At 47.4% G+C, this 141467-nt stretch overlaps 4 protein-coding genes, 1 long non-coding RNA gene and 1 pseudogene across 7 annotated transcripts; 4 read left to right on the top strand and 2 right to left on the bottom strand.

The window, feature by feature from the left end:
- Positions 1-5606: 5606 nt before the first annotated feature.
- LOC105716014 (large ribosomal subunit protein uL3m-like) lies at positions 5607-6708 on the bottom strand (annotated as a pseudogene).
- Positions 6709-21171: 14463 nt separating this feature from the next.
- GTSF1 (gametocyte specific factor 1) lies at positions 21172-39548 on the top strand. The gene is made up of 9 exons (XM_012450548.2): positions 21172-21210; positions 23442-23486; positions 29692-29792; positions 31866-31992; positions 32431-32514; positions 32981-33044; positions 35365-35459; positions 36416-36452; positions 39359-39548. The coding sequence occupies exons 2-8, from the start codon at positions 23471-23473 to the stop codon at positions 36430-36432; spliced, it is 504 nt and encodes a 167-aa protein (XP_012305971.1). The 5' UTR covers positions 21172-21210; positions 23442-23470; the 3' UTR covers positions 36433-36452; positions 39359-39548.
- A 16553-nt stretch (positions 39549-56101) lies between these two features.
- LOC135275265 (uncharacterized) lies at positions 56102-74657 on the bottom strand. Its single transcript, XR_010342913.1, has 3 exons — positions 74492-74657; positions 65653-65722; positions 56102-56384 (listed from the first exon to the last, which is right to left on the bottom strand). It is a non-coding gene; the product is annotated as an uncharacterized LOC135275265 (long non-coding RNA).
- Positions 74658-75176: 519 nt separating this feature from the next.
- ITGA5 (integrin subunit alpha 5) lies at positions 75177-98955 on the top strand. 2 transcript variants are annotated; one of them, XM_012450373.2, is made up of 30 exons: positions 75177-75462; positions 81849-81979; positions 83788-83900; positions 84033-84153; positions 84436-84497; positions 84588-84633; positions 84851-84976; positions 85201-85245; positions 85384-85427; positions 87784-87840; positions 87995-88047; positions 88337-88545; positions 88819-89010; positions 89236-89281; positions 89464-89565; positions 89740-89795; positions 89919-90073; positions 90371-90508; positions 90644-90711; positions 91044-91194; positions 91280-91372; positions 91783-91862; positions 91973-92053; positions 92160-92265; positions 92693-92842; positions 94051-94134; positions 94242-94355; positions 95568-95669; positions 96768-96890; positions 97856-98955. In XM_012450373.2, exons 1-30 carry the CDS (start codon positions 75245-75247, stop codon positions 97937-97939), a joined length of 3150 nt encoding a protein of 1049 aa, XP_012305796.2. In that variant the 5' UTR covers positions 75177-75244; the 3' UTR covers positions 97940-98955. The 2 variants fall into 2 exon arrangements, with proteins under 2 accessions (XP_012305796.2, XP_064233248.1); XM_064377178.1 differs by lacking the exon at positions 75177-75462 and having other exon boundaries at positions 81901-81979; positions 82334-83900.
- A 4251-nt stretch (positions 98956-103206) lies between these two features.
- On the top strand, positions 103207-125428 carry ZNF385A (zinc finger protein 385A). Of its 2 annotated transcripts, none has more exons than XM_012450371.2 (8): positions 103207-103270; positions 109825-109961; positions 118353-118463; positions 120175-120337; positions 122849-123091; positions 123482-123651; positions 123848-123943; positions 124088-125428. In XM_012450371.2, the coding sequence occupies exons 1-8, from the start codon at positions 103261-103263 to the stop codon at positions 124316-124318; spliced, it is 1161 nt and encodes a 386-aa protein (XP_012305794.1). In that variant the 5' UTR covers positions 103207-103260; the 3' UTR covers positions 124319-125428. The 2 variants fall into 2 exon arrangements, with proteins under 2 accessions (XP_012305794.1, XP_012305795.1); XM_012450372.3 differs by lacking the exon at positions 103207-103270 and adding an exon at positions 108635-108717.
- Positions 125429-130104: 4676 nt separating this feature from the next.
- On the top strand, positions 130105-133323 carry GPR84 (G protein-coupled receptor 84). The gene is made up of 2 exons (XM_012450368.2): positions 130105-130403; positions 131248-133323. Exon 2 carries the CDS (start codon positions 131256-131258, stop codon positions 132444-132446), a length of 1191 nt encoding a protein of 396 aa, XP_012305791.2. The 5' UTR covers positions 130105-130403; positions 131248-131255; the 3' UTR covers positions 132447-133323.
- Positions 133324-141467: the final 8144 nt, after the last annotated feature.

Below are 141467 nucleotides of genomic sequence, written 5' to 3'. Positions count from 1 at the left end.
TAATCACCCTTAAATCTTAGAGACTTAAATGAATTTTAGCATTAAAATATTCTTGCCATTCCAACGAGGCCTTAACCCTCTAACTCAAGAAAATTTTCAACTCTATTTCAACTTTCTTTCAGGACACAAAGCAAAAGGTCCTAGGAAAAATTCTAAATCAAAAAGTTCTCTTCATTTCCACCACCTTGCCATTCCTTTTCTCGGGTTTTCAATCATTCCCATTTTCCATATCCAGAGTTCCCATTGTCCCAATAAATCCTAGACAGTGGGAGAAGAGAGACAAGGCTGATCCGCATTATTACTTAAGAGGTTGGGGCCAGGTGAAATAGTTCATGCTTATAATCCCAGCACTTTGGGAGCCAAAGGTAGAAGGATTGCTTGAAGCCAGGAGTTCAAGACCAGCCTGGGCAACATAGCGAGACCCTCCCCGACCCCTCTACAGATAAAATAAAATATATTAGCCTAGTGTGGTGGTACAAGGCTGTAGTTTCAGCTCCCCAGGAGGCTGAGGTGGGTGGGTCACTTGAGCCCAAGAGCTCAACACTGCACTCCAGCCTGGTTGATAGAGCAAGACTCTGGCTCTTAAAAAAACAAAAAAGCAAGAAAAAAAAATTGAGTACTATGTTCACTACTTGGGCATAGGTGATGGGATCATTAGAAGCCCAATCCTCAGCATTACACAATATACCCATGTAACAAACCTGCATGTGTATCCCCTGGATCTAAATTATTTTTTAATTTTAAAAAGAAACTTAACATCCATGCTCCAAAGAGAATGTATTTTTAAAAGAAGCAGCAAGAGGCAACACTTAATGCATGAAATTTCAAACATCTCTAAGGTAGACTTTGCATTTAAGTAATATAGAATCTGCCTTCCATTTTATTTACCAGATTGGGTCCCTAGAAAGCTGTGGGCTCGAGGTAATGTGATATTGGTCATGAAGATTTGAATCACCTGCTGTTTTCAAAGAAACCCAGGTTTTACTAAAGCAATTTGTAGGATTTCTACTGGTCTTTCAGCTTTAACAAGGAAAATAAGGAGTAGGCAGTAAGAGAACAACATCTAGGAAGCTTAGCAGCAGCATAGCACCAGTTTTCATGGGGTTCGTATAACTATATCTGCTCTTTCTCACTTGCATTACTTTTTTTTTTTTTTTTTGAGACAAGCTCTTGCTCTGTTGCCCAGGCTGGAGTGCAGCAGCACTGTCATGGCTCATTGCAGCCTTGACCTCCCAGGCTCAAGAGAGCCTCTCACTTCAGCCTCCTGAGTAGCTGGGAATTTCAAGTGTAGGCCACCACATCTGGCTAATTTTGGCATTTTTTGTGAGCCACCTCGCCTGGCCCTCACTTGAATTTCTTGTCTTTATCCTGAAAAATGTGGTTGAAGACTCTCCATAATAAGCCAATCTTGTTTTCTGCTCCTTAATAGATACTCCCCAGCTTGGTGGGGACCATCTTCTCAGCCTACTGTGAATGTGCTATGTTCATGTCTGCCTCTCCAACCTCACTTATGCCTGCCTTCCCTCTCGCTTACCCAAATCCTATTCAATCTTCAAGATCTAGGTCAATAGTCCCAAGTCTAGGTTTTACCAAACTCCCAAAACACTTGGTCTATACCACATACTTTACATCTAAATCAGGTTCTGTCCCTAACTTTCATATAATACTGCCTAGCCAGCTGAACCAAAAGATTGTTGAAGCCTGGAAACACTTATTCTCCTGTACTTGGTATATGGGAAAAGCCTACACTTTGTTATCAGACAGAATTTGGCTCAAGTGTAGTTGAGTACAGTGGGCTGAGCCTTATGATTTAGTAACCAAGAGCCCAGGTTCTGGAACCAGGTATCTTGAATTCACATCCTTTATTTTACAGACAGGATAACTGGGAGCAGCTCCCAGTTATCCTGTCTGTAAAATAAAGATGATATCAACAATACTTCCTATTTCATGGAGCTATTGTGTGTATTTTAAAAGTTATAACCTAGTTATTTACTCTGTATATGTAAAGCATTGAAAGTACTATAAGCACTCAAGCTTACATGTATTACCTCAAATAATATTAATAATGCTATTTGAACACTTAGTAGCTTTGTAACTTTAGCTATCACCACTGAGTTGTTTCCTAATCTATAAAATGGTGGTAATCCCTCATACAACTGTGGAACTGATTAAATAACATGGCATATGTAAACGTTTGGTTCAAGACCTGGTACATTGGATTACAAATGTCAACAGTAAAGTAAGATTTTGATCTTTGAGTATGTAGTGAGTTTATTATGTCACTTTCTGTGGATTCTATTTGACAGTCATCAAGAAAAACTCCAGATTTAAAAATGGAACTAGGCCGGGCACGGTGGCTCACACCTGTAACCCCAGCACTTTGGGAGGCTGAGGCAGGCAGATGGCTTGAGCCCAGGAGTTCAAGACCAACCTAGGCAACATGGTGAATCTCCATCCCTACAAAAAATACAAAAATTAGCTGGGCATGGTGGCACACACTTGTAGTCCCAGCTACTCAGGATGCTGTGGCAGGAGGATTGCTTGAGCCCAGGAGGTTGAGACCTACAGTGACCTGTGATCGCTCCATTGCACTCCAACCTGAGAGACAGAGCAAAACCCTGTCTCAAAAAAAATTTTTTTAATGGAACTAACTATGCCAACTGGTAGTCTTTAGAGAAACCTTATTGGAAAGATCATTCAGCAGTTTCTCCCATAAACTGGAGGAACTCTTCCAGAGGTATTTAATTACTACCAAAGTACAGCCTGGTAGCCCTAGGTGCAAATCAGAATCCCCTGTAGAACTCTTTTTTTTTTTTTTTTAATAGAGACAGGGTCTTGCTCTGATGCTCAGGATGGGGTACAATTGTGTCATGATAGCTCACTGCAGCCTGAACTCCTGGGCTCAAGTAATCTTCCTACATTAGCCTCCCATGTAGCTGGGATTACAGGCACACACCACCACACCAGGATAATTTTTTAAATTTTTTTGTAGAGATGGGAGTCTCACTATGTTACCCAGGCTGGTTTCAAAATCCTGGCCTCAAGCAATCCATCTATCTCGCCCTCCCAAAGTGCTAGAATTACAGGAGTGAGCCACTGTGACAGGCCTGTGGAACTCTTTTAAAGCCACAGTTAGCCAGAGCCCATTCTTGAAGATTCTGATCCAGTAGTTTTGGAGTGGAACCAAAGGACCTGTCACTTTAAAACTACTCAGTGATCCTCATGCACAATCAGGATTGAGAGCGATTTATCTAAGAATTAACTATGACATCAAAAATTTCCGAACCTCTGAGAAATCATAGAACATATGGTGGGAAGAGAGGAATTGAGTAGCTTGAATAGAAAGTTGATTCACATCACTGGACTAAAAGGTACTGTGCTTTCCCTCTCCTCAGACTTCAGTTATTTGTCTTATTTTGTCTTACCAAAGGATTGTCTTCCCCTTCAAGTCACACTTGCCTTCAGATTCTTGACAGACACTGCTTCAAGAATAAGGTAGGTCTCAAGATCGTTTAGGCTAGATTTAAGTGTCAAGGTGGCACCAAGGTTGGGAATACTTTTGCCATGTCTAACATATATAAAACCAAATGGTCTTAGCCTCCATTCAGCTATCCATAATTAGGTGAATAATCCAACATCACCAATTCTCCCCATCTATTCTGAAGCAGTCTTCATCTATTAAGACCAGCCTTATCAGTCTGGTCAAACTTCATACTTTTGTAGTCTCCTGGCCAAAATGAGGGTTTGGTGTTGTCTAAAGACTATATTTGGGTTACTGAAGCTCTTTTTCCATTATCTTTAAGAATCTAAAGATAACTGTATACAATGTTGAGTTATACTGCAGCCTTCATTTTCCAGACAGCCAATTCACTTTATAATAACGGTTCATGGCTCTAATGTAATCATTAATATACAGTGAAAGCTTTAAAGAACTACCCTGGTTTGTGTTCCTGAAAGGTACCTGAGCCTAAATCCCTGGATTTAGTCACCAAAATACCTTCAGGAAGATCTGACATTTGATAATCTAGCTCTGTGCCCTTTATCTATGCCCTAGGCATGATGCAAAGCAGAATTGAAATGGGCTATTCTAAGGCACTTTTCTATCCCTACTGCTTATGCCAGTCCGCCTTGATCTTATTTCTCCCCCATCAAACTACACTGTCCTTGCTTTGCAGAAATCTCAGTGTAGCTGTTGCCTGGAAACTTGAGAGTCTTTAATACGTATGTCTGCTAGGATAGCTAAAGACAGCTAGCCGTGGAAGAAAGGAGGCCTTCTATTGGCAGTAAAATGCAGCAGATTTGAGATGGTATATTCTTGGATCACTTCTAGGAGTCTTCATACATTCATACCTACAACTTTAGAAATTTGAGACTGGCATTCTCAGGTAATTATAAAGTAGCCCAAGCTGGGCATGGTGGCATGTACCTGTAGTCCCAACCACTTGGGAGGCTGAGGTAGAAGGATTGCTTGAGCCCAGGAGTTTCAGGCTGTCATGTGCCATGATCACACCTGTGAATAGCCACTGCACTCCAGCCTGGGCAACATCAAGGCCCCATCTCTAAAAAATAATTATTATAAAGTAGCCTGAACTTAAACATTGTACTCAGATTCCTTTTCTCCAAAACTGGCTATTCTGACCTTTCTGACAATTAGCATCCTTCTCTGGCAAAGAGCTTAATTTAGTAAGTTGGAGACGGGAGGGAGGGACCAACATTGAACAGTAAAGGAATTATCTGCCCCAGCCTTGCTTTCTCCAGTACAAGCTTACAGTACTAAATTTCATCTTACCCCAGACTGTGAGTTTTCCAAAAATCTTTGTCTGTTTAATACTTTGAGAGACAAGCACTCTATTTAAAACAACTTATAAGACTAAAAATATATACAAATGTTAATTCTTTGCCTTCCAAGGCATGGAAGCAGTGAGTTTCCCCTATTGTCTAACTGGCTAGGCTATTGCTTTAGTTACTCAAAACTTTCATGGGTAAGACTTGAGATACTCATATCTTTCATATTAGTTTTCTTTTGACAATAGAAAGTAGGTCTATGCCAAGACTACCTGATCTTAAATGTCAGTCTTCTTCTTTGACAATCTGTGGTTCCTGCCATTTAGTCCTCATGGAGCCAGAAGCCTTAGAAATATGTCCTTATGACCCAAACCACAGGATGCCAGCCATCAGGTTACAGCACCATCTATCATGCAGGAGGGTAAGTTTTCCTGATAAGAACTGTAAATCACTAGAGGGAGAAAATAAGCTCAGAAATAAAAAGTTAATATTTAAAAAAAAAATCAGGCTGTGCACAGTGGGTCACACCTGTAATCCTAGCACCTTGGAAGGCTGAGGTGGGAGGAATGCTTGAAGCCAGGAGTTTAAGACCAGCCTGGGCAACATGGCAAGACCCATCTCTAAAAAGAAACAAGCCTCCGACTATATGTAGCACCTGGCAGTTTTTTTTTTTTCCAACTTAATTCATATGTTTAATATGGTAATTTTTTTAACAAAATGTAATGGGGGTATGAAGGATACATTTATGCCCTTGACAAAGATGACAAGTGTGATTTTGTCATGACTAAGAAAGGAGAGTATGATTTCTGGTGGTTATTATATCACTCCAGCTCATCAAAGCCCACAGAATATGTAAGGTTCTGCCATATCCAATGATTTAAGGCGAATGTAATAGAAGGTTCACTGGGCTGATACACGTTTTCATCATACAAATCTTCCGGTAGTTCCTCTTCGTCTGCATCAGGAAAATATGTAGGGAATGGTAGATTTTTACAGAGTTCCTTATAGGCAGGCAGTTTAGAATCTCTGACCTTTACTAAGCAATTTTTATGTCCAGGTACAGAGCCATTTACATAGATTATGTTGTGCTTTGTGTTTATTCTCCACACTGTTAGTCCACATACTGTCCTATCTATGTTTCCCATTTGTCCAGGCAATTTAGTTCCAGGCCAGACTCTGGCAACATCACCAGTTGAAATAGCTCCAGGTCTCCTGTGGGTTTTCATCTGACCATGTGTAGCAGGCTGGCCTTTAAATCCCCATCTTTTCATGACACCTTGAAAACCTTTACCAATGGTTTTGGCTGTGATGTCCACAGCGTCCAGGACGAAAATGAGCAGCATAGAGAGGAGTGCCTGGTTTAAATGCAGCATTATCTGTTATACAAAAGATTTTAACTTTCTGTTTTGGCAGCAATCGAAGTTCTCGGTAAAATTCCAATATGTGTGTAGGTTTATGAAAACGTGATACAGTTTTTCCTCTGACAGACAAGGCTGCCATTTTTCCATCATGGTTTTCCTTCGAAATATATTTTAGGACATGACAGTCTTGTACCTGAAGTAATGTGACCACGTGCCTCCGACCATCCTTAGTCCACAAAGGCATCATGCCCAGCTTCACAGCAACAAGGCCAACTCTGGAGGAACCTGGTTCCCAAGGATGTATAGGCCACAGTTCATCTTTCAGAGGACATAGTTTACTTGCTAACTGGGCTTTATCTTCATCAGAGACCAACTGCTTAATGAATGGGACATTTTCTTCAGAAAGATGCTCATCCCACCAAGTAACACTCTTTCCATGAAGTCTTCTAACAAAAAGCCAGAGGTGTGTTCTGTTCCCTGGGACCAGAGCAGCACCCAGGCCGTCCCCGACTCGATCCAACACCTGGGTGCCGACCTGCGTCAGCAGCCTCCAACCCGGCATGGATTAGCCGAGGAGGATGACTTCCAGGCGCCCAGCCGCTTTGCTTTCAGGGCATCCCCACACCACCGCCACGCGGACGCAGCGGCCCTAGGGGAGTCTTCGCAATGGCTGCCAGCAAATGCCCTCCGCGATGGAAAGAGCGCACCTGGCAGTTCTTAATGTTGGAACATGATATCTCTTCAGCATTTCCAGAAAGGGGTGGAGGATGGAATACAGGAAAAACCTAGAACATTTTCTTTCTAGAAAAATCCAAAGATAGTTAAAAAGATGGCTAACTGCAAAAGTAATGCTAGTCAGGTGGTCCCAATAAAAAGGTTCAAGGAACATGAGGCCAACTGTGCCAACAGAACTGCTGTAGATAATGGTAAGTTTTTCATTTTGGGAGCAGATAAATGGCAAAAAATTCTATCACTTCCTCCCCCACTCCAGTATCTCACAGCTATGGAAGACTTACAAAGAAGAGGAAGACAAAAAACAAAAAGAAGTTTCTACTCTATTTCTATAACTTGTGGTCTGCTTTATTTCAGTCATTTAATCTTCCAAAGGTTATTTCTCCAAGTTTGGGACTAAATGAAAAACTTTCTAATGCTGCCAGATTCCTGACCCTGATGTCTGGAATGTAGGTGAACAAAGGTGAAACAGTCAATATACTCATGAATTAAGGCCTGGACCCTAACCCCTTCATAGTAATAAGTACTAAAGCCCTGAAGACTTGAGTCTTAATACTCTTCCCACAAAATTCTTCACAAGAACAATCAAAAGAGTAAATCTAATAATATCACCTGTCTCTGGAGAGGCAACCCAGTAAAAAGGAATCTAACTAAAATCTAAAATCACTTACAACACTTAAAAGATTCTTCTTATCGTACCAATATCTGGTCACTTTCCTATCCATAAAAAACATTACTGGTATAAACTGAAACTTATAATCTGAAAGGGTGGGATTTGTCTTATCTCAGGTGATCTCTTTCTCCAAGATGCAGCATGTTATCATGGAGACCTCGCTAGCCTTCAGTCCAATCTAGGTTTGACTATCTGCTCTGACCTGAATGGAAGTTACCTGTTTTTTTTTTCTTTTGACTTTTATTTTAGGTTCAGAGTTTAGGTTCAGTGTGCAGGTCTGTTACATGGATGAATTTTGTGTCACTGGTATTTGATGTACAAATGATCGATCCCCTCACTCAGGAGATGAGCACAGTACCCAATAGTTTTTCAACCCTCACCTCCCTTCCATCCTACCCCTCTATTAGTTCCCAATGTCTATTGTTCTCATCTTTGCGTCCATGTGTACTCAGTATTTACCTCCCACTTATACATGAGAACATGTGGTATTTGGCTTTCTGTTCCTGTGTTAATTCTCTTAGAATGATAGCCTCCAGCTGCATACATGTTGCTGCAAAGGACATGATTTTATTCTTTTTTGTGGCTGCATAGTAGGGAAGTTACTTCTTAAACACATCTTCTTCATCTGTACAAGGCTGCCTCACAATCAACCTCACAAGGTGACTAATATTAAATACAGATGCATGTGTGTGTTAGAGCAATGCTAGCTTCTATATATCAACTCCAAATTGTGTTAATATCATGGCTTAACACAACAGAAGTTTTCTTGTATAAATCCCACACAAGTATTCAGTGGGTGATGGTGATTCAAGAACACAGGCTCTTTCCATCTTGTGACTGTCATCTTCCACACTTGGCATCCAAAGCTGCCACAAAAAGAGAATGGAGAAGGTGCAACTGCCTTTCAACCACCTCAGCCTGGAAAAGAACACTTTCATTCATATTCCCATTGGCAAAACTAGTCATGTGACCACACCTAAATGTAAGGGAGGTGGGAATGTAGTGCCTGGCAAAGCACCCACTCCTCAGCAACAACTATGAAAGGAAGACTCAAATCTCTGCTACCAGCTACCCTTCTCTACAAACATATAAAAATACTAGCCAGGCACGTTGGCTCACATCTGTAATCCCAGCACTTTGGGAGGTCGAGGCAGGCAGATCATGAGGTCAGGAGTTCAAGACCAGAATAGCCAACATGGTAAAACCCCATCCCTACTAAAAATGCAAAAAATTAGCTGGGTGTAGTGGTGCACAGCTTTGTAATCCCAGCTACTCAGGAGGCTGAGGCAGGAAAATCGCTTGAACCTGGGAGGCGGAGATTGCAGTGAGCCAAGATCACACCACTGCACTCCAGCCTAAGCAACAGAGCGAGACTCCCTCACACACACAAAAAAAAAACTAAGTACTTGTGTTACTTCTTCCTTCTTTTTAGATAATATGCATCATACTCCATTTTTTTTTCTTAAGACTTTTGTTCCAAAAATGCTGGTTTGTGAAAGGTAAGGTAAACCATCTTTTCATTGTTGGAAGAGGGAGCAGAATACCTTTAAACCTGGATTCTTAAAGTGAGACAGCCATCAGGTCAAAGGCATGGCAGATGCCTAAGCTTCAATTACAAATGTAAAAGATCTGTGCTGGTGGGTCCTAAGTACTTCCCATTCCTTCTCAAGGGCCCCGCTTCAGACTGTATTCCATCAAGGACTTGCATACATAACATTCTTAATTCTGTGTAAGATTTTCAAAGAATAAAAGACCAATTTCTAAACAGTGAAGGGGAACGAATAAGCATATTGCACATGAGGGAGGTCAGGACTGCCAACTAAACGAGCTGGAAGGGCACATGCAAGAATTCCAGGAGTCACTAATGAAGTTTCCTGCCACACACACAGGAAAACGGAAAAGTGCAAAAGAATTATACAAAACAGAAGTAAGCAACCATTTTGAAACTGTCTCAAAAAAAAAATGTGTAAGGCCTTGGTCAAGAGATTGAAAGGAGGCCAGGTACAGTGGCTTGTGCCTATGATTTCTACTCTGACACTTGGTAATATCAACTACATTTGACAGAGTAACTTTCATCTCTTCTAATTGATTATCTAGATTAATTCTGCAGGACCAGATTCCAACTAACTGTCCTCTTATAATCATCACCTACAGTGACTCAGGAGACCTAAAATAAATAAATAAAAGAGGCTGTGGATGATAAACATCCCAAAAACAAGTCCTGGAGAAAAGATAAAATAACTTTTTTTAAAAAAAACTTATATTTTAACTAGTATCACTAATGTATCCCAAGCCTTCAAAGATTCTTTTGTTTTTTTTTTGTTTTTTTTTTGAGACTGAGTCTCCACTATTGCCCATGCTCTGGAGTGCAATGGTGCCATCTCGGCTCACTGCAACCCCTACCTTCCAGGCTGACACGATTCTCCTGCCTCAGCCTCCCGAGTAGCTGGGATTACAGGTGCATGCCACCACACCCAGCTAATTTTTAGCTTTTTTTTTTTTTCTTAAATAGAGATAGGATTTCATTATGTTGGCCAGACTGGTTTTGAACTCCTGACCTTGTGATCTGCCCACCTCGGCCTCCCAAGGTGCTGAGATTACAGGCGTGAGCCACCACGACCAGCCTGCCTTTAAAGATTCTTAGACAAACTTTTCTTCTTAAAAAAAAGTAAACCATATTTTCTATTTCAGGTTCCTATTTCACCCACAACAGAAGTAGGGAAAGTCCTGATGGCTTTAAATTAGACTTAGGAGAAAGGCATGTCTAGGGATCTATTTGAAATGCTACTAACTAACACAAATCAAGCTTAGCTCTTCCACAAAAACACTTGCAGCTGGGCACAGTGGCTCACACCTGTAATCCCAGCACTTTGGGAGGTCAAGGCAGGAGGATTGCTTGAGCCCAAGAGTTCAAAATCAGTCTGGGCAACAAAGCAAGGCCTCTGTTTATACAAAAAATCAAAAAATTAGCCAGGCAGGGTAATAGCCAGGTCTGTGGTCCCACAAGAGGGTGAGGCAGGAGGGTCGCTTGAGCCCAGAAGGTTAAGGCTGCAGTGAACTGTGTTCATGCAACTGTACTCCAGCCTGAGTAACAGAGTAAAACCTCATTTCAGAAAAAAACACACAACAAAAACACTTGCCATCAAAATGATACCACCTCAATCTTCTCTTTCTCCTCACAGGTCAGAAAAAGAGATGGAGAAGTTGTAGATTAAATAGCCAGCAGACAGAAATTTATTTTTAAGTTTGTTTTTTTTTTAACTTTGGAGAAATCTTAACTGGCAAGTTTCAGGTAACAATTCTTGGTATTGTTGGCATCTTAACACGATTTTATTTATTTAAGTAAATAATATTTTTCCTGGCCAGGTGCCATGTCTCACGCCTGTAATCCCAGCACTCTGGGAGGCCAAAGTGGGAGGATCACTTGAGGGCAGGAGTTCAAGACCAACCTGGACAACATAGCAAGACCCTGTCTCTACAAAAATAAAAATAATTTAAAAATTAGCCAGGCAAGGTGGCACACACCTGTAGTCCCAGCTACTCCAGAGGCTGAAGTGGGAGGATCACTTTAGTCCAGGAGTTCAAGGCTGCAGTGACACTGTACTCCAGTCTAGGCAACAGACAGAGACCCTGCCTCTACAAAAAGTTTAGCTGGGCGCAGTGGTTCATGCCTGTAATTCCAGTACTTTGGGAGGCTGAGGTAGACAGATCATGAGGTCAAGAGTTCAAGACCAGTCTTACCAACATGGTGAAACCCCATCTCTACTAAGAATACAAAAATTATCTGGGTATGGTGACATGTGCCTGTAATCCCAGCTACTCGGGAGGCTGAGGCAGGAGAATTGCTTGAACCTGGGAGACAGAGGTTGCAGTAAACTGAGATCATGCCACTGCACTTCAGCCTGGGCAACAGAGCAAGACTCTGTCTCAGAAAAAAAAAAGTCAAAAGTTAAAAAAAAAATTATTTCTATGACAAGCTTCATTTGATTTTTGTATTCTTCCTTGTTTTTATGTTTTCATTTCTCAGCCAGAAGGCTGGAGGACTTATTTGCCTATTTTGTTATTAGTAGGGGAAAGCTTGTCATGTGGGCTATAATGCTGTTCCATAATGAGGTTATTCTTCCTCCAGTTGCTTTTTCTTCAAGTCACTCACTATATGATCATCAGATTATTCTTCAATCATTTATCTACACAAAACTTTTCATGCTTCAAGAATAGTGATTTATGGAAAGCTGAGTCTGGAACATGGCTCCAAATGTACCTTCCTAACTGTTAACAGGCAACTTACTCCCATCTTAAATATGCCTTATTATTTTTCACTCTGCTCATTTTTAAATGTCACCCTTTGCCCTTCAATCATTTAAATTCCTGTTATAGCTTTTTTTAATCCAACTCTTATTCCTCACCTCATTTAAACCTTCCCTATCTTCTTTAGTGATTTCTATCATGGCAGTTAAATTTAGACAGTTTTCTCCAACCTCAACTATACCACAAACCCTCACGCGAGAAGTCAGAATCAGGTGTTGCGTTGTACTTGTTACACCACTAGTCTGCTGCTGTGCATCTAATACATATTGAAATACTTTGTGCTTAAACTGAACCAAGACCCAATTTATGACAGGCCAAAATCTCTGAAGCCATAATTGTTTTTTATTGCAGCTAGCTAAGCCTTTTAAAATAATGATTTTTTTTTTGCTTAGTTTATGATTGTTTCAGGTGTATTTAGATTTACAATTAAAAGATGTTATAGTCAACTGAATAAATCCTTACTTATTTTCTAGAATAATCTTCTTTATCTTTTTTTTTTTTTTTTGAGACCGAACTTTACCTGTCACCTAGGCTAGAGTGCAATGGGGCGATCTCGGCTCCCTTCAACCTCCACCTCCTGGGCTCAAGTAATCCCTCCACTTCAGTCTCCTGAGTGGCTGGGACTGCAGGCACACACCACCACACCGAGCTAATTTTTAAATCTTTTTTAATTTTTTGTAGAGACAGGGTTTCACCATGTTGCCCAGGCTGGCTCAAACTGCTGGGCTCAAGCAATCCACCCTCTTTGGTCTCCAAAAGTCTGGGATTATAGGCACAAGCCACTGTACCTGGCCTACTTTCAATCTCTTGACCAAAGCCTTACACATATTTTCTTTTTTCTTTTCCTTTCTTTTTTTTTTTTTTTTTTTTAGACAGAGTTTCAGTCTTGTTGCCCAGGCTGGAGTGCAATGGCGCGATCCTGGCTCATTGCAATCTCCACCTCCTGGGTTCAAGAGATTCTTCTGCTTCAGCCTACTGAGTAGCTGCGATTACAGGCATACACCACCACACCCAGCTCATTTTGTAGTTTTAGAAGAAACAGAGTTTCTCCATGCTGGTCAGGCTGGTCTCAAACTCCCAACCTCAGCAGGTGATCTGCCCGCCTCCACCTCCCAAAGTGCTGAGATTACAGGCATGAGCCACCATGCCCAGCCACATATTTTCAATTTTTTAAATTATCCTTTGGTATATAGACATCACATTATTTAAAAAAAAAAAAAGTTCCCTAAGGAAAATGACCCAATGTCATCAAAGTCTTTCTTTATCACATTTTACATGTAGAGAATCCTCCCTTAACAGGCCATACAGTCTTATTTGATGTGATCACATGATTTTTTTTTTTTTTTTTTTACAAACAAGGATACTGTTAAGTATGAAAGGGGTCACTATCAATAATTATCCTGGTTGTAATCCCAGCACTTTGGGAGGCCAAGGAGGGCAGATCACCTGAGGTCAAGAGTTTGAGACCAGCCTGGCCAACATGGCAAAACCCTGTCTCTACAAAAAAATTAAGAAATTAGCCAGATGTGGTGGCATGTGCCTGTAATCCCAGCTACTCGAGAGGCTAAGGCAGGAGAATTGCTTGAACCCTGGAGGCAGAGGTTGCAGTGAGCCAAGATCGCACCACTGCACTCCAGCCTGGGTAACAGAGCAAGACTCTATCTCAAAAAAATAAAAATAATGATCCTTGGACAACCAGACTAATCAGGTTGGCCACCCTAGTCTTAAGAGTAAAAACATCACTTATTAGACAACTATGTCATTCGAAATATGGGTTCCAGACCTACTGAAATCTTTAAGAAATGTTGAGGCCTTTGGAAGAAAGCACAATAGAAGTTAAAACATTACTTTGTGATTTCTAACAACACATTTGGTCAAAGCTTCAAGAAAGACCAGATAAATTTATGGGGGCAAAAAGCACATACATTTTTCTAAGTAGAGTTAAAAGTAATTGCCTCAAAGCCTTCCTAGAGTTCCCGAAGTCTAAACTATTCCACCATGCTCCCGTAACAGCAGGCTTATGTCTGCAACTAACCTTTCAATCCCCTTTATTATTGTTAAGCTATAAGATGCTTTAAGATAGGTATGATCTTGGCTATGTAGTCGTCCTGTACCTACAATCAAGGTTGCTGAATGTGGAGAATCTATATTTTATCAATGGGAAAAAAAAAGACTCGGTAGTCTGGGCTAAATATTTCTCTCTTTTTTGTCTTTTTAATATACTTCTTGTGGAGAATACCACAAGGTCTTGCTATGTTGTCCAGGCACATTTCAAACTCCTGGGCAGAAGCTATCCTCCCACCTCTGCTTCCCTAAGCATTGGGATTACAGGTGTGAGCCACCACCACCCGACCTGGGCTAAATATTTCTATCAGATTAAATCAACCTTTCAAAAACTTTGGTAACCAGGTTCTCTTCTCTAAAAAGTTCTATTAGCTAAGCATGGTAGCACATACGTATGGTAGCACATACGTATGTTCCTACCTACTCAGGAGGCTGAAGCAGGAGGATCACTTGAACCCAGGAACTCAAGACTGCAGTGAACTGTGTTAACTCTGCTGCACTCTAGCAGCCTCTAGGACAGAGCAAGACCCTGTCTCAAAATAAAACAAAATTAAAAGTTCTATTAAGGCAATTTAAAGCCAGGCATGATGGCTCATAAGTGTAATCACAGCACTTTGGGAGGCCAAGGCATGAGTATTGCTTGAGCCCAGGATTTCAAGACCAGTCTGGGCAACATGGCAAGACCCCATCTCTACAAAAAATTTTAAAATTAGCCAGGTATGGTGGTGAGTGCCTGTGGTCTCGGCTACACAAGAGGCTGAGGTGGGAGGATCGACTGAACCCAGAAAGTTGAGGCTACAGTGAGCCGAGATTGTGCCACTGCTGGGCAGCACAGTGAGACTCTGTCTCAAAAAAAACTGGTGATTTAAGTTATATTTATGGAATAGTAAAGAATTTCCAGCTATAAAGTTTCTTCCCTAAAATCAGGTTTAAAGGTTTAAACCCTTACATTCATAGTATGAACTATGAGGGATAAAACTGCTAAGACCTATAATTCGTGTCCTAGATATGCAGCAAAACATATCCTATTGGTTCCACATCTTTATCTATCCTGTGGTTGGTCCATACTTTATAGGCCTTTTTGCTCCGCCTTTCCAAGCAGCTGGAGTACAAAACAAGTTCAAAAACCTAAATATTTTAGTCTCTTTTTCCCACATGCTCTTTACAAGATAGATGATGTCATACAGTTGCTGCAGCACCTAACAAAATATACTTGTGTTCTCAGGTCAAATAATCAAGTATCTGCTATGTTACTACTCAAGAACTGTAATGTACTGGGGGAATGGGGAGATAGATGTTAGTGAAAAGGTACAAATATTCAGTTTAAGATGAATAAATTCTGGAGATCTAATGTATTGCCTGGCAACTATAGTTAATAATGACGTATTACATACTTGAAATTTGCTAAGGGAATAGATCATTAAGTATTCTCACCACACACACACAAAAAGAGAACGATGTCAGATAATAGATTTGTTAATTAGCTCAATTGTGGAAGTCATTACACAAGTTATACTTGTATCAAAAAACCATGTTGTACACCTTAAATATATACAATTTATTTGCCAATCATACCTCAATTTAAAAAAAAAACTGTAGTGGCCATAGTCCATTATGGGGGAACAATGTTGACAACTACAGTATAGAGCAATGGTTCTCAAACTTTATTGGATATTATAATTCTTTGGAGGGCTTATTAAAACACAGACTGTAGGGTACCTAGGCCCCAGAGTTTCTGATTCAGTAGGTCTGTAATAGGACCCAAAAATGTGCATTTTCTCAAATCCCAGGTGATACTGATGCTGCTGGTCTATGCACCACACTTTGAGAGCCACTGGTATCAGGGACAGTTTCAGTGCTGGGAAGATAGAAGGGTGGAGGAAGATTAAAAGAAAATACAAGGACTTGGGGCTGGGCACGGTGGCTTCTGCTTTTAATGTCAGCACTTCAGGAGGCCAAGACAGGAGAATGGCTTGAGCTCAGGAGTTCGGGACCAGCTTGGGCAACATGGCAAAACCCTGTGGGAAGAAGAAAAAAAGACAGGGAAAGAAAGAGGAAGGGAAAAGGAGGGGAGGGGAGGGAAGGGGAGGAAGGAAGGAGAGGGAGGGAGGGAGGAAGGAAGGAAGAGAGCGAGGGAGGGAGGGAGGGAGAATGTAAGGACTTAATCCCAGGTAGAGGTTACAAGAAGGCTTCACAGAGAAAATAAACCTTGGATTTAAACATTTTATATGCCTTAAAATAACAGATCCGAAAAAAGCACTGTTGGAATTTTAGAATTGTTCTGTGGAAGACCAGTCCTTTACACAACTTTTAGTAAGGTTTCTTTAGTATAATTCTGCCCTTCTACCATCTTTTTTTTTTTTTTTCAATATAATCCACAGGTTCACACCTTTTACCATCTTTTCAACAGTCTTTTAAGAAGTTACCAAAGTGATGCTTATGGACTTTGGCTTACAATTTACATCTGAGGTGCCAGCACCAAAAAGAATGCAAGGAAATATTTGTTGCTGAGTCCTGGGGAAAGAACTGTTTATGTAAAGGAAAAACATAAACAATAGATTTCTCAGTTATATTGGTAATTATTACAGGCAATGTGGATTACAGAAATATGTAACATTTACATATTAGAACACAGAATGACTCTAAAGTGTAGGTAAACAAAATAACACTACCAGTTTTTTTTTTACTCATTCTGTATTTTACTTCAGCTTTCTAGAGCTGAATGTTGTCTATTCTTGGCAAGTCCTCATCAGCCACTCTTCTTTAAACATAAATTTATTTTCATTGGCTCTCACTACCTCTCCCTGCTACTTTTCCTGAACAATTGTAACCAACCCCATCTTTACCCTCTGATAAAGCAATATTCCCCAATCTATTCTCACATATTCTCATCAAGAAGAGTATCTATTATGTTACCCCATAGAGCCCCTCTTTCTTTTTGAGACAGAGTCTCACTCTGTCACCCAGCCTGGAGTGCAGTGGCACAATCCCAGCTCACTGCAACCTCCGCCTCACAGGTTCAAGTGATTCTCCTGCCTCAGCCTCCTGAGAAGCTGGAACTACAGGTAGACACCACCACAGCTGGCTAATTTTTTTTTTTTTTTTTTTTTTTTGTATTTTTAGTAGAGATGGAGTTTCATTATGTTGACCAGACTGGCCTCAAACTCCCAACCTCAGGTGATCTGCCCACCTCAGCCTCCCAAAGTGCTAGGATTATAGATATGACCCACCATGCCCATTGAAGCCCCCATTTTGAAAGAATTTGCAGCTAAATTTATTGAATAGTTTTTCCATTTTTAATTATACACTCAACTGCCAATCAGAAATCATAATTAGATGAGAAAATAATTAATTAATTAATAATTAGATGAGAGAACCAGTACTTGGTTAATAAAACCAAAGCCAGAAACAAAAAAATATATATTTTGGTCTTTTGATTGGCAAAAGTTTAAGTTGTATTAGGTTGTCTGAAAACTGAAAGTTTCCAAGGAATCTCAAGGACTACTGGAATTCCTTCAATCCTAAAATCTGAGAAAACTGTTTTTCTAACAAAGGGCTTTTTCCAATAATTAAGAGAAGAGATCTATTTACTCATTAGTCCAGATATCTTATTTTTACTATTGTTAATTCTGTTGTTTTAAATGTTTCTTCTTTGGAACAGAATCTCACTCTGTTGCCCAGTCTGGAGTACAGTGCCACACTCCACAGTGAACTGCAAACTCAGATCACTGCAGTCTCGACTTCTGAGCTCAAGGAATCCTCCCACCTCAGCCTCCCAAGTAGCTGTGACTACAGGAGCCCACCACCAGGCCTGGCTAATTTTTGTATTTAGAGAGACAGAGTCTAATCATTTTGCCCAGGCTGGTCTCAAACTCCTGAGCTCTATCGATCCACCCACCTCAGCCTCCTAAAGTGCTGAGGTTATAGGTGTGTGCCATCACACCCAGTCAACTGTTTTTAATTCTAAGAAACAACTAGCCTCCCAGAGGGCTGGGATCACAGGCTTGAGCCACACACCGTGGTGAATTATACACTTTAAATTAGTAAATTGTATGGTATGTGAATTTTATCTCAATAAAGCTGTGGTTTTGCAAAAAAAAAAAAAAAAGAATATAATCTATAGGAGGCTGGGGGTGGTAGCTCATACCTGTAATCTTGGCAACTCTGGAGGCTGAGGTGGGAGAATCACTTGAGGCCAGCAGTTCGATACCAGCCTGAACAATATAATGAGCCTGCCCCCATCTCTACCAAAAAATGTAAATACACACACACACACACACACACACACACACACACACACACACACCATTTAGAGGTAAATGCTAATATACACACAGATAGAACCATCATGGATCAGATTCAGTTTAGGGTATTAATTCCCACCAGCTTCTAGAATGACCCTTGTATAAAATGCCTTGTCTTATTGTTTTTTCCTTTTCAAATACAATCAACCTGGCTGGAAAACCAGTCTGAAAGAAAGCACAGCAGGGACGTCAGACAAAGCAGAAAATTTATGGGTTGGAAAAGAATGAACAAAGCACTTAAGAATAGAAAGAATGTGTGGTGCATTTTTATTTCAAAATCACCATTGAAAGACAGGTTTGGTTTTTGCTTGTTTGAAAGTTGGGCTTATTCACAGGTGCTAAATGAAACAGCATTATCAGTTGAGGATCCTGTCATCCTGACAAGGCATTACTATGAATGCAGTGAAGCCTGACTTTGGATTCTGGTTTGGTACCCATTCCCCTATCCTCCTAAGCCCTTAGCGCTTTCTTCCTCAGAAATTTCAATCTGCAGGCATCTGAATAAAAAGTAGTTATGGGTCACAGCAGCAGTGTCAACAATTTCACCAGGTTACTGCAATTTAAAGCCTGAAAACATATTTCAGTTCAAATCACACTGGCCCTACCAATCTGCATTAATGATATTGTGATAAGAGGTTTAGGATTTCATGAAAATCATTTAAAAATATTTCCTAACAATCTAAAACTGATTTTCCAAAGCAACTTTTTCTAAAAATGTTTAGTGCTAAGTTCACAATAAAGCTTTCCTTCATTGCAATTCTTTCACAAAGCACTTTAACAGTTTGCTCCTCCTTCATATGAATCACCAGGCCATCCGGTGAAAGAATAGCTTTTATAAATTCAAAACAGTGCCTAGGTCTGTTGTTCTCAGCCCTAGCTACATATTAAAATCATCTGGATAGGTTTTAAAAATGACTGTGCCAGGTTCTTTCACATTAATTGGTCTGGGATGGGAAGTTAGCATGGTATGTCTTAAAAGCTCCCCAGATGATTCTAAGGTCCAGACAAGATTAAGAACCACTAGCCTACAAGAATGGCTTGAGCCTGGCTTCCATCAACACTTGGTTCTTTTTAGTGTCTTAATCTGAACTAATGGTCGTGAAGCAAACTCTTCTTCTAGTTGGAAAAGAAGGGACGAGGACAGAGGGAGTAACAATAGACATCCACAAATTAATCATGTAAAATGAAAATATCCCTTGCCCAGTGCGGTGGATCACGCCTGTAATTCCAGCACTCTGGGAGGCCAAGGCAGGCAGATACCTGAGGTCAGGAGTTCGAGACCAGCCTGGCCAACATGGTGAAACCCTGTCTCTACTAAAAATACACACACACCAAAAAAATGGTCAGGCGTGGTAGTGCCTGCCTGTAGTTCCAGCTTCTCAGGAGGCTGAGGCAGGAGAATCACTTAAACCCAGGAGACAGAGGTTGTAGTGAGCAGAGATCGTGCCATTACACTCCAGCATGGGCAACAGAGTGAGACTCTGTCTCAAAAAAAAAAAAAGAAGAAGAAGAAGAAGAAAAAGAAAATGCCCCACTGATCCTTTTTACTAAAGCTACATTCAGTTTTTGTCAGGACAGTCCTCTCAAGTCATATTTGGGCTCTATACCACTGAAATGTAGAAATCCCAGTGTTTCAGCACCCAGACTAATCACCCAGACAGCCTCCTACACCTTGGACAACACAGAATGTTTTGTCACATCTTTTACTTCTTGGTTTTGAAAACTATTACCACCAGATCTACCTGTAGTGTCAACACCTTCCTTTTTTTGTCTAACCTTCAAAGGCCACAAGTCCCTTTTCTCTATAGTGCCTTCCCAGGTCATTTCAGGCTCCATTAATTTTTTCCTTAGAGGAATTTACAGTCTCTACCACTTTTTTTTTTTTTTTTTTTTTTTTTGCATTTTTTTGTACTGCCATTAAACCTTTCATCCACTTTGGGACTTGTTTTTCTAAGCACTTTGGTGACAAGAACTGCAGCTTATACTTTTTTTTCCCAGAACAAAGCCACCCATGACGTTTGGTTTTCCATTATCAAGTTGTAATCTTCCGGGCCTCTTGTCCTCTCCAACTCTTCATTAAGCTCTCTCCCCCACTCTAAAACTCACTTTAATCAGACTGGGACAACCATCATCCTACCAAGCATTCTCAGACAGTTACTGGCTTTTGATTTTGGGATTTTATAACACATGCTAAACAAAAACAGCCAGACATAAAATTCCTGTCCTTGGTCATTGTTTTGTGGCAGTACTGCCTATCTCCTTTATAATTCCTCTTCTCGTCCCTCAAAACCTAAATTACTTTTCTATTAAGACAGCTTCCACAAACAAGGCTTCTTTTTAGACAGCTCCCCACCTCTAACCAGTCCCATTCCCTCAGGTACCCATTTCTTTTTTGTTTGTTTGTTTGTTTGTTTTGAGACGGAGTCTCACTCTGTCGCCCAGGCTGGAGGGCAGTGGCTCAATCTCGGGTCATCACAACCTCCACCTCCCGGGTTCAAGTGATTCTCCTGCCTCAGCCTCCCAAGTAGCTGGGATTGCAGGTGACCGTCCACCACGCCCGGCTAATTTCTGTATTTTTAGTAGAGACGAAGTTTCACCATATTGGCCAGGCTGGTCTCAAACTCCTGACCTCAGGTGATCTTAGGTGCCCATTTTCTAAGATGGCTGCCATAAACCCCGGGGAAAGAAATGCGAGTTCCACCCACTGAAGGCCACTGTTCTGGGGGCCAGGGTAGGATGGGCCAAGGAGGGGGAGTCCAAGGAGGAGATCCTCACGGGGAAGGGCCACCAGAGAGCGGACCCTAGGGGCCCACAGCTCAGCTCCACAGCTGAAACCCCAGCCCCACACCAGGCCACAGCAGAGACTGCCGGTCACAGGAAGTGTGGGCCACCGCCCCACCCCCAACGTTATGCACCGGAAGTGGCCGTTGCCGGGGCGCGCGAGGAACGAACTCGGCGGTGAGTGCAGCCTGTGTGGACCAAGGTAAGGAAAGGCATCCCAGAGCACCCCTGAACAATTCCTCTTTTGCGTACTGGGTTACCTTCACCTTCTGATATCCCGTTTTCAGTTTTCTGCCGGTGGCCTTCAGCCTTGTGGACTCTCAGTGCAGCTGTTTTGGCTACCAACCGGTTCCACGGCATCATCCGCTCGAGGGCCTCCTTGGCGCCTTTTCTACGTTTTTTTTAAGTTAACCATCTACCCCACCTCCTCTTATTTAGTCTCATTGATTAAATCTACTGTGATTGTTGTTGCTGTTGTTGTTTAAAGCAAGCAAAATGATTCTTTTACCAAGGCTCGGAAGAAAAATGGTTCTTTTACTAAGGCCCGGAATTCTGTTAAGCGTTAAACCAATAGCCGCCGACTATATCCATCCCCTACACCTGATTGCTTCCGCGTAGTTTGCCCGTTTCACCGTGATCTAGGGAAAAGGTAAAGAATCCCCTGTTAACAGTTTGATGCGGAAGATACTTAAAACGGACATGGATAAGTGATGTTAACTGTGAATTCCAGTTCCCCTAGTGTCCTGTAATTCGTCCTTTTGTCTGGGAAGAATAGGTTGGCTTCCTACAACCTGCTGAATCTGGTACTCATCACTCACTTAAAATCAAGAAACATACTTCCAAACTCTTATTTTTAATGAAAAAGTATGAAGTAACTACATATAAGTGAAACAAAAAGACGTGGGGATTTCTTGATCCAAAACATAAACATGAAAAATATTTTTAAGACGAATTCACTAATGAGTGTCATTAACAAATGGGCTCTACAGCAAAAAACTAGAGTTCTGGCTGATTACTTGTATTTCCTATTATAGGTTCCACCGCTGCTTATGTCATAGAATGGCGGGGGGTGAGGAGTGTAGAATTGTATGAGGGGCCACAGGAGAGCATGCTCTAGAGACAGTAAGACCCTTTTCAGAAGTCTCCTATGGGGACGGTTTTATATACATTAGGTTTTTCCCACAATAATAAATTTATTTAGTCTCAGTGCTCAGTAGAAGAGATTTCTAATAGAAGAGGATTCAAACTATGAAACGATTTCTCTTTTAATCTTTCACATTCCTGTTACAGATTTGTTTGCTTGTGACTCTGTTATACATAATATGGACAGTTCTTAAGTCTTAACGAGAATTTTTCCCTCAGTGCATAGAGGGAATGAGTATTAATTGGAGAAGCTTAAAATACTGCCACTTTAGCAATGAAGACTGTGGGGAGAGGAGGTGAAGCATCACTACAAAAGGGGACAATGTCAGTGTGGCCCTTCCTGGTCATGTTTAAGAAAAGTCATGAAAATAGTCAACCCATGTTTCTGAGCATATTGGAAGGGTTAAGTGTATTCTGTCTGTCAAAGGCTTCCAGCATTTCCACGTCCTAGAGAGGAGCAAGACTGGTAACCTGCCTATCTGTATTTTTAAGAACCCGAGAGGAAAGCTTTATAATAAAACAGTTTCTGTGTTTATGTATAGGGGTTTTTTTGTTTTGTTTTTTTAAAGACAGTATCTCACTTCGTTGTGCAGGCCAGAGTGCAATGGTGTGAACCTCAAAGCTCCTAGGCTCAAGTGATCCTCCTGCCTTTGCCTCCTGAGTAGCTGGGACTACAGGCACATAGTCCTGGCATGGCTAAGTTTGGTTTTTGTTTGTAGAGACACTGGCTTTGTTCCCAAGCTAGTCTCAAACTCCTGGCTTCAAGTGATCCTCCAGCCTCAGCCTCCCAAAGTCCTGGGATTACAGGCGTGAGAGTGACCACTCCCAGTCCTTATGCATAAGTTTAAATAACAGTATTCTCATGGTCTTGACTTGCCCCTTCTAATGTTAAATATTAATATTTACGTTATAATCACTAATATTATATTAATAATATCAAGCCCTAACAGATGCTAAACAATGACAGACACTTAAGTAATAGCACTTAAGATAGACACTTTGTCACCCAAATAGAGCTTAAATTTGAACTATAAGAGTCATACTTGGTTTTCCTTAACTATTTGGTAGGCCCTAGAATCTTTTCCAAGAATGTGAATTAGGCCATGATGTTAAAATGATTCCAAGAAGAATGCTTTAAAGAAAAGAAAATAATGGAGGGAGTGGGGAGAGTAAGGGTTTCTTTTATTGAACTTGGGTAGTTTCTGTTCCAGAAGTGACTCCACCTGTTAGGGTTACCTTTTGTTACATTTTTATTTCTGATTCCCTGAACTACACTTTTGTTTTTTCCAGCACTTGGATTCAGCTCCTTCAGTTCCAACATGGAAGAAACTTACAGTATGTACTCCTTGTTGTTTTTAGAAAATAAGTTAAATCATTTGCATATAGTTTTATATCTGACAAGACTTTCAGTGTACTGGGGAAAAAGTCGGACTTCTCCCCAACTGCTGAGGAGGAAAAGTCTGTATGGTATTGCCCAAATTTGAAATGAGATACTTGAAAATTAAGAAAAGAGGTATGAGAAGTCATAAAGGTTTGAAAAGCCCACGGTTAGGACACCTTTGTTAAACTATATTAAACGAGGCAGGACTTCAACTTCTCCTTGTATGTATGACACAGGGATAGTAACCTCTACTTTTTACTGTGAGTAGTAATATAGTATACTTAAATAATAGTGGTGACGTACATTGGGTTTTTAGGATAAGAAATCTGGGAAGGATTCTTATTCTCAAGTGATCCAGGAACCTTAGATGGCCCAGGAAATCAAAAGGGAGCCAGCACCTGAATTATACAAAAGGGACTTGAAAAATCATGTATTACAACAGAGAAAATAGAACCTAGATTGATTAATTTTGCCCAAGTTTACATAGTTAGGGACAGAATCAGAACCAGAGTCCTCTATCTTGTTTATATCTAGTACCCTACATGATACCACAGACTCTATGATTTTTTAGCCTCTGACTCAATTTGAGGAATATTGAGTTTATGCCTGTGGATACAACTTGTCAGCAGTATCTACTTTTTCTTCCTACTTTGCAGTCTTGTTCAGAATCTCATTATAATTAAAAATTCCAACTAAAGGATATTTCAGTCCCATTATTCTCTCTAGGAAGAGTCCAGTGGAGAGCTTATCTCCAAAATACAGAAACTACATAGAAATAATCTTTATTAAATATCTAGAACACAATCATTCTCAAACTTTAGTATGCAGTAGAATCACCTGGAAAGCTTGTTGAAACAGATTGCTGGGTCCCACCCCCAGAATTTCTGATTCAAAAGGTCTGGTATCTGTGAATTTGCATTTCTAACAAGTTACCAGCTGATGTTGATCTGAGGACCACACTTTGAGAATCATTAATCTCTTATAGGGATCCCCTGCCCTTTAATTTTAAGTTTTGGTTCTTATTTATTTTGTGTGTGTGTGTGTGTGTGTGTGTGTGTGTGTGTGTGTGTGTGATGGAGTCTCACTCTGTCACCCAGGCTGGAGTACAGTGGTGCAATCTTGGCTCACTGCAACCTCCACCTCCTGGGTTCAAATGATTCTTCTGCCCCAGCCTCCCAAGTAGCTGGGACTACAGGCGCATGCCACCACACCTAGCTAATTTTTTTTTTTTTTTTAAGTAGAGACAGAGTTCACCATATTGGGCAGGCTGGTCTTGAACTCCTGACCCTGTGATCCACTCACCTCGGCCTCCCAAAGTGCTGGGATTACAGGTGTGGGCCACTGCACCCAGCCTTCTTAAAGTATTTTTACTTAAGATGTGAAATTCCTGAGCCAGGTGCGATGGGGCTCATGCCTGTAATCCCAGCTGCTCAGGTAGCTGAGGCAGGAGGATCACTTGAGCCCAGGAGTCAGAAGTTACAGTGAGCTGTGATCACACCACTGCACTCCAAGCTGGGTGACAGAGCAAGACCCTGTCTTTTTTTTTTTTTTTTTTTTGAGAAGGTGGCTCACTCTGTCACCCAGGCTAGAGCACAATGATGATCTCAGCTCACTACAACTGCTTCCTTCCAGGTTTAAGTGTTTCTTCTGCCTCAGCCTCCCAAGTAGCTGGGACTGTAGGCACATGCCACAACACCCAGCTAATTTATTTTTTTTTTTTTTTGAGACGGAGTTTCGCTCTTGTTGCCCAGGCTGGAGTACAGTGGCGCGATCTCGGCTCACTGCAACCTCTGCCTCACGGGTTCAAGTGATTCTTCTGCCACAGCCTCCTGAGTAGCTGGGATTACAGGCATGTGCCACCACACCTGGCTAATTTTGTATTTTTAGTAAAGACGGGATTTCACCATGTTGGTCAGGCTGCCGGCTAATTTTTGTATTTTTAGTAGAGATGGGGTTTCACCATGTTGGCCAGGCTGGTCTTGAACTCCTGGCCTCAAGTGATCCACCCACTTCAGCCTCCCAACATGCTGGGATTACAGGCATGAGCCACTGTGCCTGGTCAACCCTGTCTCTTATTAAGAAAAAAAGAAGGTCGGGTACGATGGCTCACGCCTGTAATCCAAGCACTTTGGGAGGCCAAAGCGTGCGGATTACGAGGTCAAGAGATTGAGGCCATCAGTGGCCAACATGGTAAAACCCCATCTCTCTATTAAAAATACAAAAAATTAGCTGGGCGTGGTGGCACACACCTGTAATCCCAGCTACTCAGGAGGCTGAGTCAGGAGAACCGCTTGAACCCAGGAGGCAAAGGTTACAGTGAGCTGAGATCACAGCACTCAGTGAGCTGAGATTGCAGCACTGCCTGGCAACAGAGCAAGACTTTGTCTCAAAAGGAAAAATAAGAATGTGAAGTCCCTTTACGGTATATGTATATACTTATTCTTGGAAGCATACTACTATTAGAAAACATCTCCCCTTTCTGTCTCTCAGTTCTTTGTTACTTTTTTCAGCCACATTTTTTTTCTTACATATCCCTGGGAGTGTGTTGGAAATGAACAATCTCAGGCCTTATCCTAGACCTTCTGAATCAGAATCTGCACTTTAACACAGTCCCTAAGTGATGTAACACCTGGAGAGTAAGCTAAACTTTGAGAAACACTGCCTTAAGACTATACTTGACCTTTTTCCCAAATTGACCTGGCTTTCCAAGTTTATCTTGTAGATTCCTGAAGATCTCTGTCTTCTCTCTTTGGGCTCTCCGTCGTAGCTGATGATACTTCTGTCAGGCCTAGTTCCTTATTTCTATGAAGTTTCCTCCATTTCTCACCATGGGTTCTGGGCCCTACCCAAATCTGAGGAACAGCTGAGTCTGTGCTTTTAGAGGAAGATTGTCAAATAGACCTACTTTGTTTTCCAAAGTACATTATATTCCCAGGAAGCCAGACAGAAAATTTTAGAGCATTTTGTTAGTATTTATTACAACTTTTAATGCACAGACATTTCAATGCAATGCTCTTAGGTGTTTATCCAAGAGAAATACTCATACATTCGCCAGGCATGGTGGCTTATGCCTGTAATCCCAGCACTTTGGGAGGCCAAGGCGGGTAGATCACAGGAGGCCAGGAGTTCGAGACCAGTCTGACCAAGATGGTGAAACCCTGTCTCTACTAAAAATACAAAAAGTTAGCCAGGCACACCTGTAATCCCAGCTACTTGAGGGGCAAAGGCACAAGAATCACTTAAACCTGGGAAGTAGAGGTTGCAGTGAGCCAGGATCACACCACTACACTCTCTAGCCTGGGCAACAGAGTGAGACCCTGTCTCAAAAAGAAAAATACTCATACATGCACAAAGAAGAATAAACCAGATTGTTAGTCACAGCATTGTATATTATAGTAAAAACTGGGCTGGGCATGGTGGCTCACGCCTGTAATCCTAGCACTTTGGGAGGCTGAGGCTGGTGGATCACCTGAGGTCAGGAGTTCAAGACCAGCCTGGCCATTCTCTACTAAAAATACAAAAAAATTAGCCAGGCATGGTGGTGGGCACCTGTAATCTTGCCTACTTGGGAGGCTGAGGCAAAAGAATCGCTTGAACCTGGGAAGCGGAGGTTGCAGTGAGCCTCGAGATTGTGTCATTGCACCCCAGCCTGGACAACAAGAACAAAACTCTGTCAAAACAAATAGTAAAAACTGGAAACAACCTAAATGTCCATTAATAAGAAAATCAATTAAAAATTTGGTACATCCTGCAACCTCATGAGAGAACGTGAACCAGAAAAAAGAAAAATAATAAAAAATTTGGTACATCCATATGAAGCAATGAAGTATTCCTTATATATACTGATATGGAAGGAACTCCAAGATACATTAAGCAAAAAGAGAAGAAAGCAAAATGCAAGATAGAAGATACAGGAAATACTGTCACATGCTATAGCATGGATAAACCTTGAGGACCTTAGGCTAAGTGAAATAAGCTAGTCACAAAAAGAAAAAGACGGAGGTTGGGGGATTGGAGAGGCATAGCATTAAGAGAAACACCTAATGTAGGTGATGGGGTGATGGATGCAGTAAACCACCATGGCATGTGTATACCTATATAACAAACATGCATGTTCTGCACATGTACCCCAGAACTTAAAGTACAATAAAAAAGACTGATTTCATGTATATGATGTATCTAGTCAGACTCACCAAAACAAAAAGTAGAATGGTGGCTGCCAGGAGCTGGAGGGCGTGGGGAATGGAGAGTTGATATTTAATGGGTATAGAGTTTCAGTTTAGTAAAATGAAAAACTTTTGGAGGTTAGTTGCACAACAGTGGGAATATATTAATACTTAACACTGTATACACTGTATACTTAAAAATGATTAACATGGTAAATCTTATATGTGTTTTTATCACAATTAAAGATTTTTGTCCCAGCTACTCTGGGGACTGAGGCACAAGAATCACTCGAACCCAGGAGACAAAGGTTGCAGTGAACCGAGATCATACCACTTCACTCCAGCCTGGGCAACAGAACAAGACTCTGTCTCAAAAAAAAAAAAAAAAAAAATTTTTAAATCAAAAAGAATTTTTTTTTAATATAGAAAGCCAGGTTAAAGTTGACCTAAATTGTTGGAGACCAAAAAGTAAAGCATTACAATGAGAAGCTCTCATTATCAACTCCAACATATGCTACTATATGGGCAGTATAATGTGTATGAATCATAAGGTACCATCCAGTCTGTCAGCTGCTGACATGGCCTAACATTTGCTAGTGATGGGAATGGATTAAATGAAGGGAAACTAACAAGAATTTTATCTGTAAACTCTCCCTGTTTGTCCTGAAGCTTCAGAAATATGAAAACATTTCTGGTCAAGAAGAGCCTGGTTGGCATAATAAGCCTGCCTATCCTTTAAGACTTTTCCTTCCTATTCATTCCGTCCTTCAAGTCACCTTTCTGGCTCATTTGCATCGCGATCATGGTTTGCAATTTATTCCATGTTTACCACTCTTCCAGTGAAACTGTCTGTTTTAATTCCCCACTGACTTCTGATTTTCATAGCAGTCTCCTGGTTTATAAGCTTCTTATCAAATGTGAATTGTTTATTTTATTTCACTTTTATCATTGCCTTCAGGGGTGGCAAGAGCAATTTATTAGGTTGCCTCTTGTCTCATAATATACCAGAATGTGCTTAACCATTTAATTTCTCTTCCTTAACCAGACTTGTTAAAATTTGGGGCTCAGCCCGGGCATCTTGTATAGCCCAAGGGTGGTTTTAAATAGCATTTTATAGGTTAGGGGCTTTCTTTCACACAGCAGTTCCATATGTCTGCAGTTGTCTTAACCTCAGGAGGTTCTGTTTTTGTAGATTGTTCTATTTTTTTTAGCTGGCAAATGTAATAGTCACTAGATTAAAGAATTCTCTATTTTGTTCTCACCTGTGTTCCAAAATATGAAAAGTAAAAACTACCTGTCCGATAACAGTATTGGTTTCATTTGAGAGGTAACTAGAATAACCAAGATCAGGAACTACTTATAGGAGTAAGTTAAAGCAGGCAGATGAAAAAGAAATCATCTATCCACTAATATTTTTCAAGCTTCCATAGAACATATAACTGATACAGAGCAGTGCTTACCAACTTTTTTCATGTCATGGAATACAAGTGATAGATGAAGATGCCGGTGAAGGGGATTAACTACTCTCAACTTGCCTGTGGAGATGGGGGATGGGGATGTCTGGAACTTGCAGTGGGCCCCCAGATCAGTGTATTAGCACACCAGCTATCCATTTCAACTTCAGCATACTGGTTGGGAGGCTCTGAATAGACTAGCTAGAGAACAGGAATAACCCTGAATTAGAGCTTTTAGAAAAGAGGATGACATTTTATTTAACTTTGTTTTATAGTAAGAGTAACTATGAAAACAATATTTATGTTCAATTCAATATGAAACTGAGACTTAGCACCTGAGTTTTCTGGTTCTGCTGAACTTACTAAGATTCAGAAATATTTTAAATGTGTAGTCACTCTTTTTTTTAATCCAAGTTTTCTTTAGACCATATTGTTCTATTATTACAGAATCTCTTGAAAAAAATCCAGTGTGCCTGGAATGCTGTAGTTTTATAAGGGCCTGTTATTGTTTTACTTACTGAAATACTTCTCCCTTTCAGCCGACTCCCTGGACCCTGAGAAGCTATTGCAATGCCCCTATGATAAAAACCATCAAATCAGAGCTTGCAGGTTTCCTTATCATCTTATCAAGTGCAGAAAGGTAGGGTGTTACTGTATAATTTGCTCTCTAATGCCTTCTGAGTTCTTTTAAAAGGCCGTATTTTATAAACATCAAATGATTGTATCATAAATGTTTTAATCAGTTGCCAGAATTGTTTTGGGAATCCACCTCTGTTAAATACCAACATTTATAGAAAGGCATTTGTTCATTCCTTAGGATAATTTTTTTCTTGTTTTGGCTTTCATTTTCACTAACTAGTGACCCTTTATAAATGGTATCTCTAGAGTCTTCTCACCCTTTGTAAAAAGGCTAATTTTTGCTAACAATGAGAAATCCCGCCTATCTTGTAAATTTGATGTATTCATCGGCCTAATAAGGATTGGGTCCTATAATTCACTTTTTCTGATTATTTTGTTTAGAAATTTTAGAGCTTGAACAGCTAGAAGTTAGCCCAAGAAAAATTATTTCTAAAAATAATTGTATCTCAGTCGGGCATGGTGGCTCACGCCTGTAATCCTAGCACTTTGGGAGGCCGAGGTGGGTGGATCACGAGGTCAGGAGTTCAAGACCAGCCTGGTCATGATGGTGAAACCTCATCTTGACCTAAATACAAAAATTAGCTAGGCATGGTGGCAGGCACCTGTAATCTCAGCTATTCGGGAGGCTGAGGCAAAGAATTACTTGAACCTGGGAGGCGGAGGTTGCAGTGAGCTGAGATCATGCCACTGCACTCCAGCCTAGGCAACAGAGTAAGACTCTGTCTCAAAAAAAAATTTTTTTTTAATAACTTTATCTCCAAGTTTCAACAATAAACATCTTTTTTAAAAAAAATAAGGATTTTCTTTCTGGTCACTCTTTTATAAATTTAGCTGATATAAACTACTTTAATGATGCATTAATTGAGACACTTTGACACTGTTGTTAGAATGCTGATACAGAAGCCAAAATTCTGCCAGAATTTATTCTTGGAAAATAATTGATGTATTTAATCCAAACTGCATATAATTCAGGTTTAACATCCTTTAAAAAGTATTTCTTGTATGATCCTAGAAATATAATATGTCTTTGTTATTTCTCCAGCTCCTTTTAATCTCTAGAGCAAGGATCCCTTAACATCAAACCTGGGTAATATGGAACAGCAGATACCACTACAACATTGTCCCCTCTAGGCTCTCAAACATTTCCCAGGTGGAGCCAAGTGGTGAAAAAGACACTATCATAACTCCCCTCTTCTAATGTTCTTAATCTTTGGCCACAAAACTTTTGTATTGAATGCCTGATATTACTTAGGAAAATGACGCAGATGCCTGCAAGTTTCTCACTCCCATATATTTTTCCAGCCTTCTCCCTACTTCATATTATTTTTACATTTTCGAGTTTCATTTATGACCTATCTTCTTCTTTATAATAAATTTCTTAATTGCTTGTATATTTGCCATAGGATATGGGTGATACTAAACCCTTTCTTTTGTTTTAAAATAAGGAACTTGGTCAGCAAAGTAGACTCTAGCATTTGGGTTTTTCCTTAGTGAAATAGCTGAAATAAAGGTCAAATTGTTCGGAGCTTCATTTCAGGCATCATTACTTTAAATAAGCGTCACCGTGTTAATCTGAAAAATCATTGGTTTGCCTCTTCTGCGGCTCCCTTACAACAGCTATTTTCCAGCACTATTGTATTGCAATAGCAGGGGCACAACTGCAATGCAGACTAAGAGTGTGTTTTAGTGTTACTATTCATCCTGAATATCGGCTTTCAAAGACATCCAGAGAGCTCTCTCATTACAGGCTGTGCTGCCTGAATCTTGTGACTCTGAGAAATGAACAGGGAGGAAAGATGTCTTAACTCTACATAAAGCACTTAAACCCCAGTATCTGTGTTGTCAGTCTCTACAGTCATAACAAAAAGACTTATGTTTTGATGATTTTAAAGTAATTGTCTATATGAACAATAAATAATTCCCTCTTAGTTTTATACTATGAGTTTTCTTGTAGTTAAGCCAGGAGTTTATTGAGGAATTTTAGAGGAGGCATTTATAGAACAAGGCTTAACTACTCCCCTTTGACTTTAAGAGATCCAGAGAACTGACAGATCCCTTAATTTTGGTTCCACAGAATCATCCTGATATTGCAAGCAAATTGGCTACTTGTCCCTTCAATGCTCGCCATCAGGTTCCTCGAGCTGAAATTAGTCATCATATCTCAAGCTGTGATGACAGAAGTTGTATTGAGCAAGATGTTGGTAAGAGTCACTATCTAAAATGTTTCAGCACTGGAGGTTATCTCCTTCAGATTTGTATTATGCTACATTGTCAGCTTGATTTTTGGCTTTTATTGTTTCAGAAGAACAATCCTTTTCCACCTTTGAGATTTGTATCATAGCAGCAGTAGGTTGTCAGATTGTATGTGTCAGACTGTTTTCTCAACAGTCTGGTTCATTTTACTAATAATTCATCTAAAAATAAATATTTTATTGCCATAAATATGGTAAACATATTTGTTTCTGCTTTTCTTTCTTCTGTTAGCAAAGAGATAATCCCTCTGTTTAGCTTTTATGCTATCCATTTTTCAGAAATAAAGACCCGACAGGCTACCGTGCAAACTTTTAAGCTCCTAGTCCCTTTGAACACAATAACTTGGCAGTATCCCCTTCTTATGTCCAATCTTTATTGTCTTGCAGTCAACCAAACCAGGAGCCTTAGACAAGAGACTCTGGCTGAGAGCACATGGCAGTGCCCTCCTTGCGATGAAGACTGGGATAAAGGTGAGCTGCCTCTACATCTTTTTCTTCACAATGTCTAAATCTCAAGTCATTTGCTTAAGACAGAAGGGAGATTTTCCTTTTTTATGAACATACCACGCTGTTCAGAATGCCTTATTATTTTTATTGGGGCCCAAAACGAGCACATTTGTATCACTGTGCAGACACGTGGAACAGCCGATCCCTCTTGATTGGAAAAAGCACTTCTTTGCATCTGTTTTTTTCCATAAATTGTGTTGTACCATCTGTGTTTGATTGTTACTAGGCACGTTTATTATTATTTATGTCGCTTGTGTTTATATCCTTCAATTAAATTCTTGCTACTGTGTCACTTAGGCAGGGTACTTGATCAATTTTTACTTGCTTCTCCAAAACTTAGGTATATTATTTCCCATCTTATAATTTCAACTAACATGAACTGGTGTCTTAGCTAGTAGTACTACAAACTATGTTTTGCTTCTTTTGACAGATTTGTGGGAACAGACCAGCACCCCATTTGTCTGGGGCACAAGTTACTACTGTGACAACAGCAGGTAAATGAAATGAAACGGTCTCATCCCAGCACTGCTTCCCAAAATCAGAGTGTGCTTGTTATCAAGAGAAGCCGCTGGAGTGTGAATTGACCACTTTCTTTAATGATGTTCCTTGATGGTAGTTTAGATATTATTTTGGCATTTTTTTCATATTAGTTCTTGATTCATAAAAAGGTCGTGTGCTTTGTGCTAATCGTTAGGGATACAAAAAATACATTACAGTTTAGCAAGGGAATCAGTGGTCCCAGACATTCATGTGTCTTAGTTATGTATTTTGCTAGGTTTACTTTTTTTTTTTTTTTTTTGAGAGAGAGTTTTGCTCTTGTAGCCCAGGCTGGAGTGCAATGACGTTATCTCAGCTCACTGCAACCTCCGCCTCCCAGGTTCAAGCGATTCTTCTGCCTCAGCCTCCCAAGTAGCTGGGATTACAGGCATGCACCATCACACCTAACTAATTTTTTGTATTTTTAGTAGGAACGGGGTACCTCCATGTCAGTCAGGCTGGTCTCGAACTCCCAACCTCAGATGGTCTGCCTGCCTCAGCCTATCAAAATGTTGGGATTACAGGCGTGAGCCACTGCACCCAGCAGGTTTACATTATTTTAATGCTTTGAAAAAATTCTCCCACTATACCACTTGGATCCTTTTTACTTTAGGTAACTAGTGTTAAGGAAAAAGTCGTCTTAAGAATTCTTTTTTTTTTTTTTTTTTTTTTTTTCCCTGAGACGGAGTTTCACAATTTTTGCCCAGGCTGGAGTACAATGGCACGATCTCAACTCATTGCAACCTCTACCTCCCGGGTTCAAGCGATTCTTCTGCCTCAGCCTCCCGAGTAACTAGGATTACAGACATGTGCCACCATGCCAAGATATTTTTGTATTTTTAGTAGAAATGGGGTTTCTCCATGTTGGTAAGACTGGTTGCAAACTCCCGACCTCAGATGAGCCGCCCACCTCAGCCTCCCAAAGTGCTGGGATTACAGGCGTGAGCCACTGCACCCAGCTAAAAATTCTTTATTTGAGATTGGAAAATCCAGAGTACCTATTAGGAAAGAATAGGCATCTCTTCTTCCCACTGATTTTGTATCTAATTTTTTTTTCAGAGGGACAGGGAATCTGTCAACCAGCCTGGAGTGTAATGGCATGATCATGGCTCACTGCAGGCTCTACCTTCCGGGCTCAAGCGATCCTCCTCCCCTGGGCCTCTCAAATAGCTGGGACTATAGGGACCCACCACCACACCTAGCTAATTCTTTATTAATAGTAGAGACAAGATCTCACTATGTTGCCTAGGCTAGTCTCAAAATCCTGGCCTCAATTAATCTTACCCTCCTTGGCCTCCCAAAGTATTGGGATTACAGGCCTGAGCCATCATGCCCAGCTCTAAAACTATAAGATTTCTGGCCAGGCACAGAGTAGCTCATACCTGGAGGCCAAGGCAGGAGGATCGCTGAGGCCAGGAGTTCAAAATCAACATGAGCAACACAGTGAGATCCTGTCTCTACAAAAAAAAAATTTTTTAAACAAAATAAGCTGAGCATGGTGGTAGATGCCTATATATAGTCCCAGCTGCTTGGAAGGCTGAGACCAGAGGATCACTTAAGCCCAGGAGGTCGAGGTTGCAGTGAGCCGTGATTGTGCCACTGCACTCCAGCCTGGGTTACATAAAGAGTCCTTGTAAATAAATAAATAAGAAAGAATAAAACTATTTCTCATTACCACCATTACTGCAACCTTGGAAGATCAAATTTCAAACCTAAATGAGATTATTTCTGGTTTAGGAAATAAAGGAATAAGAGGCTAGACTTCACTTTTTTCCCCAAATAGAATGCTTATCAAGTTTTAATTTTTTAACTATTGAGGTCAATAAATAATTTTAAGTGTATACTATTTTATGTGCACCAAGATAGAAAAACTTAAAGTGAATTCAGTTGGCTACAACTTTTAATTTTACCTCAGTTGAAGATTTGCTGCTTTGGTTTGGTTGTCTTAGCACATTATTTTATCTCTTACGTTTATTGAGTGAGTTGATGAGCCTGTCATACAGCTGAACAGTAGATGGCATTGCGGTTTATCTCAATTTCTAGAAAATGAAAATGGTTAGACCCATCTTAATGCCTGTACAGAACAGGGAGCTTTCCAGAGAAGTAAGTGGTAATCATTCTAATTGCTGGAACGTTTTGATGGAAATGTGTTTACATTTCAGCTGAATGTAGGTTGTTGTTTTTCACCAAATTACAAAAAACACATCTTGATTATTTTACGTGTGCCTGCTTGAATGATACTGATCTGCCAACATAGCTAAATTCATCTTTTTGCAGCCCTGCAAACAACATAGTTATGGAACATAAGAATAATCTGGCTTCAGGCATGCGAGTTCCCAAATCTCTGCCGTATGTTCTGCCATGGAAAAACAGTAAGTGAAATGGAGGCAAAATAGTTTTACTCTTCCTATTGTGCTAAATACAATTGATCTTGATTATTCAGATGTGTTCAGTCTGAAGACCTTGTACTTCCATGACCCTTAAAGTGAATGCCTCCTTAAATTGTATTCCCTAAGCACTTTACTCAGTTCACTGTACTGATCCTGGTTAGGAAATACTAGATTAGGAAATCAGCAAGAAATTATGGACTGGAATGTATAAGATCACAGAAGCCAAAAGAATATTTTCAAGATGGGATGACCACTGACATCAAATGCCACGAGAAAAATTGGGAACCAATAAAAAGGCTGATGATTTGGACTAGGAGGAAGCCATCCCTGATTTTTTCAAGGCATAATACTAGTAGGGAATTGGGATCAGAAATTGGATTGTGAGGGCCGAAAACAAAATGAGTATAGAGAGAAAATGAAAGTCATAAGTCACAGGAACCAGCATAAAGAATGGTATTCAGCTGTCCTCCCTAGACTTCAGAGGTCATGCTGGGTAAACAAGGACTACATTTGTATCATATTACCCTCATAATGAAATTTCCACATAGGGAACACCCAAGATACTGTCATTTTTACTTAATACAAACTTTTCTTTTCCAGTGTTGCCTGTAGATTCAGATTCTCTTCATTTCAGTCTTTGCTACTGCTTGAGCTAATTTTTAGGTGGCTAGAGGATTCACTTTAAAACATTTCTCTTTGGATACTTCCATTTCCCAAAAACCGAAGTCATCAAATTATATGCCAAATAGCTTGATAGGTGAAGGTCTATTTTCTTTTCCCATGCTCTTGAATGAAATCTGATTACTAATATTAAATTCTTCTACTTTTATATTATAATTCAGTATACCTAGGAATAATTCATTTGTTTAGTAAGAATAGGGGATGGAGTAAATTTCAACTGGCATGCTGTATTTATTTTGAAATATTTCTACTTGTAGATGGAAATGCACAGTAACTGAATGCCTATCTCATCAAGTAAGTGTTTCAGTTTTATTTCACTATCTCTTCATATGGTAGCAAGATTTAACTGGACATAAAGCAATTTGGGTCCAATTTTCTTTCAGATTATGGTACCAAATTAAAGCTTTGTGTGTGCATGTGTTTTTTAAATATATAGCCTCTGTTATGGCTTTACACGCTAATGAATAGGCATCTACTGGTTAAATTAGAATTCTGTTAACATGCCAAGTTGTTTTCTCTAACATTAGTACACATTGCCTTCTTTTTTTTTAATCAAAGTTGCATTCTAGATCTATCACGCCTCTTTTAATGGACTGAGATTAATCAGACAGCTGTGCTTCACTGCTCTGCAATTCATTCCCTGTGCAGTACAGTTTAATACTCATCAAAAAATTCATACTCTTTTTAATGAGCACTTGAAAGTTTTGTGTTTCTGGCTGGGTGTGGTGGCTCATGCCTGTAATCTCAGCACTTTGGGAGGCCGAGGCGGGCAGGTCACTTGAGGTCAGGAGTTCGAGACCAGCCTGGCCAACATGGTGAAACCCTGTCTCTACTAAAAATACAAAAATTAGCTGGGCATGGTGGTAAGTGCCTGTAATCCCAGCTACTCGGGAGGCTGAGGTAGGAGAATCACTTGAACCAGGAGGCAGAGGCTGCAGTGAGCTGAGATCATGCCACTGCACTCCAGTCTAGGCCACAGAGTGAGACTACGTCTCAAAAATAAAATAAATTTTAAAAAATAAAAGTGTTGAGTTTCTAAGAGTTTTACACTGTTGATCAAAATACCTGAGTATTTGATTTGGCAGAACCTCACAAAATCTGTATGAAGAGACCAAAATCTCTCTCACTTTACAGATAAAGCCTTTCCTTTAAGTTACCCATGTGCCTATGGCAGAGCCAAGTTTGAGTCTTTACATGTCGTCTTGGCTGAGGTTGCCCAGCCACATTGCTTTTGGCAAAGGGAATGTTGCAAAGGCTGAGAATGAGATTATATCCCAACTGTTCTGCAGTTAGTAGGCCCTCAGTGAATATTTATTGAATTAATGAATAATTGGCCTCTTGCATTCCAGTCTGTTCACTGTCTCTGAACAGTGAAGTAGATAAATCTTTGAGTTAGTTTCATTTTGTGGTAAGACTGATGTTTCTTCTGGTAAGAAGAAGAAAAGAGATGCTAAAAGTTAACATCCCTTAGCTATAGACAATAATACTTATCTAGGTACCAGTCATTTTTCCTAGTAGATTCTGACGTCAGATTGTTAAATACATTTGAAAGCCAGAAAATGGGATTTAGTCCCCAAAGGAAAAGAGATACAACAGCACTGGGGTGCATCAGAAAAGCAAACATTGAGTATGGTGGTATGCACCTGTCATTCCAGCTACTTGAGAGGCTGAGACAGGAGGATCACTTGAGCCCAGGAGATCAACGATATAGTACACCATGACTGTGCCTGTGAAAAGCCACTGTACTCCAGCCTCAGCAACATAGTGAGACCTTGTATCTTAAAAAAACAAAAGCAGGGAGGGCTGGCCACAGTGACTCACACCTGTAATCCCAACACTTAGGGAGACCAAGGTAGAGGGTTGCTTGAGCCCAGGAATGTAAGACCAGCCTGAGCAACATAGTGACTGTCTCTAAAAACAAGGGGGGATTGAAAGAGAAGCATACATCGAATAGACCTGGATAAATGGTGAACTTTCAGTTCCTCTCTGATATGCTATACGAGGTGTCTAGCGATCAAACAATATAAATAGCTGTCTAGTAAAAATGGCTACTCTAAGATGAAAACCTAGGAGAAATTTCTGTGTCTGTAACTTAAGACCAGACCCATTTCGCCTTTAGAACTTAACTCTTTGCGGTTCAACTCCTTACAAGAAATTTATTTTTCTGTGTAACTCCTGAGGAATCAGAAAAATAGGTTAGATAAGAATCCTTAAGCAGCCACAGACCTTATGATCTTAATAAAAATTAAGGGTTTTTTTTTGTTGTTGTTTTGTTTGAGATGGAATCTCACTCTCATCGCTCAGGCTGGAGTGCAGTGGCACCATCTCGGCTCACTACAACCTCCACCTCCCAGGTTTAAGCGATTCTCCTTCCTCAGCCTCCCAAGTAATTGGGATTACAAGCATGCGCCACCACACCCAGCTAATGTTTGTATTTTTAGTAGAGACGATGTTTCGCCACGTTGGCTAGGCTGGTCTTGAATTCCTGACCTCAGGTGATCCACCTTGGCCTCCCAAAGTGCTAAGATTACAGGCGTGAGCCACCACACTCAGCCATGAAGTATTATTTTCAATGCCTGTTGTTGCAGAATTCTCTAGTTTCTTTGGAAGGATACAAAAGAAAAGATATGACTATGCCCTTAAGGAACTTAAGTGTGGGTGAAATGTTTTTGAATGTACATACATGACAAGGGTCTGTTCACTTAGCACTTAATGTGCTTTATCCTATTTATGTTTTTATCAACAACTCCACTTTTTACTAGGCAAGTACCTCAGAAGCAGGTAATACTATACTAATTTTTGTCCCCAGTGTACATTGTAAAAGCTCAAAAACTATTTTTGAACTATGAGTAAATACAGTATGTGAGAAAAAGATCAAGATAAGTTAATTGGAGTTAATCAATTGTCTGAATGAGTCAACTGCCTGCTGTTCTCCTCACTTGCGAAACTCTTGACACAGGAGTGTACATTGATTTCTGTATAGAATGTTTTTAATTCCGTTAACAAGTTTCTCTGTGCTCAATGACACTAAAGAGCTAAGGGTCAGAAGGTAGTTGGTGTTCTGCCATTAATGACAGCAGATTCCTCCAGCAGACCAAGATAATTTAATTGGTTATAGTTGTGTGGCCCATTGTCAGATGTAGCTGGTGCTTTTTTCATTGAAAGGAACTGAGAACTTTTTTTTCTCCATTTACTTGCAGATGCCAGACCTTAGAAGACTCTTGCTTCTTCCTGCTCCAGTGGGTTCTTCATTTTCCTCCATCTAATTATAAACTCTCTGTGACTTTCTAAACTGACAAGTACAGTTTTTTTTCATCTCCCTCTTGAATCCTCATTTGATACAAGAACCCTCATACTCAGAAGCTTTCAAATAAACCTTTGATATAGATAGCTTAATAGTTTAGTCAAGTACCTGCAGCCCCAAGATCAGAGATCATGTCCAATTCCACATTAATGAACCATAATGATTTAAAGTTTTCTTATAGGATCCAACTAAAATAGACAGGAAACTTGGGTTAGAAAAAGTAACTGTGTGTTTGTGTTCTCTGATACACATGAACCAAATTCTTTTTAGTGTTTAGAGCAATGGACATCTTCTGATCAGTGCATCTGTTTATCCAGTCTGTGAGATATTGGTAACATTTACCTAGCAAAATACTCCATTCTTGTTTATGACCTTCAGGACATCTTACTGCCTATTTCCAACCTAGGGTAGTTTTGTTTTATTTATCTTCCCACATTCCAGCTAGAAATTGTACTAGCTGTCAGTCTAAGTGTGGATTATGTCGGAATTAAGATTGGAAGGGAGGGGAGGAAGTCTGTGGAGAAGAGATGGGCTTTCCACCTGTATGTGAAATTTGATTAAGCTTCAGAGCTTAAATATGTAAAGGCCTTGCTGACTACCCTGGGATATGTGTGTAACGACTTAAATTTCTGAAACACCCAAAGCTCTGGCTATCCTAGCATCTTGTGGGCCCTTAAAAGGAGACTTTATAATTTCCTCAGACCAGTTTTTGTTTGTTTGGGTTATTTTGGGGTTTTGTGTGGTTTTTATCATGTTAGGTTTGGTTTCAAAAGTGTCTAGTATAGAGGGAGGGATTTGGGATCTGGTATAGATAGGGACTTGGACAAAGTATACTGACAAACATTTCAGAAAAAGATTTCTCTGGCATGGTTTGAATATGACCGATAAAAAGGGGAAGTGGACTCCTGTGGAATACCTTCTTCCAAGAGTTTTACACAAAACAGGATTCTCCCCCTAATGAAGCAGAACTATTTATTTAGTTCCAATCTTTAAAAACAGGTTCAAGATAAGACCCAGCACAATAGTATTTCTGCTTCCAGCTATGCGATCTTCATAAATAGGCTGTTTCTCCTGGAAAAGGTAGTAGTATATTAAGGAGGAAAAAATATACCCAATTCTGGTTATCATTTATGTTTGTATATCAATCAGCACCTCACAACAACTTTAAAGAAGTCATATTACTGAAAAATGCAAAACACTTTGATTTTATTTTGGTGATGACAAAACAAAACTGTCTATACTGCACTTAGAACCTAGAACTCCTACCTAGTTTAGGAAAAACAAGTAGTGTGAGTTTCATTGCAAAGAATTAGCTACTTGAATACAACTCAACAAAGGAATTAAATAGAAATTAATTTATTCTTGAGGCTCAGTGGCTCATACCTGTAATCCCAGCACTTTGGGAGGCCAAAGCAGGCAGATCACTTGAGGCCAGGAGTTTGAGACCAGCCAGGCTAAGGCAGGAGAATTACTTGAACCCAGAGGTGGAGATTGCAGTGAGCTGAGATTGCGCCACTGCACTCCAGCCTGGGCGACAAAGTGAGACTCCATCTCAAAAAAAGAAAAGAAATGGTTCTTTATCTCTACTATTTCTATGAGAAGTTGGGAGAGGAAGCTTGCTTATCTTTGGGACCTTTTTCAGAGGATATCCTTCCTTTGGAATGTGAGCAATGCAAGGTAAACAGTTGAATATTCTGTCTTAGTTTCAGGTAAAGTCAAGTGTTACAATGCAGAGGTGTCTCAAAAGGTTAGCACAGAGATTTGAGTCCTGCGTTTTAGTCTCCTCCAGGGTTTCCATACTCTACGCCATGGAGAGGATTTGCTTTTTGGAAGATTGTCTTTCTCCATAGAGGTTCCACAAGTGCCATTGTGATTTGCAAATGCTCTCACCAGGAAAAAACAAATATAGGTGGTAAGTGATGCTTAGCTCTTCTGGTAGTTGCACCTGAGCTAAACAAGGAGCCTATCTGGACTTAATTTCAAATAATGCCTTTCATTGGCGAGGCAAAACAGTAGCTGCTTGTGTTTGTCTCTCAGACAAAATGTGTATACAGTATATACTGTACTGGCATAGGCAAAGACTTGAAGAGATAACATTATACTTATTTTTTACCATTTTAAAAGAGGCAGGTTGTAAAAATTAAAGCAATTCATATACTGTATTTTAAATGATTAAAGCTAGACTGGCCTTAGGAAGAAGAGACATCTAAGAAAACATGCATTTTCATGTGCTAGTTCAATGGGTAGAATAAGGAAAAACTACCTAAATTTCATGAGGAAATACTATAACAACTGCTTATTCTTTTGACCATTGTCTTCCTGATACTGTTAAGGTTCAGAACATATTTACATCCTCCTTTACAGTGTTAGCCTCTTCAGAGACCACTGAAAACACACTAACCTGTTACTTCATACTAACCCTCAGCTGACCTTCCATTCCAGCCCCACTAAGGTCTGATAAGTGCAAACCTGTGTATGAACAGGGCATTTGCCTTTTACACAGCAATTCACTGCCTGATCCAACTAATTTAACTCATAAACTTGTTAACAGGTCAGATAAAAATGAAATGTAAGATTGCTTATTAGCTAAAAAGAACAGCATCCTAGACAAAACAGTAATCCAAAGAACAGTTATTGGTTAACAGATTTGCATTTGTATTTACCTTACTTAAAGACTGTTTGTTTGTTTGTTTGTTTGTTTTTGAGACAGAGTTTTGCTCTGTCGCCCAGGCTGGAGTGCAATGGCACAACCTCAGCTCACCATAACCTCCGCCTCCCAGGGTTCAAGTGATTCTCCTGCCTCAGCTTCCTGAGTAGCTTACAGGTATGCGCCACCACGCCCAGCTAATTTTGTATTTTTAGTGGAGATGGTGTTTCTCCATGTTGGTCAGGCTGGTCTCGAACTCGTGACCTCAGGTGATCCCCCCTGCCTCAGCCTCCCAAAGTGCTGGGTTTACAGACATGAGCCACTGCGCCCAGCTTAAAGACTGTTTTATATGAAACTAAAATAGTGTAAGAGACTTTGAGGAAACCTGTAGAACACAAGTTGACAAGTTTAGTTGTTTTATATATGTAAGGAGGAAATCAGGTTTGAAAGCCACTGCTTATAAGCCAGGTACGGTGGCTCACGCCTGCAATCTCAGCGCTTTGAGAGGCCGACGCGGGTGGATCACAAGGTCAGGAGTTCGAGACCAGCCTGGCCAAGATGGTGAAACCCCATCTCTACTAAAAATACAAAAATTTGGCGGGTGCCTGTAGTCCCAGCTACTTGGGAGGCTGAGGCAGGAGAAGCACTTGAACCCAGGAGACAGAGGTTGCAGTGAGCCAAGATCACGCCACTGCACTCTAGCCTGGGTGACACAGTGAGACTCTGTCTCAAAAAAAAAAAAAGAAAAGAAAACTACTGCTTATGACCCAACATGCCTCTTTTTATTAAAATACTTTTATTAAAAATTTTTATTAAAACACTTTATTAAAATAAAGTATGTTGTTTCAAGTTTGTCTGTTTTGGTTCTATTGCCTCAGACCAGCATCCTGAATCCCCTTGACCCTCCCCCCACCACCCATTGTTCTACTGTCTCTGCTTTACCAATTCCCAAGTTGGGTGAAGCGCACCATCTTTTACTCTATTCCTTCTAGGTTATCAAGCGTAGTTACAGAAAATCATGTTGGGTATGTGTGTTTTGAGACGGAGTCTCGCTCTGCTGCCCAGGCTGGAGTGCAGTAGCGCAATCTCGGCTCACTGCAACCTCTGCCTCCCGGTTTCAAGTGGTTCTTCTGCCTCAGCCTCCTGAGTAGCTGGGATTACAGGCATGAGCCACCACACCTGGTGTTGACTTCCTTGAGAAAGTACTGGTCATTAAACTTAACTTACTCTTTAACTCTTACAGCATCTTTTTCCTTTATCTCAGAAGTATACTTCTGGCCAGGCGTGATGGCTCATGCCTGTAATCCCAGAACTTTGGGAGACTAAGGCAGGCGGATCACCTGAGGTCAGGAGTTCAAGACCAGCCTGGCCAACATGGTGAAACCTTGTCTGCTAAAAATACAAAATAGCCAGACATGGTGGTGCACACCTCTAATCCCAGCTACTCAGGAGGCTGAGGCAGGAGAATCACTTGAACACAGTTGGTAGAGGTTGCAGTGAGCCAAGATCGTGCCACTGCACTCAAGCCTGGGCAACGGAGTGAGACTCCGTCTCAAAAATATATATATACTTCCTCTATAAGGCTAACTTTATCTGTGTACCTTGTACTACATCATACTGTATTATCTATTGCTACATAACAAATTTTCCCAAAACATGGTGTATTAAAACAACAATAAACATTTATTACTTTTAGAATATCTGTGGGTAAGGAGTTTGGTAGTTACTTAGCTGAGTAATCCTGGCTTGAGGTCTTTAATGTAGATACAGTCAAGAGTCAGCCAGGGCTGGACACTGTCTCACACCTGTAATCTCACATCCCAGCACTTTGGGAGGCCAAGGTGGGCAGATCACTTGAGATCAGGAGTTTGAGACTAGCCTGACCAACACAGTGAAACCCCATCTACTAAAAATACAAAAACTGGCCGGGGTGGTGGCATGCACCTGTAATCCCAACCACTTGGGAGGCTAAGGCAGAAGAATTGCTTGAACTCAGGAGGTGGAGTTTGCAGTGAGCTGAGATCACACCACTGCAGTCCAGCCTGGGCGACAGAGCGAGACTAAGAAAACAGAGTCAGCCAGGGCTGCCATTTATGAAGATTTGACCAAGGTGAGATGATTTGCTTCTTAGGTGGTTCACTTACATGCCTGGCAATTCAAGGCCTCAGTTCCTCCCCACGTGGGACTCTACAAAGCCTGTGAGTACCCTTACAACATGCCAACTGACTTCCCCCATGGTGGGCAATTTAAGAGCAAGGTCAAAGCTGTAAATTATTTTATGACCTAACTTCAGAAGTCACACTACATCATTTCCACAATATGCTTTTGATTACACTGGTAACCCCTTTTCATTGTGGGAAGGACTTCACAGGAATATGAATACCAGGAGGCAGGAATCAATGGGAGCTGTCTTGAAGGCAGTCTACTGCACTCAGCTTCTCCTATCCTCCAGTATCTTCCATAAGTCAATTCCTCTAGGTTATCAAGCATAGTTACATAGTTCTTTGACATAGGTCCACACTCTGTCACCCAGGCTGGAGTGAAGGGGTGCAATTATACTTCACTGCCACCTCAAACTTGTGGGCTCAAGCAATCTTCCCACCCTACTTAGACTCCCTGACTGGTGTTTTGTTTTGTTTTGTTTGTTTTTGGTAGAGATGGGATCTCACTATGTTGCTCAGGCTGGTCTCAAACTCCTGGCCTCAAGTGATCCTCCCATCTCAGCCTCCCAGAGTGTTGGGATTACAGGCATGAGCCACCATACCCAGCCCTCTTCTCTTTAATTTACTCTTAACTCTTTCAGCTATGAAAATATTTTATTTTTAAAATATATACTCTATTCTCCATATTAATAGGGATTGGTTTCAGAGAACAGAATCCATTCTAGCTAGATTAAGCAGTAAGGGACTTATTACTGGGGCATTAAATGGATGGATCACATAATTCTGGGGAAGGCTGAAGAAACAAACTCTAGACTGGACTTCCAGAAATGATTCCTAAAGACTGCTAAGGGAGACCAGTTGTGGTGGCTCACACCTGTAATGCCAGCACCTTGGGAGGCCAAGGTAAGTAGATTTCTTGAGCCCAGGAGTTGGAGACGAGCCTAGGCAACATGGTGAAACCCTGTCTTGTAAAAAATACAAAAATTAGCTGGGGAATGGTGGCACGTGCCTGCAGTCCCAGCTACTCAAGAGGCTGAGGTGGAAGGATTGCTTGAGCTCAGGAGACAGGTTGCAGTAAGCTGAGATCACACTACTGCACTCCAGCCTGGGCGAGAGAGGTAGACCGTGTCTCAAAAAAAAAGACGGCTAAGCAGGCCAGGTGCAGTGGCTCACGCCTGCAATCCCAGCACTTTGGGAGGCTGAGCCAGTGTATCACCTGAGTTCAGGAGTTCAAGACCAGCCTGGCCAACACAGCAAAGCTCCTTCTCTACTAAAAATACACAAAAATTATCTGGGCATGATGGCAGGCACCTGTAATCCCAGCTACTCAGGAGGCTGAGACATGAGAATCACTTGAAATCAGGATGTGGAGGTTGCAGTGAGCCGAGATCATGCCACTGCACTCAAGCCTGGGCAACAGAGCGAAACTCCATCTCAAAAAAAAAAAAAAAAAAAAAAAAAAGACTGCTAAGGGAGCTGCTACCACTTCTACTATATTTAGGAAGCTTCTACTACATTCAGGAAGCTTCTACAATAAGAAGCTGCCATTGCAGCTGCTGGTCCAAGAGGTATACCACCTCTGCCACTGTCAGCATCCCTAAATGGGTGCCCTGCACCTGTCTTAAGCCCTGCTGGCTTCAGAATCCAAGTGATACACTAGTGCATCTGATTAGCAGAACTTAATTCAGATGTGATTAAGATGGCTAGCTAGAAGAGAATGTAGGCCATTTAGTCTTTAGCTTTCCGACTTCTGCACACTAGGAGAGTGTGCATGCTGACCAAACAAATACATAAAATCCTTCACACTCCCACTGAAGAAATTACTACTTCAGTGCCAAGTTTTTCTGAAAGAGTTGTGTATACTTAAATTCCCACTCACTCCTTAATCCATTGCAATGTGGCCACTGTTACCATCGTCACCACACGATCCCCTATTCGCAGGACCAGTGGTCTGGTTTAGTCCTGCTCCCTGAAGCATTCAAGGAGTAGCAGGTTGTTTCTTGTGATACTTGTGATAGGAGTCACATCAATGTTATGCATGAAAGAATTACTTGGAGTACTGGGCATGGTAGTCCATGCCTATAGTCTCAGCACTTTGGGAGGCCAAAGCAGGCAGATCACTTGAGGTCAGGAATTCCAGACTAGCCTGACCAATATGGTGAAACCCCGTCTTTACTAAAAAGAACAAAAATTAGCCAGGCGTGATAGTGTCCGCCTATAATCCCAGCTCAGAAGCTGAGACAGGAAAATCACTTGAACCCAGGAGGGAGAAGTTGCAGTGAGCTGAGATAACACAACTGCACTCCAGCCAGGGCGACAGAGTCAGGAGATTGGTCTCAAAAAAAAAAATTACTTGGAGCCATTTTCCTCAAAGGGGCCTTGGACTTGAAGGCACTTAGAGCTTCAGCTGTCACCTAGGCTTGCCCTTGCTTGTACGTGACTAATCCAGATTAATGATGTTACTGTTCACCTAGTCTTTCCAGAATTCCCTCACATTCAATTAGCCACCAAATCCTGGCATTTAAATACCAGAGATGACTTCCAAAGCCGACCAATTCTTTGCCTCTCCATTGCCACTACTCTCTTTCAGATCATCACCTTTGCCCGAACTATTGCAGCACCTAGTCTTTTAGCCACTAGGTTTTCCTCATTCAGTTTATCTTCCACCTGCCATAGCACAACTCTCATGATATTTAATTGTTCTTAATTTACGCAGTAATAGTAAATAGCAGGCCGGGCATGGTGACTCATGTTGGTAATCCCAACACTTTGAGAGGCTGAGGCAGGAGGATCACTTGAGCCCAGGAATTCAAGACCAACCTGGGCAACATAAAGAGATCTTGTCTCTACATAAAATAAAATACAAATTAGCCAAGCATAGTGGCAAGTACCTGTAGTCCTGGCTACTTGGAAGGCTGAGGTGGGAGGATCGCTTGACCCCAGGAGTTCAAAACTACAGTGGGCTGTGTTCACACCACTGTACTCCAGCCTGGGTAACAGAGTGAGGCCCTGGCACACACACACACAAAAAAAGTAATAGCAAAGGCTTTATGAACACTCGGCCTGCACCAAGTACTATACAGTGTACTGTACTTCATATGCATGTCACATTTAATGCCACATAATAAAGTGGATACTGTGCTTACAAGTAAAGATACAAGTCCTTACTTGATAAATAAGAAACTGAAGGCCCTCAAACTTACAAGATTTGACCAGAGTTGCTTAGTTACTATATGGGGAAACCAGAATTGGAGTCATCTCTGCTACTCCTAAAGGCAGCACTCTTAAGCCCACTGTATTTTATGATTACCACAGCCTCACCTCCCCCCATCCTGTTCATAGTTCAGCCATGGCAAACTCACCATCTCTCTAATACATTGTGCTCTTTTTTTTTTTTTTTTTTGAGACGGAGTTTCGCTCGTTACCCAGGCTGGAGTGTAATGGCGCGATCTCGGCTCACCGCAACCTCCGCCTCCTGGGTTCAGGCAATCCTCCTGGGTTCAGGCAATTCTCCTGCCTCAGCCTCCTGAGTAGCTGGGATTACAGGCACACGCCACTGTTCCCAGCTAATTTTTTGTATTTTTAGTAGAGACGGGGTTTCACCATGTTCACCAGGATGGTCTCAATCTATTGACCTCGTGATCCACCCACCTCGGCCTCCCAAAGTGCTGGGATTACAGGCGTGAGCCACCGCGCCCGGCCATACATTGTGCTCTTAAATAACCACAGCTCAGCACATCTTGTTTCCTGAAATGCACTTGTTCCCTCCCTTCCCAGTGCCTTTCTGCTTAGCATATTCCTATTCCACCTTCAATTCCAACTTAAATGTTACCTCTGGGGTGATTTTTCTAAGTTCCCTATTCTATGCTCCTGCTTTTCCCCTTTCATACTTTTTTTTAATAATACTGAGTTGTGTTATAATTAGCTTCTGAATGCCTGAATCTTTCAGGGTTTAGAAGGAAACAAACTACTCTTGATATTTTAAGAAGAAAGGGAATTTAATACAGAAAATTATGTGCTTACAAAATCATTTTAATAGCTACAGGAGCAGGCTGTAGGTGGGACCTCTAGGAATGACTCTCATAACACTGCTGAACTAATTCACCAAAGGAGCTGCAGCCTCTGATGACCACTGGAATACTACATCTGAGAAGAGAGCACCACAGCTACACTCTAGATTTTAGGAAACTGCCACGCAGTCCGACAACATATGTAATATCAGACTTTTTATAGAGCCACTGACTAGTGTAAACATCCAAGTACATGGTCCACAGAAAAGAGAATAAAGGAAACTGGATAATCAGTACCTGGAGCATTGAGAGTTTGCTCTAGGGTGTGCTGGGGTTTTTGAATGTTTACTTTCATAATAAGATTGAGGCCAGTCTTTTTTTTTTTTTTTTTTTTGGAAATCAGTTATTTTCAAAGCTCAGAGGAATATGCACCATATGCCAAACCATCCCCCCCACACACACATACGCACACACAGAACTGTCACTTTAGTATTTGAGTACTAAATAGGCAAAAACTACTTGACAAAAATGGTTATACCCAGGCCCAGTGGCTGAAGCCTGTAATCAAACCCTTTGGGTGGCCGAGGTGGGAGGATCACTTGAGACCAGGAGTTCAAGACCAGTCTTGGCAACATAGCGAGACTGTCTCCCCAAGATTATATATATATATTTATTTAAAAATTAGCCAGGTGGCTGGGCACGGTGGCTCACACCTGTAATCCCAGCACTTTGGGAGGCTGACGTGGGCAGATCATAAGATCAAGTCTCATCCTGGCCAACATGGTGAAACCCTGTCTCTACTAAAAATACAAAAATTAGCTGGGGGTGGTGGTGTGCGCCTGTAGTCCCAGCTACTCGAGAGGCTGAGGCAGGAGAATCACTTGAACCCAGGAGGCAGAGTTTGCAATGAGCCACAATCATGCCACTGCACTCCAGCCTGGCTACAGAGCACGACTCTGTCTCAAAAAAAAAAAAATTAGCCAGGCATGGCGGCATGTGCCTGTAGTCCCAGCTACAGACTGAGGCAGGAGGATCCCTTGAGCCCAGGAGTTTCAGGCTGCAGTGAGCTATAATTGCACTATTGCACTCCAGCCTGGCCAACAAAATGAGATCCTGTCTCAAAAAAAGTGATTATGAAAGCAGTTGAGAGGTAACATTGAACTAGGAGTCAGACAAACATGGAGTCTAAGATGAGCCCTGTGACCTTGGAAATGTCAGTTAAACATTCCGAGCCGTAGTCCTCTCTTCTATAAGCTGAACAAATTGAACTAGATGACCTCCAAGGTTCAGTCCAACAATAAAATTTCATGTTTTTTAGTTATTCAATTGAAAAAATCATTTTATAATGGAAAGGAAAATTATGCAACCATTTCTAGGGCTTGCTTTACTTTTGATCATTCTATAAAATTTTCCTGTCAACCTTAAAATATTCTCTGAGGCCATCCAGATGAGGTGAGAGAAGCAGTAGGAGGAGAAAGTAACCTAGAAAAGGAAGGGTTTTTGCCCTCACCATATTGAATAAAATACAGTTCTTTTAAACGCATGGAGCAGCTTTGGAGTTCCCTAATTTCCCAATTGGGGGTTTTAGTTAATCTGTCCCCAGGAGTTAAGGGGGAAAAAAATTCTTCAAAGAACCATCACTGATTCTAGGAGCTGGAAGGGCTCATCACAACCTCAAAAGCTAGGATTGTTACCAAAAAAAAAAAAAAAAAAAGTACATTGAAGGTGTCCTGTAGGCTATGTTAGCTAGGCCAGGGATTAAATGGAGCTTTCTGCTAAGTCCCTGTAACCTCCTCTGGGCTATTTGAGGTGCTTGCTGTGTTTTTTGCCCTAATTTCTTTTTTTCCTTCAAGACTTGCCCTTCATTCTCTTGCCTCTCCAATATGAACTGCTTTTCAGAACATTTTCAGACAAACCTTCAGATGTTAGCCGAGGGACAGTTTCCCAGTACCGTTATGTTGTTGTTACTTCCCCAGAAATAGAGGCGACCCAGCAGCGACTGGTGCTGTCTAAAGAGGGTGCTGTGGTATTACAGGAGCCATGTATAGCCCTTCATTTCTCCCCTGCTAATATGCTTTCCTATTTTGCTTCAAAGCTTGTTTACTAACTCCAGCTTAGTCCCTCGACGCTCCTCCCTTCACCCTGCCCCCTGCATTGTGCATTTCAAAAGGTATAAAAAAATAACAGCTGCTTCTCAGCCCTCTCCTTTGAAGAACTGCAGAATCACCAGGGCTAACATGTCAAATTGTACAGCCTTCACCAAACCTTTCCACAGAGATGTTTCAGATTGGGTGGGGGGGAAATGTTTAAAATATAACAATCTCTTGTCTAAGGGTTTTTAACAGACAGACCCCAGGGCTACCTCTCCTTGATGCAGAAATTAAATAAATAAATAAATAAAAGAGTGAATGAGCAGCCTTTAGTTCTTAGCCAAGGATGATACAAACCCCAATGTTACATGCGTTGCTACATGGAGCCAATTAAATGAGATGAACACATGAAGATTTATTTTTGTTACAGCCCTACCCTGATACCATTCATAATCAAAGGCAGTGTTTCCCTAAGCATAATTCAACTGTCACCTACATCACAATTATTTTAGAGGCTTGTTTTAAAATGCAGATTCCTAGGCTTTGGTCCAAATTTCCTGAATCAGAATATCTGGAAGCAATACACAGGAATCTATTTTTAGCAATACCTCTTATATTATTCTGTATGCACAATAGTTTCTGAAACCACATATTATTGAATGAAGGCTTTTAGGAAAATACAAAGAAGATAATTATACTATTTGAATTTTTAAGGACCCAGGTTCTTTAAAAATCTACACACAAATCACAAAGCAAAGAATATAGGTGCAGTGGCTCATTCCTGTAATCTCAGCACTTTGGGAGGCCCAGGCAGGCCTATCACTTGAGGTCAGAAGTCCAAGACCAGCCAACATGGTGAAACCCTATCTCTACTAAAAATACAAAAATTAGCCAGGCATGGTGGCACCCGCCTGAAATTCCAGCTACTCAGGAGGCTGAGGCATGAGAATTGCTTGAGCCCAGGAAGAGGAAGTTTCAGTGAGCTGAAATCACGCCACTGCACTCCAGTCTGGGTGTCAAAGCAAGACTCTGTCTCAAAATAAAAATAAAAAATAAAAGCATAGTAGTGATTAAGAACATGAAGATAAGGCCGGGCACAGTGGCTCATGCCTGTAATCCCAGCACTTTGGGAGGCTGAGGCGGGTGGATCACAAGATCAGGAGTTCAAGACCAGCCTAGCCAAGATGGTGAAATCCCATCTCTACTAAAAATACAAAAATTAGCCAGGCACAGTGTCAGGCACCTATAATCCCAGCTACTCAGGAGGCTGAGGCAGAAGAATCGCTTGAACCCGGGAGGCGGAGGTTGCAGTGAGCCGAGATCGCACCACTGCACTCCAGCCTGGGTGAGAGAGCAAGACTCTGTCTCAAAAAAAAAAGAATTTCCTAGGCCTAACATGGCCTGGGGAAAGCAGAAAAACAAAAACAAAAGAACATGAAGATAATAAAAGTATAGTATTTATGTCATAAGATCATTTAAGATATAAGTGGGGGAAATGCATTAATGTTTTTAAAAGTTTTAACGGTAAACACTCAGTACATTTTAGCTGTAATGAATAAACTGAAGATACATAAGACAAAAATGACATAAACTGGCCGGGCCTGGTGGCTCATACCTGTAATCCCAGCACTTTGGGAGGCTGAGGCAGGCAGATCACCTAAGGTCGGTTCAAGACCAGGCTGATCAATGTGGAGAAACTCCATCTCTACTAAAAATACAAAATTAGCCAGGCGTGGTGGTGCATGCCTGTAATCTCAGCTACTCGGGAGGCTGAGGCAAGAGAATCGCTTGAACCTGCGAGGCAGAGGTTGAGGTGAGCTGAGATTGTGCCATTGCACTCCAGCCTGGACAACAAGAGCAAAACTCTGTCTCGAAAAAATTAAAATAAAAAAATGACATGAACTGTATGTAGTATAAGATGATCCCCAACATTGCCTTAATTCCTTATTGATTCCTTCCCTTTAAAATAAAAATTTGAAAGGCATTTAAAGGGCACATTTTAAGTGAAAATCAGACATCCAAAAAATAAAAAAGAAATGACTGCTTCTTACTTAACCTAGTTAAATGATCAGCTGGAAAAGGAGAGTAAATTTCTGGATCTGATGTAAATTGTTTTCCTAGTGCTGTAATCTCCATGAATTGATATTATTGTGCAGCCTGATCAATTTGAGGATATGTATTGACATGGTCCCCATTTCACCAATAAAGGATTCATTTGAGAGCTGTCATTACTTATACGTGACCTTCACTTCTGAAGATATGGCCCAGGGACTTTGGTGAATAGCTAGCCTATGGTTTCAGCATAGACAAATGATTGTTAATGAGTTCTAATGGAATTGTCTTTACTAGTGAGCATGGGAAGAGAATTGCTGGTGGATGTGAAAAGAACAGTAAAGGACACCCCCAGTCTCTCCCATATTTGAGTCAGGTGGCAGACAGAGAGATGAGTAAAAGGCGATTCTTTAAGATTTATTTCCCTTTTCCCTAAGGCCAACAAGGTCCCTATGATCTAACCCCACCTACCTGCTGTTTTCTGTCTATGGGCATAGGAAATGAATAGAGTTTAACCACCCTATGCCCAAGGCAACTGAAGCAAGGAAGTGAGGCTCTCTATCCAACCCCTGAGAGATTTTTTTGATAGAGAAAGCAGTGTATGGGGCAAATTGTACCCAAGTCTCCCTAGGTACCCAGTCTCCCTGAAGAGCCAGTCAATCTGCCCCCATAGCCTCAACAGATTCTGAGAAGGAAGGATTTAACTTTGGGATAAAGGTGGAGTATTGATGAGGTTTTAGACTCCATGCTAGTTCTAAAGAAAAGCTGAGACAGTGTTGTCAATCTCCTTGGTGTCCAGTAGGTGGAGATATAGTCTAAGGTTGTCTGGGACTGCAGTGGAAATTTTAGGGCACTAGGTAGCTTCCAGAGTCTTCTGAAGTCTGTGGGAAAGAGGAAGCAGGGAGCCTTTTGGCTTCCCAGTCCACTCATCCTAACCTACACATACCTCCCTTCTCTGCCTTCCCTTTCTTAGACACTTTGGCCTGAGACTGAGGTACATACCATGTGTGACCTGTCAGTTTCTGGTGTTAGACTGGGGAGGAGTGACACCAAGCACTCTACAGTGCGGAAAAGTTGGGAAGAGAGAGATTACAGAGACATTTGAAGAACTTTCCTGAAGTCCAGGTCCTGTGCTATTCAGCACAGAATCTAGGTGGCCAATAAGGTGTCCTTCCTTCTGCCAATCTGGAAATCCAGTATCTTAAATCCTTGGAGGGACCACCCTCCTAAAATTCTCACACATATACAAATCTAAAAGTGACACAAACCAGGAACAGCAGGCCAGACAAGATGCAGTATAGGTATTCAGCCAGCCATCTGGCATCCATGGACAGCAGACATCAAGTTAATGCATGAGTGGACACCCTGCCTGCCAATGGGCACTAGGCCATGACCACCAGTTGGGTACAATCAGCCTGCCAAGGTGAAGGGCATCCTGCAGCATTGTGCCCATCAGCTTCCCTGCCACAAACTGAATGGAGCTCAGAACCGGAAAGACCTCCTACCTGTGGAGAAATAGACTCACTTCCTCATTGAAAACAACAGGGGAAAGAGAAGCAGGGAAAGGGGGCAATGCTCTATTTTGCCTAAAAATAGTAGCAAAGTCTCTTCGTCCTATCCTTGGACAAGAAAAGTCTGGAAATTGACCCTTCCCAACCCAGAACTTGGAAGTTGGGAGCCAGTAGGATTAAATGGAATATATGATAGAAGCTGAGTGAAAGCAAATGTGGCATGATGGAAAGAGCTGATTTGGGATAAAGACACCTGAATTCTTTTTTTTATTTTAAGAGACGGGGTTTCACCATGTTGGCCAGGATTGTCTCTATCTCTTGACCTTGTGATCCACCTGCCTCAGCCTCCCAAAATGCTGGGATTACAGGCATGTGCCACCACGCCCGGCCAAGACACCTGAATTCTATCCCACATTAGCTGTATGACCTTGGGCAGGTCATTTCCTTTCTCTGAGCCTTGCTTAAAATGAGGACACTGGGCGAGATGACATCTACAATCTTCCTCTTCCAACATCTACTGTTCAGCTGAGAAGTAATTGACTTTGCCTTGTTGAAGGTGACCCGCAGAACCCTATGTGACCCCAGACATAAGCTCTGTCTGAGCTAAGGGAGCCGAGTACTAACGGAGTGGGGGAAATGAAAGTTCTGAGTCCCAGTGTCCCTTTCCTGCTGTCTGTTTCTCACACTGGGACCCACTACAGGGATTTGAATATCAGAGATCCAGATCTCTTCGTCTTCTGTGTAGTGAGAAGGCTGGAGGCTCCAGTCAGCCTTGTAACCAAAAGAATCTAAAACTACTATTTCAAAAAGGAAGTGATGCTCATCTGGGTAATATTCATTATACCAATATATATCAAAGCCAGGCACAGTGGTTCACAACTCTAATCCCAGCACTTTGGGAAGCCAAGACAGAAGGATTGCTTGAGGCTGGGAGATTGAGACCAGCTGGGGCAACGTCGCATGAGCCCTGTCTCTACCAAAAGTAAAATTAGGCCAGGTGTGGTGGCTCACGCTTGTAATCCTAGCATTTTGAGAGGCCAAGGCGAGTAGATCACCTGAGGTCAGGAGTTCAAGACCAGCCTGACCAACATGGTGAAACCTCATCTATACTAAAAAAAAAAACAAAAATTAGCCAGGCTTGCTGCCATGCGCCTGTAATCTCAGCTACTAGGGAGGCTGAGGGAGGAGAATGGCTTGAACCCGGGAGGCAGAGGTTGCAGTGAGCCGAGATGGTGCCATTGCACTCCAGCCTGGGCAACAAGAGCAAAACTCCATCTCAGGAAAAAAAAAGTAAAATTAGCCAGGCATGGTGGCACATACCTGTAGTCCCACCTACTCAGGAGGCCGAAGTGAGAGGATGGCATGAGCCCAGGAGTTCGAGATTGCTGTGAGCTATGATCAGGTCACTGCACCTCAGTCTGAGTAACAGAATAAGATCCCATCTTTAATATATATATATATATAGGGTCTAAGGCCAATCCGTCTCTGATCTCTGTTCCACTGCCCTCCCAATCCCACCACTACCACCAGGAGCAGCTGCCCTTTGTCACTCAAGTCTCTTCTTGCCCCTTTCTACTCACAGTGGGCTCACTCTGTTAGTTCTGCCTGCCTGTTCAGTGTTCACCTGGTCCCTGGTAAAGTACCTGTGCCTGAATTTCTCCTGTGAAGAGAGGAATGCCTGTACTTTCCCTCCAGACATTGATCCACTTCCTTTGCCCAGGTGAGTTTCCACAGGATACTGGACACATTCCGTTTACTAGAGCTTTCACAGACACCCAGGCTGAAGAAAATATTCAACTTAAGTATTAAGAACAGAGAATTTTGGGAGATTCCAGTATGACAAGTAACGATACTCATCTGAGACCTGAGTTCTACCACTTGTCCTCACTTCCACTCTGAGAAATTTTAAATGCCCTCAGGGAAGAAAAGGTAGTCAGACTGATTAATATCTTGTTTTGTCTCATTGAGTTGCCTTATGCTGAATTTCAAAGAGGATGTCATTTCACCTCTCATGTATCAGATGTTATAGTGTGCTCTAATCACATAGGTTAGGGGTAGGAGGGTAGTTGATACATTAACTTGAGGTAAAAGAAGTATAAGATATGAATCTTACTTTAGGAAATTTATAGTATATATTATCTATACATAAGAAGTTGCCCCCAGACTGTAGTTACTTGAAAGAACAATAAACATTTATTCTCTCAGTCTCTGTGGGTCAGGAATTCAAGAGCAGTTTAGTGAAGCCGTTCTGCCTTGATGTCTCTCTTTAAGTTGTAACCAAGATGTCAACTAGGGCTGTAGGATCTGAAAGCTTGACTGGGGTTGGCCACCCTGTACTGCAAGGTGGCTCACTCACGTGGCTGGCACATTGGTGCTGGCTTTTGGTGGAAGGCCTCAGTTTCTCTCCACGTTGGCCTCTCCATAGGGCTGCCTGAGTGGCTGCTTGGTGGCTGGCAAGAGATCCAAGAGACAGACCCTGGTGGAAACTGCAATGTCTCTTATGATTTAACGTTACAAGTTACATGTGTCACTTCCACAGTATTTTGTTGGTTAAGTGGGCCAGCCATCATTCAGTGTAGGAAGGGAAAACAGAAAGGGCATGAATACCAAGAGAGGAGGGTAAATGGGGCCATCTTGGAGGCTGACTACCACATAATCTATCTGGGATTTCAAGGTTATGATAAAAAGTAACACCAAATAGAAGAGCTAGTACGTTTATAAACCTATAAGAACTTTGAATATGCTCATGATAGAATACATTTCATAGTTTTTCACAAAATGCTATTGAATAAGTGACTTTGGCAAACTCTATTTTCATTGAAACTTGGTTTTTATTTTGCACTCCTTGAAAACATTCTTCAGAGTACACCAAAGGATTTCATGAATTGTATGGTTACCTTAATTTTCATTCACAGGATGTCAGCCATGCTGCTATGACAAAGAAACCCACAAATATAGTGAGCTTCTTACTTCAAAGAAAGTAATAGCACAGAGATATATGGAGTAAATAGTCTTTGGTAGAAAAGGCTTGCATCTCTGGGTCCATGGTGGCTGCTTAATATGTCACCATGTCATGGCAAGCTGAAGAATGAAAGATTGAGAGAGCAACTACCTTTCCCTTTTTTTTTTTTTTTCTTTTGAGATGAGGTTTCACCATGTTGACCAGGATGATCTCGATCTCCTGACCTCATGATCCACCCACCTAAGCCTCCCAAAGTGCTGGGATTACAGGCGTGAGCCACCATGCCCGGCCTTACCTTTCCTTTTTAAGGACATGATCCAGAAGTTACACACATTGCTTCACTCACATTTCATTAACCGGAGTATCATTATAAGACCACCTCTAATTGCAAGAGATGCTGGGCAGTGTAGTATCTAGCCTGCAGCCATGCATCCTGCTAAGATTCACTGTGTGGGTAGCAAGGTAGCAGAGTCATATTATTAAAAGGAAGAAGAGACTGGATGACGAGAATTAGTGGTCTCCGCCACACGTACAAAATATAATTTGTGGAGATGGGTCAGGTGACAAAAGTTAAAAAGTAATTGGACCACATCTCTGGATCCAATTTAATAATTAGGTGCACATAAAAGACATGATAGTAAGAAGTGCTAGCTTGCTTGAAGACTACCTTGTAAAAAAAAATTGTCATTCAATTCAGAAATTAGTTTTGTAATGTTGCTGTGTTATGTTTATCATTGCTTTAAAAAGAGGCTCAATTTATTCAAATATTTGTTGATCTTGGCAATGGAAAAACAGAATTAAACAAGATCCTTACCTCACATAATTTAGTCTAAAAAAAAAGAGACAAACAGGAAGACACAGTATAGTGCGGTAGGTGCTATGACGAGAGAAATCAGGAGAGGAGTACTGGGTGGGGAATTAATGAAGGCTTCTCGGAGAAAGTAATGTTTGTGCTGAGATTTGACCTATAAAATAAATTACATTCAATCCCAGCTACTCGGGAGGCTGAGGCACGAGAATCACTTGAACCCCAGGAGGCAGAAGTTGCAGTGAGTCAAGATCACGCCACTGTACTCCAGCCTGGGTGACAGAGTAAGACTCCATCTCAAAAAAAAAAAAAAAATTCAGAGAGCACATCAGAGTTTAAATAGATTTCAGATTTATCAGATTTATCAGACAGACTGAATGAGGCTTTAATATTTACAACCAATTATTGTAACCATACTATATAGTATATTAGTTTAACTATCCCAACAAATCTATGAGAAAGATATTACTGCCGGCCAAAGTGCTGGAATTACACCTGGGATTACACCTGGGATTACAGGTGTAATCCCAGCACTTTGGGAGGCCAAGGCAGACAGATCACAAGGTCAGGAGTTCAAGACCAGCCTGACCAACATGGTGAAACCCCATCTCTATGAAAAACACAAAATGTAGCTGTGCGTGGTGGCGTGCACCTGTAATCCCAGTTACTCAGGAGACTGAGGCAGGAGAATCGCTTGAATCCGGGAGGTGGAGGTTGCAGTGAGCTCCACTGCACTCCAGCCTGGGTCACAGAGTAAGACTCAGTCTCAAAAAAAAAAAAAAAAATATATATATATATATATATATAAAAATACATATATATATTTTAAAAATACATACGTATACTTTTTTTAAGAGATCCCACCACTGCACTCTAGCCTGAGTGAGTGAGACTGTCTCAAAAATAATAAATAAATATATAGATATATATAACTGCCATTTTACAGATGAAGATATTGAGACCCAAGGAGGTTAAGTAATTTGCCAAGGTTACATATCTATTAAGTAAGGGAGGCAACATTCAAACTCAAGTCTTTTCAGTATAACAGATTACTTCCCTGTGCAAAATAAAAGCTCATTAACAAAAAGCAAACATTAGCATTAAAAATTCTATGGAATATGTTTTCATAAGATATTTATAGTTGCTTCTATCATAGGTACATCCAAATGTATTCAATTCCTAAATTATACAAGGACTTTATTAATACCCTGGATAATTAAGCGCTAGACCATGTACTCCAGACTATAAGCCTAGGACTTCAGAAGAGTGGCACATTGCTGTGAGTTAAAATGAGCTGGGGAAGGCCAGGTGCAGTGGCTCACGCCTGTAATCCCAACCCTTTGGGAGGCTGAGGTGGGCAGATCACTGAAGTCAGGAGTTCAAGACCAGCCTGGCCAACATGGTAAAACTCCATCTCCACTAAAAATACAAAATTAGCCGAGCATAGTGCGAGCGCCTGTAGTCCCAGCTACTCAGGAGTCTGAGGCAGGAGATCACTTGAACCTGGGAGGCAGAGGTTGCAGTGAGCCAAGATGACATCACTGCACTCCAACCTGGGTAACAGAGCAAGAATTCATCCCAAAAAGACAAATAAATAAATATTTTTATAATAAAATAAAGAATGAGATGGGGAAGCTTATGCATGGCTTGGATGGGCTTTGATGGCCAATACAGAGGACAGTGCATTCCAGACACTGGAATCACTGGAGCAAAGCTGAAGACAAACTGGGCATGTTAGGGAGACAATACTGAGACACTGAGACCAAAATGACTGAAGTAGAAGGTGTATTAGAAAGAAGCTTTCTGGTTCTTCCAGGTACAAGGCAGGGGAAGGGAGATATTGGAAACTTCAGGGCCAGTTTACCCTGGTTTAAGTGGCCCTGGTAGCTGTGACCTACCTCTCCTTTTCTAGGAAAAAATATATTCTAGCCTTCCCAAGATCTCCTCTCCTCAGTGTAATCATATTGTCACCTTGACTATCAAAAGGCATATATTATTTTCCTAATGCTGGTCTGGGGCTATACCAACTGACAGACACAATCTTTGCTTCATTAAAGTTTCCAGTCTAGGCCAGACGTGGTGGCTCACGCCCGTAATCCCAGCAATTTGGTAGGCCAAGATGGGCAGATCACCTGAGGTCGGGTGTTTGAGACCAACCTGGCCAGCATGGTGAAATCCTGTCTCTACTAAAAATATAAAAATTAGCCTGGAATGGCGGCATGCACCTGTAATCCCAGCTACTCTGGAAGTTGAGGCAGGAGAATCACTTGAACCTGGAGGCGGAGCCTGCAGTGAGCCAAGATCGCGCCACTGCACTCCAGCTCCAACAGAGTGAGGCTCCGTCTCAAAAAAATAAATAAATAAAATTTAATTTAATTTTAAAATAAAGTTTCCAGTCTAATGGGATACAAACAGACAATTCAGAGATCAGAATGGGGCTTAGCCCAAAATAAAAGCATTATGATTCCCTTAAGATGTCAAAGTGCTTACAGCTATACCATGTAAGGGGCCATAACAAATGCTACATTTAAGAGGACACTAGGCATGGGTGGGGTGGTCCCAGGCTTGCTAAGGTTGGTTACTTATACCCCCAAATCCTTGTGATCAACCCAGAACAGTCACACCTGGAAAAGGGCTGATGGACAGGATACCTTTCCTCCAAAGGAATCCTGCCTCTCCTATATGCCCCGAAATGAGCATCGAGTGGGAAGCTAACCAGAAGGAAAAGTAGGAGGTGCTGTTAGAGTCAGACAGGATCCGGCAGCCTGGACCCAAATGTACGGGAAAGGCCATTCATTGTCTGAGTGGCTTTCTGGTTTCCTGCCCTCTAACACCTACCCCACCCAACATGCACACTCAGTCTCTTGCCTCTTGCTCTGCCATCACTGTGATTAAGAGGCATTGCCTACCAAGAGGACAACAGACCACTGAGGTTCTCCTAAGGCGAGAAGGGAAATCACCCAGACCCAGCCTCAGTGGGGAAGGGCAAAGAGATGACACAGAGCAGGCCTTTAAGATTACTAGAGGAAAGTGTTTCCAGATCTTAATGAAGATCCAGGATCCTCCTTATCTCTCAACACTCACTCATTTCTCCTAGTTCTACCTACCCAAAAGACATAGAGTTTTCTGGCAGAAGTGAGCAACAGCTGGATGGGGAATGGCGTGGGTGTGTCTATGCAGGTGTCTGTGCCTCTAGGCTCCTCCCAGTGGTTTTTCTGTGTCGGAGAGAAGTCAACAAACAGGGTGCGGTTGTGGGTGTGTCTCACGTGGGATGAGGCGTCTACAGAGCAGTTCCGTTGAGATCCCTGGGCTCCCTGCTCTACCAGCACTGACCCTGAGTCCCATTTCATGACCCTGATGAGACCAGATTCCCAGCTGATGACTCCCATTCCCAAACACCAGCTTCCAGCTCTTTGGCCCCTCCCCCATCACACGCTTACTCCTCTGGCAGGCTAGCTGGGCTTTTGGCTGGGAACTGAGCTCAAAGCGGAAACAGGCAGTTGGGAGGTGTGATTTATGTCTCTGACTTCACCCCAGGCTGGAGCCCAAACACTTGGACCCTCCCTGCAAGTACCCATCTGGCAAATTCTCTCCTCCCCCTCAAAATCTCAGGCTCTTCTAGCTGGTCAGAGGTCTTCCAGGCAACCCCATCCTCACTACCAGCCCCACCTCCACTAACACTACCACTCACACCTCTACCTCCTGCTGATTACAGTGATAGAAGAATTAACTTCACTATTACCCACAGGAGGCAGGATTCTCCTATCAGCTCCTAACAATAGGTAAGTCCCTCCATATATCTAATTTCCTTCTCTCCTGCTGTTGGTAGAAACAAAGGGGAGCTAACTCGCTCAGAATTCTGCCTCTGGCCTCTCAAGGTCTCTTGAGAGATTTAAGGTAATCCTCAATCCTGTGACGGTCTCTACCTCTAGAGACTTCTTAGAAACGTTCTCAAAGACATCACAGTGCCATTTTCTTGCTCTTGATCAGTGATTTGGTTCATATCTTTATCTGCCATTTGTCAAGAGCTGGAAACCACACTCCACCCCCCACAATCTGGAAGCCTAGAGTCAGAAAAGACCTTGCTAGAAAGTGACAGTCCTCTAACTCCTTGGAGGGGCTCCCACCTTTACCACTTAGAAAATCCTACTAGAAATCCAGCTTCATCTTTTCCCACTTTTAAAGATTCCTCATCAGTCAAATGGCCTTGTTAACTTTAGAGGGCTGTTGAGGAAGATTAAATGAGGAAATAAATTTGAAAGGTAAAAAATGCTGCTTCATAGGATTATTTTGAGTTTAAATGAGGTAGTATATGTAAAATGCTTCAATCTATATCTGGTACTTGATAACTATTAGCTGTTTTCTTCTGTAATACTTCAAAAAATAGGGAGGCATCTGGGAGTTTGCCCTTCCTACACATCTAGAGCCCATGGGCTCATTATAACCTTCTTGGATGGGAAGCTCAGATTCCTAGGTTTTAGTTTCTGAAGGTACATGGTTGAATGAATGAATGAGTCCATGCTCCATTCAGTTTTCTGGGGTCTGGCCTCTCCTTCCCTGGCTTCCCTCCCATCACCCCCTACAGAGCTTTTCCCCTAGATCGCTGAGCTCATCCTGGTTACCAATTATTTGTTTATTCCTGGCCCCCACACAAGGACTCCAGCCCCAACTCTGGTTTTCCCCTGAGTTCCTGTATGAGAATCTGAATGTGTTGGAGTAAGATGGAACCTCAAAGATCACCTAGTCCAATTCCTTTGATTTGGGAAAGACATAACTGAGAGCCAAGAAAGAGCAGATTTGCTTAAGTTGGAACTTCCAAGTCAAGTACCTGGATCCAGCCCAGAGGGTCCCTGTGTGCTTTCAAGGCTAAAAGAATTCTCATTCCCTTCTTCCTTTCTCTCTCTTAGTGAGTAAAATAAATGACTATTTTTAACTGCCTAAAACATAAGCAAAAGCTAGAGAAAGGCTCAAGGAAGTCCCTCTACATACAAGCTTACCAGCCTCTTCCTGGGTCTTCTCTAAATCTTCTTTTTGTGTGTGTGTGCAGTGGTGCAATCTTGGCTCACTGCAACCTCCGCCTCCCACGTTCAAGCAATTTTCCTGCCTCGGCCTCCCAAGTAGCTGGGACTACAGGCACGCGCCACCACGCCTAGCTGATTTGATTTTTGTATTTTTAGTAGAGACGGGGTTTCACCATGTTGGCCAGGATAGTCTCGATCTCTTGACCTCGTGATCCTCCCACCTCGGCCTCCCAAAGTGCTGGAATTACAGGCGTGAGCCACCGCACCCGGCCACTCTAATTATTATTTCTGCTTCTTCTTGCATTCCTCCCTTCCTCCACCTCTGGTCACATTTAGATGGCTTTGTGCTAATCTGTATATCATTTGCAGCTACTCGTGAGGCTAAGGCAGGAAAATCGCTTGAACCCAGGAGGCAGAGGTTGCAGTGAGCCAAGGTCATGCCATTGCACTCCAACCTGAGCAACAGAGCAAGACTCCATCTCAAAAAAAAAAAAAAAGAGTTTGTTGCTGAGTGCAGTCACTCATGCCTGTAATCCCAGCACTTTGGGAGGCCAAGGCAGGAAGACCACTTGAGCCGAGGAGTTTGAGACCAGCCTGGGCAAAGATAGTGAGACCCCGTTTCTACAAACAAACAAAGAATTTGTTTAAAAAAAGGAAAAGAGCTGGGCTCGGTGGCTCACACCTGTAATCTCAGCACTTTGGGAGGCCAAGGCGGGCGGATCACCTGAGGTTGGGAGTTCAAGACCAGTCTGATCAACATGGAGAAACCCTGTCTCTACCAAAAATACAAAATTTGCTGGGCGTGGTGGCGCATGCCTGTAATCCCAGCTACTCAGGAGGCTGAGGCAAGAGAATCGCTTGAACACAGTAGGCGGAGTTTGCATCCATCCAATATCAGGCCATTGCACTCCAGCCTGGGCAACAAGAGCAAAACTCCTTCTCAAAAAAAAAAAAAGAAAAGAAAAGAAAAAGAAGAATGGGTCAATGGCTGTCTTTGAAAGTATTTAGTCTGAATCCAACACCTAGGTCCAAAGTAGGGTACACTTGACCAGCAGCTTCTGTGAGCATCATCACCCCATAAGCTCTTGCCAGTGAGGCTCAAGCATTCTAAAGACAAACCTAGTGGGCTGGTCTTTCCTAAAGTAAAGCCAGATTGCTTGGGTTTGAATCCTAGCTCTTCCACTTACCTTGGGCAAGTTAATTAACCACTGTGTGCCTCAGTTTCCTTATCTTATGGAATAGGTCAATAGTACCTCCCTCATAGAGGAGCAGTGCCAATTAAATAAGTTAATACATATAAAGCTCTTAGAATACATACTCTGTAGTATACTGTGAATACATACTATGTAACAATGTAGCATAAAGCATAAGCTATTATTATTATAAGAGAGACAATAACTCCAGGAAGCTGTGCCTTCACCACCCCATACATACCTGAGCCATGTGGCACAGTTCCCCTCTCTTCCTAGGATCTCATTACCCTTCTCCAAACCTGACAATCTGGCTCCTGTGGAGTCTTACCCTTATCCAACCCCCAACTCTACCAGGGGGCCCAAACCTGGGTGTAGGGGAGGGAAGAAAGAAGAAAGGAAAACGTGGCCATTTTAGGGCAGAAGAGCTGTTAGAGGGGAGAGGGGCGGGGGCAACAGGGAAGAGGACCCAGAGTTGGGAGACTCCTTATTGGGAAAGGCCCCTGTCTGATTCTGGGAGACAGAGGCCAGGCCTGGGCACTCAGCCAAGTCCAAAGAGCAGGCCCCAGGCCCTAGTCCTGGCCCCCAAAGCCAGCACCAGTGAAGAGACTAAATGTTCAGTTGCTTTGGGCCCTTCTCCAGACTTCCCTACCCCAACCTCACCTCTTCTGACAAAATACCCACGATGATTAAAGTAGCTAGAACCAGAGTGCAACCTCTCTGTGTATACATATGTGTGTTGGGAGGAGGGAGAGACTCATGCTTCTGGACCATAATAAGATCAAACCACTGCTCCAAAAGTGGCTGTCTCTAGGACACTGCCCACCACTCGCAACCCCCACTACCTCCCCCGAAGTCCAACGGCTGGTTGTGAGCTCCTCCTACAGGAATCCAGCCAGTTCTGGGGAGACTGCTGGGGAGGGGGGCCCAAGGGTGAGTAACGGTTCCCGTGGGGATTGGGGTGCCCATGACTAATCAATGAGAGGGTGAGAAAGAAAACTTACATTCCTTGACTTGTAGGGCAGTGGATGGAGGTGGGAGGTGGGGCAGGGGCAGACCGAAGCAAGGACAGCCAAGTAGGGACACAGAGAGGGAAGCTAGGCTGAGGTGGGGGTGGGGTGTCTTTCCAGCCCAACTCTCTCCACATCTCAGGCCGAAGGAGAGACAGGCCCCAGGTAACCAAACACCTGGGTTTCTGCTTCCCAAACCCTGGCAGATAAGCTTCTTCATTCAATTCAGGGCTACTGACTTTGAATGGGCTGAGGGAAGGACACACTGACTTCTCATTTGCATTCCTCAGCCCCTGCCCCACTCGGCTAGGAGTTCCTGTGCCCAGAAGACCTGGCTTGGAAAAACTCCCCTGCGCAAGGCTGAGAGCTAGACTACGGGCATAAGAGCGGAAATGAGCTGGGAGCCAAGATGCTGAGAGGAGGAAGGAAGCCAGTCTGCTGCCACAAAGGAGTCAGGAAAGAGAGGGAACAAACAGCCAAGTGCGTCCTGCCCATCCCCTCCCCTGCCTCCCTACCAACCTCCTGCAGCCTGTCCAGACATCTCAGGCCCAGATCTCAGAGCCAGGGGCGAGGGAGGAAAGGAGTGCAGAGACCCACACGAAACACCCTCTAAAGCTTCCAGCTCAGCAGCCTTCATGGCAGGGGCCAGGGGCTAATCTCACAGCATCCCCTGCATCAATAGCTAGATGATCACTCCCAGGCCAGCCAGGTCCAGAAGCCCCCTTGCCCCAGTTTCCTCCACCAAAGTGACCCATTCCTGTCTGTTTCAAGCTTGCTCTGTCTGGCCCTCCCATTATCTGCAGTTGAAAGAGAAAGCCATGAGTTAGGGAAGGGACATGGTGGTGGGGAGGGTTGGGAGAGTTGTAAGAACAGGCAGCCCTCTTCCCCAAACTGCTATCTCACCTCCCACTGCACTGGGCAGAGAACAGGGGCAATCACACCTCACACACACACACCCCAACTTTAGCCACTGACAGCTCAGGATACAGATACCCCACCCATGCATATGCACCAACACAAGCATGTTCAGGTTTTCAGACCGTACACACACAGGTTTTCACCTCACAGGCTCATTCACATCACACAGGATCTTTCCCCAGCCTGGCCAGCACAAATGGTGAACATGGGAGAGATGAAGAAACCTGGGCCAACTTGGGCCCAAAATCTATTCCAGCTCTGGCTCTTCTCCAGGCCTGTTTCTCCTTTTCTTGCTCCTCCCCCAGGCCTTTCCCAGGCAGAATACTGGAGAAGGCGGAGAGGAGGCACCTGAGGGTGCTCTGTCCCTTAGCTATGACACTGTCAGCTCTGTCTGGGTTTCTGGAACCCAGCCCCCCTCCCTGAGGTGATCACATGGAAAATGTCCAGCTGCGGTTTCTTGGAGAGATGAGCTCAGCCAGTCTGAGTGGGGCTGGGGGTCTGGACTCAGCGTCAGACTTTCCACTTCGGACCTTACCCCTCCTCCCAACCACAAATACCACCCCAGGGATTCAGGAGCAGGAAAGGGGCCAAAGGGACTTCTGACACAAATGTCTCAGTCTTGGACTGGTTCAGAGGGGAACGGGGGGTCACTGATGAAGGGCAGAACAGATCTGGAAGCACCTCTACACTGCTTCATTCCTGCCCACCCACTTCAGGGAAATAAAGCCAAAGAGGGACCAAAAAAGATAAGGGAGACCAGCTTGCAGTGTAACGAGTGTAATGAGTAGGGGGAGCTGACTTCAGAAATCTGTGCCCAGGGGTGGGAGTGCAAGGGCGGGAACTCAAGAAAGAATAGATTCAACTCAAGGACCCCAAAATGACAAAGGACATAGAAAGCTGGGTCCTAAATGGGAAGCTGGGAGTGGCAGGGGAAGGAGCAGACTAGTATTCCACACTGCCTGTCATTGTCCAAGGAAGAGTTCCTGACCTGGCAGAAGGAAAGGATTAGTCTCTTCATCCAGTCTTCCAAAGTCAATTTCCCATTCTCTGTGACTCTGCACCCCTGCCCTCCCTCTCCGCACATTCCTTTCCCTCTATTCCCCACCCCCACCCCACCTTCTCTATTATTTGCTTCCCCTTTCCTATCTCCTTTCCTCTCTCTTACCATCTTTCTAGGATCCTCCTTCCTGGTTCCTCCACCCCCTTATCTTTCAGCAATCCCTAGTCACTCTGTCTTCTCCTCTCTCTGAACCCTGTCTACCTCTTCGCTCTGATTTATGTCTCCGACCTAGCCCACTTCCCCCTCCTTCTCCCTCCTTATTCTCCCTAGCATAGTCCACAGAGCTTTATACATAGTAAGCACTCAAAAATGTATACTGCTTAGATCAATGGCACTTATTAATTAATGTCCCTTGCACAATTCTAGGAACCTTAGAGCAGACTGAGATCTTTATTAGTTAAAATGTTGGAGCCGGCCTGGCGCAGATTACAGGCTCACACCTGTAATCCCAGCCCTTTGGGAGGCCAAGGCGGGTGGATCACTTTAGGTCAGGAGTTCAAGACCAGCCTGGCCAACATGGTGAAACCCCATCTCTACTAAAAATACAAAATTAGCCAGGTGTGGTGGGGTGCCTGTAATCCCAGCTACTAGGGAGGTTGAGGCAGGAGAATCACTTGAACCTGGGAGGCGGAGGTTGCAGTGAGCTGAGACTGTGTTATTGCACTCCAGCCTGGGCAACAAAGCAAGACTCTGTCTCAAAAAAAAAAAAAAAAGCTGGGCATGGTGGCTCACAGCCAAGGTGGGTGGATCACTTGAGGTCAGGAATTTGAGACCAGACTGGCCAACACAGCGAAACCCCATCTCTACTGAAAATATAAAAATTAGCCGGGTGTGGTGGCACATGCCTGTAATCTCAGCTACTCAGGAGGCTGAGACAGGAAAAGCACTTGAACCCGGGAGGCGGAGGTTACAGTGAGCAAAGATTGTGCCATTGCACTCCAACCTGGGCACAAGAGCAAGACTCCATCTCAAAAACAAACAAACAAAAAAAAATGTTGGCGCCCGGAAAGGTTTTGAGCTGAAAAGTAACATCATCAGAGCCTTGGTTTAGGAAGATTAATTTGCCTGCAAGGAGTAGGGTGGATTTCAGGGGAAAATGAGATCCTTGTTTTCATTTTATCTCTGTCTCTCTTCAACTGTTTCTTTCTCACTGACTTCTTCACCATCTGACAGGCTTCTCCACCTGACTATAACTTCCTCTCTCCCTTCCATGAGTCTTCCCTCCTTCCTTGAGTTTTCCTTCCCTATACGCCTATCCCTTCCTCCTCTCAACAACCCCCACTTCCTAGAACATCTGTAAGCAATCGGCTTGTAGAGAGGGGTAGGGTTGAGATTTCCCAGCCAGCTGTGGGGGTGTGGCCAGCGTGGCAGACTGGGTGGAAGGGTGTGGCCTAAAGGGAGGGCCGCTCTCCCTAGAGGTGAAAGCTTGGAGTGCCATTCCACCTTTCCTGTCCCCAGACATCCCGCTCTTTAATCAAACCCCAAACTTCTCTTCTTTCCAGGTCAATCTCATCACGCACCCCTTTTCTATCTTAGAGACCTGGAAGCCCTAGCCCTACCTCACAGTTGCACAATTCTGTCACCTTCTAGCCACATGTAGATTAGAGACTGAAGAGGGTACCCAACCTCCCAACTGCTGGACATCTGTTGAAAGGATGATAAACCAAAGGGTCAGAAAGCTCCCCCTCTTGGCTTCTCCCTTAGGGCTTTGAAGTCCAATCAAGGACTGAGGTCAGAAGTGGGAATGTGGGTGTTCAAAGGACAAAATGCAATTCAACCTTTACTGCAGGTAAGGCAGGAAGTCCAACATATTTTTGTACATGAGACCCAGAAGTAACCACTTGTGAATTGTGAATATATAAACTGTATACATTACCTACTTTTATACTATTATCTCAATTTAGTAAGCCTCAACTTTGCAGCCCAGGGGTTAAGAATCTTCTAAGGCTTTGCACCTCCTCAAGCTATAGTTCTGGAAGAAATGGAGGGGGCTCTGCTTCCCAGGAGTGCTCCATATCACTGGGCTCATAAATCAGCCCCAGAGACTCTCCATTTTACTTTCATGCACTGGCTGCTGGGGACACCTGGTACATTTGCAGGAATTGCTGCAAACCCCACTTATCCCCTAGTTCAGTACCCCAACAGGTTAGATCTCCCTGAAGGGAAAGGCAAGGGGATGGACCTATTCTTAGCCCTGTACATGATCCCTGGAAAACAAATGTGTTCATTGTGAGGTGATGATGGACAGGGTGGAATTTGCAGACAAGGAAGGAGTGTGTGTGTTTGTTTGGGGGTAGAGAGATGAGGAGTGCCAGAGGTCCAGAGAACTCATGAGGAAGCCTTATGAAAAGCAAGGAGAGGGACATGTGGGGCCCCATACCCAACTTTGCGCCATTGTGTTAAGGACTAATGGCATACTATGCTACACACACACACACACACACACACAGACACACACACACACCGATTCCTACCTGATCAGAGATGCTATTATCTCTATAAAGCCAGAAAGAACTGAAGCTAGTAACATAACATGTCTGGGTTTGGGGTGCAATCTGTGACCTTCCTGCCTTCCTCCCCAGCCTCTTCTACTGCCCTTTCTGTCTGAGATTGATAATCTTTCCCAAGAGAGGGCTGGAAATGGCAGGCAGACTTGTGGAGGTGGGATGGAACGCCTGGCTCATCCTCAACCCCTCACAGCCCCAATCAGATGTGCACTGGGAATCCTGGTGCTCCAGGTCCCTTGCTGATGGGCTCCAGATGTGCTTACATCTGGGAAGGTCATCCCAGGAAGCTGACACTCCCACCCACACCTCCCACCCCGGATGGTATTCTCCTCTAACTTCCAGGCCCTGAGCTGAGAAGCTTCAGGCACCTCTTTCCTCTCCAGAGGTAGGTACAAGGCAGCAAAGGGGAGAGAAAGGGAAGTCATGGGGGTGGCATGAGTGAACAAATAAAATGAGGTCAACGTTTAGGACACCCAGAGGATCTTATTTTCCTTTTAACTTCCTACCTGGGGTTGTTATATTTTGCTGTAGCATTCTGGTGCCTCCAAAAACGCCAAAAAAAAAAAAAAAGAAAGAAAGAAAGAAAAACTGGCCAGGCGCAGTGGCTCACGCCTGTAATCCCAGCACTTTGGGAGGCCAAGGTGGGCGGATCACGAGGTCAAGAGATCGAGACCATCCTGGCCAACATGGTGAAACCCCGTCTCTACTAAAAATACAAAAATTAGCTGGGCATGGTGGCGGGCGCCTGTAGTCCCAGCTACTAGGGAGGCTAAGGCAGAAGAATCACTTGAACTCAGGAGGTGGAGGTTGCAGTGAGCTGAGATTGCGCCACTGCACTCCAGCCTGGTGACAGAGCAAGACTCCGTCTCAAAAAAAAAACAAAGAAAAACTCAAGAACTTTTGGAAGAGAAGACATTAGCAGGAGTGGGGAAAATTCCTTCCCGTTGATCTGCTTGATCTGGATTCCTGGGTCTTGTATGTAGCCTGGAAAAAACTCCCAGTTTGGTCCCCACAAAGGTATCTAGTCAGTCTTTTTTTTTTTTTTTTTTTTTTTTTTTTTTTGAGTCTGAGTCTCTATCTGTAGCCCAGGCTGGAGTGCAATGGTGTGATCTCGGCTCAATGCGACCTCCACCTCTCAGATTCAAGCAATTCTCCTGCCTCAGCCTCCTGATAGTTGGGATTACAGGTGCCCGACACCACACCCAGCTAATTTTTTGTATTTTTAGTAAGATGGGATTTCACCATGTTGGCCAGACTGGTCTCAAACTCTTGACCTCAGGTGATTCGCCCGCCTCAGCCTCCCAAAGATACAGGCATGAGCCACTGCATCTGACTTTAGTCACAGTCTTAATCACTGGGTTCATAGTCCTGGAGCAACAAAAAAAACCCAAGCATCTTATCTCTCAGGTCTGCATTTGTCACCCTTGGAAACATGTTTCATCCAACCCTCCTGTGCTCTGTACCAATTGGGGATAGAAAGGTGAGAGGAGTCTGGGTTTATTTTAGGCATAGGACATGGGGGAGGGGTTTCTCCTGGGTCAGACAGGGGGTGGGGATGGTGGAGGTGACTCACAGATGATAGAGCTCTCAGTTCCTCTAGGCAGAGACCTTAGTCAGAGCAGCAACAGAGCCTGAGGGTGTAGATGGTCTACTCCTGTACTTTCCAATTTCCCTCTCTTAGACAGACAGACAGAAACACACACACTCACACACACACACACACAGAACAACTCCTCAGCTTCAGCAGGCTCTGGATCCTGGTATAACTGGGCTCCTATTCTACTTCTGGAAATCCCCCCACACCCGCCTTCAGCTTCATGATTTTCCTAAATATCCTGCCTCCCTTCCCTCTGTGAAATCCAACTTCCTTGTTTGTTTTTGTTTTTGTTTTGTTCTATTTTATTTTGTTTTTGAGACAGAGTCTCATTCTGTCACCCAGGCTGGAATGCAATGGCGCGATCTCAGCTCACTGCAACCTCTGCCTCCCAGGTTCAAGCGATTTTCCTGCCTCAGCCTCCCAAGTAGCTGGGATTACAGACGCCCGCCACCACACCTGGCTAATTTTTGTTGTTGTTGTTGTTTTCATGTATTAATGTCATGGATAATTTTTGTATTTTTAGTAGAGATGGGTTTCACCATATTAGCCAGGCTGGTCTCGAACTCCTGACATCATGATCCACCCGCCTCAGCCTCCCAAAGTGCTGGGATTACAGGCATGAGCCACCGCACCCAGCCTAGGAAGTTTTATTTCACAGACACCTCAGCCTCCACCACCCCTACCCAACCAGGCTTTTGACAGACCAATAAGACCTGAGCCTGTTTCTTGAAATCAAGGCATCCAGCCTCAGTGTTCTCAGAATTTCCAGGCACTTGAGAATCTTAAAGAAGCCACTGAGTCTCACCCCAGAGAAATCACATACATGCGGACAAAAACTTCCATCCAGTTTTGGAGGATTAATGGATTGTATACCCAGTATTCCCCCACCCCACCCCACCCCAAGGACAACAGATCTAGGTTATGATTCCTACTCTAGAATTTTCCCCTATATCCCTGTAGAACCCAGCCCGGTTTACAGGGCTGACATTGATTGCAGCGGGAAAAGCAATGACTTTGGAATCTACTGGGATTGGGTTTGTATTTCACCTCTGCCGCTTTCTTTCTGTTGGTCTTCGCTTAGTCACGTCTCTTCTTTAGGCCTCAGTTTCCTAACAGTAAAATGAGGATCATGATACCTTCAGTTCTGGATAGTTGGAAAGATTAAATGGGATAGAGACAGATTTAAGGTCAAGCCTAGGACCAGGAATACAGTATGTGCTAAATAAACCATTATCAGTACTACTCACCCCTCTCCCACGCTACTGAATCAGCATGACTCCTGGCATTACAACTTAGACCTGTATCCTGAACTCCTCTGTAGACACTCACTCTTCTGGTTCTAAAACTCCAGCCTTCAGGGCAAGCAGGCTGGCGACAGCAGGAGCCTGGTGAGTGTCCTGGCCTTGCGCTTCACCCTTCGGCCCCTCCATCAAGCAGACCATGATTAATAATAGTCAGTCATCACAGCAAATCATTCCCACTGAGCAATGAAGGGACAGAGGGTACCAAAGAGGTCAAGTTTAAGAGAAAAAACACAGAGGCACTTGGAGACACACAGGCTTGGCCAGAGAAAGACTGAAAGATACACAAGATGGAAAGAAAAAGCTGAGAGGAGATGAAGCATTTAGAGGGGCGGTGGGGTTAGAGAAGAAGGATTGGGTTTGGAGTCTAAACACTCAGGCTAACTGGCTAGCCATATGACCTTGGACAAGTCACTTCATCTCTCTACACCCATTTCCTCTTCTAGAGGAGAAGGTTGGACTGATGGCTTCTAGGAACCCCCCGCTCACTGGCCTTTCTAGGTCAGCTTCCAGGCCTGGAGGCCTGTGCTGAAGTAGCTCCAATTAGGAGGGAACCCCAAGTTCACCCAACCAGAGCAGAGGAAGAGAAGGTCAGGCAAAGGCAGACGTGGTGAAAGAAAAGGCAGGAGGTGTTAGGGCCACTGGGAGAGGACTTATAAGGGCAGAAAGAGCCAAAAGAGGAGGGATATTGGGGAGAGTAGAAAGGCCAGCCAAAGAATGACTAAGGGGCTCCCGGTGTAAACAGGAGCAGGGAATGGACAGGGAGGGGGCCTGTTTGAGTTGGCCAAGACTGGGGGTGGAGTGGGGAGGAGGACTGGGGCAGGACGCTATGTCCCCTGTCCCCCACCAAGGCTCCTGGGAGGAGCTGAGTCACATACCTCCTTCCCTACACCCCTCCCCACCCACACCCCCAATCTCCCAAATCCTGGGAAAATCTAAAGAGTTTGCCTAGACTGAGAAAGGACAGTGTTTGATTCACATACATGTGCTTTGCTGGGCTAAAGAGCAATCAGGCCTCAGCTCTTCCTCCCAAAGGAGGTTCTCAGCCCATGGCTTGAGTAGCTTTCACCTAAAGGTTACCTTTTTGGCAATGCTGGCTTAAAGATCCTGACCCAGATATTCCTTGGGTTCCTTACCTAAGAAAGGGTCAGGACTTGCAAATGTGAGAATGGGATGAGGGCCAGCATTGCCCCACAGTCTGGCCAGCCAGCCTCTCCCTTGGGCTGCAGCTGGCTCTGGAGAGGGGGTTTTAAAAAAGCAGATGGGTGATTTGGGACAGGAAGTAGAGTAGCAGAGTGAGGGAGAGAGTCATGGCCAGGGGGGAAACAAAAAACATTGACTCTGGACACTCTTATTCTGAGCTTTTCAGCCCAGAGTGGGGCCGAGGACTGGGGAACAGAGGGGACAGGGTTTGACTTGGGGGTATTATTCTGAAAAGGGAGGAGTCCTGGAGGAAAGGGACTGAAAGGCCCAGAGTCCCCCTCCCCCAGGCTAAGATAAAGGCTAGAATCCTGAAAAGTGATCTCATCACACAGAGCTGGAGCTGGGGAAAGAGGTGGGCAGGGGGTCACTGACTTCCCTTACTAGAGTCCCCTCCTCTACTTCCATGGGGGATCTGGGAAGAATGGGGTCCTGGGTTCCAGCTCCCAGTGTTTTTTGGTTTTTGGATTTTTTTTTTTTTTTTTTTTTTTTGAGATAGTCTTGCTCTGTCGCCTAGACTAGAGTGCAGGGATACAATCTTAGCTCACTGCAGCCTCTGCCTCCTGGGTTCAAGCAATCTCCTGCCTCAGCTTTCCAAGTAGCTGGGATTACAGGTGCACACCACGACATCTGGCTAATTTTTGTATTTTTAGTGGAGATGGGTTTTGCCATGTTGGCCAGACTGGTCTTGAACTCCTGGCCTCAGGTGATCTGCCCACCTTGGCCTCTCAAAGGACTGGAATTACAGGTGTGAGCCACTGTGCCTGGCCAGAGCTCCCAATGTTTACAGCCAATGGGAGCTGAAGGTTGGGTCCCTTCGCAAGACTTTCCTCCACCACCACCACCACCACCACCACCCCTCACTTTCTCCGGGTTTGTAGGAATCAGGCCAGTTTAATCAAGAAGGTACTAAGGGGCCAACCACTCGCAGGTTTTGGTCAACTGTCAGATCCAAGGAAAGGGCTCAACAGAGGTTTACATACCCTAGGACCAAGAAGGGGGCAAATTGGAGCAAACTCCTGCTGGTGAATGACCCCAGACTCCTGGGTTTTCAATATTAGCAGCTTGAAGGAGGAGGCAGCGGAACTTGAGGAGCCGGTGTAGGTCCTCTACCAAGCTGACTGCGAGCGCTGTCTCTGTACCTCAACTCTTGTGTCCCAAATCCAGCTGGCCAGAACCCAGGCACCCGATGGCCCCGGAAGGCAAGGGGAAATCCCAGTTGGCCGGACGCCAGAGGAGTCTCCTGTGTCTTTAGACCCCAAAGTCTCCTCCCTAAAGCACTGAGGGAGACCCCACACACATATACAGGCTTCCTCCGCCCACCAGAGGTGATTCCTTTCCTCATTAGGAAATTCTCCTCTCCCTTTTTCCGACTGCTTTTCCGAGCGTTTACGTTGTACATCTGGAAAGGAGTGGGGAGGAAGGAGGGGGAAGCAGAGAGGAGGGGGAAGAACCCAAACCCGTCCAGTCTAACCCAGTCCAGACAACCGGCTTCCAGCTGGGGCTGGGGAAAGGGGGTGGAGAGGTGCGCCCCCCCCCACGCCCCTTAGGGGTGGGGGGCGCGGGCTTAGAGTTTCAGGGACCCAGGAATGCCCCCCCGCCAGCCCCCTCGGCAGGCGGGGGGAGGGCTCAGCCGGGAGTTTGGCAAACTCCTCCCCGCGTTGAGTCATTCGCCTCTGGGAGGTTTAGGAAGCGGCTCCGGGTCGGTGGCCCCAGGACAGGGAAGAGCGGGCGCTATGGGGAGCCGGACGCCAGCGTCCCCTCTCCACGCCGTGCAGCGGCGCTGGGGCCCCCGGCGCCGACCCCCGCTGCTGCCGCTGCTGCTGCTGCTGCTGCCGCCGCCATCCAGGGTCGGGGGCTTCAACTTGGAAGCTGAGGCCCCAGCAGTGCTCTCGGGGCCCCCGGGCTCCTTCTTCGGATTCTCAGTGGAGTTTTACCGGCCGGGAACAGAGGGGTGAGTGAGGAGGGCTGGCAAAGGGATGGGGGTGGGGGAGCCGCCTGGAGACCGGGGGCGCGGCTGGGGTCTGGAGGGGACCAGGGCTTGAGTTTGAGGGTGGAGTTTGGAGGCAGTAGAGCTGCAGTTGGGGGCCCGCGCTAGAACTGGGGGCCCGCGCTGGAGTAGGGAGGGCACCGTGGCTGGTGAGGAGGGGCCCTGGAGTTTGAGAGAGATCGGTGGGGATTCATGGGTCGCGTGAGGAGAGGACATGGAGCTGGAGAAGTCTGGGCAGGGGTCTCCGGGCCAGGGGAGAGGAGAGTGCGTAAACAGAGAGCTGAGGGTCTCAGGCTGAAGTCTGTGGGCCGCCGGGACCTGAGGCGGGTGGGGGCACAGAAGGGGCGCGGAGGCCAGGAAGGGCTTTTGGGGGCGCTAGAGAACCTCGGGATCCGTAGGGACCATTGTGCGGCGAGGGAACGGGTCGGAGCCGATTGAGCTACGACTGACTGAGGGGGTCGGAAGGTTAACTGGGGGCCAGACTCATCCTCCCCTCCCCCCTCAACTCAGACTGGGGAAAGACCCGGGAGAGGGACGGCGGCTCCCTCTCCTTTCTCCTCTGTCTCCTATTCTGCCCTCCACCCCCAATCTCTGTTCACGAGAGGGGATCCCAGAACTGGGGCGAATGCGGGGACCCTGGCACTGGGGGCGCTGGGACTGGAAGCGAACTCAGCCAAGGGCGGGTGCTCGGATGTGTCGGGAGGGGTGTGTATGCGCGTGAAGGGGGGTGGGCGGTTTCCCTCTTCCTTTAGCTCTTGGGAGGAAGAGAAAAGCTGGTTTCCTGTAGCTGGTCGGCTGGAGCTATGCTGAGACTGGGACTTCTGGGGCTGGGGTCGGAAGCTGGGGAGACGCGGGCTCCGTGGGGCCTGGAGCGTCAGAATTAAGGACTCAAGACCCTGGAAGTCTCAAAGAAGGATCCTTATTCCCAACTCAGCAGAGTGAGAAGCAGACCCGGACCCCGACTGCCTAGAAAATGGGATGCTGACAGGCTTGGGAAACCGGAGTTAGAGCGGAAGCAACATTAGAACCAAGGGTGTCTGTTTAAATGTGGGATGAGGGGAGATTGGGAAGCAAGAGAGGGAGGTGGTGGCTCCTGGACTAGGCCAGGGACCCTTAGATGCCAGATTCCTGGTCCTCCACAATGACTGGGGTAATCCTTTTCCTTCTACATCTCTGAGCTGGGAGCTTCCCACTTCTCACCCCCACTCACCCCCAGGATCTCAGGGTTTGAGGGGAATTCAGTCAGAAGTGACCTATTTTTACACAAGAGACAGTTGACTGATCGCTATTCATTCTCTATAGAGTTTTGGAGAAAAGGGGTTAATCTAGCCAATACAATTGGGGAAAAAAGCAAATTCTCCTTTGTCTCGAGGACCTGGGGATGGGGGAAAGGAAAGATGATTAGGCCCCAGCTGTTGGTTCTGGGCTATTCAAGGTCCCCACCCAACCCCCACCCCACCCCCTGGCCTTTTGCCCAAACCCCATTGCATCACCCTGGCCTGGAGCCTCTGCCAGGCCTGGTCTCCCCCAGGTTCCCCCAAACTTCTTATCACAGCCCTAATGGACTGGAAAAGAAAGAGGGAGGAAGGGGAAGAGTTCTCCTCCCGCAGGTCAGAGTATCTAGTTGTCCCCCATTTAACCTTCTCTTTACTCCCTCCTCCCCTAAAGGAGAATGTTATTTCCCTTTAAAACACTCCTCTAAAACATCTGGACTTCACACATTCCTGGTCCACTAGGTGTCTCTCTGGCCCCTGGCCTGATCCTATAGTCCCTAAAGTCCTCTTCTAAAACAGGACCAGCTCTCTCATCCCTTTCCCCTCCCCTTCTGCTCATCTCCCCTCCCGAGAGAGCCCAGGTGTCCAGCTTGCTCTCCTTCCCTCTCATTTCCGATTTACAATACCCTCTTACAGTAGGGCTCAGAACATTCTACCTCCCCAGTGACCTCCTCCCACCACAGCTAGGCCTTCAGCCCCCTCCCCTCAACACGAGACAAACATAGTGCCTCACCTACAGCCATTGCCTCAGTGTTCCTGGTCTTCCTGCATCACCTCTCGTGGTGAACACCAAAACAGCATTGAAGGACAGAGTGAGCACCAAAGCGGTTACATGGTAGGAAAGGGTAGAGCTTTAACTCAGACAGAGGTAGGTGTGAGTCCTCACTACTTACTAGTTTTTTGTGTGGGACCCTAGCACCTAGGGTGAGGTACTTAAGCTCTTGGAGCCTGGTCTTCCCATGAAAATCAGACACCTAACGGAGTTCTTAGGACTAAATGAGAAAACATATACAAAAGGGACCTGGTCCACAGAGGGTGATCAGCACCTGGGCGGCATGGGTCTCACTGGGCAGCTGTTTTGTTTCTGGCTCTCTCCTTCCTGGCTACCGCCTAGTTCTTTGTTTAAGTTTTCCCCCATTTCTTACTTGCTTTGAGTATTTGCTTATCCTAGTGATAGTAACAATAGTCTCTCATATTCCTTTAGCACTTTCATATTGATTTTTTCCATTGGATTGTAACAAAAATCCTTGTATTAAAGCAAAGGAAGCCATTATTGCCCCATTTTTAGAGATATAAAAACTGAGGCTGGCCAGCTGCAGTGGTTCACACCTGTAATCCCAGCACTTTGGGAGGTCTAAGTGGGTGGATCACCTGAGGTCAGAAGTTCGAGACCAGCCTGAGCAACATGGTAAAACCCTGTCTCTACTAAAAATATAAAAATTAGCCAGCATGCTGGCACACGCCTGTAATCCCAGCTACTCAGGAAGCTGAGGCAGGAGAATCACTTGAACCTGGGAGGCAGAGATTTCAGTGAGCTGAGACCGCAGTGAGCCAAGATCATGACACTGTACTCCAGACTGGGTGACACAGCGAGACTCCGTCTAAAAAAAAAAAAGAAAACCTAAGGTTTCAGGAGTCATAGAAATTTTGAACTAGAAGTTAGTTGAGTAAATATTCAAGGGAAATCCATCATTTTATGCTGGAGAATCCAAAGATTGAGGAGAGGAAGTGACAGCCCAAAGCACTTGAAAGCTTGAAAGGTAGGCCAGTCTCAGCTCAGCTCCTTGTTCCCTTCTGCAACTGCCACAGTGGAGACAGCTGTTCTTCCCCAGCCAGTCATACATATCCCTTGTGAATGCACTGGGGGACCCTGAACCAGGTGTCCTCCTCTGGCCTGGCCCATGCTGCTGTAGGACCTGTAGGAGCTGGCCACTGGTCCACTTGCTGCTCTCCACCGCCGACCTTGTCAGGCCAACAGAGTCAAACAGTAACCCAGTATTGAACTGGGACTTGGTTAATCAGAAGCCTGGCTGGGGAGATAGTAGAGATGAATGGAGGGAATAAATTGGCAATAGGGTAGACCAGAATGCTGTCCTAGGAATCAGGATTCCTGACTTCTGCCTCTGATTCTGGGAGGAAAGCTGAGTGACCTAAGCATATTACTTAACTCCTCTGGGATAGTTTTCCCATCTGCAAAATGAGAACATGGGACGAGGTGAGCAACTTTGAGCTTTTTCTTAGGGAGTGTTCAGAACGAGGCCAGCCTGCCTTTATGCCATGTGGCCTGAGGTGCCTACAGAAAAGTCTTAAACCCAGTGGATGCTCTCTGCAGTGCCTTCTCGCTGTGGTAGTCTGTGTCTCCAAGGACCAACCCTTCCATTGCTGAGCTTCGGAATAAATTATGGCAATTATTTCTTCTCTCAGACTCTATTTCGGAAAAGTGTACCTGCCAAACTGCATTTAGTAAGAAATAATTAATTCCTTTCCTCATTTTTTATTAACCAAAAACATCTATAGCTGCCAATCAGAGTTTCTGACCAGCATGAGATAACCAGGTTCCCACATGAGTTGATAGAATTCCAGCCAAAAGCAAATACACTTGAGGTTTTAATTAGCCTAGGCCACCTTATCTGGTAAATGCATGATTTCCACTAGGCTCTCTGAAATATTGAAAATAGCCCACGGACCCTCCATTGTTACCTTCTTAGACCCCTAAAAGTGCCCAACTGCTGCAGGATTTAGGAAGCAGGAAGAAGATATGGGAAAACAAGGACAAACTGGCTTGCATGCCATCCTGGCACCAGTCACCTCACTTGGCAAGTTGGCGGGGGGAGGCACTACTTATTGGATTGACCTAGGGTTGCTGGGATGGAAGGGCCACTGCCTCTCCAGGTATGAGCCATGGGTAGTGTGGCGGGAGGGAGGGAGGCCCGGGTCTGTGCCACTTGCCTGCATGCCAGGTATCCTGAACCATCACACAGTCAGAATGGATCTGCCCGCGCGGGGCTTTACAAGCCTCATAAACTCTGTCTTGCAACCCTGCTAAACTCCAAGTGACTTCTTCAGGCCATCCCAGGAGTGTCAGGCTCAGCAACTCTCCAAGAGCAGTGGGTGTTGAGGAAATTGGGAGTAGGAATGGGGTCCCTTGGCCTTAACCCTGTGTTCCAGGAAACTTTGAGATAACCTCTTCTTCAGCCACATAAAGAGGAAGAGGGTATTGCCCAAGTCCACAGTTAGTGCCTGAACCTGAACTCTTGGCTCCTGGTCCAGTGCTCCTTTCACTGCTTCCTGTACCTCAGCTATTCTGGTCTAGTTCAGCTTGGTGGCCCTTTCTGCTTTCTAGAGCCTGAACGCAGCAACCGAGTTCCCTGGGGGCTGCCCCTGCTGAGGGAGAGGGGGTATACTCCTCTCACCTCACCCAGCCCTGGGGGCTGTGCAATCTCTCACCATCAGCAGCCATAACCCCCAGTTGGATATAATGCCTGAGTGAGAGGGGTGGGGCCTGGCGGGGAGCTGGGTGTGTGGGAGACAAACGGAGAAGTGAGAGGTTGGAAACAGACAGGAAGCCACAGGCAGTCAACATTTCCTGTCCCCAGAGTAATGAGACTGGCACCTCCCCTCCCCACCCCCCCAACTTTAGGAGCTGTCCCTCTTCAGCCTACCCGTCTCCTGTTCCTCTGGACCCTGCCTTCTCTCCCCTCCATTCTCCCACTGGCCCTCACAGACTCCTCCTCACTCCCCGTTTCTGTCCCCTCGGAACTGTTCTCTCTATTGCCTCCATCCCCTGTACCTCCTGGACCACTCCTCCCCACCTCAGTATACTTGGAAAATATCCCCAGTCCTTGTGGCCTCTACCATAATCCTTCATTTGGGCCTTCTTGCCTAGTGAGAAAGCTGAGGAAGGTAGTCAACTATCAGGGAAGGGCTAGGTATTGAACAGGCTGAAAGCCGAAAGTGGACAGAAACCAATAGAGATGACGAAACCTAAAATCTAAGATAGAGAGACAGGATCCAAAAACCAAAACCAACAGAGCAGGCAGTCACAGGGGCAGAGAGACAGAGAGATTCAGAAGCAGTGCCAGAGGCAGACATGGAACAGAGCAGAGGCCGAGGCTGGCAAGGGCACTGGGTTGAGTTGCCCAGGCTGCCAGATACTGTCCTGGCAGGAGACCCTTAGGGGAGAGCCAGGAGAGCCAAGAGCTGTGTGGAGGTCTGGGAGGCAAGAGACCTGGGGATGAATGAGGCAGAACTGAGGGCAGGGAGACTGCCCAGGCCCTGAGCTATGACCACCCATTACATAGGGCCCCCAGCAGAGGCAAAACTTCTCCTCGTCTCAGGGGGAACTGAGGCACTGTGTCCAGAACTAGGACCCCAGTAGAGCAGACTTCGAATTCAGTCAGCTGGGGATGGTCTATGAGAAAGGGGTTCAAGGGCTGAGACAGAGACCCAGCCAGGAAGGGGAGGTCCACACCAGGGCCGGGGTGAGGCAGGCCCAGTGGAACAATCTGTGTTCACTGTCCTCCAGCTCCTCTCTCCACTCCTGCTGCCTGATTTCCAACACTCACATTTTCCTCCTACACACCCCAAGGCTGGGTGGCTAGGCAGCCGGATGCCTGGGTCTTGGCCCAGGGAGGAGATTTGGCTTGTGAGAGGAGTATATAGGCTAGATGAGAGATTTGAGGCTCCAGAGGACCTTGGGGTTCCAGAGGCTGCACATCTAATCTCGGCGGGTACCTAGAGGAGAGGGAGAAGCGGGGGTCCAGGATCTGGCCCCTCTTCTCCTCCTGGGAATTGACTCTGGTTCCTCCTCTCTTTATGAACAGGGGAAGGTAGGAGAGGAGAGACAATGGCGGGAGGAGGGGAGGGTTGTATTAGTGACAGCGGCACATGGGGACCGCCTGACTCCAGCCTGTGCCTCTGGCATCTGTGGCATCTTCTGAGATATTAATACAACCCAGGGGGGCATCTACTCCACCCTCAGCCAGCCCCAGCCTAGAGGCCTGGGTCCTTCCCGCCTCCAGACACCGATGAAGAGCTAGGAGCCATTCTGAACTGCCTCTCCTTTCCCCTCCACAGGGTCAGCGTGCTGGTGGGAGCTCCCAAGGCTAACACCAGCCAGCCAGGAGTGCTGCAGGGTGGTGCTGTCTACCTCTGTCCTTGGGACGCCAGACGCACACAGTGCACCCCCATTGAATTTGACCGCAAAGGTAGGCCTGTGAAATTCAGGGAGGAACTGGGGGATGGTGCAGCCTTGGGGGCGAGGCCTGGGTGGGGCCTGGGGCAGAGGGTGGAGCCTACTCAGACCCCAGTCACGTGACCTCTCAGCACCAGCTCTGGTGCTCCAACCACTTACAGTGGATCCCCATGGCACTCACTCCACGATCCCAGTCCAGCCCAGCCCAAGGAGGGCGGGCATGATTCAGAAACATGTGGCTCTCATTTCCCCTGAATCACCCACAACTCTGGGAGGCCAGGGCCGTAACACAGACAAAGACGGGGAGAGTTGCACAAACCATTCAGTTCCTTTAACTAAGCACTGACTAAGTGACAGTGCATGACAGGCACTGTGCTGGAGCTGCCGGGATTGCAAGATGACTAAGCCACTGCCCTCAAGGAGCTCCAGGTCTGAGTAGACACAAACGGATGGGAGGAAGACGGAGACTAACAGCTATCACTCGCTCTGTGCCAGGCCAGTTGTGAACACTTTACATATATTAGTTCATCGAATCCTTTTAACAACTGTATAAGGTATTATTATCCCCATTTTATAAGTGAGGAGACAGAGGTTATCCAAGATTGTACTGCTGGCAAACACTGGAGCGAGGATATGAACTAGGGCCATCAGTCTCCAGAATTAGAGACTAGAGAGGCCAGGCGCAGTGGCTCACACCTGTAATCCCAGCACTTTGGGAGGCCAAGACAGGTGGATCATTTGAGGCCAGGGGTTTAAGACCAGACTGGCCATCATGGCAAAATGCTGTCTCTGCTAAAAATACAAATACACCCTCTCAGGTATGAGAGGTTGAGGCACAAGAATCGCTTGAGCCCAGGAGGCAGAGGTTTCAGTGAGCCGAGATCACGCCACTACACTCCAGCCTGGGTGACAGAGAAAGACCCTTCTCAAAAAAAAAAAAAAAAATTAGCCAGGCCTAGTGATGAACACTTGTAGTCCCAGCTACTCTGGAGGTTGAGATGGGAGGATCACCTGAGTGGGGAGGTCAAGGCTGCAGTGAGCAGTGATTGCCCCACTGCCCTGTAGCCTGAGTGACAGAGCAAGACCATGTTTAAAAAAAAAAGGCCAGGCACGATGACTCATGCCTGTAATCCCAGCACTTTAAGAGGCCAAGGCAGGTGGATCACAAGGTCAGGAGTTTGAGATCATCCTGACCAACATGATGAAATCCTGTCTTTACTAAAAATGCAAAAAGTAGCTGGGTGTGGTAGCACACACCTGTAATCCCAGCTACTTGGGAGGCTGAGGCAGGAGAGTCACTTGAACCCATGAGGTAGAGATTGTAGTGAACTGAGGTCGTGCCACTGCACTCCAGCCTGGGCGACAGAGTGAGACCCTATCTCAAAAAAAGAAGAAAAAAAAAGGAGGTGTGACAAGATGCTGTTAAAGACACAGCCCAAGTACAGATAAAAAAGTACAGCCAAAGAGTTCCCCGCTTGGTGAATAGCCACTGTTCCTCACCACCCTCCTCCTGCCTCCACTCCACAGCGGGCATCCTTGTTTCAGTTGGGGGAGAAAGCGGGAACCATGGGGAGGCAACTCTAGAATGCCCAGGTTCTGTGTGCGTGTGTGTGCATGTGTGTATGTGTATGTGTGTAGAGGAGAGGTGAGTCAGGCTACACAAAACAGAATTAAGCTCCTTCCCTACTCCGCACTCCCAGTGAGTCATGGAGTCTCAGGGCTGGGAAGCGTTCGTTGGGTATCCCCAGGCTGAGGGTAGGGGCTGCCCTAGTGCTCAACTGTCCATGGCTCAGCGAGACTCCCCCTTCTCACTCCCACAAGGCTCTCGGCTCCTGGAGTCCTCACTGTCCAGCTCAGAGGGAGAGGAGCCTGTGGAGTACAAGTCCTTGCAGTGGTTCGGGGCAACAGTTCGAGCCCATGGCTCCTCCATCTTGGTGAGGGCCCAGCAGGCTCAGTGGTGTGGTAGCCAGGGGATGGGCAGTGTTTGGGTAAGGCCGAGCCTGGAGGGAGGGAGGAAGGGCCTTACTGGACTAAATCTGAAGGCCCCTCCTCCTGCGCCCTCCCAGGCATGCGCTCCACTGTACAGCTGGCGCACAGAGAAGGAGCCACTGAGCGACCCCGTGGGCACCTGCTACCTCTCCACAGATAACTTCACCCGAATTCTGGAGTATGCACCTTGCCGCTCAGGTAGGGACAAGAGGGGGCCTGCGCCCATGTCTGCCCTCTCCATGGAGTGTCTCATATACTTAGGGCTGACTCACGCCCCCGTATTCCCCTGTGAGGTTCTAAGAGACCAAGTATGTTGCTTAAGATAAAGGCTAAGCCAGTTAGTTAGCCTTTATGCTTACTGTCTGGCCCAGGAAGACCCTTTCTCTGGTTCTCTCTCCCACCTCCTTCCCTCTGCCCTCTGTTCTTTCCTGAATGACCCATCTGTGCAGGGCTCATTTTCACCACCTTCTCCTCTCACAGATTTCAGCTGGGCAGCAGGACAGGGTTACTGCCAAGGAGGCTTCAGTGCCGAGTTCACCAAGGTAAGAGAGGGGTCTGGGAGAGAAGGGGCGTGGGTAGTGGAGGCAGGGGGCTCGGGACCAGATATCAGACTCCCCTCCTTTCACCCACAGACTGGCCGTGTGGTTTTAGGTGGACCAGGAAGCTATTTCTGGCAAGGTAAGTCCTGTCTCTGCTATTCTTTAAGTCCCCGGGCACATAGCCTCCCACCCTACTCCCAATTCTCCCCTTTGCTTCCTGAAATTTCCATACTACCACCCTCCCCATGCTTCCCTTTCTTGAACCAGACTTCTGAACTACCACCCAGTCAGCCTCCAGAGCCCCAAGCCCCTCTGCCAGCTCCCCTCCATCTACTCCCTCCTCCTCCTCTCTCCAGGCCAGATCCTGTCTGCCACTCAGGAGCAGATTGCAGAATCGTATTACCCCGAGTACCTGATCAACCTGGTTCAAGGGCAGCTGCAGACTCGCCAGGCCAGTTCCATCTATGACGACAGCTACCTAGGTGAGCCAGCAAGTGGGGAAGGGATGGCAGAGGGAGAATCTCAAGTGTTCCTGTTCCCACTCATCCCCTTGTCTCCCCTCCCCTACTCGGCCATCCCTAGCTATACTTGTCATGTGCATGCTGATTATGAAGACCCAGTAGGGGTGGGGAAGGGATTGGGGATAGGCCAGGGTGGAGGGGTTCCCAAAGCAGGAATCCTAACATCCATCCACCATGTCTCCCAGGATATTCTGTGGCTGTGGGTGAATTCAGTGGTGATGACACTGAAGGTGAGTGTGTCCCTAGGCTGGGGCCAAAGGAGGGGGTGGTTAGAGGCCCAGGGCCTGAGAGCCCATGTACTTGGATGCTCACCATTATCCACTTCCCTTTCCCCACCCTTAGGTTACAACTTTCTCTTCTCTTTGCAGACTTTGTTGCTGGTGTGCCCAAAGGAAACCTCACTTACGGCTATGTAAGACCCAGCCTGACCCCTCACTTCCTCTCCTCCCCTGGCTAATCACAAAGAACCATGCATGGCAGTTTGCGAGGGTTGTTTTTTTTGTTTTTTGTTTTTTGTTTTTTGTGAGACAGAGTCTTGCTCTGTCGCCAGGCTGGAGTGCAGTGGCGTGATCTTGGTTCACTGCACCCTCCACCCCCCTTCCTGGGTACAAGTGATTCTCCTGCCTCAGCCTCCCGAGTAACTGAGATTACAGGCTGCGCCACCACACCCAGCTAATTTTTGTATTTTGAGTAGAGACAGGGTTTCACCATGTTGGCCAGGATGGTCTCAATCTCCTGACCTCAAGATCCTCCTGCCTTGGCCTCCCAAAGTACTGGGATTGCAGGCGTGAGCCACCACGCCCGGCCCATTCTGCTCTTTATTCATACTCTGCTTCCTGCTGAACCTCTCTGAGCCTCCTTCTTCTCTGTATAATGAGATAACAATCATTCTTACCTCACAAGCCTCTTGCAAGGACAAAATGAGAAAATGTATGTGAAAGTGCTCGATGAATTGTTAGGCAATGTACAACTGGCAGATGTTATTATTAGATCAGGACAAGTGCTTTTAAAAAGATACAGGTAAGAGTGCCATAGGAGTTTGTTCAATTAACAACATTTATTAAGGCAAGGCAAGAGATAAGAAGATGAATAAGGTATCCTACCCCATCTTATAAGATGCTTCTAATCAAATATGATAGATAAGACACACATACAATTATGATCTAAATCGGAGCGTCGATTCATTCTCTTCTCAGTGCATCAGGCACTATCTGTTCATGATTTCTATTCTTCACAACAAGCTCGTGGGGTAGATATTACCATCTGTATTTTACATGTGAGAACAGTGAGGTTCTAAGAGACCAAATAAGTTGCTTAAGATCACCCAGTTAGTCAGTAGGTTTAAAATCAGGTCTATTTTAATCCAAAATCAGGATTCTTTCTGCACTTTGATAAACTTCAGAAAAGTAAATACAGTGACATAGCAGTTTAGGGGAAGGAATAATCTCCTTTCTAGTATAAGGATGGTAACAAGTTTGGGGAGTCAGGAAATAAAAAGTTAAATTTTTCTAAAAGGAAGAGGACAGATCAGAGAAGGTTCTATGAAGGTTCATCAGAGATGAGGCAAGAGGGCATCCCTATGCAGGAGCATGAAAGAGATGAAAGAAAAAAACAGGCGGGGCGCGGTGGCTCACACCTGTAATCCCAACACTTTGGGAGGCTGAGGCAGGAGGATCACAAAGTCGGGAGTTCAAGACCAGCCTGGCCAACATGGTGAAACCTCGTAACTACTAAAAGTACAAAAATTAGCTGGGCCTGGTGGCAGCCGCCTATAATTCCAGCTACTCGGGAGGGTGAGGCAGGAGAATCGCTTGAACCCAGGAGGCAGAGGTTGCTGTGAGCTGAGATTGTGCCACTGCACTCCAGCCTGGGCAACAAGAGCAAGACTCCATCTCAAAAAAAAGAAAAAAGAAAAGGAAACAATTACAGCCCAGCTTAGCAGACTCATGAGCTGATTGAGGGTAAGTAGAATATGGAAAGATCAAGCAAAAACAGATAGGTTAGGCCCAGATTCTGCAGAGCCTTGGAGGACCAGCCAAGAAGTTGAGACTTTAAGCAGCAGCTACAGGGAGCCACTGGATTTCCAAGCCAGAGGTAGCCTCCCAGATCTGCTCTAGGGCAATCAGCCAGTCTGGCTGCAGTGGGGGTTGGGGGAGAGTGCCTATAGGAAGGGAGAGCTGGAGGCGGGGACATTGTCAAGACATCTGCCCAGCAGTCCTGGGAAAGGGCTCACACCAGGTCACAGCAGTGAGAGTGAAGAGAGCAAGGATTCAAGAGACCTGGTGGGGTGGGTCACTAAGGAAACAGGGGAGACACGGTGTTTGTGGTCTGGGGGGAATGGAGGATGAGGATGACTTGGGTTTTAAACATGATGGGTTTGAGGCACCAGTGCACATCTAGTCAGAATTATTGAGTGCTTACTACTCACCAAGCACTATTTTAGGCTCTGAGGAGAAAGCAAAGAACAAAATCAAGTTCCTGACCCTATTGATCTTACATTCTAGTGAGTAGAGATAGATAACAAACACATAAATACAAAATCTGTCAGTAGCTGGTGATTGATATGGAGACGAATAGTGAAACAAACATAGGGTGTACCTACCTGGCATACAGGTAGGAATATGAGGGCAAAGCTGAGGAGGAAGTTAGGGACAGTGGTGTGTGTCTCTAAGGAATACCTGCCCCTGAGTGTCCTGTACACATCTGTTCTTTAACCACGTGATACTCTGGGAGTCCAGGACCAATGGGCCTATCTCTTTATCCCCCAGGTCACCATCCTTAATGGCTCAGACATCCGATCCCTCTACAACTTCTCAGGGGAACAGGTAAGGATACCCTTCAACCCCACCCCAGCTTGACCCACTGCCAACAAAGCCCCAGCCCTGACCTAATAATGTCAGCCCAACTTCCCAGCCCCTCTTGATCCTGTTTATTGAACCTTCGAGTTCTGACCCAGGGCTGCCCCTTTGTCCTCTCCAGATGGCCTCCTACTTCGGCTATGCAGTGGCTGCCACAGACATCAATGGGGACGGGTGAGCAGTGGGAAATGAGCACATGTGACACCTCTCCCAGATCAAGAGGGAAGAGTGGGAACGGGACAGAAAATGCAAGGAGAGTTTCTCCAGGTCTTTTCCTCTAGACTCTCACTCATACCTGCATTCCCCTTGCTCAGGGACAAGGAGAGAGCTGAGCGCTAATGATCAGAAACCTCAGGTCTTCTGATTTGATGGGATCCATACTGCCTGGGATTTCTGGCACTAGGACTGGGGTAGGGGTGGCAAGACAGGGTAAAGAGTTACCTGGGTTTGCCCTTCCCCTCAGGCTGGATGACTTGCTGGTGGGGGCACCCCTGCTCATGGAGCGGACCCCTGATGGGCGGCCTCAGGAGGTGGGCAGGGTCTACGTCTACCTGCAGCACCCAGCTGGCATAGAGCCCATGCCCACCCTTACCCTCACTGGCCATGATGAGTTTGGCCGATTTGGCAGCTCCTTGACCCCCCTGGGGGACCTGGACCAGGATGGCTACAATGGTGAGTACCATGGACTCAGAGAGTGAAAAAGGAGGCAGGGGCCCAAGTCAGAAGGGATTTGGGGAGAGGGCATCTGTCAGCTAAGATACCCAGACCTCCATGACTTCCCAAGGGGTTAAAATCCCACTGTCTGGGTCTTGGGATTTGAAGAGATTGGAACATAGGAATTGACAGATGGGAAAAAATGGGATCCTAGGTCCTGAGGTCTGGTAGTAGAGATTTGAGCCCCTGGATTCCTGGCCTGCTGACTAGTGCGTGTTCTGTGTCTTCCAGATGTGGCCATCGGGGCTCCTTTTGGTGGGGAGACTCAGCAGGGAGTAGTGTTTGTATTCCCTGGGGGCCCAGGAGGGCTGGGCTCTAAGCCTTCCCAGGTTCTGCAGCCCCTGTGGGCAGCCAGCCACACCCCAGACTTCTTTGGCTCTGCCCTTCGAGGAGGTCGAGACCTGGATGGCAACGGATATCCTGGTGAGTTGTGCCTAAGGCCCCTTTGCACCTTAAAATTCCCTGGTGACTGACCTCTACCCTCTTCTGCACCTTTCCTAAGTTCCTGGGTGCAGTTCTAGGCTAATTCCACCAGAGGGCGCTGTCTTCTCACTTCAGCCTCCTTGAGCATTGAAACCAGAAGGGGTTAGAGAGAAAGAATCCTGATTTGGGGCTTGCTGTAAGAGGTGATTTCTTGACTTCTTGCAGATCTGATTGTGGGGTCCTTTGGTGTAGACAAGGCCGTGGTATACAGGTATGAACTCCAAGGGAAGTTGAGGGGACAACCTGGGGGGACTGGAACTGGGAATTTCTCAACAGAGCTGAAGTGGGGAAAATCAACGCAGAGGACGTGCATTCTGGGGCTTGGGCATCAGTTTCCTGTGTCCAGGCTACAAAGGATCCTAATTCTATTGACCCCACATTCACTCTTGGCAGGGGCCGCCCCATCGTGTCTGCCAGTGCCTCCCTCACCATCTTCCCTGCCATGTTCAACCCGGAGGAGCGCAGCTGCAGCTTAGAGGGGAACCCTGTGTCCTGGTGAGCTGGCACCCAGGAAATTGCAGAGACCTGAGCCTGGGAGTGGGCAGGGGTGCCAAGTATGCCTTAGGAAGGGGGAAATGGGGGTGTCCTAGTCTGGGTCTGGGAGATAGATAGAGGATGGGATGTCTGTTCCAGTTGGATTCACCAGCTTTCTTCTTGGTCTTTCTCCAGCATCAACCTTAGCTTCTGCCTCAATGCTTCTGGAAAACACGTCCCTGACTCCATTGGTGAGGGAGACTGCCTGGAGATCTCAGGCCCTGGGACAGGGGACAAAGAGACTGGGGACATTTCTTCTCTCTGAAAAGATGAGGAGAGACGATCAAATTCCCCTTCTATGTCCCTGGCTGCAGGCTTCACAGTGGAACTTCAGCTGGACTGGCAGAAGCAGAAGGGAGGGGTACGGCGGGCACTGTTCCTGGCCTCCAGGCAGGCAACCCTGACCCAGACACTGCTTATCCAGAACGGGGCTCGAGAAGATTGCAGAGAGATGAAGATCTACCTCAGGGTATGGCCCAGAGGGCAGGGTATGGACTGGCCAGGGAGGGTGGTCACATTGAACTGAGGGCCCTTCCTGAAGGGAAAGACTAGGAGATTCCAATGAAGGGATTGGGACTCTTGGGGAACTGAGAAAAGGAGACCTTCTGTCAGAGGAGCTGGGAAGCAGGCTGCCAGGGCCTCTGAAACAATGAAGATGGTCAGAATTGGGCCCTAAGCAGACAAAGGGAGATGAGAGAGGCTGAGGAGCAGGGCCACCAAGTCCCCAGAGTCCCCTGACTCTGTGAACTCTCTCCTCTGGCCCTAGAACGAATCAGAATTTCGAGACAAACTCTCCCCAATTCACATCGCTCTCAACTTCTCCTTGGACCCCCAAGCTCCAGTGGACAGCCACGGCCTCAGGCCAGCTCTACATTACCAGAGCAAGAGCCGGATAGAGGACAAGGTGAGGACAAGGCAGGAAGAAGGGACCTGGGAAGACAGAGGCCTGGGGACTGGGGGGCAGGGCCCTGGAAAGAGAAGAGCCTGCAGCCCAAGAATGGGTCTAAACTTCCCCTCTCAAGGCTGTCCTGCTCCCCAGGCCCAGATCCTGCTGGACTGTGGAGAAGACAACATCTGTGTGCCTGACCTGCAGCTGGAAGTATTTGGGTAAGTAGCGGCTGACAGTAAGCTAGGGAGTTCAGGTGCACCTGGCACCTGAAACAGCCAAGTAGGGACATACTAGCTGTGTCGCCTTAGGAAGTTGCTGAGCTTCTCTGAGCTTTAACTTATTTGCATAATGAGAATAGTAGCATTTATTTCTCTGACTTTTTGGAAAGATTAAATGAAATAATCTACATAAAAAATCTAGCCTGTGCCTGCCATAGAGTTAGAACCCACTAAACAGTGTGTGTTATTACTGTTATTACTCTTATAATGGTCCTTTGTCCTGGTTTGAGGATCAATTCCCCAGTGTCCCTTACCCTCTGTGTCCCCTCCAGGGAGCAGCGCCACGTGTACCTGGGTGACAAGAACGCCCTGAACCTCACTTTCCACGCCCAGAATGTGGGTGAGGGTGGCGCCTATGAGGCTGAGCTTCGGGTCACGGCCCCTCCAGAGGCTGAGTACTCAGGACTCGTCAGACACCCAGGGGTGAGATGAGACTCTTGAGTGGGGTTGGGAGGATACCCCTCCAGAGTGGACACCAAAACCTGACCAGCACCCACCCCACCTCCAGAACTTCTCCAGCCTGAGCTGTGACTACTTTGCTGTGAACGAGAGCCGCCAGTTGGTGTGTGACCTGGGCAACCCCATGAAGGCAGGAGCCAGTGTAAGTTTAGGATAAGAGGATGGGGTCCGGGCACAGTGGCTCACACCTGTAATCCCAACACTTGGGAGGCCAAGGCGGGCAGATCACGAGGTCAGGAGATCAAGACCATCCTGGCTAACCAGCCTGTCTCTACTTAAAATACAAAAATTAGTTGGGCATGGTGGCACATGCCTGTAATCCCAGCTACTCAGGAGGCTGAGGCAGGAGAATTGCTTGAACCCAGGAGGCAGAGGTTGCAGTGAGCCAAGACAGTGCCACTGTACTCCAGCCTGGCAACAGAGAGAGAGAGACTCCATCTCAAAAAAAAAAAAGGATGAGGCAGAGGGAGAGCAGACCTGAGGGCAGCTGTGGGGAGGGAGGGCTGAAATACACAGTCTAACTGCCCTATTTTCCTCTTTTTCTGTCCCCAGCTGTGGGGTGGACTTCGGTTTACAGTCCCTCATCTCCGGGACACTAAGAAAACTATCCAGTTTGACTTCCAGATCCTCAGGTAGGGAGTGAGTGTGTCTAGGCTGGGGCTGAGCTGGGGATAGAGGGGAGGGCTGGGCACAGTTCTCAGTGGCTGTGCTCCAGGACCTCACTCTTGCCTCGATCCCACAGCAAGAATCTCAACAACTCACAAAGCGACGTGGTTTCCTTCCGGCTCTCCGTGGAGGCTAAGGCCCAGGTCACCCTGAACGGGTCAGTGCCAGGCAGAATGGGGTCTTTTTGAGAGGGGAGACAGACTTCTAGGGAAGAATGCATATGGGGTCCCTTCCACCTTCCTCTAAAATACCCTCCTCCTCAGCGTCTCCAAGCCTGAGGCAGTGCTATTCCCAGTAAGCGAGTGGCACCCCCGAGACCAGCCGCAGAAGGAGGAAGACGTGGGACCCGCTGTCCACCATGTCTACGAGGTAAAGAGGGATAGGAGGCAGGGAGGACTGGGCCCCAGGCAGGCCAGGCTAGAGGGAGGAAAGGGGCAGGACCAGAATGAATGATGGGAAAGGAGGAGCTAGTATGAGTGACAGATGGCTGGAACCAACATCAGGGACTGAGAGGAAGAGAGGAGGGAGGGGTAAGTGATATATATGCAAAGGCATGAGGCAGTGTCCTGTGAGAAACAGCCAGAGAAACAGGCCAGTTGAGTGACTTGGAAAGAAAGATGAAGCCCCCTCCAAAAGTGTTGGTTAGAGAGGATTTCATCTCTGCCCGCTGGTTCCCTATTTCATCTCTGAGATAGGAGCCCAACAGCAGGGTACAGTGGAGCCATGGTGACCCAGGGCCTCCAGGGGCAGAAGCATTCCCTTCCTTCCCATGATGATTGTGCTCTTCCCTCCTCAGCTCATCAACCAGGGCCCCAGCTCCATTAGCCAGGGCGTGCTGGAGCTCAGCTGTCCCCAGGCTCTGGAAGGTCAGCAGCTCCTGTATGTGACCAAATTTACGGGACTCAACTGCACCCCCAGTCACCCCATTAACCCAAAGGACCTGGAGGTGAGGGCCTGAACACTGGCATGGGGAAGGGAAGCAGGTTCAGAGGACCAAGGCTGAGGGGTTGGGGAAGGTTGCTGGAGGCCTGCAAGAGGCAATGAGGACATGCTTATAGATAGGGCTGAGGGTCACAAGGCCCAGAGGTACCTCAAAAGCCTCTGGAGGAAAAACGACTTTCATCCACTGTGTTTGTTTCTGCCTGAACTATCCCTTCTTTGTTTCCTGGCATACCCCTAGGGCCGTGTTGTGTGCCACCTCCTCTAGGAAACCTTCTTCAAACCTTTTCCTCGGTCCCAATGCCTGTTTTATAGTTCATTTACTCATTAACATTTAGTTGAATGAGTGCTGTACTGAACACTGTTAAGCCCAGGAAATATTGCACCAAACAAAACTGACAGTCCTCACATTCATGGAACTTAACATTCTAGGGAAGGGTGATAGACATAGAGAATAAAAAGAGGACCGGGTATGGTGGCTCACGCCTGTAATCCCAGCACTTTGGGAAGCCGAGGCAGGCGGATCAAGAGGTCAAGAGATCAAGACCATCCTGGCCAACATAGTGAAACCCCGTCTCTACTAAAAATACAAAAATTAGCCAGGCATGGTGGTGCGCACCTGTAATCCCAGCTACTCAGGAGGCTGAGGCAGGAGAATAGCTTGAACCCGGGAGTTGGAGGTTGTAGTGAGTCGAGATCGCGCCACTGCACTCCAGCCTGGCAACAGAGCAAGACTCCCTCTCAAAAAAGAAAGAAAGAAAGAAAAATAAAAAGAGAAGGAGAAAAATGAACAGGGATTGAAAGGTGATGAAAGTGAAGTGTTAATAAGCTGTGGGGAGACGATTTAAATTGAATCATCGGAAAACCTCTTGAAGACCAGCTGAATTGAGGCCTGAAAGATAAGGGTGAACCTACCTACAAGACTCAGGGATGAATAATCCAAACCGAGGGAATAGCCAGTGCAAAAACAGGAACAAGGACCTAATTATTGATTTAAGCGTCTCCTCCAATGTGAACTCCAAGAACCAAATTTTCTTCATTTCCATATTTTAACACTGAGCTCGGTGCCTTGCACATAGGAGCCGGACAGTTGGATGGATGAATAAAGAGATAGATGAAAGAATAGGTTGAAGCTGCTCCGGAACCCAGGTGCAGGCTGACTTAGAAGCTGTAATGAGATGGAAAAGGGGGCCCAACAGTCTCTTTCTCTTATAGTTGGTTCCCGAGGGTTCCCTGCACCACCAGCAGAAACGGGAAGCTCCAAGCCGCAGCTCTGCTTCCTCGGGACCTCAGATCCTGGTAAGTCAGGCGGGAAATGAGGTGTGGACCAAAGTGTTGAGTGTTTGTTTGGGTTCTCAGAGACATCACAAGGCCAGAACACCCGGTCCAAGCTTCTTTCTTCCTAGAAATGTCCGGAGGCTGAGTGTCTCAGGCTGCGCTGTGAGCTCGGGCCCCTCCACCAACAAGAGAGCAAAAGTCTGCAGCTGCATTTCCGAGTCTGGGCCAAGACCTTCTTGCAGGTGAGGGAGCCTTACCTCAGCCCTAACCCTTGACCTTTGGGGCTGCTTAGACTGACCCACCCCTTTCTCCACTGCAGTAGCCACGTGTCCTTTGGTGAATGGTACTCAGCACTCCAGCTCCCTCCCCTTCCTTGCCCTCGTCTAGACCAGGCTGTATGTCCTTAGCGCCACCTAGTGGCCAAAGTGGGAGCAGCAGCTTCCCTTTCCTGACCCATTCAGAGGAGGGCGGGCTGAAGGGAGACCAGTGTGCAAAGAATGATAGAAAAACAGTGAAATGGAAGATGAACCCATAGTGGAGAGGTAAGCAGATGCAGGAATAGTAAAGAGCAGTCATTGCTTGAGCACACACTGCAAGCCAGGCACTGTCTTGGTGTCAAAGCACATTAATAGGCTGGGCACCGTGGCTCACGCCTGTAATCCCAGCACTTTGGGAGGCCAAGGCGGGCGGATCATGAAGTCAGGAGATCAAGACCATCCTGGCTAACACGGTGAAACCCTGTCTCTACTAAAAATACAAAAAAATAAGCCAAGTGTGGTGGCACACACTCGTAGTCCCAGCTATTCGGGAGGCCGTGGCAAAAGAATCGCTTGAACCCGGGAGGCAGAGGTTGCAGTGAGCTGAGATCACGCCACTTCACTCCAGCCTGGGCGACAGAATGAGACTCCATCTCAAAAAAAAAAAGGCACATTAATGATTCAAAAAATGTATTTTTTATTGAATATGTACTCATCTAATTATATATTATTATTCAGTTACACATTTATTATCTCATATAAGGAATATCAAGAGAGGCTCAGGGGCCGGGCACAGTGGCTCACACCAGTAATCCCAGCACTCTGGGAGGCCGAGGTTCAGCCAGAAGTTTGAGACCAGCCTGGGCAACCTGGCGAAACTCCATCTCTACAAAAACAAAACAAAATTAGCTGAGCGTGGTGGCACATGCCTGTAGTCCCAGCTACTCAGGAGGCTGAGGCAAGAGGATTGCTTGAGCCCAAGAAGTGGAGGTTGCAGTGACCTAAGACCACACCACTGCACTTCATCCGGGGAGACAGAGTAAGACCTTGTCTCAAAAAAAAAAAAAAGGGAAAGAGAGAGACTCAGGAAGAATGAGTCAAAATAGGGAAAGATCACAACCCCAGCCAGACCATGGGGAACCTTATGTCCTCTGGATTCCAAGACAGCATGTGCTGACCAACTTTCCCCACCAACAGAGGAAGCACCAGCCATTCAGCCTGCAGTGTGAGGCTGTGTACAAGGCCCTGAAGATGCCCTACCGAATCCTGCCTCGGCAGCTGCCCCAAAAGGAGCGTCAGGTGAGTCTAGGGCCAGAGGACTTGATGAAGGAATACAGGGCTCAGAGTGCCGGAACTAGGGCTGGGACATTGGTGTGGGCTGGCCTTATTATTGTTAACAACTGTTGAAAATCTATGTGCCAAGCACTGTGCAGATGCCAGAGACAGAGTGGTAAGCAAGATCAACATGCTATCTTTGCTCCTGGAGTTCACAGTCTCGTGGAACAACACAGTGTTCCAAGTGTGGTGATATTTATGATATTTATGAAAACACAATAGGAACACCCGAACCCAGTCTAGCTGGGCCAGGGAAGGCTTCTTGGAAGAAATGATGTTCAAGCTGAGACCTGAAGAATAAGTAGGAACTAACCAGCCTAGCCATTCAGGAAAAGGATATCTTGGGGAGAAGTGAATAACAGATATGAGGCCGAGTGCAGTGGCTCACACCTGTAATCCCAGCACTTTGGGAGGCTGAGGCAGGTGAATCACGAGGTCAGGAGATCAAGACCATCCTGGCCACCATGGTGAAACTCTGTCTCTACTAAAATACAAAAAATTAGCTGGGCGTGGTAGCGTGTGCCTGTAGTCCTAGCTACTCAAGAGGCTGAGGCAGGGGAATCGCTTGAACCCGGGAGCCAGATGTTGCAGTGAGCCAAGATCACACCACTGCAATCCAGCCTGGGCGACAGAGAAAGACTCTGTCTCAAAAAAAAAAAAGTTTGAGACCAACCTGAGCAACATAGTGAGACCCCATCTCTACAAAAAATACAAAAATTAGCCAGATGTGGTAGCGTACATCTGTGGTCCCAGCTACTCAGGAGGCTGAGGCAGGAGGATTGCTTAAGACCAGGAGGTGGAGGTTGTAGTGAGCTGAGATCACGCCACTGCACTCCAGCCTGGATGACAGAGTGAGACCGTCTTAAAAAAATGGATATGATATGCAAGCCCAAAAGCAAGAGACAATATTGTATATTTTAGGAACTTAAATTTTTAAGTTCAGAATGCTGTTAGTTCAAAATAAGCTGGGAAGTGGCTCTAGATCCAATGACAAGTGGGGGCCAAGTATAGGGTAGAAAGAACTTCTGAGCTCTCACTGACTTCACCCAATTTGCTCCCCAGGTGGCCACAGCTGTGCAGTGGACTAAGGCAGAAGGCAGCTATGGCGTCCCACTGTGGATCATTATCCTAGCCATCCTCTTTGGCCTCCTGCTCCTGGGTCTACTCATCTACATCCTCTACAAGGTCAGCTACAACCTGCTCATGACTTGGCCACCCTCTCATCAGGCTCTGCCCTTGACCTAGCACAGTGCACAGTAGCTACCTCTAGAGCAGTTCACCAGCGGTATGCCCCCACCTCTGTCCTGGCTACATGCATCCCATTCTAACCCTTCCTATAGGATCCCTCCCTTCCTTCTATAGCCCCCAGCTTAGAAAGGGTCCTCTTGACTTAAGATGGTAAGTTTGCCTGTACTCACAAAATCAGTGGCAAATATATAGCATTTGTGCTGTCAGTTTCTCCAAAAATCCATGGCAGCCATCACCAACCTAGAAATGGCTAGTGATCATCTCCAAGAAGGGGCTTCAGAATCTCCCTCTCAGGAGGCAGCCATGGCCAGGCATGGTGGCTCACACCTGCAATCCCAACATTTTGGGAGGCCAAGGTAGGAAGACAGCTTGAGCCCAAGAATTCAAGACCAGCCTGGGTAACACAGTAAGACCTTGTCTCTACAAACAAACACAAAGGTTATCCAAGTGTGGTGGTGCATGCGTATAATCCCAGCTACTCTGGAGGCTGAGGTGGGAGGATGGCTTGAGCCCAGGAGTTTGAGGCTACAGTGAGCCATGATCATGCCACTGCACTCCAGGTTGGTCAACAGAGTGAACCCTGTCTCAAAAGCAAACAAACAAAAGCAGCCACTACTAGGCAATCAGACTTGGCACTTGAGTTCAAACCTATTTGCCATTTCTGGCTTAACTGGGGAATTTTAAAGGCACTGGCAAAAGACACCCCCCATACAAAACCACCCCTAGTCCTCCTGAGTCCATTGCACAACTTGGAGGGGTAGTCCTAGCCTGAATTCAGAGGCTTCTTTTGCAGGATGTAGAGGGTGGAGACACTAAAGTCCTCCCTATTATTTCTTGGGATAAGAGCTGTGGAGAAACGGCAACCACAGTACCTAAACTCTCCCTCTTTTCATCTTTATCAGCTCGGATTCTTCAAACGCTCCCTCCCGTACGGCACTGCCATGGAAAAAGCTCAGCTCAAGCCTCCAGCCACCTCTGATGCCTGAGTCCTTCTAATCTCAGACTCCCAATCCTGAAGACCAGTCCCCCGACCCTCATTCTACTGAAAGGGAGGGGACTGGGAACTTTCTGAAGGTGCTGAGGGCCAGGGAGAAGCTTCTCTCCCCAGCCCAGAGACATACTTGAAGGGCCAGAGCCAGGGGGGTGAGGATCTGGGGATCCCTCCCCGCCATGCACTGTGAAGGACCCTTGTTTACACATACCCTCTTCATGGATGGGGGAACTCAGATCATCCAGGGACAGAGGCCCCAGCCTCCCTGAAGCCTTTGCATCTTGGAGAGAATTTCCTGAAACAACTTGGAAAGATAACTAGGAATCCATTCGCAGTTCTTTGGGCCAGACATGCCACAAGGACTTCCTGTCCAGCTCCAACCTGCAAAGATCTGTCCTCAGCCTTGCCAGAGATCCGAAAGAAGTCCCCAGCTAAGAATCTGGAACTTGGGGAGTAAGACCTGGCAGCTCTGGACAGCCCCACCCTGGTGGGCCAACAAGGAACACTAACTATGGATGGTGCCCCAGGACCAGCTCAGGACAGATGCCACACAAGGATAGATGCTGGCCCAGAACCCAGCTCCAAGGGGAATCCGAACTCAAATGGGGCCAGATCCAGCCTGGGGTCTGGAGTTGATCTGGAACCCAGACTCAGACATTGGCAACCTAACCCCGGCAGATCCAGGACTGTATTTGGGCCTGCCCCAGACCTGATCCTGGAGGCCCAGTTCACCCTGATTTAGAAGAAGCCAGGAATTGCCCAGGACCCTGAAGGGGCCATGATGGCAACAGATCTGGAACCTCAGCCTGGCCAGACACAGGCCCTCCCTGTTCCCCAGAGAAAGCGGAGCCCACTGTCCTGGGCCTGCAGAATTTGGGTTCTGCCTGCCAGCTGCACTGATGCTGCCCCTCCTCTCTCTGCCCAACCTTTCCCTCACCTTGGCGCCAGACACCCAGGACTTATTTAAACTCTGTTGCAAGTGCAATAAATCTGACCCAGTGCCCCCACTGACCAGAAGTAGAATCTGTGATCTCATACCTCACTCTTTCCAAACGCATCCTGGAACCAAGCGGCTTGGTGGAAAGCAGATGCCTGTTTTTCTCATGGCTTCTTTCCACTGGGAGCAAGAATTATGACCCCCAGAAACTGTGAAACTAGTTCTGGGCTCCCTTCTTAGGTGAAAGAGATGATGGAAGGAGAGAAAGCAGGGCTTGACTCCTCTGCCTCTCCCTCATCCCCCATCAGATCCGGTCTCCAACACTCCCAAGGGAGAAGGGAAAGGAATCTCTTCTCTTTGGGTTTGAGGATTAGAAAAGAATGCAAAGGGGAGGCCCAAGGTGGAGGTGGGGGAGGATGGTTCAGAACATTTACCAGTCTCCCCTAAATCAGAATAATGAAATGAGAGGAAAAAGCCATGGAACTAAATTAGAAGAAAGTCCAGTTATGATTTTGTATTGCTTTGTTTTCATTGCTACTGTATGCTGGTAGGGGTGTTAGTTTGCATACATTATCACACTTAATTTCTATCAATCCTGTGAAGTTGGTACTATAAATCCCATTTACACAGAGAGAAACTGAGACCCAGAGAGGTTACATAACTTGTGCAAGGTCACACAGTGAGTGACAGAACAGAGTGAAACTCAGCTTATCTGACAGGGAAGGCCTGAATTCTTAACAAACATGCCACAGGGTTCAGATCTTTGAAGATGAATCATGCAAAGTCAGGGACCCCCTCTGTGTCCTCGGGTCCTCTTTTCTCCTCAAGGCCTGTCCTAACTTGCAGCAAGAGGGATAGGAATGGGGTTGTTGGAGACAAAGATGTCCCTGTCAGGATAGGCGAAAATGCAGCCACCAGAGGGCAGCATAGCCACAAATTCATGGGAAATTTGGGAAGGTGGGGTATGAGGTCCACCTCACCCTCTTCCCCCATCACCAGGACTATTCTCACTAACTCAGGCTCCTACCTAGCAGGGCCTACATCACCTAAAAACATCCCTCCTAGGAGACCAAGCCTGGACCACACTCCAATCTGCGACATATTAGAATGCTCTGAGTCAGAAATGTCTTCACAGAACCCATAAATGAAAAGGGACTGATGGGGTAGAAGAGACAGGATGAGACAAAGAACCCCCTAGCATTCCTAAGAATGGCAGCCATGGCATAACATGGCACCAGAAATTCTAAAGGGAGGAAATCCCATACTTGGTACATTAAGAGGAATTCCCTTAGGAGCCGGGCGTGGTGGCTCATGCCTGTAATACCAGTACTTTGGGAGGCTAAGGCCAGTAGATCATGAGGTCAGGAGATTGAGACCATCCTGGCCAACATGGTGAAATTCTGTCTCTACTAAAAATACAAAAAATTAGCTGGGCGTGGTGGCATAAGCCTGTAGTCCCAGCTACTCAGGAAGCTAAGGCACAAAAATCGCTTTAACTCCGGAGGTAGAGGTTGCAGGGACCAGAGATCCCGCCACTGCACTCCAGCCTGGGCAACAGAGTGAGACTCTGTCTCAAAAAAAAAAAAAAAAAGGGCCGGGCGCGTTGGCTCACACCTGTAATCCCAGCACTTTGGGAGGCCGAGGTGGGTGGATCACGAGGTCAAGAGATCGAGACCATCCTGGTCAACATGGTGAAACCCCGTCTCTACTAAAAATACAAAAAATTAGCTGAGCATGGTGGCGCGTGCCTGTAATCCCAGCTACTCAGGAGGCTGAGGGAGGAGAATTGCCTGAACCCAGGAGGCAGAGGTTGCAGTGAGCCGAGATCGTGCCATTGCACTCCAGCCTGGGTAACAAGAGCGAAACTCCGTCTTAAAAAAAAAAAAGGAGTTCCCCTCTTGGGAGAGGGGTAGGGGCAGAAGCAACCAAACTCCAGGGACCAGACCTAAAATGTCTTCCAGTGTTGTGAGGAGGAAATAAGGAGGGGAAGTGGGCTGTGAAAATTGGGCTGGTGTCATGGGTGTGTCACTGTGTAGTGCCTGTACTTTTGAGAGAGTGACAAGTTCTCACCCATGGATGGACAATACAAGGAAGGAATTCCTTGAGCTCAGAAATGCCACAGATGTAATCTAGTATGAACCTCTCTTTCCCTGAGCTGTAATTCTCAGACTCTTGGTCTAAGTTTCATCTCCCAAATCTCCCAATGCTCCGAAGGAAGTGTGCCTCCCACTTTGAGACTTGAATAATCCAGAGGAACTTAAGGGTAGGGGGGCTAGAAGGCCTGAGCCCTATCCTTGTCTGCGTTGGTGGAGATGAAAAGAAGAAGGAAAGGAGGCCTTAGGAAGTGAACAGAGCAGCTGGGGGTGCAGGGAAGGGGAGGGGCTCAGGAGAGGCAGCTGGCAGGCGGGAAGCTGATCTGGGGGTCTCAAGTTTCTTGACATCAATTAGAGCAGCCGGCCTGGGCTCATTAGTAGCCCAGGGTGCAGGGCTCATCAATAATGAATTCACCCCACACACCTTCCCCCCCACCCCAGCTGCCTGCAAGGTCACCCCGTCCTCTAGCCAGCTGCCTCCCCTTAGTAAGCTTAAGCAACCCCTCTTCTGAGAGCTTCCTAACCCAGGGTCCCTGGGGCAGTGTGGTGGGGTGGACAGCAGCTGAGGGCAGAGGTGTCTCTAAAACCAATCGACCATGCCTGATGATGACTCTTGTTTGGTCTCTGAGTCCACCCAGGAGAAGAAAGAATAGGAAGAGGAAAGGAGGTACAGGGTCTAAGGAGAAGCAAGGCTTTTTCATACTGGAGTTGACCAGCATGGTGGTAGGTCAGACCCAGAGCAGGAGGACCTCCTCTGCTGGACCCAGAAACCCTATATCCTCTCCCAAGGCCAGACTTGGTGTCTGAGATCTCTGCCCCTCTGAATCAGAACGAGCCTAAGGCAATGGCACTCCCAGCATTCTCTTGCCCTTGAGCTGGAGTGTCCTGGCAGGTACAGAAACAGGTCTCTTCTTCAAACCAGATTACTGGGGTGAGGGCAAGAGATTGCTGGAGCCCAGAAACAGAAACTCAAACTTCCTGCACCTTAATTGACCATTCAGTCCCAATTTCCCTCCAGAACCCAGGAATGTCGGTCTCTTTCCCCTTCTTAAGCCGTTCCAAAACTTCAGTCCCACCACCCTTTCACCGACTTCTTCCCCTCGGCTTCTACCTCCCTAAACTCCAAACGTTCCAGTTCCCACCCACTTTTCCTCTGGTTGGGGTTGGCCTGAAGCTGGCTGTGTGGCATTCTGGGAAATCCTCCTGCCCCCCTCCCTCTTGAGGCAGGTACAGACAGGTCCAGGCTCCATCTTCCCCAGACATCTGCAGTCTCCCAGACTCCAGCCTTGTACAGGGGTCCCTTAAGAATGCCTCCCAGTGGCCTGTGCTTCCTCTCCCTCCTGACATTCTCCCCAGCTCCTACATTTTGCCCTACCCTCCATCTTCCCCTCCACTTCACCAAACGTGTTCCCCCGGCATCAGTCCTCCTCAATGGAAGCTCGCCTTAGTGGGCAATGCCTGGATTTAGGCCCTGGAGAGATGCTCCCCCATGCTACCCCAAATCCAGGTCATCTCTATAAGGTGCCTCAGTTCTGGATCTTCTGTCATCTCCCAGTTTCCTGGGAGATGATCTCGGTTACAAGCTTCCATTTCCACCTCCCCAGGTCCACTGATTGCAGTCTCTTCGCTGAGACCGTCCCTGAGCACCCAGGCATTCAGACCCCAGCCAGAACTCAACCTGGGATCCATCTTCAACATCCCATTTCACCTCAGAGGCCCAGCACTCAGGCATCCTGCTCCAAAGCCAGAACAACAAACTGGGACCCAAACGATTTCTGCTGCACTTGCCCTGCCCCCTGCTCAGCCCATCACTCTGGAGGGAACCAACCTAGGTGTCCCACCCAACCCAAGTCCCATCGCTTAGGCACCCCCGCCCCCTCCCCCCACCTTCCTTCCACCCCACATCAGCCCAGAACCAGACTTCCCGCCCTCAGACTCAGCCCTTCCCGGGAACCCAGGCATCCTAGTTTCCAGCTTTGTCCATCACCTCACACCGTCTTCTAGACGTCCTGTTCCCCCAGCCCTGGCCGCAGTGACACAGTAAACCCTGGAGGCCCGCAGGCAGCGAGAAGAGGGCGGGAGGAAGCCGGAGGGGCCAGGACGCCCCCTCGCGGAGCCCTGAGTGCCCGGGTCCCCTCCTCCCGTCTTCACCTGCTGCGGGCCCCGCCCCCGCTCCGCCTCAGCCGGCCTCCGCTCCTCCCCGGCTCCTCCCCCCGTACCCCCAGCCCGGCCAGAACGGCCCCCGGGACAGAGCGACGCGGAACCCCGGGCGCCTGGGTCCTCAGCATGATCCTCGGTGAGTGGTCTCTGCGACTCCAGGCTCCCGGCTCCTGGGTTCCTCTCTGTGGGTCACCCACCGCCCCCCCATCTCCCGGCACCGCGGTGACTGCGGCCGCCCGTCAGCGACCGGTTCCCCCTCCCCCTTCATCTGGCTCCACATCTGGGGTCCCCTCTTCCCCTCTTCCCCAGGCTGCTGCTGCTCGGGGGAATCTAGGGAGTGGTAAAGCGGGAGGCAGAGCGGAGTGAGACCCCCGCCCCATAATTAGAACATTGCGTATTCATGAGGCTCATGAATATTATATGCCAGTCTACGAGAGCCTGGGGGAGGGGGCTGGTCCTGGCCTGGTGGAGTTAGGGGAAAGATTCGGACCCGTCTCCCGCCCCAGCGTCTTCCCCTACCCTTAGCTTAGACACTCCGGCATCCTTCTGGGCCCAGGATAAGGGGGAAAGGAGGAAGTGGGGGGTGGAAGGAGAAGATGGTGGGTGTAGCTTCGAGGTGAGTGTGGTGGGAGGTGGGAACTGAGGGCCGGAGATAAGAGAGCTGGGGAGAAGAGGGGGTGGGAAACTGTCCATCCAGGGCTCCTGCGGCTCAGATCCTGTCTCCACAGCCATCCTGCCCCAACACGCCGGGACCTGCCCCTCTCTCTCCGTGCTCTAGCTGCCTGAGTCCCTCCTTCCTGTCTTCCTTCTTCCCCTCCACCCCTGCCCTGGGCCGGGGGCACCAGGAGAGGGAGGGGCAATGGAGAGGGGAAGGATGGGGGATGGGAACTCCCGCTGGGCTCTGACAGCCCGTCAGCCACAGCCACCCCATCCTCATGACCTACATCAGGAAGGGAGCCCCAGGGGTGGGGGAGGAAGGGGCCTAGCTGTGCTGTGGACTCTGCATCAGCTCTGGTTGCAGGCCCCTGCCCTCCACCCTTCCTCCACAATAGTCCGCAGGCCTGCTCTGACCTCTGCCCTCCACCCTGGCTAGGCCGGTTTCTGGGACCTGTTTATGGTGGGAGCCCCCTAACCAGGCCCAGACACCTGTGGTCTCCCTGCCCCTGACTGAGGACACCTGGCTCCATGCTGGTACCCGGAGGGCTTGACTGGCTCCTGCGCTCATCCCTCTTCTGAGTCCCTCTGCTATTTGTCTTCCTTTCTTTCCTTCTTTCATTTAACCGCCTATTGACTACCTATTGTCCTTCTGCCCTTCCTCCATCTCCTTTTCTCTCCTCCTCCTGTGTGTCCTCAGTCTCTCTCTGCTGTATGTCTCACCCCTCTCCACCTGGCACTCCACCTATCCATTGAATGGATGACTGAACGAAGGCATGAATGGCTGGTTGCCTGCCTCCTTCTCAAGAGTATCTCTAGCAGGGGAAGGTACTACCCACCTTTCTATGAATACCACCCCCACGCTAGAGTGACCCCCACCAACACTCATTGCATTCAGTCCCCCAGAGCACAGGATCCACATTCCTCCAACCTGTGTGATCCCTGCACCCTGGCTGCATCCTGGGCCCAGCCTGAGAGGCAGCATTGTGCTTCTCCAGAATAGGCTGGCATAAGCCGTGCTTTCCCTGGTCAGCAGGCCCTGAAGAGGACACATGGACTTGCTTGCTGGAGCCTAACCAAGACCCCAGCCACAGGAATAATTCCTGGGTCCACATTCTCTGAAACTGGACCACAGCCACCAGTGGGACCCTCACATCCTCCTGGAGGACACTGTGATTAATTCCGTCTTTATGCCAAGTCCACAGACGGCGGGAAGTCTGGCAAAGCCCACACACCTTAGGCCTCTTTGAGGAAGGAAGGAGAGAGGGAGGAAGTTGCCAGCCAGGGCTCAGGCCCCACCCTCAGGGACCCTACAAAGGTTTTCAGTTCTGAATGCTTAGGTCCTCTGAATCTGTGTGCACAGTAGCCCTGGAGGGACCCTAAAACCTCCCTGCTCAGCATGTGACACCCAGTCAGCCTGCTTAAGATCTAGAGTCTGGGCCTCAGGTTTAAGAGGGCAGATCTGGGCTCAGTTTCCCTGTTCTGAGCCTTTCTGTACCATCCTTTCCAACTGAGTCCCCTGGTGCAGTAAGGGTAGGGACGCATTGAAGGAGGCCCTTTCCAATCAAGTTGGGAAAGATTTCCTAGGGGCCTCCCTGCTCTCTTTCCCAGTCAACTCCTCCCTCTCGGCCCAGTCTCCACCCACATCCACCCTGGGGTTATTAGGGATGGTGTTTTGAGTAGTTGTTCATAATCATCCCCTTGTCTTTTTCATCTTTGACTTCAAAGCCTCTCCAGTCCTCAGCCTGCCTCCTGCCAAGATGGGGGAATTGAGGCAGAAGGAGACACCTACATGGAACTAGGTGAAAAAGACCCAGGGGTTCAAAGCTTTCCTCTCACCCCTGCCCTCAATTTTAGGCCCTTCTAGGGAGGGAGACGAGGCCAAAAGGCCTGAAGGGAAAAGAGATGAATTAGAGAAGAGATCTCAGTTTCTCCCCTGGCCCAAATCTAATTCTCATTTTAACCCAGTACCGACCCTGTGCTTTTTACCACGTTGGGCCGTAACTACTTGCCACCCTAACTACAATATCTCTCTCCGATCTTCATCTCATTCTGGCCCAGTCTTCCAACCAATACTAAGCTAACACCTTTCCAGGCTCCTATTCCTACCCAGATGCAGCCACTCCCTAAGCATTCTTTACCAACAGGGCTTGAGGCATGGGGCCCCACCTAAAATAGCCAAGGGGCTGGCACTCCAGACCTGGCCCAAATTTCTGGGGAAGAGGGAAAGGAAAAGACCAGACTTCCGTGGGATAGAGGAAGCCAGATGTGGCCTGGTTATGGGTTAGTGCCAACAGGAAAACATGAGCAGGATCAAAGTGCCTAGGGCTAAGTAGGGTGTGGAAATGGACAGATGGACCTCCATCCAAGGGTCTGGGAATTCACCCCCTCTAAAGTGTTTGGGAGCCTTCTTTAATAAAGCATTTAGCAATTCCCCATGAAGTTGGGTGGGGCTCTATCTGCTGGAGGTAATTACGCTAATGAGCTTCCCTCCAGAGTGGCCTGCCCCAGCCTGGCCCCAGCTCCTCCCTGCCTTGCCTGACAGGATCACACACACACACACACACACACACACACACACACACACTCTCTCACACTTCAATTTGCCCTCCACCTCTTCCGCCAAACCTGCCTGGAGATTTTACCTCGCTAGAAGTCAAAAGCCCTGCCTTCCCTACTCAGTTCCTGCCTGCCTCCCCAGCCTTTCCCACATTCCTGCCTTTCCCCGCTCCCTTCCCAGATCTACCCAGAAAAGTGTAGTGCTTGAAAGCCCTGTCTCTGGAACCAGACAGACAGGTTCAAATCCCTCACTAACTGTGTGACCTTGGCCAAACACCTCCCCTTCTGAGCCAATTGTCATCATCTATAAGATGAGGATTCATTTATTCAGCAAACATGTATTGAGTTCTCACTGTGACATGCCAGCATTTTACATGGATTTGTTCACTCCTCTCAACGACTTGGTGAGGCAAGTACTGCTGTTTCCATTTGACAGACGAGAAATGAGACTGAGAGTCAGAGAACCGAGCTGCTCACCCAGCTAGTGAGTGGTGGGACCGTCTACTAGGAGACTGTGTATGTAAAGTGCCTGGCCTACAGTAAAGCCTCAAAAAGCGGCAACTATTGTTAGTCTCAGAAAAAGAGGGGGAGGGGCCTGAGGCCCTGGGCTACCTGAAACCAAGGGTCCTGTTTCTGCCCACCTGACCCATAAGCTGCCATCTGCCTCTCCCACCACCTCAGAATGGTGTGGACCCAGGAATCTGGGAAGGAGACAGTTTGTCTCCAGTTGCGGGCCCTGCTCCCTTCCCTCGCTGTACCCTCATGTGACCTCTCTCTCCCACTCCCCTCCCCTCCCCCGCTCACCCAGGGCTCACGCCTGTGGAAGAGATGAGTTGCCAGCCATAGATAACTGAGTGGTTGCTACCTGTTTTCCTCTATCCCTCCTCTGAAGGAAAAATGAGGACTCTGACCTGTGCAGGTGCATGGGACTTGCTCTCCCCTTCCTCTCCTTGAACAAGATGGAAGCCTGTGCTCAGATCGATGCTTCAGTTAAATTCAAGCCCTTTGGGAGTGATGTAGCAGAGGAAGAATTTGCTATAGAGTGCCACAGATCTTGATCTATATCTCAGCTCTGATACTCACAGGCTGTGTGACATCAGCCAAATTTCCTAACGTCTCAGAGTCTGCATTTCCTCGTACATCAAGTAGAAAAACTACGATCAGCTACTTCATCGACTCGTGGCTAATTCACAGACTGAGCTACTTCCGAGGTTAAATGTGATGATACTTGGAATTCATTATCTGCCACATAGTAGCTCCTCAGGTTTTTTTCTGTGGCTTTTTCTGGAACTCTTAAGATGACTTTGAGGAGTGGGAGCCTAGAGAAATCTAGAACCAGGGAAAGGGTCAAGCCAAGCTTCAGCCTCTGGTGCTCTGGGGCAGGGCAAGTGCCAGCCCAAGACCAGCTGCTGGGGGTGGATGCTGGGTGCAGGGGACTCTGGGAGCACTCAGGTTTCTCTCACCATTCCTGATGCCGCCTGGGGCTCATTAAGGCTGCCCTGGCCTTGGGTAACAAGCAGTAAGGGAGGGTGGGGCACAGAGGGGAGATGCCATGAGGGGACAGGCCAGGAAGGGGAGATGGTCAAGCTGTCCCTCTCTCTTCTCTTTTATCTTTCTCGCTGTCTCTGTTCCCTGTCTTTTGGCCTGTCTACCCTAGTCTCTAGCTCTGTGTCCAGCTTTTCAGCAGTGTCTCTCTGCTCGTATGTCTGATGTCGTTCTCTCACATCTCCCCATTGTTCTCGATGCTTTTCTCTCTCAGTGTCACTGTCCGTTTCCTCAGTCGCCTATTCCTGCTGCTACCTCGTTCCCATCCTCTCATTCACTTTCATCTGTCCATCTTTCTGTCTATGTGTGTGTGTGTGTGTGTGTCCCCTCTCTCCACCCCATCCCAACCTTGAAGGTGACAGAGGAGGGAATAGACACAAAGCATACAGACTCCAGCTACTTAAGGGTCAAAGCCAAGGATCTTACCCTCTCCTTTAGCCCTGAGAATTCTGAAGCCCAAGCTCCCAGTAACCTTGACCCCCCTCTGTCTCAGTCACCCTGACCACCCAGTCCTGGCATGGGGTGGAAGAGACAGACCCCTCCAGACCTTCCTGGACCAGCTCCCTGCCCCCAGCTGTGCCTGAGCCCTCCCCACCCCCTCCCTCTCGCCTCAGATTCCCCTAATCCCTGCTCCCCTGCCCTCCCCTCTGCCCCACTTTTCCAGGATTCTGATTGGCTGATTCTACTGACTGGGCTGAGGGGGAGGGGGCTGGCAAGGGAGGGGGCAGAGGGCAGAACCAAGGGAAGGGGACACCGTCAGGCCCAGGCCCCTGGGGGGCCAGGGCCAGGCCACTGCCTGGGGGCAGCAGGCACCAGAAACTAAAGGTATGAAAGGGGGTGGGCTCTAAGGAGGGAACAGGAAAGGATCCTGGGGACCTTCTGCCCTAGTAAGGTCAAGAGAGGACGAGGACGGGGCCAAGCCTGCAGCCTCCTCGGTTTGCCTTTGTTCCTGGGAACCCCTGTTGCTGTCAGGGGGTTACTGGAGCAGTGAAGGGTAGCCTGAACTCCCCAACTGGTGCACAGCAGGGTCGCAGAAGGGAGCTGGGCCAGTGGAAGCCCAGAAGGGCTCTGAGGACCTTTGGGCTGCCCCTCTGGAGTCTGGTGGAGTTCCTCCCATGACTCTGAGAGGAGGAGGAGGAGGTTTCAGGGCAGGGTAGTTGAATGGCTGGCCTGGACTTTCATTTCCCCTTGGGGTAAGACCCAGGCATTCCCCACCCAGAGGCCAGGTCGAGGTGTTCCTCCTGCAGAACTGGACCTGGTGCTGAGCACTCCAGGGCGCGGGGGAAGACTAAGGAAGGTTGGGAGAAGGGTGCTTTGAGAATGGCCTGTTCATCTCCCAGAGCAAAAGCCACCCAACCCACTCCCTACCCCTACCAATGTCAACAGTTAATTAAGAATTATCATTAGAGCAAAGTCATAATTCTAGGGAGTCTGAGATTCAGCAGCCCCCTCCAAATCTAAGTCTCAGTATCCCCCTCTGGTCAGTGGGATGAATCACCACCCACTTGACTCTCTTCTTCCCAGAGTGATACTATGCTTTAGAATCCCCTGGGGGAATGCAAAACCAGAAAAAGAGTGTGGCCGGGGGCTTGAGGCTGAGAGTCCCACTGGTTCATCAGGCAGCCTGCAGAAAAGATCTGGGCTCTTTCTGGGTCTGTAAAGTGCCTAAAAGCTTTGGGGGAGGGAGGCTGGAAAAGGGGGAAGTGAAAACCACCCAGCAGGGAAGGACTGGTCTACACCCTCCTCCCCCAGGCCCACAGGGCACTGTGCTCCATTGCTCTGGAGCCAGCAGGGGAAGTGTGTACACTGTGTGCACTGGGGGTCACACTTCTGAGTGTGAGGTCCCCGGCTAGGGAGCAGGACTGGCAGGCTTGGGTGGGGTTCCCAAGCTTTAACCTTCGTACCCCACAGAATGTTTTCTCTGTCCTTCAGGCAGCCTGAGCCGGGCAGGGCCCCTGCCTCTGCTACGGCAGCCCCCCATCATGCAACCCCCACTGGACCTCAAGCAGATCCTGCCCTTCCCGCTCGAGCCGGCCCCTACCCTTGGCCTCTTCAGCAACTACAGCACCGTAAGTAGCAGCCTGCCTGCCTTCTCCATCCTCTTGTGACCTGGCCTTTCTCTCTCAGACTCACCTCTGCCCTCTTCTCCTGTTTCTAATTCCTTGTCTCCTCTTATGACCCCATCTGCCTTCATTCTAGTTAATTTTGAGTATTGCAGGCCGCCTGGTATACTATTAACAACAGTAATAATAGCTAATATTTGCTGAGATCTTGCTACAGGCCAGACACTGTGCTAAGTGTTTTATATGAATTATCTCATTTAGCCCTACAGTGAATCGCCCTACCACCTAAAGAAATAACAAGACTTAAATGGGTGGTAGTAACAGTCGGGAGGTAGGAGGGGTGTAGGTGCTGAATCCAGAAAGAGGGAATAAGCAGGAAAATAAGCATGCCTGTTTGTAAGTTCCACCTCTCTGGAGTCCACGGCTGGGTGGGTAGGAACAATGAAAGGGCTGGGAGGACCGGCAAGGTGGTCTAGATTTAATATAACATGAAATAGGAAGGCACTTTTGTTTGTTTGTTTTGTTTTATGAGACGGAGTCTTGCTCTTTCGCCCAGGCTGAAGTGCAGTGGTGCAATCTCAGCTCACTGCAACCTCTGCCTCCCGGATTCGAGCAATTCTCCTGCCTCATCCTCCCAAGTAGTTGGGATTACAGGTGTGTCCCATCACACCGGGCTAATTTTTGTATTTTTAGTAGAAATAGGGTTTCGCCATCTTGGCCAGGCTGGTCTCAAACTCCTGACCCCAGGTGATACACCTGCCTCGGCCTCCCAAAGGGCTGGGATTACAGGCGTGAGCCACCACACCCGGCCACCACTGTCTATCTTTGAGTAGGAGAGTGACTTGGTAAGAGCAGTGTTTGAGGAAGGTGAGTGGGGCAAGTAGATGAACAGAAACAGAGGCTGGAGGAAGGTGGCCAGTTAGAAGGCTGTCCTAGCAATGCAGGCCCAAGGGAAGCCTCAAGAACCAGACTGGGCTGGTGGCAGTGGCAGTATGAGTGGAGAGAAAGGGAGAATGGATGAGGTGATTCCAAGGAAATATTGATGGGTCATGGTGACCAACTGGTGTTTGGGGGTGGAGGACAAGAGAAGGCATGAGTCAAGGATGACTCCAGCATTCAGGCTTTCGTGACTGGATGGAAATCACCACTGACAGAGGCAGGGGGTTAGAAGAGGAAGCTGGTCTCCGGTGAGAGTGATGAATTCCCTCTAGCATGTGGTGCTGAAGCTAAAGGTTTATTTGTCTTGTTTTAAAAAATAATAATAAATTTTTTTTAAAAAGGCTATGGTTATTTGGTGTACCAGTAGTGCATTGAGTCCAAAATGTCCTATAGATAGTTAGAATTTGAAGCCTGGAAGGTGGGCTAGAGCTAAAGGTTTGGGGGAAGTCAGCCTTATTCAACTTAAATAATCCACATCAAACCATATTTAGCCATAAACATGTATTGAGCATTGATTACACACCAGGCACTGTAGCAGATGTTTCTATATACAATCTCATTTCATCTTCACAACAGCCCAACAAGGCAGACATTATTATTCCATTTAACAAACAAGAAAGCGAAGACTAAGTAAGGCTCAGAAGGGTTTAGTGATCTGTATAAGTTGACACAGTATGTGCCTAAGATGTGATTTGAACCCACTGCATCGGACTCCAAATAGAGTTATCTTTATACCAGAGCTGCTACCCTCAAAATCCTCCCAAAGAACCCAAACACAGGTTTGCATTGCACTTTGAGGTTTTCAGAGTGTTTTTTCATATCTTAACCATTAAAGAAACCCTGTAGGGTAGCTGTTATTGTCCTCATTTTACAGATGAGAAAATTGATTACTAACTATAAGCAAGGCATTGTTCTAGACACAATCGAGACATGAAAGTAAATAAGAGACAGCCCTATATTAAAGGACCTTATATTCAGGGGAGAAAGATAGACAAGTACATAGAAAAACAGGGAGAAGATTATAAATATTGTGACAGAGACTCTAACAAAAATTCAATTTAACAAAAGAAAAAAATTGTTTGACCACCTATGTGTTGGGTACTGTGCCTGGTGTCAGAGACACAGGACTCAGTTACCACACTTGGGGAGCTCATAGTTTAGTAGGAAGGATAACAACTTAACAGTTACCCTGTACAGTGTGAGAAGAGCTGCGTCAGAGGCATTTCACTTGCACGGATGCCCAAGTGTCAAGAAAGACTTCCTGGGTGTGGTGGTGCCTAAGGGACCAACCAGAGTTAGGCAGAAAAACAGAGAGCAGAGGAAAAAGGGATTTAACCTGGAGCAGGTGACATATGATTTGGGCTTTGAAGAATTATTGACAAAATTTTTCAAGTAGCCTTAGGGAACATCCCAGACTGGAGTAAATAGCATGAACAAGAATAGCTATTTACTGAAGTAAATAGTATTAACAAGGTTTCTTCAATGGCTGAGATATGAAAAAGCACTCTGAAAACTTCAAAGTGCAATGCAAATGTGTGTTTGGGTTCTTTGGGAGGAGTTTGGTGAGGAGCAGCTCTGGTATAAAGATAACTCTATTTGGAGTCAGATGCAATGGGTTCAAATCATTTGAGAAAGTGCAAGATTGGATGTGACTAGGTCATAAGATGGGGAGAATACTTTCCCCCATCTAAATACCTGACTTTCACTTGACCTGAGATCTCAGCAACCCCATCATTGTCCCTTTGTATAGATGAGGAAACACAGACCCAGAGCGGTTAAGTGACTTGTCCAAGGTCACAAAGCTACTTAGTTGATTGGATAAACCAGGGTTTCGACTCCTGCAGAGTTCATGGCTCCACTGCCTCTAGCAGAGGTATTTAAAGTGATGAGCATGGATAAGCTTGAAGAGTTCAGCAGGGTGTTGGACTGCATCCTGCATCTGACTGGCAGGATTTAAATTAATGTTCCAAAGTACTGGCTGTGTGACCTTAGGCAAGTTACTTAATCATTCTGAACCTCACTTTTACCAACTGTAGAATGGGATCGTTTTTTTCTTTTATTTTTTTGAGGCAGAGTCTTGCTCTGTCACACAGGCTGAAATGCAATGGCACAATCTCCACTCACTGCAACCTCCGCCTCCTGGGTTCAAGCAATTCTCCTGCGCCAGCCTTCCAAACAGCTGGGATTACAGGCATGCGCCACCACACCAGGCTACTTTTTGTGGGGTTTTGTTTGGTTTGTTTGTTTGTTTGTGATGGAGTCTCATTCTGTCAGCAGGCTGGGGTGCAGTGGCACAATCTTGGCTCACTGCAACCTCCGCCTCCTGGGTTCAAGCAATTCTCCTGCCTCAGCCTCCCAAGTAGCTGAGACTACAGGAGCACGCCATTATGCTCAGCTAAGTTTTATATTTTTAGTAGAAACGGGGTTTCACCATATTGGCCAGGATGGTCTTGATCTCTTGACCTTGTGATCCGTTCACCTTGGCCTCCCAAAGTGCTGGGATTACAGGCGGGAGCCACCACGCCTGGCCAGTTTTTGTATTTTTAGTAGAGACGGAGTTTCGCCTTGTTGTCCAGGCTAAGAATGGGATATATCAACACCAACTCACAAGGTTGTGAGAATCATATTACATAATCATAATGCCCAGCACAAAGTAAGTGCTCAGTGTTAGCTGCTATGATTATTATGCTATTGCTATTATTTTTATTTGAGAGGAATAGAGAGAGAAATATAGGATGGTCAAGGCTTCAGCTGTCAGGAACATGCAATTAGGCAGTGGGAACAGGAGGAGGCTTCAGCAAAGGGAATGGAAGAGCCACTGGAGGGGGTGGGGAGGGAAATACGTTCCTGTAGAGTTGGAAAAGCCAGGGGAGAGAGTGTGGCGGGCTGCATCAATACTGTCAAATTCTGCAGGGGAAAGAGGACTGCAGAAAAGCTGCAGACAGGCCTTTGGAGGAATTGTGCAGCAGTTAAGTACGTGGCTTTGGAGTCAGGCTGCCCAGGTTTAAATTCAAATCCCAGTTCAGCCACTTACTAGCTTATGACCTTGGGCAAATTATTTAACCTCTCTAAACCTCAGTTCCCTCATCTATAAAATGAAGATAATAATAGTACTTACTTCAAATAGTGGTTGTGAAGATTAAATTAGATAATCCATGCAAAGAGCTCAGTACAAGAAGCTGGCACATTCCAAGGGCTCAATCAACATGAGATGGTGGTGGTGATATTATTATTCAAGACAGAGTCTCTCCTTCCCAGTGCACTGGCACCTCCAGTGCTCTCTCCAACTTGGGCAGTTTCTACTCCTAAGACCTCTTCTGGAATTACTGTCTCCCCTCATTCTCCTCCCACTCCCTCCACTGCTTCCCTCTGCCCTTGGACGTCCCTTACTGTTTCTCAAAGCCACCCTCTGTCTAGATTCACTAATCTCTCTGCCCTATGTGGAATGGGAGAAGATGAAACCTAGAGATGAAAGACTAGGAATCCCAGGACCTGTCTAGACAGAACCAGGTGTCTGGCGCGGGGAGTGGGCCGCTGTCACTATAGCCGCTCGTCCCCCAGTGCTGCCCCCACTGAACCGCCAGAGGGCAGCAGGTGCACGAAGCGTAGGCTCTCAGGGAGACTGGTTCTCCGGCAGGTGGCGGGCGCGGGTAGGAGGTGGGAAGAAGTTGGGAACATCCCCAGTCTGAGGTCGCTTTTGCCCCCGGTGCCCTCAGTTCCACAATTTGGAGGAGTCTCAGAGACAGCAGTGCCTGACACCTGGTTACCTGGGCTCGGTTTCCCCTCCCTAGGGAGGAAAGTGCTTGTGAAAAAGTAGGAGCACAGGGGCTGCCGTTTGCAGAGGAAGCTGGGGAAGGGTCGTCTGGGGGATCAAGACAGGCTATCAGCAGGGGAGCTAGGGAAGGTCGGGACAGAATGCGTGAGAGAAAGGAGAAATGTTTGAATTGATGGGGACCCTGGACTCAAGAAGGAGCCCCAGTGGAGGCAACCGAGGTCATCTGGTCAATTGCCCTGCTGCGGGGCCAAGTGGCCCCTTCTCTCCAGAACAAGGTCTTTCCCTGGAGTGTCTGGATAATGGACATCCCCCTCTTTCCGCCCTAGTCCCCTTTCATTCCTCTCCAGCTCCCAGTCCCTGTCCCCGCCCCCGTCCTCGGCCCCGCCTCCGGGGCGGGCTCCGGCCCGGGCCAGCGCCGCCTCCCCTTCTCCCCGCCGGCCGGGCCGCACAGCCCTGAGCCGCCCGGGCAACGAGCGCCGCGTCCCTGGCCTGCCCGGCCCGGCCAGGCTCGGCCCCCCAGCCCGGGTCCGCCACCCCGGGCCATGGAGCCGCGGCCCCCAGGGTCTCGCAGGGTAAGCCACCCAGCCCCTCCTCTCTCCCTGACTCCCGCGGCTGCCGCAGCGCCCCCCCACCCCGTCGCCGCCCGCCCCTGCGGGGCTGGCTACCTCTCCCTCCGCCTGGTCCTCGGGTTGTCCGGCCCATCCCCCACACCGGCGCGGCCCTAACCAATCTCGGGATCCCAGCTGGTGCCCCCAAACTACTGCCACCATACTGGATACCCTCACCTCTGCTTCCCACATTTTTGGAGTCCCCCAAATCTTCAGACTTCCTGTCAGGTCCTACACCTGCCCTCCAATACCAACCACACTAATCAGATCCCTCCTTTCCAGCCCGGGCCCCTTCCCAGCGTCCCTCCCCCACCAGCTTCCACCTGCTCTCTAGACACCCGCTAGCTCCCTCTCTTTTCTATCTCAGTCTTTCCTCAGGTCTCACCATCCCTGAGATTCCACCACCTTTCCCTTTTCATCTGAATTTTGGTGGGTGGGGAAGTGGGGTGGTCAGACAAGGGGCAGAGGGTTTCATCAGATAAAGGGCAATGGAAGGAAATATAATCATAGCACTCCTCGTGCTTCTGATCTGGTTTCCCCTCCCTCTCCCTTGCCCTTCCTGATTCATTTTGCCCCAGCTTCAGGGAGCGGTTCCCCTTCATGTCTACTGTTGGAGGGCAGGTGGGAGGGGATGTTTTGTGGACCTTTCCAGGCAGTGTCCAAGCCAGCATCCCAGAGAAGAGGCTCTGGAGTGAGATGGGCTCTGGGAGGTGCTGGGCTTCACCCCTCCCCAGGGAGCCCTCATCTAGGTCACCGGGGCCTCCTGACCTTGGCCTGGAGCAGCACTTCAGTGGCTCACATTCCACCTGCGTAGGGATTGGGCCCAGGAGTCCTCACCTTCAGCCTTGTCTCCTCAAGGAGGGTGGGAAGCACCCACTGACTCCACTGCTGCCCTCTTCCCCACTCCCCACCCCAACTCCTAGTTGGTATTATTTACGGACTTAAACCAGGGGAGGGGGTTGTACAAGAGCTAAGGTTCTCACCCTGGAGGAAGGACCCAGGTAGGGCAGGAACCATTCTCAGGGTATCGATGTTGGGATGGCCAGTCCACAAGTCATCCTCGGAGTACTGGGTCCTCAGCCCCTCTGGAGAGCAGGCTGGGATGATGGGGCGGAGCACAGACAGAACCAGGAGACTCTGCTCTCCCCTTTCCATCCCACTCCTCTCTCCCTACTGTTTTCATCCGACTTGGGTTTCCTGGCCCAGATTGGGTTTCTGTTTGAATTCCCATTCCCCACCCAGCATGTAAGGAAGCCCAGGGCTGAGGAGTACCCTGGAGCAGAGTTGGGGGGTCTCTAAATAGGAAGGGCTGAGGCCTGGAGACTGGGAGCTGAGAGCAGCAGTCTGTCTCCCCTTTCTGATTAAAGCCTGTCTCCAACCTGGTCCGTCTTTCTTTCTGCCAAACACATCATTTATTCACACAGATAAACACACAGCTGAAGATTACACCACCTGACCATTCGTGGTGTCAGCAAAGCCCCCGACACAGAAATGTTGATATATAAATGATGTACACACAGTACATGACACTTATTCACACTCCACCCATGCACAGATTGATCACAGCCTGCCTAACACACACAGACACACCCGCTCTCCTGTTTGGCTTTTCCTTGGATTTGACTGGGTCTTCTGGGAAGCTGATGGGAGGTAAAAAGTGAGCCCCTTAGAGGGGTTTCTTTCCAACCAAGAGTAGGTCAAGAGATTGACAAGTGTCTGACAACATCAGACCAATTATCCGAACCCAGTCACGGCCCCTGCCTTCAGCACTACCCAAATGGAGCAGAGCGGATGAGGCCACCATCCAGTTCACAGGGACACTAAAGCCCATTTCCTGACATTAACCCCACCCAGCCAGTGAGACTACTAGGGAGAGGCAACGGAGAGTGCAGAGGGCAGGGCTTTCCAGACTCTTACCACTTTCCCCACTTCTTGTTCTCTCACCAGTGTCTCATTGGGAACCCTAAAGACCTGTCACAGAGACGGGCTCGGCTGAGGAGCTAAGGACCCCAAGTCCCCAGCAACTATTTTTCACTTGATTCCTCCACCCGGAAGATAAAGTTTCAGTCCTAATTCAGTCCCATTCTTAGGAGACAGCCCAGCCATTCCCGCATCTTCAGTCTCAGCTGCATTCCAGTCTTGCCTCTCCCTGGCTGCCTAGAGGCCAAAAGGGAGGAGAGCTGTTCAGGGAGGCAGTTGTCATGCCTCTGGGTCCCTGGTTTCATCCCCTGATAGCAGAAAGCCTCAGAGAAACTCCCATCCTCTCCCTTCCTCATGTGAACTCTTGGCAGGAGAATGCAAAGACATCTGCTGACCCAGGGTGGGGACAGAGATGGCTCCTAATCCCGCCCAGCCCCACAGCTCTGCCCTAGAAACCCTGTTGATCAGGGAGAGAAGGTTCAGAAGATCCCTGGGCTACCTCAGGCCAGCCCAGCTGCTTAGGTCCCCCGACTTAGTCCCCATGATTCGGTAGAGCCCCTACTCTCTCCTGAGTTCTTTTACTCCCTGTAGAAGTTGCTGTCTTTAAGAGGTCCAGAGAGTGAGTGTGTTAGGATGACCTGGGGCCCAGAGATGGGAGGCTGGGAACATCTGTCTCCTGGGGCCAGAGGCTGGGCTTGGCAGATAGTCCTACCCCAGAGTGGACGCCCAAAGGGTTCAGAAGCTTCTGCTGAAGGCCCTAGGATCTAGGGTGCTTTGGGACGTCATGTCAGAGGCTTCTGGTGGACTGGCTTCACTGCAGGAGATAAGTCAAGGCGCCAGAGTTGGATGTTCACGGTACGATGGACCAAGTCCAGGTTCAGATACCAGATGTGCTGTTAACTCATGGTGTGACCTTGGGCAAACCACTTCTGCCTTCTGTAAAATGGGACATTGGGCCAGTTATTGATCAGGTCCCTTTCGGTGCTATGAAGATTGGGCTGAGAAAGAATCAGAGACTGAAGCTCAGAGCCCTCAGGCATATTAAGGGATAGAAGGGGTCTGAGGACCTTGGTTCAACACAGACACTGCCACTGGGGGAATGATGGACATGAGCTTGTGCTGGGGTTCCCGGCTCACCCCAGCCTACCTCCACAGATGGACCCTGTACAGAAGGCTGTGCTCTCCCACACTTTTGGGGGACCCTTGCTCAAGACCAAGCGGCCCGTCATTTCCTGTAATGTCTGTCAAATCCGCTTCAATTCTCAGGTAAGAAGCCAAGCTGCTCATCTACCCAGTGGGTGGGGCAGGGGCCGCAGGGGACACTGAGGGAGGGCAGAGGCTGGGTAAGAGGGCTTACTCTGGGTGAAGGGCAGGGATTAAGGGGATATTAGACAAAGAGCAGGGAATGGGGATACCGCAGGAGGGACAGGGGCTTGTGGAAGGCACTAGAGAGGGACAAGAAGTTGCTGTGTATTTTGACATGAAGTAGATCAATCCTCTAAAATTGACCCCTCCCTCCCTTGAGACTTGGGCATCCCTGGTTCAGAGCTTCTTGGAACATAGGTGGCCATCAGTATCTGAGCAGGAGTGTGGCCTGTGGCCCACTGGTCCTTGGGCACGGGGCTTAATTAGGTCATTGGCTCCCCCACAGAGCCTCTGTCCTCTTTGGCCTCTGCTAAACTCCTCCCCTGGCCCACCCACTTCCCTCTAACCTTCTGCCTTCCTTCTCTCTCCGCCCCATTTCCACTCTCCTCCTTCCAAATCACACACAAGGCCTGGCCCCTACTCTTATCCCATGAGACCTTCCCCTGGGGAGAAGCTACCCCAAACCCAGAACCCAGATGTCCAGCCTCCCAGATTTCCTCCCTCTGAGGCTCCACTGGGACTCTGTGGACTGTGTGTGGGTCTAGAGGGGACTGTGTGGGGTGCAGGCTCTAAGAGCTTTTGGAGAAAAACAGCAGAGCCTCATTCTGCTGAGTAGGGGAAAATAAAAGCATGTTCTGTTTCTCTACCCAGTACACAGAGACACACACGCACACACACTCTCCATGCTACTGGGCTCTGCATGCCACTACCTTACCTCTGAGCTGTCAATCTTATTTTCCTGCCTGTCCACACCTTTTATTTCTGCCCTTGTCTGGGTGACCCTGTGCCTCCAGGATTGTACATTCTTAGCGGGGGTATACATGGGAGTGGAGCAGGGTGGAGAGGAGAAGCCAGGACTAACCCAGCATTAGGCCTCCCGATCTGTTTGGACCCCAGGCAAACTGCCTATCAACCCTGGCTCCGCTCACTGGTGGATGGTGGAAGACTGGAAGGGCAGGGAGCCAATAGCGGATTGCCCTTCCCTCTTTTTGCCCTACCCTACCCTCCCCCATCAAGTGGCTCTGTTTTGACAGCTGTCTCCACTGCCGTCTCTGTCCCCAGAGCTGGGCTTGGGGCCAGGGTCCTCCAGGGTGTCCACAGAGACTTCAGGGAAAATGAGACCCAGGGGGAGTAGTCAGGACAGAGGCCAGACATCAGAGATCCTGGGATGTCCAGCCTCAGGTGAAAGCAGCCAAGGCTGGATCCTAGGGGCAGAGGACTCGGGCACATAAGCCTTGGGGTCTAACAGGATGCTGGCGGACTGGATTGCTAGGCCTCTCCCAACTGAGAACTCTTCCGAAGGTTTGTGGCCCCCCTCTCGCCACACCAGGACTAGGTGGGGGTCTGAGTCAGCAGCCAGGCCCTGGGCGTGGTGGCAAGGTGGAGTCGGGGCTAGGTGGGGACCTAGGTTCCCAGAGACTCAAGCTTGAGAAGCTAGTCTGAGCCCCAGGAATAACCAGGACTTATTAGCATGGGGTTTTACATCTCATTGGTGTAAGGAAAAATTCACTGCAGCCTGCTGAGATCACCCCGGGACTTGAGGGAGCTCTGTGGGGAGATCGGTCAGACGAAAGGTGATCTCAGATTCCATTTTCTTCCTCCATCCCTAAAGAGCCAGGCTGAGGCGCACTACAAGGGTAATCGCCATGCCCGACGAGTCAAAGGCATTGAGGCTGCCAAGACCAGAGGCAGGGAGCCTGGCGTCCGGGAACCTGGAGACCCAGCTCCCCCAGGCAGCACCCCGACAAATGGAGATGGTGTAGCACCCCGTCCAGGTGTGTCTGAACCCCCCATGTTCTTCAGCTCATCTCTGTCTTCTCTGTTCTCTCTCCGTTTCCCAGAACTCTCCTCTGCTTCCATCTCTCTCTTCTTCTGTCCCTATACCTCCACCCCTACCCAAGGTGAGTCCTGGAGCCAAGCACAGTGATGTCAAATTTCCATCCTGTCATCCTCACCCCCACCACAGCTCCTCTCAACAGAGTCCCCACTGTCTGTCCTCCCCACAGCACTGTGACTCAGAGGGGGCTAGGGTGAGGCCACCTGGCAAACATCCCCAAGAAAAAGAGAACCGTCAAATCCAGAGAGAGGCCTTTTCATCTTGGGGAGAGGGGCAGGGGAGGAAATCAGAATAACTGAGTTCCTGCCCTACTGGGACTCCCCTCAGGGAAGACAGCGAGTGCAAGAAACCAGGAAATTCCCTGGATGATGTTGGATAGTAGACCTTTTGACCTCCCTAGTCAGTATTTTTTTCTGGGAAACAGGGGAGTGAGACTAAATCTTTGAGGTCTTTTCCAAGTTTACAAGATTCCTTTTTCCTGATGGCTGGTGACCATCCTCAGCCATACTTCCAGCCAAGAAACTGGAAAGCAGGAATATTGAGACAGGAAGATAGGAGCCACCCGCATCCTGGGATTACCACATCAGACGTCAATCATGGCCAATTCCAGAGAGACCTAACATCTCCATCCTTATCCTTGTCTGTCCTTCCTGCCCCACCCTAAGAAGAATGAGAAATAAACATCTGTACTACCAGCTTGGAAACTAGGCCCCCATTCTCTACACACACACACACACCCCCTCAGGGATGCACAGACAGAGTGAGTGGGCAGGTGGGGGAACTGAGTTCTGTTTTTTGTTTTTTGAGATGGAGTCTCACTCTGTTGCCCAGGCTGGAGTGCAGTGGCGCGATCTCAGCTCACTGCAACCTCCGCCTCCTGGGTTCAAGTGATTCTCCTGCCTCAGTCTCCCGAGTAGCTGGGATTACAGGCACTTGCCACCATGCCTGGGTAATTTTTGTATTTTTAGTATAGAAAGGGTTTCACCATGTTTCCCAGGCTGGTCTCAAACTCCTGACCTCAAGTGATCCACCCACTTCAGCCTCCAAAAGTGCTAGGACCACAGGTGTGAGCCACTGCGCCCGACCACAGGAAGCTGAGTTCTGTTGTACTCTGGCTGCTACTTAGCCCGATCATCTGGGGTTAGTTTGTTAACATCTCTGTAAAATGGAGATGATGATGATGATATTAATGATGGTGATAGCTAACATTTCTTGAATAGCACTGTTTTTTTGTTTTTTTGAGACAGAGTCTCGCTCTGTCGCCTAGGCTCCAGTGCCATGGTGCAATCTTGGCTTACTGCAACCTCTGCCTCCTGGGTTCAAGCGATTCTTCTGCCTCACCCTCCTGAGTAGCTGGGACTACAGTCGCACGCCACTACACCCGGCTAATTTTTGTATTTTTAGTAGAGACAGGGTTTCACCATATTGGCCAGGCTGGTCCCGAACTCCTGACCTCATGATCTGCCTGACTTAGCCTCCCAAAGTGCTGGGATTACAAGTGTGAGCCACTGCACTGGGCTTGAATAGCACGATTCTAAGTGCTTTTCACATATTACCTAATTTAGTTCCTACGGTATCTCTGGGGATATAGGCAGAATAACTATACCTGCCCTGCTTTATAAACCATGAAGTCCTGTCCAGACTGAGATGCAGATGTGCTGTCTGGATTGGGATGGAGGTGAAGAATGTCAGAAATGAGTAAGCGAAATAAGGGGAAGGACATAGCGTGCACAAGCAAATGGGTACCTGCAGGGGTGAGGAGTTCCCCTCCCACAAGCTCCCCACCCCCACTGCCAGCCTCGCCATGACCCGGAAACTGGATCGGCTGCTGGAGCAAGAATGGGAGCGCTAGAGTTTCCCCTGTACAGAGGCCAGAACCCAGCACTGAGGCCTAGGGCCTGTGCATCTTTAATCGAGCCATGAATTATAGAGCAGCCTGCATCCCTGTTTCTTCCCTCTCCGGTTCTGCTGTTTTTATTTCCCTTTTGCCATGCCTGTGTTTATCTCTCCAGACCTTTCTTCACCCTGCCTCTGCCCCTTCCTAAGGCTCTTTCATGTACTTCCTTGGGGCTGGGCAGGACTCTGGGAAGGGGCTGTGCTGGCAGGAAGCCCAAACTGACTGGCAGGCCACTGAGGGGTATATCCTTGTTCCATGCCTCTCCCCCTGACTGGGCTGGCTGTCGGCTTCACCCTGAAGATAGGCTGGTGTGGCTGGACCCTTTGGCCATTCCCAGCTAATGGAGAATGAGCCAAGCATTGAAGTTTCACACCCAGCCTGCGGCAGCTGGACCACATCTGGCTCTGGACCAGGGCATGAGCGCATGCATGTTGTAACAGGGTGGGGACTCCTGGTCCCTTGCCTTCCAGGAAATGGGGGAGTCTCTTCCACATGAAGAGTCTTCTCCAAGAGCCGTCTAGGGTGATCCCCATGTTTCTTCCCCAACAACAGTTTCCATGGAGAATGGACTGGGGCCAGCCCCAGGATCCCCAGAGAAACAGCCTGGCTCCCCATCCCCTCCCAGCATTCCGGAGACTGGTCAGGGTGTAACCAAGGGTGAAGGGGGGACTCCAGCCCCAGCTGCCTTGCCTGGGGGTAGCAAGGAAGAGGAGGAGAAAGCCAAGCGGCTGCTCTACTGTGCTCTGTGCAAGGTGGCTGTGAACTCCCTGTCCCAGCTTGAGGCACATAACAAAGGTATGGACTCCCCTGCCCCCACCAGACTCTCCTGTCCTCACCAGACTCTCCTGTCCTCAGGCCACCCCTGCCTCTACATCCTAATGCCCCTGGCTCCCAACATCCCTAGACCATCTAAGACCTTTCGGCTTATCTGCCTGTGTCCTTCTCCAGGCATCTCCCCTGTGCCTCAGCCCTGTACTTCCTCAGCTCCCCCTTCCACCTTACTCCTTTATCTGTGATGCTCTCCTGATCCACCTAGTGGGAGGGTCTCAAGGAGCTTGGAAAAAACCCAGACTGTGCCCACCCCCTTCCCCTTCATTTTGTAACTGGGAATGTGCATATTTCAGGCCTAGTAGGCCTGGAGAATTTTTCTTCCACCCCTCACCTCCTGCCCTCTGTGGGCTCCAGGTACTAAGCACAAGACAATTCTGGAGGCCCGAAGTGGGCTGGGGCCCATCAAAGCTTACCCTCGCCTGGGGCCTCCCACCCCCGGGGAACCAGAGGCTCCTGCCCAGGACCGAACTTTCCACTGTGAGATCTGCAATGTCAAAGTCAACTCGGAGGTCCAACTGAAACAGGTGGGTCTGAGGCCCTTCCCAGGAGTTCTGGGACGCTCCAACAGTGGGGAAGGAGAGCAAGGAACTTAAGGCCGTTCTTCAGGGTTTTCCCCAGGGGGCCAGATGGGGAGGGGCCCGGTGCTTGGAGCTTGATTATACCCCCTCGCTGTTGCTCCTTTCGGGGACCTCACAGCCCCCTACCCACTGGCCCCCCCAGCACATCTCCAGCCGGCGGCACCGAGACGGCGTGGCCGGGAAGCCCAACCCACTACTGAGTCGTCACAAGAAGTCTAGGGGCGCCGGGGAGCTGGCGGTGAGGCCTGGATGCTGGGGAATCTGGCAGTGGGAGAGTGCGGGCGGGGAGGAGAGAGGCACGCGACTTTAGCCCTGGAGAAGTGGGGTTTGCAAGACCGCGGGGTGACTTCTCTTTCTTCCTCCGTCTTTCGCCCCGCTTCAGGGCACGCTGACTTTCTCCAAGGAGCTGCCCAAGTCCCTGGCGGGCGGCCTGCTCCCCAGCCCCCTGGCGGTGGCTGCAGTGATGGCAGCGGCAGCAGGCTCGCCGCTGTCCCTGCGCCCGGCTCCAGCCGCACCTCTTCTCCAGGGACCGCCGATCACGCACCCTCTGCTTCACCCGGCCCCCGGACCCATCCGAACTGCGCACGGACCCATCCTCTTCTCCCCCTACTGACCTCAACCCCGAACCCCTCCTATTCAACTCCCCACCTCCAGCCGGGACCCAGGCCTCCGGGCTCCCAGTCCACCCCTCCTCCCGGCACTCCCTAAATGATCTCTCCTTCCCCCCACCCCGAGGTACGGGGTTCCAGGAAAGGGGAGGGGTAGCGGGGGAGGGGGGCTTCAGAAGGGGGGGAACACCCCAGATCTCAGGGAACCCCGCCCCCTGCCTTTCCCTCTCCCCTAGAAAAGGGGGGGCCGTCTCACCCCCTAGCCCCCTTGGAGACACCCCCCCCTCCCAAAAGCCATGTCCATCCAGCCCTTCCCCCCAAACCTAGCACAAAACGGGGTTCACAAGCCATGGTGGGGGTCCGGGGGGGCAGAAATGGATTTTCTTGGCAATAAGCGGACTCTGGGACTCCGGCCCCCTACCCCAAACTGAAGCGCTTCCGTGAACACCCCCGTCCTCCGTAGGGGGAGGGGAGCAGGCGGGATCCTGGGTCCCTCATAAGCACTTTGGTTTTACCGCCTGCAACCTCACTGTGCCCGCCCCGCGCCATGCCCCAGCCCCAGGTCTAGCCGGGCCCATCGCAGGGGACAGCACTTGGGGGCATCTCTGGCACTTGGGTGGGACCAAGGAGATGCCACCATAGACCTTTCCCTCGCCTTCTTCCTCCCTAGTCCGGGTTCCATTCTTTTCACCAGCACCCATCGCCCAAGGGGTACCGAGGGGGGCAAGGGGTGTCCAGTCCAAGCCCACCCCCGCCTCGCCTTCCGCAAAACTGTGAGCAAAAAGCAATAGAAGCCTCGCCCCCGCCCCTCCCCTTTCCGCAGGATTCGCCGAGTCTGTAGCCTCCCCATCCCAGTTCCTAGACCTCATGGCTGTCCCCTCCCACCAGTCACCTCCACTGCACAAATCGGGCGGGGGCGTGACACTCCCCCCCCGCCTCCGTGGTTTCCGTATCGTCAGCCCTTCAGCCGCCGACCCGGGAAGGGTCCGGCCAACACTGGTCTTCCCCTTCCCATCAACTCTTTCTGCTTGACAATGTAGCAACCCCGGCCCCCCACCCACGGTCCTCCCCTTTTTTCTCTCCCTGACAATAAAGTCTGAATTCGTTCTGCCCTCCGCAGACTCTGTCTTTGCCCGCTGTTTTGGGAGCAATTCTATCGGGAAATGTATCTGTATGGGACCGGCACAGAGAGAGGAAAGGGAGCGAAGGAGGAGGGAAAGGGAAATCGGGGGTAGGGGAAGGCGAGATATGAGGCTTGTGCAAAGTGAGCACAGACTCCCCAGCCCACCCACCCCCATTCTCGTCCAGCTCGGGTAAACTTGGCCTGGGGGATCATTTCGAGTCCAGGTCTGGGACTGCAACGGCAGCTGTTGAGAATTTGCCGCAACTCCACAAGGCGGCGCTAACGACCCGGAAAAGGAGTCTCCCCGAGGCTAAGCCGCTCCTGTGATGTGTCTCGAGATTCCACGCAGATGGGTCTAAGACTCAGTCTCAGACAAAGGAAAGAATCCAGGCTTTTGTGCGTCTGGTGGGAAACCCACGCCAGCGAGACTCAAGGCACAGGAAGAAATGGGGGCAGAGACTGGGGATCTGAGCTCTAGGCTCTTGTTCCACATAAATAGTGACCTTGAATTAGTCCTTTCCCTCTCTGGACCTCAGTGTCGCAGGCTTCAAAATGAGGAGACTTGAGTCTTTTACAGGTTCATTGAGATCTCATGTATCCAAGACTGAAGAACTGGGACTGTGCCATTTACAGATATAGTAGAATACGTTCTCAGCGGGCCCCCTAAATGGTCTGTGGGACAGGGGAATACTGCTCAGCTGTCTCTCGAATGGTGTGTGGGGGAAATGGTCTCTCCGTTATCCCCAAAATCTGGTTCAACCATACACTACCAAGAGCAGCCAATACTCCTGACCCCGTCTCTCTAGCCCTACTGAATGGCAGGAAATTCAAACAAAAGAGATCAAACCAAAACGCAGAATCTACGTGAGGTCCTCCCGACTTTCATCTTTGCTCACTTCCCCCTCTCTACCCACTTCCCAGTCTTGCAGAGAAAGGAGGAGGGAAGTTGGGATGGTGACTGATAAACAGGAAGGAGAGGGGAATGGGGGCCTCCTGGGTTTGTCAACTGTGAAGTTGAAACGTGGGTGTTGACTGTGGGTTCAGAATTGGAACCCAACAAGGAGTGCTTTGGTGTTTGTTTGCTTGTTCGTTTTCAGGTAAATCTAGCTTTAAACGGCGTGGGAGGATCCAGAAGAATGAGGGACAAGTCCTATAGAAGAGTGGGTAGAGAAAAGCAGGGGCTGGGTCTCAAGGGAGGGAGATAAGGACTGGAAGAAATTGGGGTTAGACAGTCTGGGATACTAGCGCACCCCACAAGTGCCTCAAGTCTGCTGGTTTAAAGCTGAATTCATTATTCAATTTTAACCAGCCTCCTCCTCCTACATTCCCTATCTTGTTAAGAGCACCACCATCCCTCTGGAAAACAGTCATCCTAGTTCCTCCTTCTTCCTAACTCTTTATCCAATGAATCACTAAATAAGTCCTATTTGACCTCCTAAGAACCTATGGATCCTTATCATTCTTCCATTCCCACAACCACTGCCATAACCAGGACTGGCTCCATAATTTGTGGGGCCCAGTGCAAAATGAAAAACCAGGGTCCCTTATTCAAAAAGTATTAAGAATTTAAAGACAGTGGGCTGGGTGCAATGGCTCATGCCTGTAATCCCAGCACTTTGGGAGGCCAAGGCGGACGGATCACCTGAGGTCAGGAATTCAAGCCCAGCCTGGCTAACATGGTGGAACCCCATTTCTACTAAAAATACAAAAAATTAGCTAGGCGTGGTTGCACACGCCTGTAATCCCAGCTACTCGGGAGGCTGAGGCAGGATAATTGCTTGAACCCAGGAGGCAGAGGTTATATAGTGAGCCAAGATCACACCATTGCACTCCAGCTTGAACAACAAGAGTGAAACTTTGTCTCAAAAGAAAAAAAAAGGTAGTGATTGAAAAGCATTGACACCAGGGCCCTACACAGGTGATCTGGCCCTAACTTAGGCCCTTTCTATCTATCTCTCGTTTGAACTAGTGCCTCTTTTTTTTTTTTTTTTTTTTGGAGATGGAATCTGGCTTTGTCACCCAGGCTGGAGTGCAATGGCACGGTCTCAGCTCACTGCAACCTCCGCCTCCCAGGTTCAAGTGATTCTCCTGCCTCAGTCTCCCGAGTAGCTGGGATTACAGGCACCAGCCACCATGCCAGACTAATTTTTGTATTTCTAGTAGAGACAGGGTTTCACTATGTTGGCTAGGCTAGTCTCAATCTCCTGACCTCGTGATCCACCTGCCTCAGCCACCCAAAGTGCTGTGATTAAAGGCATGAGCCACCGCGCCCGGCCACTAGTGCCTCTTTACCGACCTTGCTCACTCCCAGCCTGCATACCTTCATCCCTTACTCACAGCAGTCTGAGTGCAAATCTCACCAACTCCTTCAGCATAAAACCCCAGCTCCTTAGCACCATACACAAGGTCCCTCTTGACCCTGCCGGCTCATTTCTCCAGGCTCTTCTCTGTTGCTGTCTACCCCATTCCCCTTGTTGGCGTCTACCTAAACTTCTGCACCTCTGCACATACTGTTCTCTTTGTCTAGAATGTCCTTCTACTCATATCCCACAAAACTCACCTGTTCGTCATTCAAAATGCAGCTCAGGTACCTCTCTGTGAACCCTTTCCTCACCTCCTCGGTAGTATGCTCCTTTTCTCTAAGCCCTGATACACAGTTCTGAGTGTTTGTTTGTTTGTTTGTTGTTTGTTGTTTGAGAAGGAGTTTTTGCTCTCTGGCCCAGGCTGGAGTGCAGTGGTGCGATCTCAGCTCACGGCAACCTCCACCTCCTGAGTTCAAGCGATTCTCCTGCCTCAGCCTCCCGAGTAGCTGGAATTAACAAGCATGCGCCACTGTGCCCGGCTAATGTTTGTATTTTTAGTAGAGGGTTTTCTCCATGTTGGCCAGGCTGGTCTCAAACTCCTGATCTCAAGTGATCTGCCCACCTCAGCCTCCCAAAGTTCTGGGATTGAGCCTGTAAATTTTTTAGACACAACGCCCTGCTGTGTCACCCAGGCTGGAGTGTAGTGGCACGATCTTAGCTCACTGCAGACTTGACTTCCCAGGCTCAAACGATCCTCCTGCCTCAGCCTCCCGAGTAGCTGGGACTACAGGTACACATCATCACACCTAGCTGATTTTTTTAATTATTACTATTGTAAAGACAGGGTCTTACTATGTTGCCCAGGCTGGTCTTAAACTCCTGGCCTCAAGCCATCCTCCCATCTCAGCCTCCCAAATGTTGAGATTACAGGCATGAGCCTCCGAGCCAGGTCTTTATTATACAGGTTGTTTTTTGTTTTTTTTTGTTTTTTGTTTTTTTTGAGATGGAGTCTCTCTCTGTAGCCCAGGCTGGAGTGTAATGGCGCTATCTTGGCTCACTACAACCTCCGCCTCCTGGGTTCAAGTGATTCTCCTGCCTCAGCCTCCCAAGTAGCCAGGACTACAGGTGCATGCCACCACGCCCAGCTAATTTTTGTATTTTTAGTAGAGATGGGATTTCACTGTGTTAGCCAGGATGGTCTCGATCTCCTGACCTCATGATCTGCCCACCTGGGCCTCCCAAAGTGCTGGGATTGCAGGCATGAGCCACTGTGCCCAGCGCCTATATAGTATTCTAAAGCAAGCCTTAGCAAACTTTTTCTCAAAGGGCCTGATTACAAATATTTTAAACTGTGTTGATCAAGAGATAAAACTGAGGATATTACATAGGTACTTACACAAATATTTAAAATATAACCATTTGATTTTATTTACTTATTTATTTATGTTTTGAGACAGAGTGTTGCTCTGTTGTCCAGGCTGAAATTCCATGGCTCAATCTGATCTCAGCTCACTGCAACGTCCACCTCCCGGATTCAAGCAATTCTCTTGCCTCAGCCTCTGTAGTAGCTAGGGTTACAGGCCTGCTCACCATGCCTGGCTAATTTTTGTATTTTTAGTAGATACAGGGTTTCATCATGTTGGCCAGGCTGGTCTCAAACTCTTGACCTCAAGTGATCTGCCTTCCTTGGCCTCCCAAAGTCCTGGGATTATGGGCATGAGCCACAGCACCCGACCTAAAATATAATCATTTTTAAATGAAAAAAAAAAAAAATTATTGGGTCACAGGCTATATGAAAACAGATAGCAGGCTGGATTTGGCCCATAGGGTGAGGTTTATTCACCCTTGCTCTGGGGAACTGATTAAGCGCTTGCATATTTTTGTATCTGTCTCCCCTAGTAGACCATGCACAAGGCCATGTATCAGACGTTCCTGTATCCCCAGTGTCTAGCTCAGAGTTTGATGTATAGTAGGCGCTCAATACAAAGTTGTTCAGTGAATGGATAAATGAATGATTGAACAGGACCTTGATCTCTTGAGGGGAATAAAACCAGAATCCTGAATGCCTCATTTCCCACTTTTCTTCATCTAACTCTGTTTCTCAGATGTGCTACGGTGTCACATGGGTCCCTCTGACCTGAACCATGTCCAAGCCCTGCAGAGAAGAAAGGTAGTGCTCCTCTGAAACAAACTCAAGACTTCTGGGGGTACCTAAAGCTGCTACTGGAACTTGGTCTTACCTTTTGGCCCTTTGAGGAGTGGCCCAAATGTTCTGATGCTCTGACTCCACGCCCTAGCAATTCTCAGCAATGATCTCTTTCTTACAGGTGAGATCTGCCACACAAAAAGGGGAAGAAAACAGAGCTCGGGTTTCAGGAAGGAGAAAGGAAAGAGTGAGATGACTCTGAGGTAAGTAGCAGGGGAATTTCAAAAGAGAAGCCTAGATTTCACTAGCCAAAGCAAAATGAGTAGGACCGGAGGTAGTGAAAGAAGTGGCTGGGATTGAGTAACTGGGGAGTTTCTTATTCTTTCAACGGAGTATAATAGGACACATGAGAGCAGGATATTTCTTGTTTGAAGCCTGACTGTCCACCAGAAAGGACTGCTGTTTGGGTGAGTTGAACTTCTTCCATCGGAGAAAGAATTGAAAGCTGAGAAACTCAGGTAAGTACTTTGTGGTGAGTATACTTTTACCTTCTTGGTCTCCTCACCTCCCAGGTGGTAACAAATAAAAACACTAAAGCCTATATGTGTGTATAGTGGAGAGGAGCAGAGGGAACTGAATACAGAGAGGATCCTGAATACAGGATGCTGAATAGAGAGACGGGACTTCTAGGGGTCTTTGGGGATGGAGAAGGAATTAGTAAAGTTGGAGGACACTGGGTTTACTGAGAGCAACAGGATAGATATTGAAGAGGACTGAGGTTTGAAGCAGAATAAGACTATGATATTTAGGCAAGAGATAATTATATAAAAACCTGGGGAAATATTTGAGAATGGTAAGGACTAAGAACCTAAGGAGAGAGTTAGGGATCTTGAGAAGGAGAGAGTTAGGGATCTTGAGATGAAGAGGCCTGGGAATGGCTCAGCAGGATAGTGAATTACAGTGAGGTCCAGGAGCAGTTCAGATGCCCAGGGTCCCAGAGCTGTTCAAGAGATCCAAGTTGAGGCCAGGCGCAGTGGCTCATGCCTGTAATCCCAGCACTTTGGGAGGCCGAGGCGGGGGATCACGAGGTCAAGAGATCGAGACCATACTGGCCAAGATGGTGAAACCCCATCTCTACTAAAAATACAAAAACTTAGCTGTGTGTGGTGGCAAACGCCTGTAATCCCAGTTACTTGGGAGGCTGAGGCAGGAAAATCGCCTGATCCTGGGAGGTGGAGGTTGCAGTGAGCCGAGATCGTGCCACTGCACTCCAGAGCAAGACTGTCTCAAAAAAAAAAAGAGATCCAAGTTGAATGCTAGCTTCTGATTCCTTCTTCCTCTTCCACCTTCTGCCTCTTTTAGCCTCTATCATGTGGAACACCTCTGATGCCAACTTCTCCTGCTACCATGAGTCTGTGCTGGGTTATCGTTATGTTGCAGTTAGCTGGGGGGTGGTGGTGGCTGTGACAGGCACCGTGGGCAATGTGCTCACCTTACTGGCCTTGGCTATCCAGCCCAAGCTCCGTACCCGATTCAACCTGCTCATAGCCAACCTCACACTGGCTGATCTCCTCTACTGCACGCTCCTTCAGCCCTTCTCTGTGGACACCTACCTCCACCTGCACTGGCGCACCGGTGCCACCTTCTGCAGGGTATTTGGGCTCCTCCTTTTTGCCTCCAATTCTGTCTCCATCCTGACCCTCTGCCTCATCGCACTGGGACGCTACCTCCTCATTGCCCACCCTAAGCTTTTTCCCCAAGTGTTCAGTGCCAAGAGGATAGTGCTGGCACTGGTGGGCACCTGGGTTATAGGCGTGGCCAGCTTTGCCCCACTCTGGCCTATTTATATCCTGGTACCTGTAGTCTGCACCTGCAGCTTTGACCGCATCCGAGGCCGGCCTTACACCACCATCCTCATGGGCATCTACTTTGTGCTTGGGCTCAGCAGTGTCGGCATCTTCTATTGCCTCATCCACCGCCAGGTGAAACGAGCAGCACAGGCACTGGACCAATACAAGCTGCGACAGGCAAGCATCCGTTCCAACCACGTGGCTGGGACTGATGAGGCCACGCCTGGTCATTTCCAGGAGCTGGACAGCAAGTTAGCATCAGGAGGACCCAGTGAGGGGATTTCGTCTGAGCCAGTCAGTGCTGCCACCACTCAGACCCTGGAAGGAGACTCATCAGAAGTGGGAGACCAGATCAACAGCAAGATAGCTAAGCCAATGGCAGAGAAAAGCCCCCCAGAAGCATCTGTCAAAGCCCAGCCAACTAAAGGAGCCCGAAGAGCTCCAGATTCTTCATCGGAATTTGGGAAGGTGACTCGAATGTGTTTTGCCGTGTTCCTCTGCTTTGCCCTGAGCTACATCCCCTTCTTGCTGCTCAACATTCTGGATGCCAGAGTCCAGGCTCCCCGGGTGGTCCACATGCTTGCTGCCAACCTCACCTGGCTCAACGGTTGCATCAACCCTGTGCTCTATGCAGCCATGAACCGCCAATTCCGCCAAGCATATGGCTCCCTTTTAAAACGAGGGCCCGGGAGTTTCCGTAGGCTCCATTAGAACTGTGACCCCAGTCACCAGAATTCAGGACTGTCTCCTCCAGAAGCAAAGTGGCTAGCTGATAGGAGAATAGGTGAAATAACACCTGTGGGCATTTTCACAGCAACCTCTCCCCAGCCTCCCAAATCAAGTTTCTCCATCACTTGATCAATGTTTCAGCCCTAGACTGCTCAAGGAGTATTATTAATTATTAATAAATAAATTCTGTGCTTGTAATGCTCAGGTGTGGTCTCTGGGGAAGGAGGACACAGGTCACAGTTAGGCTAAGGGCCCAGGCTAAGAGGAGACCATCCCATCCCATCCCTCCTGCATGACCAAATCCTGTCACCATGTGCATGCTCACACATATCCCTAAAGCACCTGTGGTCACCAGGAGCTGGAACCTAATAGCTAAGGAATCAGGGGTACCTAGGTCAAAGCAGGAGCAGGAAGCAGCTGGCCTGGAACATAGCCTTTAGAAGAGGAGTTTCTAGGTAATAAAACATGGGAGGTGATTTAAAAGGATTCGCCTGCCTTTTTGTTTAACTTCCCAGAAATGGCCTCTGCCCCTAACCACTGCTGCCAGAATCCACTACCCCTCCAAACAAGTTTATTCAGCTCAAAAAAGTTTTATAATCCAGCTTTGATATCTATTCCAGTGGGTCCAGCCCCCCAGCCCTTGCTCTGTGCAAAGGTAATGGTCATGGAGGAAGACTCCTTGCTCTGTAGAAATGGAACTGAACTGGCTGGGCACGGGTGGCTCACGCCTGTAATCCCAGCACTCTGGGAGGCCGAAGCAGGTGGATTACCTGAGGTCAGGAGTTTGAGACCAGCCGGGCCAACATGGTGAAACCCTGTCTCTACTAAAAATAAAAAAAAAAGATAGCTGGACATGGTGGTGGGCACCTGTAATCCCAGCTACTTGGGAGGCTGAGACTGGAGAATTGCTTGAACCTGGGAGGTAGAGGTTGCAGTGAGCTAAGATTGGTCACTGCACTCCAGCCTGGGGGACAAAGAGCAAAACTCCAGAAAGAAAAGAAAAGAAAAGAAAAGAAGGAAGGAAAGAAAGAGAGAGAGAGAGAGAAAAGAAAGAAAGAGAAAGAGAGAGAAGAAAGAAAGAGAAAAAGAAAGAAGGAAAGAAGAAAGAAAGAGAAAAAGAAAGAAAGAAAGAAAGAGAAAAAGAAAGAAAGAAAGAAAGAAAAGGAACTGAATTTAACTGAGGCAAAGGCAGGAAAAGGTTCCAGCTGCCCTGGCAGGGTCTTGCCCATGGGGCTAATTCACCTGAGTCCCAGGCCCTCAGTTCCCTTGCACTTGTCATCCTGGCTTATAAAAGCAGGAGAACAGGCTGGGTGCAGTGGCTCATGCCTGTAATCCTAGTACTTTGGGAGGCTGAAGCAGGAAGATCACCTGAGGTTGGGAGTTCAAGACCAGCCTGGTCAACATGGTGAAACCCTGTCTCTACTAAAATACAAAAATTATGGGCCAGACACGGTGGCTCACACCTGTAATCCCAACACTTTGGGAGGCCAAGATGGGTGGATTTCTTGAGGTCAGGAGTTCGAGACTAGCCTGACCAACATGGAGTAACCCTGTCTCTACTAAAAATGCAAAAATTAGCCGGGTGTGGTGGTGCACGCCTGTAATCCCAGCTACCTGGGAGGCTGAGACAGAAGAATCACTTGAATCCGGGAGGCAGAGGTTGCAGTGAGCCGAGATCGCACCATTGCACTCTAGCCTGGTCAATGAGAGCGAAACTCCATCTCAAAACAAATAAACAAATAAAATAAAGTACAAAAATTAGCCAGGCATGATGGCAGGTGCCTGTAATCCCAGCTACTCAGGAGGCTGAGATAGGAGAATCACTTCAACCCAGGAGACAATGGTTACAATGGGCCGAGATCACGCCACTGCACTCCAGGCTGGGCAAGTAAGCAAGAGTCTGAGGAAAGGAGAAGGAAAGGAGAGGAAAGGAAAAGGAGAAGGAAGAAAGAGAGAACAAAGACTCTAGTTAAAAGGGTTCAGGGGCCAGGCTAGGAGGAAACCATACCGTAATTCCTTCCCTTCAGCGCGACCAACTCCCGTCACAATGTGTATACTTACACACATCCTTGAAGCACCTGTGGCCACCAGGTGACGCTGGTTGTCTGCGTTTCTTTTCTGGCTTCCCAGCTGAAGCCAGAAGACAGGACTGGGAATCCAGAGACTCCTGACCAGGGAATAGAGACCCATGGATCTGCACCCTCACTTTTCCCCAAAGCTTAGGAAGAAAAGTGAAGAATGAGACATTTATTATTCATGAAATATGATTGTCTACTTAGGGTGGGGCTAGGGGGAGTAGCTGTCGGCCCCTCCATACCTCAGGACCAAGGTTTGAGAGAACAAAGTCTGAAAATATTAAGGGCAGAAAGAACTACAGTTGGGGTGGGAAGATGATACTGTCACACGCAACACACTTCTAGGGTCCAGGAATCCTGACTCCTAATCTGGCACACACACTTCTGGGTGTCCTCCTTCCATAAAAGTCACAGCAGCTAAACCAAATCAAGATGGGGGTACTAAGGCAGGGGTCCAGACAGGTAAACTGTGGGACGAATGAGGAACAACAGCTGAGGGGTGTAGAGACAAAGGTTTCAGTCAAGGCTCTCCGATAATTAGCTATGGGAACTTGAGTAGATCTCTGGACCACAGTGGGGCTCAGATTTTATCATCTGTACAAAGCAGGGTGCAGAGTACACTCCTGACATGTGCCCGGTGGAGTTCCCTTTAAATATATTGTTTCATGTAATCCTCACAAAATTATCATGAGGTATCTATTATAATTTCTTTCTTACAAATGAGAAAACTGAAGCACAAATAGGTTAAGTAATTTGTCCAAGGCCGAAGGACTAGTAAGTTATATGACCATGATTTGAGGGCAGAGTCTCAAATCTGCCTTTTTTTTTTTTTTTTTTTTTTTTTTGAGACGGAGTTTCACTTTTGTTACCCAGGCTGGAGTGCAATGGCGTGATCTCAGCTCACCGCAACCTCCGCCTCCTGGATTTAGGCAATTCTCCTGCCTCAGCCTCCTGAGTAGCTGGGATTACAGGCATGCACCACCATGCCCAGCTAATTTTTTGTATTTTCAGTAGAGACGGGGTTTCACCATGTTGACCAGGATAGGATGGTCTCGATTTCTTGACCTCGTGATCCACCCGCCTCGGCCTCGCAAAGTGCTGGGATTACAGGCGTGAGCCACCGCGCCGGGCCGTCAAATCTGCCTTTCTAAAACTACGATGAGTGCCCAGATGATCCCTAACAGTCCTTCCTATTCAGAACTTCTAAGATTCGGAAAGTTGACAACTCTCTGAAGAGTTGTAAAAGGATTTACTTTACATGTTCATAGAAGGCAATTCACAAAGGTGTCAAGTAGAAAGGTACAGCAATAGGGACTGAGGTTAGACCTCAGAAAGGACTTCCCAATTATCAGTCGTTGGGGGGGAAAAAAAGGTAAATCAGGAGACACAGAAGGAAATCCTGGGGTCTAAGACCATAGAGGGCAGATCTTAGCAAGAAAGCAACCACCCTCCACGGCTCACACAGCCACTCCTGCTCCTAACTTCAATAAGGGCTGAATGTGGGGAAAGAAATGGAAGAAAAGCCAGGCTTTCTTGAGGCGTTCTCTCTCTTGCGGGCGTGCCTGGCGCGTGTGCCCATGCACCGGGTCCCTAGTGGTGCGTTGCTCATGCGTGTCTCGGGAAGTGTGTGTGTGTGGACGCCCTGTACGCTCACGAGTGTAAGTCACCGTCTGTCTCCCTTTGTCTCTTTATCTCTGTCAGTCTCCCACCCGAGTCCGAGCTCTATCTCTGACTTTCTGACGCTATCTCTCACGGCCTCTCTTTGTCTCTTTCCATCTGTCCGTCTCTCCTGTAGGCTGTCTTCATCTCCTGTACCTCTGTTATCGCCTTTTTTCTCCTAAGCTCGTCTCCCCACTCCCCGGCTCCCGCGTTCCCCCGCTCCCCTCGCCCCCTCCCCAGTCGCCCGCCCCGGCCGTTCTTGCTCATTCGCACGCTCTCTCTCTTTCGCTGTCTCTTACAGGCAGATTTATGGTCAGCCCAGGGCCTTTCATTGGCCAAGCGCTGACAGAACTTGATTTAACGCCGCCTCTGATTGGCTGAGCTTGACAGGCCGATTTACGAGTCACTCTACCATTGGCCAAACCGCCTTGGCCCTGATTTACGGCTCAGCGACGGCGGGGAGGGGGGTGCAGCTGCCGGGGAGTGAGGAGGCCCCTCCCCTCGCCGCCGCGTCCCTCTTCCTCGCCCCTGCTTTTTCTCCTCTTTCCCTCCCCTCAGGGAATGGCGCTCCCTCTACTTGTTCCTCAGGCCCCCTCCTCTCTTCTCCTTCGTCCAGTGGGAGGGGGAACTGGGGTGTGGTGGCGGTGGGCACTGGAGGGATGATGGGGTCTGAGGGGTACACGTGGGCGGAGGAGTGGTCTGCGGGGGGTGCGGGTGGGGACCGACAGAGCAGAGGAGACTGAAGAGGGAGAGAGGATTCCGAGCTGAGGAGCGAAGGGGAAACTGAGGGGGCAAAAGGGTGACAGAGAGAAAGGAAGGCTGAGGAGAGAAGGAAGGCAGGGGGTGAGAGAGAAGGTTGGGGAGATAAATGGGGGGGTGGGTAATTTGTCCAAGATCCGAGGAGAAAGAACGCATTTGAGGGGCCACACGGGCTGAAGCAGGGAGATCCGCACCGAGAGGGGGACTTTTCAAACCCCACTATCCAGACTGAATAAGAGACGGACATTTCCTTTTCACACAATGGCTCTGAAAAGGGAAAGCATTAGAGAAGCAAAGAGAAGGGCGCAATAGGGAGGTGAGAGAGAGGGAGAAGCAGGAAAGGACAGCTGAAAGGTAATAGCAAAGAAAAGAGGGAGGGAGAGCCACGGAGAACTAATGGGGAAGACCAGAAGAAAGGTAGTTTTTGTTTTTTGTTTGTTTTGTTTGTTTTTAGGGGAGGAAGGAAAGGTGCAGTGAGAGAAGACTACTCCCCAAAGGAAATATTGAGAGAAAGGCTCCTCCTCCTCCTCCCTAAGAAGACCCATTGGCGTCTGCAAGGGGACAGACAAGTCAGGCGCCTCCCCCAGGAGATAATCAGTCTGCTTCCTCAAGGCTGCAGTAAGCTCCCCATTCCATGCACCTCACTCCTCCCCTTGCCCACCTCCCCACTTAAATTTATGAGTCCAGGGTGGCCTTCAGGAATTAGGAATATTTATGCTTCTTTTAGAGTGAGGTTTGGAAGGTGATAAATAAGGGTCCACTGGGGGGTGCAGCTGGGGGCTCCTATCTTTAACATGGCCATTTTCCCAAGGCCCCCACCCACACATTCCCTCTCCTCCTGAGCCAGAGAAGGAAGCACAGAGGGAGGTGAGGAGTGGGTTTGAGGTATCAGGAAGCGGGGCTGACTGTCCTGCAGAGCCCCTCAGAGGATCGCAGAGCTTTGCAGCAGAAAGGATTGAAGGCAGATAGGGGAGGAACTTTCCAAGCATCCTGGTATTCTTATAGCCCCTAGGGTGCAGTTACTACATTTTTTGCAGAAGATGGGGAGAAGCCCAGTTCCCCCTGTCCCCTTAAGCTCAGTTGCTGAGGAATAGGAGAGAGAAGCCAGAAAATTCAGAGGCAGATTTCTCTGGCCTGTCACCGTCCTCACAGGAAAGGAAGATTTGAAATCCCCCACCTCCACAGACCACAGCCTGGATCCCTGGGAAAGGAGGCTAGGAATGTGGGACTCAGGGCATCTCCTAGGAGTCTTGGCCCCCAACCTGCCCACCCCCACTGCTGGCTGAGAATTAAAACAGCCAGTAGTTCTTGATATCCCTTGCCCTGGGCCTCCAGGAGTTAGAGAAGGGGTGGTGGATCTACCTGTGGATCCACATGCCTTCTCCAGCCCTCCACTTTAGGAGCCATGTGTCTGTGACCCCCAGCCCGGTGAAAGGGCTTGTTTTGAGTTTGGGCAGATATCAAAAAAAGATGGAGGTCCATAATATAAGAGAGGCATAAGGAAAACAGAGCTAGGGAGGAGTCACACATTGCCCCCATCCCCCATGCCCTCCAACCACCATGGCCTTAGCAAGGATGGCCACAGTGCACATGCGCACATATACACCAGACTGCTGCCTGGAGTGGGAGGAGGGAGGGAAGGGTCTAGACTGGCCCTTTAAGAGCCACTTAGGGTCAGAAAGCCTGGGCTACAGAGAGGGGAAGGAGCTGATGTCAGAAGACGGATGGGCAGCAAGATGGGGATTGATGCTAATGGGGGAGTTAAAGCTAAGTACCCAGACACTCAGAGGGCAGAACTGCAGATCTGTCTTCCTTATGCTCACCCTCCTTCTCCAAACCAAGGCTGTAAATCTGCCGCTTCAATTGGGGGAAGGGGGACTGAGGAAAAAAGACATGCTCTCTTCTCCGCTTTCCTATTTCTTCCTCACTTGGTGTGCCCACACCAACCCCCTCAACCCAATTCTTTTGTCCTCTCCCTTTCTCTCGCAATCTACGACCCCTTCCCGCTAACATATTTCCCATTTTTGACTTTCCATCAGAAATTGACAGAATGGTTTCAGCTTGCAGAGGAGTTTAAGAGAGGAGAGCACAAGTTTTCCCTCACCAGACCCGGGTAGGAATGGTTGGTGGGACTGTGGTGAGAAACTGAGAGATTGGTAAACTCCCAGTTCCCTCAGTTCCTCATCCTTCCACCCTCTTCTTACTTGGAGGTAACTGTAGCAGCTGTCTTCCAGAACAATAGGGTGAAGGCAAGAAGCAGGAATTTGGGTGCCAGGGGCTGGAAAGGGCACGAAAGCTTCTGAGCTGGGTTTGTGGAGACTTCTGACACACTGAGATTCTAGGGGGGCTGGTGGTGGGCTTCCAAGGGCCTAGGGAAGCTGCGGGAGCTGTCCACTGAAAGATATACAGTCTGGTTTCTCGGAAACTCCTGGATCATACCGTTCTCTCTCCTCAAGCACACACCCTGTCTGCTGAGTAGAGACAATTTCAGGCCAATAGTCTATTTACTGTAAAGGACCAGCTGCTCCTTGTACCTCTCAGGAGGGAGTTGGGGATCTTAGGGCTAAGAACACTTTCTCAGAGGGGCTAGAGTTAGAAATAGCCCTTGATAAATTTCATTTCTTTCTTCACTTTCAGGTGAGACTGTGTCTCCCACCTTTCAGGACCCATAATCACTTTTATTTCCTTTCTTACTGGCAACCAGGGCCTGTTCTTGAGAAGTCCCTCTCTGTATTAGAGGACAGTCTCTCTCATCTGTTGCAGTCTATCTATTGCAGTATTAGACCTGAACTCTTTCTTAGTCCTGGAAACAGTTGGTGCCTGATTGCCTCTAGTTTCCAAATCTTCAATATCCTTAAGAGAATAACCTTAAGACATCAATCTCATCTCTTCCCTCCTCCCAGGTTTTCCTTCAGAGGCCTAAAATCACCTCAGGGTCATATTATTCTCTGTCTTCTAAGTCTTCAGAGACAAGGGAGAGAGGAAAGCTGGAGTGGGAAAAGTTGGGGGTTGTAAGCAGCAGCCACTGGAACCCAGGCTTCCAGCCTCCCGGCATCCAGCCTAGTGCTCCCTCCTATCCCAGGGAGGTCAGCCATTGCCCTCAGCCCTGATCTCTGGCTGCTTCTCAATTCTGGTGATAAATCCTGTCTTTGTCTCCCCTCTGACCCAGGCCCCAGGCAGGCTGGGGGTCAGAGCTGGGGGAGGGGTCAGTGTGGAGGACAGGGAGATACAAGGAGAATGGGAGGAAAAGATGGACAGGAGCAGCTGGTGGGCAGGCATGGGGGGTGGGCAGTGAGGGGATAGGGCCTCTCGATTCTACAGATCCTGGACATTCCAGCAGGCCTGCATTCCAAGTGAGAAAGCCAGGATTGCTGAGTGGTGGAAATACTTTCGGAATGGTCCCTCGAGCATCCGGAATACTGGGAGATGGGGGGTTAGTATGGGGTGCCTCAAGGAAAGAGGCTGCTGAAAGAAATGGAAAAATATTGTGGAAATCATCCTATCCCTACCACAGACCCCTATGCAAATGTGCCATGCACACACACACACACTCACATGCACACAACTTACGGCTTGAGGGAGCCCAGGAGAGCCAGGCTGCCCCTTGCCGGGCCCCTCCCTAGTGGCCTTCTCTTGCTATGACTTTCCTGTTTCCAACTCTGTTCTTTCTCTCTGCTCCCAGTCTTGCTCTCCTTCTTTGTATCTCATTCTCCCAGTTTGTTATTCTCACCATCTCTCAGCTTCTGCCTCAGTCTCTCAATCACTTTTTCTCTCTCATTTTGTTTCTTTCCATCTTCTTGTCTCCCTCTTCCCCCTTCCCCTAATTCCTTGGACGCTGCTCCATCTGTCCTGCTTCTGCCACTTTTCAGCCCAGCCATCCCTCCTACCTCGGTCCCCCACTAGAACCAGTTAGATTCCAAGAATGGATGGGAAGGAGAAAAGAGGCTTTGAATGAGTCCCTGCTTTAGTGGGAGGTCTGGGAATCATATTAGGTTATGATATGGCATGGAAGGGTGGGGTGGACAGGTGACCAGAAAGAAAAGCACAACTAAGGGAGGTGGGGTGAAATGAGAGGGATGAGACTGATAAAGAAAAGACACAGGCTGGGCACAGTGGCTCATACCTGTAATCCCAGCACTCTGGGAGGCTGAGGCGAGCGGATCACCTGAGGTCAGAAGTTGGAGACCAGCCTTGCCAACATGGTGAAATCCTGTCTCTACTAAAAATACAAAAAAAATAGCTGGGCATGGTGGCACATGCCTATGATCCCAGCTACTCAAGAGGCTGAGGCAGGAGAATCGCTTGAGCCCAGGAGGCGGAGGTTGCGGTGAACCAAGATTGTGCCACTGCACTCCAGCCTAGGCAACAGAGCAAGACTCTGTCTCAAAAAACAAACAAACAAACAAAAAACCAGGCCAGGTGCACTGGCTCATTCCTGTAATCCCACCACTTTGGGAGGCCAAGGCAAGTAGATCACTTGAGCCCAGTAGTTCAAGACCAGCCTGGGGAA

This window comes from Aotus nancymaae, unplaced genomic scaffold (genome assembly GCF_030222135.1).
Source record: "Aotus nancymaae isolate 86718 unplaced genomic scaffold, 86718_ANA_hifiasm-v0.15.2.pri h1tg000016l, whole genome shotgun sequence".
Taxonomy (NCBI): Eukaryota; Metazoa; Chordata; class Mammalia; order Primates; family Aotidae; genus Aotus; species Aotus nancymaae.
This window is presented reverse-complemented; position numbering and strand designations above follow the sequence as displayed.

What these genes read in the sequence shown, in the direction of transcription:
- GTSF1 (XM_012450548.2), top strand. An exon ending in ATCTTATCAAGTGCAGAAAG is followed by an intron (nt 29,793 to 31,865) that starts GTAGGGTGTTAC and finishes TTGGTTCCACAG; the next exon opens with AATCATCCTGATATTGCAAG. An exon ending in CGATGAAGACTGGGATAAAG is followed by an intron (nt 32,515 to 32,980) that starts GTGAGCTGCCTC and finishes TTCTTTTGACAG; the next exon opens with ATTTGTGGGAACAGACCAGC.
- ITGA5 (XM_012450373.2), top strand. Translation starts at nt 75,245, where the DNA reads ATGGGGAGCCGGACGCCAGCGTCCCCTCTCCACGCCGTGCAGCGGCGC. An exon ending in GTATGCACCTTGCCGCTCAG is followed by an intron (nt 84,154 to 84,435) that starts GTAGGGACAAGA and finishes CTCCTCTCACAG; the next exon opens with ATTTCAGCTGGGCAGCAGGA. An exon ending in GGATGGCAACGGATATCCTG is followed by an intron (nt 89,011 to 89,235) that starts GTGAGTTGTGCC and finishes GACTTCTTGCAG; the next exon opens with ATCTGATTGTGGGGTCCTTT.
- ZNF385A (XM_012450371.2), top strand. An exon ending in TGGTGTAGCACCCCGTCCAG is followed by an intron (nt 120,338 to 122,848) that starts GTGTGTCTGAAC and finishes CCCCAACAACAG; the next exon opens with TTTCCATGGAGAATGGACTG. An exon ending in GCTTGAGGCACATAACAAAG is followed by an intron (nt 123,092 to 123,481) that starts GTATGGACTCCC and finishes TGTGGGCTCCAG; the next exon opens with GTACTAAGCACAAGACAATT.
- GPR84 (XM_012450368.2), top strand. Translation starts at nt 131,256, where the DNA reads ATGTGGAACACCTCTGATGCCAACTTCTCCTGCTACCATGAGTCTGTG.